This window comes from Stegostoma tigrinum, chromosome 21, assembly GCF_030684315.1.
Source record: "Stegostoma tigrinum isolate sSteTig4 chromosome 21, sSteTig4.hap1, whole genome shotgun sequence".
Lineage (NCBI taxonomy): Eukaryota > Metazoa > Chordata > Chondrichthyes > Orectolobiformes > Stegostomatidae > Stegostoma > Stegostoma tigrinum.
The window spans coordinates 46,687,085-46,790,641 of NC_081374.1; the positions used below are offsets into that span (position 1 = coordinate 46,687,085).

At 46.6% G+C, this 103,557-nt stretch overlaps 1 protein-coding gene across 3 annotated transcripts; it reads left to right on the forward strand.

The window, feature by feature from the left end:
* Positions 1-30,801: 30,801 nt before the first annotated feature.
* LOC125462930 (mucin-2-like) lies at positions 30,802-81,348 on the forward strand. 3 transcript variants are annotated; one of them, XM_048553444.2, is made up of 6 exons: positions 30,802-31,114; positions 31,761-32,242; positions 65,372-66,854; positions 69,833-70,165; positions 71,774-72,463; positions 80,661-81,348. In XM_048553444.2, exons 2-6 carry the CDS (start codon positions 32,184-32,186, stop codon positions 81,042-81,044), a joined length of 2,949 nt encoding a protein of 982 aa, XP_048409401.1. In that variant the 5' UTR covers positions 30,802-31,114; positions 31,761-32,183; the 3' UTR covers positions 81,045-81,348. The 3 variants fall into 3 exon arrangements, with proteins under 3 accessions (XP_048409401.1, XP_059509487.1, XP_048409402.1); XM_059653504.1 differs by lacking the exon at positions 30,802-31,114 and having other exon boundaries at positions 31,539-32,242; XM_048553445.1 differs by lacking the exons at positions 30,802-31,114; positions 31,761-32,242 and adding an exon at positions 42,884-43,007.
* Positions 81,349-103,557: the final 22,209 nt, after the last annotated feature.

Here is a 103,557-nt window from a genome sequence, read left to right on the forward strand (position 1 = left end):
AGGTCCAAGTGTTAGCTCGAGAAATCTCTAATGAGTCTTTTTCTTTCCCCAAACTACGCTTCAGATTGACTGTAAGATTCAATTTCACGGCTTTACATCCGCAAGCTTTTAAAAGCTTGTTTTAACAGTGCCTGTGTGTCAGGGGCTGGCATCTATCTAGAAATCAAAGTGGTTATCATTCATGGGTCGCTGAGAAATCTTTTCCTATCCTGGCCGAATTCTGAAGCTAAGCATGGACTGTACACGGGGCAAGGAGCTGTACACGGGGCAAGGGGCTGTACATAGGACATGGACTGTACACGGGGCAAGGGGCTGTACATAGGACATGGACTGTACATGGGGCAAGGAGCAGTACATGGGGCAAGGGGTTGTACATAGGACATGGACTGTACATGGGGCAAGGGACTGTACACGGGGCAAGGGGCTGTACATAGGACATGGACTGTACATGGGGCAAGGGGCTGTACATGGGGCAAGGGGCTGTACATAGGACATGGACTGTACACGGGGCAAGGGGCTGTACATAGGACATGGACTGTACATGGGGCAAGGGGCTGTACATGGGGCAAGGGGCTGTACATAGGACATGGACTGTACATGGGGCAAGGGGCTGTACATAGGACATGGACTGTACATGGGGCAAGGAGCTGTACATGGGGCAAGGGGCTGTACATAGGGCATGGACTGTACATGGGGCAAGGGGCTGTACATGGGGCAAGGGGCTGTACATGGGTATGGCTCTATACATGAGGCATGGACTGTACATGGGGCACGTCTATAGCACGGCAGCGCTTGTTCAGAGGAAAGGGCATAGCGGGGTGTGGGGGGGAAGGGGTGACATTGCAGAGGAGGACATCGTCTTAAACACGTTTAGGGGGTTCATTACGATGATGAGGCCTCGACGCTGCTTGTCCCTTCAATGTTCAATCTGACTGCAGTTTTAGTTTCTCTTCCCAACCTGCCCTCCATGATCTTGTCCGTCAGGAATCTGTTTAACTGAACTTCTCTCTGGGGAAGAGAATTCCAAAGACCAGTCACTTTCCGAGAGCAGTCAGAAGCTCGACCTCATCTTTTCGTCAATTATATAAATGATCTGGATGTAAATATAGAAGGTACGGCTAGTAACTTTGCAGATGACACCAAAATTGGTGATGTGGTAAACATTGAAGAAGATTATCTCAGAGTACAATGGGATCTAGATCAGACGAGCCAATGGACCGAGGAGTGGCAGATGGAGTTTAAGTTAAATGAATGTGAGATGCTGCATTTTGAAAAGGCAAATCGGGGCGGGTCTTATACACTTAATGGGAAGTATTGCCAAACAAAGAAACCTACAGTTGCATAGTTCCTGGAAAGTGGAGTCGCAGATAGATCGGGTGGTGAAGAAGACATTTGACGCACACTTTTATCTGTCAGTGTATTGAGTATAGGAGTTGGAATTTCACGTTGCGGCGCTGCGGGATGTTAATGAGGCCACTTTCAGAACACTGCATACAATTCCTTCTCCAGGAAGGGTGTTGTTAAACTTGCGAGAGTGCAGAAAAGATACACAAAGACGTTACCGCAGTTGGAGGGCTTGAGCTAACGGGAGAGACTAACTAGGCTGGGGCTATTTTCCCTGGAGCGTCGGAACCTGAAGGGTGACTTTATGAAGGTTTATAAAACCATGAGGGACATGGATAGGACAAATAGCCAAGGTATTTCCCCCAGGGTGGGGGATCTTAAGGCTCGAGGGGAAAAACTTAAAAGAACCTGAGGGGTAATTTTGTTTTTCACGCAGAGGGTGGCGCCTGTATAGACCAAGCTGCGAGAAGCTGGTACAATTACAACATTTCAAAGGCGCCTGGATGGGTACATAGATAGGAAGGTCCAGATCATTTATATAAGTGATGAGGGACAGGGCCCAAATGCCGAATAATGGTCAGATTGAATTATCTGGTGGACCAAACGGTCTGTTTCCATGCTGCATGACTCCATCATTCTTTCCCCGTGCTCAATGAGAGATTGAACCACGTTCTAATGTTAGTCTGGGAAGGACAGCGAATTTCTTCCTCTGATTCATGTGGGCTTTTCATACTCTCTTGTAGTTTCACAGTCGCCATTAACTGATTTAGATTGCCTATCATGCCGTGAAAAATGTTGCAATCTGGAAGAAGTTGTGTGGAAGAGTGATGCAAGTAAATTCAAAAGAAACTTTCAGAAAGAAAGTGGCTAATCACTTGAAAGGAAAATAGTTACAAAATATAGTAAAATTATTTGCAGGGTACAGGATAAACGATTTCAAGGTACTGGGAAAATGGTTACGGGTTATAGGATATATTTACCGGGTATGAGAAGTATTTGAACGGGATCGTACAGTCCTGAATCATTCACTGATTCAACGAAGGCAACGGGCTCAAATTTCGTTTCTCTGGCGCCACTAGAAGCCCTGCGGCCTTCTATTGAGAAAGGTGCGCCACTCCGTACCACTTCTTGGGAAGAGGAACTGCAAGGCACAATTTCGACCCTGGTGTTGCAGGGGTGGGTTCTGGGCGGGATGCTCTTCAGTGGATCAGTGCAGTATTGATGGGCTGAACGGCCTAGTTGAGTGTTGTTGGAGCTGCATCATCCAGGCAAGAGGGGGATATTCCATCAAAATACAGATTGGTGCCACGTAGCTTGTGGACGGGCTTTGGGGAATGTGGATGTCAATTACTTGCTGTAGAATTCCTAGCGTGGGGCCTGCTATTGCAGCCGCTACATTTATGTGGCTAGTCCAGTTGAAATCCCTGTCGGGAATCTATATTAACTGGTTCTCTCCACAGATGCTGCCAGATATCTTAAGTTTCCCCCTCACTTAGTTTTTTTTTAAATTAAGTCCCCGTTAGACAGTGATCCGCAACATTCAGTCCGTACTGTTAATTCAGGAGTGAAAAATCTTCAATTTCGAACCCCAGATTTCTGGCATTCCCAGTTCCCTGCTAACTGCCTTCTATAGACCGTTTGGAGTAGGGTACACGCCGAGCAAGCCTTCGGAATCCGGATCAGTGGTTTCTTCGAAACTCCGCAGCAGTGAAGCCATTTGTGAAATGACTTTGAGTCAGCGGGTACAGACAGTTATGACAAACCTCCTGGTCTGGCGGGAGTTCATTCTGGACTGTCTGGCCCGTAGAGAGAGATAGAGAGAGGGAGAGAGAGGCTACTCCCTCATCTCAAGCTCTCCTTGTGCGATCATTGCGGAGGGCGAGTAACCCTCGGTGACCACCCCCCCCCTCCCCCCATCTCAGCTGCCGGGCTTCACTGTCGGGACCGCTTCACCAGGGGACCCAATACATAGCAAAACCAACATTGTAGGTCTATCTACACCACATGAACTGCGGAAGTTCAAGAAAGCAACTCCCATTCCTAAAACGCAACTAGGGCAATAAATTCAACACCCAATTTAAACAACAGTGACTACCGTCACAGCACTTTCCCACCGTCGTCAGGAAATGGCTATATATAACTATCGCAAGTGATCTCCACATCTGAGGCTGTCCTCGTTTTCAATATTTGGCACCTTCTCCACTAGCCCCAACGTTTAAATCTTTCCTCTGGCTAAACCGGACTGGACACAGTCAACAATGCGCCATCTGACCAGAGCTCCTGATACTTGCTCGAATTTAATTACATCGACGGCGGCGTGGGTAATGTCCTCACCTCTGAGTAGCAAGCGTTGGGTTCCCAGCCCGGCAATCCTTTCCTCAGAAGGATCACCGGTTAACTTTGATTTCCCTGCACAGTTGCTGCCAGACCTGCTGAGCTTTTCCAGCAATTTCTGTTTTCGTTTCTGGCCAGCGGCATTCGCAGATTCTTCAGTTTTTATTTTGGATTTTAACTGAATCAGAAAGCAGTTCAACAGCCATTAACCAATATACACCGAATTCTCCTTTTGCATTTCTCCATTAACACATCTTCCTATCCATTCTCAGCTCCCTTGACCCAACCTTTGGCCAACTGCAATTTTGATTCATTTGTACATGGCGGTCCTGAAACAAAGTCAAGAGTACAAAACGGAAGCAGGTCATTCCAATCCTATGGACAGATATAGCCGTATTTTTATATTCCCCTCCCACTCCCCCTACCCCATCACTCTCCAACTCCACACACACACACACACACACACACACACACACACACACACACACACACACAGTCCCCACCTGTCAACCCCACACCACTATCCTCACACCCCAAAAGCCCACTCCCACATACAACCGGCCCACCTCTGCACCCCTCACCAGACCCGCACTCTATAAAACACACCATAGATCCCTTGCCCACACCCCACATCTGAACCGCCCAGCACCTACAAGCCACATGCCCACTCGACCACCCCACACCTAATAGTGCGATCTGCAAAGTCCTCCTCACTAACATCTGGGGGCTTGTGCTAAAATTGGGAGAGCTGTTTCACAGGCTGGCCAAGCAACAGCCTGAGATAGTCACGCTCACAGACATTGCCCCAGATACTATCATCAACATCTCTGGATATGTGCTATCCCAAAAGCATGGCATACCTAGCATAGGTGGTGGTACAGTGGTATGCATTTTGGAGGGGATTGCCTTGAGAGTCCTCAGCATTGACTAAGGACCCCATGAAGTCTCACACCTTCAGATTAAACATAAACAACCAAACCTTCTGTTGATTGCTATGTACTGTCCTCCCTTTGGTGGTACAGGGAGTGGTAAGGGATGCAAAATGTGCTCTGGTTGGGGGATTTCAATGTTCACCACCGAGTGTGGCTTGGCAGCAGAGCTACTGATTAAGGTGGTCAGGCCCTAGCGGGGGTAACTGCTAGAGTGAGTCTGCAGCATGTGGTCAGGAAATCAACAACATGGAAATACATACTCGATTTGGTCCTTACCAACCTGCTGGCTGCATGTGTCTACCCATGACGTTATGGGCAAGAATGATCACTGCACAGTCTTTGTGGAAACAAAGTCTCCCTTTGTATTGAGAATAACTTCTGTTGTGTTGTTTGATACTATCATTCAAGTCTGGGCATCCATAAGGCACTGTGGGCCATCGACAGCAGCAGAATTTTACTTCAGCACAATTTGCAAACTCAGGGGTCAGTACATCTGTCCACTCAAACAGTACCATCAGGCCAGGGGATCGACCCTGATTCAATTGAGAGTGCAGGAGGGCATGACAGGCTGCATTCGGGCAGGCGTGGCATCAAGGAGCGCTAGTAAAATTGGAATCAATGGTTATCAGAGGGCAAACTCTCTAATGGTTGGAGTCATACCTGGCACATAGAAAGATGGTTGTGGGTTTTGGAGGTCAGTCATTCCAGCTCCAGGAAATCTCCGCAGGAGTTCTTGAGGTTGTATGCCCAACCATCTTCAGCTGCTTCATCAACAACCTGCCCTGCTTCATAAGGTCAGAGGAGGGCTGTTCGCTGATGATTGTACAATATTCAGCACCATTCGTGACTCCTCAGATACTGAAGCAGCCCACGTTCAAACACAATAAGATGTGGACAAAATCCGGGGCTCAGGCTGACAAATGGCAAGTAACATTCATGCCACACAAATGCCAGGCAATGACCATTTCTAATAAGAAACAATCCAACCACTGTCAATTTTCCATTCAATACTGTTAACATCACTGAATTACCCCACTATCAACACCCTTGGAGTTCCCATTGACCAGAAACTGATTACACCCGCCATATTGGCTACAAGAGCAGATCAGAGGCTTGGAATACTGCGTTATTAACTCATCACTTGACTCCCCAAAGCCTGTCCATCATCTACCAGGCATTAGTCAGGTGTGTGAAGGAGTAGTATCTACTTGCCTGGATGGGTGCAGCCCCAGCAGCACTCAAGAAACACGACACCATCTAGAACAAAGGAGCCCGCTTGATTGGCACCATATCCACAAACATTCACTCGCTCCACCGCGGACGTTCAGTAGCTTTAGAGTGTACTGTCTACAAGATGCACTGAAGAAATTCACCAAAGATCCTCAAACAGCACTTCCAAACCCATGACCATTTCCATCCAGAAGAACAGAAACAGCAGATATATGGGAACACCACCTGAAAGTTCCCCTCCAAGCCCCTCGCCGTTCTGACTTGGAAATATATCGCCGTTCCTTCACTGTCGCTGGGTCGAAATCCTGGAGTTCCCTCACTGAGGGCATTTTGGGTCTCCCAAAAGCAGATGGACTGGAGTGGTTCAAGGAAGCAGCTCACCACTTCCTTCTGATGGACACCTAGGGACTGTCAATAAATGCTGACCCAGCCAGCGACTCTCACATCCCACCGCTGAATAAAAACCTCTAACGCACGCCCCTGTCCCATTATCCCACACCTACACCAACGCACACATTGCCCCTTCCCAATGGTTAAATTTCTCCAGAGCCTAGGTTTGGTGTCCATTTCTGCAGTCATCCAGTCGTCTGCTTCGTGATTTTTGTCAAAGGCTTTTCTCGAACTTGAGAAACTGCCCTTGAAAATATTCGCATGTCTATTTCACTATTTGGGATTAGTTAAATTGAAACTGAAAGGGCTAGATTCCAGACTGGCTTCAGATCGGGTAAATTACTTTACAGGCGGAGACGCCTGCTGCCCTCCCAAACCCACCCCTATTATTTGAAACGCTGTTCGCACAGAACAGATGTGAAAGCTCGCGATTCCCGGGCAATTGACGTGCGGTGTAAACATTAACTGTGTGTGTGTGCGTGTGTGTGTGTCAGCAGTGTTCGAGCGTCATCGGGTACAGGAGGTGTTGTATCGGTTCATGTAGGTTATAGATGAAAAACGTCCAAACAGTTCAGCTACCAGCGTTGTTCAAAAGTCACCTCGTCATTGCTCGAAAACTGCAGACATTTTAACCAAGAGCCCGGAGCAGAGAGGGATTGAACCCGGGTCTGCTAACCGAGAGCTGGAAACGCTGCTACAGCACCACACCTACAAGCCAGTTGCTAATATGCTACTTTAGTGTTCTGAAAGAAATCCAGGGCGCAAACTCACTGTGGGATATATTATTCCAAAACTAATCCACGAGACGAGGGCAACGTAACAGTTAGCAACTGTACTGCCTGCAAATTGAAAACTTGAAGATTGTGTTAGATCACGAGAGTGAAAGTATCGGTGAGATAAGCATTTCAGCTGAAGAACGGCCGCAAATGAGCGTTCGGCAAACAAACACGCCGAGTATAAGGAACGCTTTAAATAAATTACAATCCCAATTCAACCTAGAACTTACATCATGGGAGGCAAATACTGAGATATGACCCCAAGAGCACTAGGACTACAGAGCAAATATATCAGACTTTCCGGCTGACAGCGTAGCAATTGCCTTAGTGATCAATGGGTGAAATCTCTTCTGCGATGAGATCACATGATGAGATGGTAACGAGGTAGTGGTGACGTTATGGGTAGAATTAAGAAACAGAAATCGTTAAAAACTGCGCTAGGGGATACTTACATGTTGATTGGGATTAGATAGGCTAGTTCATCTTCGAAAGGCAGTGGAATTCTTGAATGTGTTAACGGAGTGTTTTCCGGAACCAAATAGGGAAATGCCTTGTATTTAGTATTGGACAATTAACTAAACTTACTAACAATCTAACAGTTTGTGAATATTCGTCTTATATAACAGGATTCATTTCAATCCAACGCTTGGAGAATTCGTAAGGGATCAAACAGGGATTGTCCGCAATGAACCATATATTATGAAATACATGGTAAATGACAGAAGATCGAAAGGAAGTGTTTAACAAATTGATATGATAAAGAACCAATTTATATCCCTACTGGGGTACGAAGTCTACTTGTAAAATGTAGGTCGCGGATGGCACGAAAGAGGCCAGAAATATAAAAAGGAAAACCTGAAACTCATATAGATCCTGGAGACTGAGAAAGATACAAAGAACCAATAACAAGTTGCAAGGTAGCTCAAACAGTGAACATGGAAACAAAATGGTAAAGAATAGTTAAATACAACGCAAATGTATCAGTGATAACGGGAACTGCAGATGCTGGAGAATCCGAGATAACAAAGTGTGGGGCTGGATGAACACAGCAAGCCTAATAGCATCTCAGGAGCACAAAAGCTGACGTTTCGGGCCTAGGCCCTTTTCTGATGTAGGGTCTAGGCCAGAAACGTCAGCTTTTGTGCTCCTAAGATGCTGTTTGGCCTGCTGTGTTCATCCAGCTCCACACTTTGTTATCACACATGTATCTTACATTGATTGGGGAGAGAGAGAGAGCGGAGTGCGCACAGTTTGAAATTAATAAAGCTGATAATGTCGGAGAAATAACGTGATGGAATTATTGAAGAATTAGTCGTGCCAGTATTTACAATAGAGGAATATTGTTGAATGGAAAAATCGAGAAAATAACAGTGAATGACGAAGGTTATTAAAATTATAATTAACAATATAATAAGCTTGAAGTCTACTTAGCCTAAGACCGGGCCGGCATAACAGGGGTTTAAAGGAAGTAGGTGACTCAATTTACAGATGCTCTGAATACATTATTCGACGGCCTTTCGCTTCATGAAGCATTGCTTCAGAGATTTAAAAAAACAAACGCCATGTGTCGTCTTGTAAGACAGGAAGGCCAGAAAATTATACAGTAGTTAGCCCACTCTCGAGAATTTTTAAATGTTGTCTCTGCTTGTTATTCCAACGTGTATGAGCCCACAGCTCTCTTCATTTAAGTGATAGCTCACGTACCAATCTATCTAAGATAATAAAATGTGAGGCTGGCTGAACACAGCAGGCCAAGCAGCATCTCAGGAGCACAAAAGCTGACGTTTCGGGCCTAGACCCTTCATCAGAGAAGGGGATGGGGTGAGGGTTCTGGAATAAATAGGGAGAGAGCGGGAGGCGGACCGAAGATGGAGGGAAAAGAAGATAGGTGGAGAGGAGAGTATAGGTGGGGAGGTAGGGAGGGGATAGGTCAGTCCAGGGAAGACGGACAGGTCAAGGAGGTGGGATGAGGTTAGTAGGGAGGAGATGGAGGTGCGGCTCGGGGTGGGAGGAAGGGATGGGTGAGAGGAAGAACAGGTTAGGGAGGCAGAGAAAGGGTGGACTGGTTTTGGGATGCAGTGGGTGGAGGGGAAGAGCTGGGCTGGTTGTGTGGTGCAGTGGGGGGAGGGGAAGAACTGGGCTGGTTTTGGGATGCGGTGGGGCAAGGGGTGATTTTGAAGCTGGTGAAGTCCACATTGATACCATTGGGCTGCAGGGTTCCCAAGCGGAATATGAGTTGCTGTTCCTGCAACCTTCGGGTGGCATCATTGTGGCACTGCAGGAGGCCCATGATGGACATGTCATCTAAAGAATGGGAGGGGGAGTGGAAATGGAAATGGTTTGCGACTGGGAGGTGCAGTTGTTTATTGCGAACCGAGCGGAGGTGTTCTGCAAAGCGGTCCCCAAGCTTCCGCTTGGTTTCCCCAATGTAGAGGAAGCCACACCGAGTACAGTGGATGCAGTACGGTACCAGTACGCCGCTGGCATCGTCGCGGCGCACAATACAGTTCTTTGGCGTCAGTAACTTGTGAAATTACGGCCTCTCCAACCTGGTCTCGGTCGCTAATGCAGTGGTAACAAACGCTGGGAAATCTTACTGTAGGCTATCTGAAAAAAATAACAATGCTGTCTGTGGCCAATCACTCAGGACAGGAAATGCTGTCGGTATCATTTCTTATCTTGCAAGAATGTTTGCTGCTTCTATGAAGTGTCATATCACTTCAGAAGCAGTGTGTTCTCCAGTTATCCGTTCCCTCATCAAAACAAAATCTCCAACAGTTGAATCGAACATGATTTCTCTTTAGAAATTCCGTGCTGGCTTTCTTTAATTATTCCACACTTGCCCCAATGAAAGTTACTTGTATCCAGTAATATCGTTTGTAAACGTTTTCTCGGTGCTGAGGTTATTGGACTCGCTACCTATTGACCGGATCGTGGAGTTGACATAAAGCTTGCCGATTGAATTTAACAGAATAGGATTTTTTTTTTGCAACGTGAGGGCCTTACCCAAAGAGGAAAAGAAGAAGCAATATTTAGAACTCACTTGAAATCCATGTTTTGTATTGATAATCGCGCCCATCATCCTCCAGATTTTCTGAAGCACTCTTGTCCAGATTCTGACCTTCCGTCGTGTGTAAATCTGACACCCCATCCCTTCCTGACCGTCAGCCTCATCCTGTCTACAAGTTACCAGGTGGCCCAGCTTCGTGTTTTCCAACCAAGTGGGTTTATTGCTTCCGGGAGCTTCACTGCTTCATAAGCCAATGAAGAAGTCCAAACTCAATTGCTGGAGACGTGTCAACATAAAATAATCAAAGGCCCAAGCATCGCTTGCACATCCGCTCTGCACTTCAGGGAGCATTGACTTTGTTCAAGCCGTTCGAATGTGGAGACAGTATACAGGCATAGAGCACAGAAACATGCCCTCGATCCAACTCGGGCATGACGACCAGCTTTCCCAAATCGATCTAGTCCCATGTGGCCCATGTCCCATGTTGAACATTTCCTATCCATGAAGCTTCCAAATATCTTTTAAATGTTGGTAATTGAACCAGCCTCCACCACTTCCTCTGGCAGTTCATTCCACATACGGACCACCCTTCTGTATGAAAAGGTTGCCGTCAGGTTTAAATCTTTCCCCTCTCACCTTAACCTATGCCCCCTAATTTTGGACTCCCCTACCCGTGGAGAAACACCTTGGATATTCACCTTATCTATATTTCTCATGATTTTATAAACGTCTGTAAGGTCATCCCTACTCTCCAGAAAAAAAAAGTCCCATCATAAACAGCAACAGTTTTTCTCGACACGGTTCCACGTCACAGTCATAGAGTCACACAACACGGAAACAGACCCTTCGGTCCAAGTAGTCCATGCTGACCTTGTTTCCCAGGCTAAACTCGTCCCACTTGCCCGCTTTTAACCCGTATCCATCTAAACGTTTCCCATTCATGTGCCCATCCGAACGCCTTTTAAATGTTCTAACTATCCCTGCCCCCACCACTACCTCTTGCAGTTCATTCCATATCCGAAACTCTCTCTGTGTGAAAACAAATTGCCCCTCAGGTCCCTTTTAAATTTTACTCCTTAAAACCTTAAAAATACGCAACCCCCAACCCCAGTTTTGATCTCCGCACCCTAGGGAAAAGACCTTTGCTTATCTATGCCCCTCATGATATTATAAATCTCTATATGGACACCCCTTAGCCTCCTACTCTCCAGTGAAAATTGTCGCAGCCTGTACAGCCGGTCCTTATAGGTTAAATCCTCCAGTCCTGCAAAATTTCGGTAAATCTTTTCCGAAGCCTCTCCAGTATAATAATATCCTTCCTATAACGGAGCGACCAGAACACCATATACTTGCAACATGCAGCTAGTCGCGTTCCCTCGGTAGCACAATGTGATTGCTATGGGCTCGAGGGTCACAGCCAGTTTGTATCGAATCCCAGACAAGCTGTTTCTTGTTTTTGAAAGTAGAGGAATTCAGATCTTCTTCTCCTCCAATTTCAAGATGTCTGGATCATTGAAAGGTGTAGCCCTTGAAACGTCGGGGGTGGGTGGTGGGGGGGGGGGGTGTGGACGGTGGTGTTATCAGTGTCATTCAGGTAAGATTGGAGTGGGGGAGCAATATTACATTCATTTCTCCAACACTTTCTCTCTGTGGTTTGGGGATATTGGTGAAACCTGGTGAAATACAGGTATCTTGGTCAAATTGTAGCTCCCCTCCAACACCCCGTACTAAAGTTTTCTGAAAATGGTGGAATAAGGACGAATCCAGTATGACTGGATGGCTAATTGCTGAATTGTATCAAAGATTGTGCAGCATACAGTATTGTGAAGTTGAGGGTGGTTTGTGATACATATGTTACGCTACTATTGTAAGCTTAATACCTGCACTGGCTGAGGTTATCATGTATGTACCACCTTCTCTACCTCTCTCCCCTTACCCAAGGTGTGGTGACAGATTAAAGTACCAATAGAATTTTTTGTTTAAGTATTTTTAATCCAAGAGGGGGATAGACGCATTGATAAATGAAACATATTAAATATGCGATTGGACAAACAAAGTGAGAGAGAGTTATTTGTGGAGTGAACACCATCAAGAGTTGATAAGTCACCAGGCCCAGATGAAATGTATTTCAAACTGTTATAAGAGCCAAAGGAAGAAACCTTTTGAAGAGGGAAAGAGTTTCAGAATGTGAGACCTTCATGATAACCTCAGCCAGTGCAGGAATTGGACCCATGGTATTAGCATCAGACATGCATAGCAAATGCAGACTTAATGTCAAGGCCTGTCACTCACCTCACTTCTGGAATTCAGTCCTTTAGTCCATGTTTGAACAAAGTCTGTAATGAGGTCAGGGGCTGAGTGGTTCTGTGGAACCCAAACTGGGCATCACTGAGCAGGCTGTTGCTGAGCAGGTGCTGTTAAATAGCACTGTTACTTGACACCTTCCATCACTTGATTGATAATCAGGAGTAGACTGATAGGCTGGCAATTGACTGGACTGGATTTGTCCTACTTTTTGCTAAATATAAGGCTGGGCAATTTACCACATTGTTCAGTAGATGCCAGTGTTGTAACTGTGCTGGCTAGGGGAGTGGCAAATTCTGGAGAACAAGCCTTTAATATGATTATTGGAAAGTTGTCGGGGTAAATGGTCTTTGCATCATCCAGTGCCTTCAACCTTTTCTAGATGTCACGTGCAATGAAGTAAATTGATCGAAGACTGATATCTGTGATTCTGGGGACCACCAGAGGAGGCAGAGATGGATCATCCACTCAGCATTTCTGGCTAAAGATTGCAATGAATGCTTGAGCCTTGTATTTTGCACTGATGTGCTAGGCTTTTCCATCGTTGAGGATGGTGATATTTGTGGAACCTCATCCTCCAGTGAGTTGCCATCCATAACTGGATGTGTCAGGACAGGAGAGCTTAGATCTGATATGTTGGTTGTGAGATCACTTAGCTCTGTCTATCACTTGGTGCTTATACTGTTTGACATGTAAGTTGTCCTGTTTGGTAGCTTCACCAGATTGACACCATAATTTTAGGTATGCCCTGAACTCCCTATTGAACCAGGGTTGATCCCCTGGTTTGATGGTAATGGCTGAGTAGGCCATGAGATTGCAGGTTTGCTAGAATACAATTCTGCTGCCATTGATGGCCCACAGCACCTCACTCTTGAGTAACTAGATCTGTTCAAATTCGCTACCATTTAGCATGATAATAATGTCAAACAACACGATGGAGGGTATTCTCAGTGTGAAGGTGGGACATTTGTCTGCACAAGGATTCTTATCAATACTGTCATAGACAGGTTTATCCACTAGCAGCACACTGGTAAAGATGAATTCAGATGTGCTTTTCCATCTTGTTGGTTCCATCATCTTCCACCACACACCCAGTCTATGTTGTTTAGGACCCGACTAGCTTATCAGTAGTGCTGCTGGTGAGCCACTCTTGGTGATGGACACATAAGTTCCCACCCATAGTATATTTTTTCACCCTTGCCAGCCTCACTGCTACTTCCAAGTGTTGGTCAACATGGAAGAATATTGATTCATCGTGCATGGGAGGACACCATGAAACTTCATGGAGCCCAGAGTCAACATTGAGGACTGTCAGGGCAACAGCTTTTCGACTGTTTACCACTATGCCACCATAATGGCTTGGCTTGGTTCTACTGGTGAAACACGACTTATCCAGTGATGGTGATATCTGGTCCATTGACTATTATGATATCATGTTATTTGAGATAATTCTCCCATTTTCTGCCCATGGTGGACTTTACAGGATCAACAGGGCTGTTTGTGGCATTGTCCTTTCCAGCACCTAGGTTGATGCCAGGTGGTCCATCCAGTTTCATTACTTTGTTGAGATTTCATAATGATTGCTACAACCGAGTGGCTTGTTAGACTACTTCAGAGTGAAGCAGATTGCTGTGGCTCTGGGACAGACCAGGTGAGGATGGCAGAATTCCTTCCTTGAGGGACTTTAGTGAGCTAGATGGGTTTTCCCAGAAATCTGCAATGGCTCAATTGTCATCAGTGTAGCCTTAATTACAATTTTTAAAAATTGAATTTAGTTTCATTTCCTGCAGTGTGACTTGTATCCAGATCCCCCACTCATTAGCAAAGTTTCTAGATTAATGCTCTAGTGACAATACCACTTAAGACCTCCTCCTCTTAAGGTTTTAACAGAACATTTGACAAAGTCTCACATGGTAAACTATGTAAACGTTGAAAGAACTAAGGGAAAATTGCGAATTGAGTCTGAATTTGGCTCAATTTCAGGAATCAAAGCAAAATGGCCAAAAGATGCTTGTTTTTTTGTGGCTGTAAGTCTGGAATGCAGAAGTCTGCACTTACCTTGATAAACATCAATGAGTATGACTTAAGGCATAGGGTACATGACCACAAGTTTCGATTGATATGAAAATTGGCTGTGTAGTTGATCATGGGGAAGGAAACTGTGAACTACAGAAGTGTAACAGTGGACTGGCCAGTTGGGGAGAGCAGTGGTAAATGGAGGTTGCCCAGTCAGAGTTAAGACCCTGAGAAATATACAAGAGAAGAAGGACCCTGGAGTGCACATCCACAGATCCATGACAGCAACAAATTAAGTAGATAAGATTGTTCAAAAGGGACATAGGATAGTTCTCTTTACAGGCCCAAAGCTGCAGTTTGAGAGAAGGGATGTGAGAGGCTATAAGAGCTGGTTAGGTCACAGCTGCAATAAGCCATGTTACAACAAGGATGTGAGTGCATTGTATTTGACAGAGGTGAGACTTATTAGAATACTGCCAAGAATGAAAAATAAAACATGTGAAGAAAGTTTGGATAGACTGGAGCTGTCTTATTTGGTTGGGGGAAGGGGGTGGCGGTAGAGGGGGATGCGTTTTATTGAGGTGTGCACAGTATGAGATTCAGGGACGGTAATAGCGAGTTTTGAGAAGATTTGTAGCTCAGGTTGAGGTTCTGGATGTGAGTTTGCTCGCTGAGCTGGAAGGTTAGTTTTCAGACGTTTGGTCACCATTCTAGGTAACATCATCAGTGAGCCTCCGACGAAGCGCTGGTGTTATGTCCCGCTTTCTATTTATCTGGTTAGGTTTCCTTGGGTTGGTGATGTCATTTCCTGCATTGGTGATGTCATTTCCTGTTCTTTTTCTCAGGGGATGGTAGATTGGCTCCTAGTCAATGCGTTTGTTGATGGAGTTCTGGTTGGAATGCCATGCATCTAGGAATTCTCGTGTGTGTCTCTGTTTGGCTTGTCCTAGAATGGATGTGTTGTCCCAATCAAAGTGGTGTCCTTCCTTATCTGTATGTAAGGATATGAGTGATAGTGGGTCATTGTGGCTAGTTAATGTTCATGTATCCTGGTGGCTAGCTTTCTGCCAGTTTGTCCGATGTAGTGTTTGTCACAGTTCTTGCAAGGTATTTTGGATGGTATCAGGGACTGTAAATTAGATAGAGTGCCTAAGAAGTAAATGTTTTCGTTAGCAGGGAGATCAATAGGCCACTGGGGACGGAGGTTTGATAAATAGTGGCAAGATTAGAAGAGAACTAAGGAGGGCGGTGAAGTTTTTGGAATCAGTTACCGAAAGGGTGTAGAGAATTCAAACGCATATTATGTTTTAAAAGGATATATTAGATCAAGAACTTGAAGGTGGGACTATTCTGGATACTTTCATCCAGGACAGGTCGATTGGCCTCCTTCCGCGCCGTAAATTGCCACAATCTTATAGTGAACCAACAATACATTATCGCCTGCAATAGGGCCTTCATTCTGTCTCTCAGAAAACGTTTACCGCCACGTGGGGCAATGACCGATGTTTTGGAAAACGGGTCACGATCGATTAAACAAGATTTCCAAAGCCATTTTGCTGCGGTCACGTGAAAGAAAAGTGTCGACTACTCCTTTATATTGCTGTTCATTGTGAAATCACCTATTTTGTAACTAAAACGGAAATTTGCTGAAGTTGCTCGGCCAGCCTGGCAGCATCTGTGGAGAGAAATCAGAGATAACGTTTCGGGTTTGGTGACCCTTCCTTAAAACTAAAACTAGCAAGGAAAACCCTGTCTTTTTTAATGCAGAAGATGAGGTGGGGGTGGGGAAGGTGATGAGTAACCGATTGGTGGAGATAGAGCCAAAAGAGAAACAAGGACAGTTAGACAGACAGAGGAGTTAACGATCCGCCTAGAAGAATGGATAGCCACTAACGGGGACAATAGGGACTTCAATGGGTTGTGCGAAATAGCAGACCATGATAACAAGGCCTCGTGTGTGTGGGTTGGGATAAGCACATGGGAGCAGGTACTTCAAAACCCTAAAATTGTTGAACTCGGTATTGAGTCCAGAAGATTGTCAAGTTCCCAAGTGGAAAATAACGTGAGTAGTTCTCTAATATTATTTCTCTCTCTTAAGTTTCCTTTCGCCTAGACTGCCTGCGGAAGCCATTTCTTCATTATTAAGCTATTTTTCCTCCTCGCTTGTTTTAGTTTTTTATATATATATTTCCTTGTCCACCTAAGGCTTCTTGCAAGTTCTTTGAAAGTTTAAGGCAAAGTTGTCATGGTCCTACCAGACCATTGAGCTGCCCTCTGATTAAAAAGAGATAGAGATGGCTGGTGTGAGGCTGGATGAACACAGCAGGCCAAGCAGCATCTCAGGAGCACAAAAGCTGACGTTTCGGGCCTAGACCCTTCATCAGAGAGGGGGATGGGGAGAGGGTTCTGAAATAAATAGGGAGAGAGGGGGAGGCGGACCGGAGATGGAGCGAGGAGAAGATAGGTGGATAGGAGAGTATAGGTGGGGAGGGGATAGGTCAGTCCGGGGAGGGCGGACAGGTCAAGGAGGCGGGATGAGGTTGGTAGGTCGGAAATGGAGGTGCGGCTTGAGGTGGGAGGAGGGGATAGGTGAGAGAAAGAACAGGTTAGGGAGGGGGGATGAGCTGGGCTGGCTTTGGGATGCAGTGGGGGAGGGGCGAGCTGGGCTGGTTTTGGGATGCAGTGGCGGGAGGAGAAGATTTTGAAGCTCAGAACCCTCTCCCCGCCCCCTTTTCTGATGAAGGTTCTAGGCCCGAAACGTCAGCTTTTGTGCTCCTGAGATGCTGCTTGGCTTGCTGTGTACATCCAGCTTCACACTTCGTTATCTTGGATTCTCCAGGATGTGCAAGTTCCCATTATGTCCAGAGATGACTGGTGGTGGATTAACCTGAGGGCCACCACGCCTCCAGTGGGGACCAGGTCGAGAAGGCGAATCCTTCAGGGTAATCAGAGCTGGTGTGGAAGTTAACCCACACTGTTGACATCAATCGGCATCGCAAACCAGCTCTCCAGCCAACTGAGCTAATCGCGCCCTCGCACGTGCAACATCCTTGGACCTCTTTCCGCATCCAATCACGGCTTCTGAATTCAGCCGTGACCCTGTGGAGGAGTTGGTGGTAACCAATGAGCTCGAGTAGAGAACTGGTGAAAATGTTTGACCAAGAGTGGGCCCTAATGGGTCCGGTACTCGAATTAGCTGCAGTGACTTCTGGTGTTCTCCAAAGATTTTGCAGCTATTCACTAGGTTTGAAAATGATGGAATAGATAGTCACGCGGCAGTTTCTTGATGACACTAGAACAGGTAACACCGGAAATAGTGCCCTCTTTCATTATAGTAAATCCTTCTAGATTTCTCTTTGTCGCAACATTAATCCACATTGATGGACTAACTAACTGTCTTAAACGGAGACCGTGAATTTGAAAGTGTGGATAAGTGACTACAAGAGGACAGGGCGAGAAATGGATGAGTACAGAGATTTAGTTAACCACCTACAAAACTCACAATAAGCCTTTGGACACTTGTTACACATGAGTTAAACGGGTTGGTTTTTACCTCATGTTCTAGTTTGCTCCCACCCGAATCCCACCCACACTCCTGGACACAACGGAGCTGAGGACACACGTGGCGCAAATTCGCTAAAATAACACGAAGGCTTAAAAAATAAAAAAAAATACGGGAAATTGTAGAGTTATACCGTCATAGGGTTATACAAGACGGAAACGGACCTTTCGGTCCAAATCGTCCGTGATGACCAAATATCTTAGACAAATTTAGTCCCATTTGTCAGCATTTGGCCTATAACCTTCTAAACTCTTGCTATTCACATACCCATTCAGATGCCTTTTAAATGTTGTAACTGCTCCAGCCTCCACCACTTCCTCTGGAAGCTTATTCCATCCGTGCGCCACCCTCTGCGTCAAAAAGTTACCCCTTGGGTCCCTTTTAAATCTTTCCCCTCTCGTTTTAAACCTATGCCCTCTAATTTGTACCTCCCCCACCCAGGGAAAAGACTTTTTCTATTCACCCTATCCATGCTCCTCATGATTTTATGAACCTCCATAAAGTCACTCCTCAGCCTTCGACGCTCCAGGGAAAATATTCCCATCCTATCCGGCCTCTCGCTGTGGCTCAAACTCTCCAAGCCTGGCAACATCCTCGTAAATCTGTTCTAACCCTTTCAACTTTGACAACACCCTTTCTACAGCAGGGAGAAGAGAATAGCATACAGCATTCCAAAAGTTGGCCTAACCAATGTCCTGCACAGCCGCAACATGACCTCCCAACTCCTGTACTCAATGTACTGACTAGTAAAGACAAGCATACTAAACAGCGTCTTCACTATCCCATCTACCAGCGACCCCACATTCAAAGAACTATGAACCTGCACTCCAAGGTCTCTTTGTTCAGCAACGCTCCCCAGGACCTTACCATTAAGTGTATAAGTCCTGCCCTGATTTGCCTTTCCAAAATGCAGCACCTCATATTTATCTGAATTCAACACAATCCGCCACTCCTCGGCCCATTGGCCCATCTGATCAAGATCCCGTTGTACTCTGAAGACACGTTGTTTGCAGTCCAATTGTCATCTGCTTGTAGTGTCTAGGCTTGTGTTTCTTTGAATACAGTTGTTAAATGCCGATTTAATTGAAGGGTTAAAAAGAGCGAAGTCTGGGACAGAGTAACGAACAGACGTTCTTCCCTCTCGTTCCAGAGTTCAGAGACAGCGGGCTAAACCTTCTAGTTGCAGCTAAATCATTCAGTTAGCTTTCGTTTCTGTCTCCTCCTGCACTTTCCTCGAACCTTCGACCGTGGTCTGTGTGAACAGAACGATGTCCAACTCAATGCTTTTGTGATAGAATAGAACAAAGTTCATTTTACAACCAAATCAGATGACATTCGCGTGAAAAATAATCGATTAAAAACATACATTTCAAACCAAACGTTTGAAATATGCACGAATTATACTTGATTTCGTAATTTAAAAATCTCGATTATCCGAACTGCAAATGGGTGGTACGGTAGCTCAGTGGGTAACACTGCAGCCTCACAGCGCCAGGGACCTGGGTTCGATTCCAGCCTCGGGCAACTGTCTGTGTGGAGTTTGCACATTGTCCCCTGTGACTGCACGGGTGCTCCGATTTCCTCCCACAGTCCAAAGATGTGCAGGCTAGGTGGATCAGCCATGCTAAAGTGCCCGTAGTGTTCAGGGGTGTGTGGGTTATAGGGGGATGGGGTTCGGTGGGATGCTTCACGGGACGGTGTGGATTTGTTGGGCCAAAGGGCCTGTTTCCACACTGTAGGAAATCTAATCTAAATTAGCGCTTAAATCAATGTTACCAAATTGAAATACATGAATAATGTGCAGTCTGTTTCCTGAAACTGACCCATATATCTTTTCAAAAAACGAGGTCACTGCAATTGGGATAATGCACTGCAATTGGAAAATGATATTTAATGAAGAGGAACTATCCCTGCATCCGCGCCAACAGTGCCTCCAGGTTGGTGTATTTTAGATTAAATATATATCAAAACCTCTCTCTGCCGTCCTGCCTTCAGTAATTTACCTTCAATAAATAACCTCGGGCATCTACTCACACTAAGCTCTTTGAGATCCATTGACAGCTTAAGGTTGGGTAGGATTTAATGGGACACGGTTCGGCAGTTCAGTGATAGGCCAGTCTGAAATCATTAGAGAATTGATCCTTTTTTAAAACAAAAGCAATTCGATCAGAGATGTTATGACACACCTCAGTAGCAGATGGGATTTGAAACTGAGGCTTCCGTGATCACTAGCCACGGTAACACAAGATCCCCCAGTCAGATCTAGACTTCAAAGAGAGGCTGTATGCCCCTGTCCAATTATGAGCCAAATTTCCCAAAGGAAAGATAAAATCTGCTCCCTCCACGCATCACAGCATTCAGTCACAATCAGAAAGCCACAAATGACTGTACTCCAAAAGGATATAAACCGTGAGCTAAAAGGGGTCTTATTTGTGCTTTGGATGCTCACATTTAGGGCGGAGAGCTTCATTCAAGTATGACGTGGCCGGAGTGGGAGTCTCTGCCCCGGTAATCTTTCGCACAGCGGGTACCCCGTCCTGTGAGCTAGCTGTCAGAATATTCTGAGACCGGAGTGCAACTTTTCGCTGATAAATGCTACTGCTCATGGCGAGCAAAATAGCCGTGATATCAATCACAGCGTACATTACCGCTTAAAAACTTCCGATAAATTGCTTCACGCTTCACTAAATTATCATCTGCTATGCGTCCAACCCGCTTAAATGGTCTCTCTGCGCCCTCCCTGTTCACCACATCGCAAAACTTCCTGTTATCGTGTCACCAGCCGTCTATTGTTTCCGCTTTAATAACTCTAACGTCTCCAACTGTAAGCTCTCAGATAAAACAAAGAACCGCGGATGCTCCAGGTCTGACATAAACACAAGCAGAAAATGTTGGAGAGATTCTGCAGGTGTGGAGAGAGAAACAAAGAGTTAACGTTTCGAATCTGGTGACTCGATCCATTAACTCTGTTTTTCTCTCTCCAAGAAAAAAAACTGCGAGCTGCTGAGTTTCCCCAATAGTTTCTGTTTTTGTAACCTAATCTCGAAAGCCTGAGACCAGAATCGCTCTCCATTGACTGCAAAGTAATTCAACCAACCAACTTTAAGGGCGTAGAAAGAGGCAGTAGGAACTGCCGATTCTGGAGAATCTGAGGTAACACCGTGTGAGGCTGGATGAACGCAGCAGGCCAAGCAGCAGGTGGATCTTCGGTCCGCCTCCCCCTCTCTCCCTATTTATTCCAGAACCCTCTCCCCATCCCCCTCTCTGATGAAGGGTCTAGGCCCGAAACGTCAGCTTTTGTGCTCCTGAGATGCTGCTTGGCCTGCTGTGTTCATCCAGCCCCACACTTTGTTATCTTGGATTCTCCAGCATCTGCAGTTCCCATCATCTCTGATCACAGCTGCTATTTTGAAAAAGGTATGCATCGGGCTTTCTGCTGCGGTTTCATTTGTAAACTGTCTGAAGATTAGAGAGTCGGTGCATATATTGTCCTGCTATCATTTCTGAGAAGGCGCTAACAGGGAGGGACGTGCGGGGTTTCGGGTACACAGCAGGTCGGACTCACTGGACGGGCCACACCCCGCCACCCCACCGCACTCACTGACTCAGCAGGGACACGCCAGGTCGAGTACCTCTAACAGCACACCTGACCAAATCTGGCTCACCTACAGGGAAACTGTGGGACAGTGTTACTTTCCCCAGATCCGATGGCATTCTCTGGTGTTGCGGAGGTCAGTTTTGAGGACACAACTGAAGGTTTCTGAACGTGTGCCGGTGTTTCCCCGGGATCGGCAGCGCGGTGTGAGGGGTGTGAATGAAGTCAGATCCCCGTACTTCCCTCACTGAAACATAAACACCATCCTGAAAACTGTACTTTCTCCAAGTTACTGATGCGTTTCTACATATTACCCTAAAGGCTTTGATGTCAGAAAATAAACCGAAATTCTATTTAAAAAGCAGAGATCCAACAGCAATAATTCGACCTTCATCTGTTGACTGAGACAGTAAACTTCCCTTGTCAAGCTTGTTCATTAGATTAGTGGAAATATGTTGATATTGTTGGCTTTGGAAACAATGATTTCGCATGAGTTGTTTTTGAAAATGCATCGTTCGGAAGGGCACAATGGGCCTTGAGAATTTGACAAATGCGAGCTTACGTTGAAAAATACCAGATGGCTTCCAACAACAAGAAACACGGGAATAACGGCGAGGCAGTGCAGCATAGCACATTCTGCACGTTCGCAGATGACATTCGGCTTTGCCTCGCCATCCCTCTCCACTGCCTCGGAATTGTCACGTCTGTTTCATCATAACCCAGCACTGAATGAGCGGAAATGTCCAACTCAATACCGGCAAGACCGAATTCACCACAATACCGTTCTCACTGACTCCTTCCATCTCTCAGACAACGATCTGGGCTTCAATCACATTTTTAAAAATATAACTGTGGCCTGTAAACGAAGTCTAAGCAAAAATCTAAGTCGGCACTAAGTCTCCTGCTTTCGGTTCGATAACATTGCTAACTTTACACCTGTTTCGACTCGTCTGCGGCTGAAACACTTATCCCCGCTTTTTCTTCTACTTTACACTCAACTATTCCAACGCAAACATGCATCTTCCGCCCGCTAAATGATGGATAGGTCCATCCAAAGTTTTGTTCCTATATCCTACCTGGCAAAAAGTCCTGTGCATCTAGCATACTGAGCATCTAGCTCATTGACCCACATTGATCCCCATGGACTAACACCTAAATATTCAAAGTCTCACCCTTGATTTTAAATATCTACCCAATGTTCCAGACCTCGAACCCCTCGCCTTTCTGAGATATTCCTTCAAACCTGGCCTCTCGCACATTCCCGAGCATAAACACTGCACGATTCGAAGCAATCCCTTCAGGTGCCGCAGCCCTAAGTTAGGGAACTCCCTCCCGACTCCACAGCGCCACCCTTCCGCCACCGCGACCTCTGACACGCTCCTTAAAATCTACTTCCTTGACCGAACATTCGGTAGAGTACCCAGTGAGATCCTCAGATGGCTCGCTGATAACTTTTGTTTGATGAAACTCCTGTGAAGGCCTTTAGAACGTTACATACAAACATACAAGTTAGGAGCCAGCCTCGACCATTTAACCCCTCGAGTCTGCTCCACCATTAGTTAGGACCATAGCTCATTTCAAGACTCGGGTTGGGGGGGTGGGGAGTTGATGTTTTTTTAACGTGAGGGTATAAAGGTTCTTTTAAAAAGAGGGCAACTTTTTTCACACAGAGAATGGTTCGCGTGTGGAATGAACTTCTAGAGGAAGTAATGGATGCGAGTGGAACTGCAGCGATTAAAAAAGACAAATGGAATAAGTGCATGATGAAGGAATGTTTGGAGAGATGTGGACCATGCGCAGGCAGGTGGGGTTAGTTTAGCTTGAGGTTATGGTCGGCGTAGACTGGTTGAACCGAAGGGTCTATTTTCAGGCCGTATGGCTCTACGACTCTGGTTGTCGCCTCAACTCCACGTTCCAGCTTACCCTTGGTAACCTTTCACTCCCTTGCTTTTCCTAGAATTTGCCTACCACAGTATTTTTTTAAAACTAACAGGTTCTGCTTCACTACGGAACAAAAGTTCCAAAAAAGGAGTCCGTCAGAACTGGGGGACTTGTCAACCCTAAGCTCCTAATGCGATAAAGAGGCAATAAAATTGCAAGGTGTTCCTATGTCGAGTTGGCTCAATAGTTCACATGTGGAAGAGACTGTTTAAAGAAAATTAACTTAAAAAGTTTGCAATGGATGCAACTGGATAAAAAGTAATTCTATTATAAAGCAGTAGGGCCACTCATGGACAGATTCACATCTCTGCTGATCATTGTTCGTACAACATATCGTAGAATCCCTACAGTGTGGGAACAGGCCCTTCGGCCTAACAAGTTCACACCGAACCTCAAGAGCATGCCGCCCTATAACCCACTTAATCTACACACCCCTGAACATTTACGGACAATTAGGCATGGCCAATCCACCTAGCCTGCACATCTTTGCACTGTGGGAGGAAACTGTAGCACCCGGGGGAAACCCACGCGGACACGGGGAGAATGTGCAAACTCCACACAGACAGTCACCCGAGGCTGGAATGGAACCCGGGAGCCTAGCGCCGTGAGTTAGTAGTGCTAACCACTTAGGCAACGTGCCGCTCAAACTGGAACGGAACATGACGGTCGTGTTGAAGCCATGAATCTAAATAGCTAAATCCGACGCAACACTGATTGCATTCCTGCTGCTTACGACGAAAACAAAATCGAAAATGTTGGAACCCAGAAGTTGATCGGTGATGTATAAATCCGAAGAGAAGCTGGGTGAAACTTAGCCAAGTATTCCTTGGAACAAATGGGGAATTTTTAAATATCTATTTGCTGCCGAAAAAGTACAAGATGCATTAAGACAGGAAAGTTTTGATATCAAGACAGGGATTTAAATCGGACAATAACAGATTCCCAGATAACAAAGTGTGTAGCTGGATGAACACAGCAGGCCAAGCAGCATCTCGGGAGCACAAAAGACAAATGGATAAGTGCATGATCAAAAAATGTTTGGAGAGATATGGAGCGTATGGAGAGATATCAGACCTCTCTGATGAAGGGTCTAGGCCCGAAACGTCAGCTTTTGTGCTCCTGAGATGCTGCTTGGCCTGCTGTGTTCATCCAGCTCCACACTTTATTATCTTGGATTCTCCAGCATCTGCAGTTCCCATTATCTCCAATAACAGATTCCCATTTTTGTTCAAAAAAGAAGTGTTGTTAAACGTAGGGCTGAGGAAAGTGTTTGAATGCAGTTTGAGAAAGGCATCAACACCCTCCAAACTCAGAAACCGGGAACTAAGAAGTATATTAATTATTGCCTTGCCCAGTCTGAGCTGACGGTTGAGGTTTCGGTGGCCTCCCTGAATCAATGCCCCTTCCAACGCAGGGCAAAGGCCGTAAAAACCCAACGCATTTCTTCAAAGAATGTATGATAGATGCAATCTCCTGTTCCGCTCAAAGAAGACGTTTCCTTGAAATGACAAAAGAAAGTTGATGAGTTGAGATGCATAAACGCGGTGTTAGTCCAGACAACAAGCACCAATCGGGTACAGAAAACTGATAGAAGGAGGCGGAGAAGGTGCAGAGAAACACAAGGGCGATATCAGATCGTGAGCGTGTGACTATCTGAAAGAAATGCGCAGGCTTGAGTTTTTCGATTTAATCTCCACTGAATAAACTGCGATGTTGTCTTTAAAGCTTGAATGTTAATTTGGACAGAGGTTGAAAAGAAAGCTTGTGTTGATTCTCCCACTAGCAGGTTAAATGCCATAAATAGACTTATTTACACGTGGAATTACGGGCTTCCGGTGGATTGGTCACAATGTCCTTACCTCTAGGCTAGAAGAGGAATTAGGAATGGGGTAAGGAATAGAAGAATGACAGTTGGAGATGGGATCCCAGTGGCTCCTAAACACCACTGTTTCGTGGTCAATCAAATTCTGCAGTGAGACTGGACACTCTACATGAAGTTGGCGAAATTACACAATCTAAAAAACTGAGAATGGACAGGCAGATCTGAAGGAAATTGAACGAAGTTGCAGAGAGGAACAGATCTTCCGAAGTTGAACTAGAACTCATTGTTGCACAGCAGGGCAGATCCAGCCATAAGTACCCCGGTTACGACGTTAGAACTTTTGAGTCTTGCCGTTGAATCAAGGTGTCCCAACTGGAAAGTACTCCTTTCACCAGCATCTCTTGCTCATGGTCAAAAAACCCCGAGCTCTGAGCACCATTGATTAAGCGTGGTATCTGTGGCGAGTCTGAGTATATTCCCTCTACAAAATATAGTTCATCTCCAATCGGGCATATCTCTAGCCGGACGCAGTCCGATTGGATCTCCTGGGGACTTTTGGAAATCTTTAATACCTCTTGTAATGAAATGGGGGACTTGTCTCTCACCAATCCAGTGATTTAAAAAGCGTATTGGAAGGTGTGCTCATCCCTATCTCACATGGTGAAATATGTTTTCATCTCCCGCTCACTTATTAAGAGAATCGTCCTTCATCTAACGGTTCAAACAACATACAATTTGGTGAACAGTTAAACAATAAAATCTTAAGCTCTACCTGATCCTGTTTTAAACGCACTGTTTAGGCTGAAGTACTATTCGGAAATACAATGGTTATTATCCGAAACCGTCCGCCTTTTGCAGCTGTTTTACAGGATAGTAAAAGTCCTCGTCAATGGAATTTTGATTTTGGTCTGATTTGATTTCATTTATGATTGTCACATGTACCTAGGTGCAGTGAAAAGTTGTGTTTTGCATGCAGTACAGGAAGATCATATTATTCAAAGTGCCTTAGGGTAATAGAAGAGCGCGAGGAGTACAATGCTAGGGCTACAGGGAAGGTAAACGAAGACCGAGAGCAATATTAAATTTAAAACTTGAGGGGTCCAATCAGAAACCAGGAAGAGCCCGGAAGAAGTTGTTCTTGAAACTGTTGGTCGGTGTGTTTAAGCTTTTGTATCTTCTGCCCAATGGAAGAGGTTAGAAGAGTTATAACTGGGATTTGAGGGGTCTTTGATCATGTCGGCTGCCTTTCTGAGGCAGAGGACGAGTAGGTGGAGTCAGCGGGTGGGAGGATGGCTTGAGTGATGGACTGGGCTGTGTTCACAACTCGCTGCGGTTTCTTACGGTCCTGGGCAGAGTTTTTGCCATACCAAGCCGTGGTGCACTCAAGTAGAATGCTTTCTATAGTGCATCTATAATACTTGGTAAAAGTCTTTGAGGACAAGCCGAATTTCCTTAGCGTCCTGAGAAAGTGGAAGCATTGTTGTGCTTTCTTGACCTTAGCGTCGGTGATCATCACTTCCAGGACCTAGACGCCCTGGAACATCTCCACCTCAACACCATGTGGACAGGGGCGTGCCCTCCACCTTGCTTCCTGAAATCAATGACCAGCTCTTCCGCCCTGCTGACTTGGGGAAGAGATTGTTAACTTAAGTGCAAACAGTTGACTTGGGAAACATACCTCCAGTAAACTAAGACGCCAAAACCCCCAAATCAAACGTTCGTTCATAAGGGCAAAGGGACATAGCTCCGCTACTTGGCCAGTCAATTGGATCATAGCCGTAACTCCATTCCAGTGCCTCGGTGATTAATTTACTTGCCTGTGAGATCTTGTTTTACCGATTTCCGTGCATAACAGCCATAACTAAACTCAAAAACGGATAAAGAGATAATGAAACTTTTACGTTCGTGAATAGGAAATTATGCGAAGATTTCTTCTCACCCAGAGGGCAACGGGAATCTGGAACACGATACGAGAGGTAGAGACAGACACCCTCAGAACATTTAAGAAGTGTTTCCATGTACACTTGAGATGCCAAGACATACAATGGGACAAATCCTGGAAAACGGGATTAGAGTAGTTAGGTGGCTGGTTTTAACCGGCGCAGACTCGATGGGCCGAAAGGCCTTTTACTCTGCCATAGACAACACTCTGATTTTGGAATGCACTGGTTAGTCCCGGGCAATAATTCAGAAAAGACGTCAGAAGGGTGCTGAAGAGATTTTTAGGGTCGTACCGGGAATGAAAGCCTTCAGCTTGGGTTGGAACGGCCGGAGGAGGCCTGGTCTCTCCGCTTTGGAATAGAGTTTATGTCGGCGAGGAAACTGGTGAGAAGCGGGCTCCCGCTTAAGGGGTTTGGTCGGTAAACAGGCAGACACAACATGAAGAAACATTGTCATGGTGGAGCTATGAGCTGAAGGCACTGCCTGATATGAAGTGCATAAACATTCGAAAGCCAATCACTCCAGGCCAATGGGAAAGATAGATGGCTTCATCAATGAAACTGCTGGGGTCCCTAACATGTTTCCTTGCTCCTGGATACTGTATTGGGTTCAACACAAGTCCATGTCAATTATCACCTCACAGAATCACAGGATTGCGACGGTGCAGGAGGGGCTATTCGGGCCATTATGCCTGCGCCGGGTCTCTGAATGAAATTTCCCTTCACGCAACCTTACACATTATTTCCTTTTTGCAAATAATCATCGAGGGCCCACTTGAATGTCTCGATCATCCGTGTCTCCAGCAGACTGGCAGATCGTGTATTCAGAACACTAAGCACTCGGTATGTAACACGTATTATTTACTCACGTCTCGCTTGCTCATTTTACAAATGATTTTCTAATCTGTCTCCTTTCATTCTCACTACTTTCACCAATGAGAAAAAAAAGTTCCTTATACAGTCTGCCCAGGTCCCTCATATTCGAACACCTCGATCAAATCTAGTCCCAAGCCTTCACTTTTCCAAGAGCTGTCCCAAATCTCTCAAATCTATCCTCAAACTGAAATTCCCCCACCCCCGCAACCATTCTGGTGAATTTCACCTTCACTCTCTCCAGTGTCAAATTACGGCGCTCAGAACCGCATCTGACCCTTCACCCAGAGTATTGTAAAAGGTTACCACGACCTCTTGTTTCTGGGAGTGTATATTGAGTGTTACATCGATGTAGGCAGTTGCCGAGTACGCAAACAGTGTGAGTCAGCGATCAGCAGAGGCTCTGGCCGTGTGTGAGTCAGTCAGTGTTCACAGAGTTACGTAAAGAGAAGGCAGAGTTTATCAGGAAACGAAAGAACCAGGCTGAGGTCTTTGATAGACTCGGTTCGGCTTTCAACATAAACTCCGCAAGCAAGTGTCTCTTGCAGACAGTGAACACACCAACACCATTTGCTTCTGCTGTCACTGTCCCTTTACTTTCGTCAATTTTGTAAGGAAGGAACAGGAGAGAATTAAAAACGAAGGACTGGAGGTGCTGGAAATCCGGAACAAAATCAGAATGCGCCAGAGAAACTCAGCATGTCTGGTAACATCTGTGAAGTGAGAAACAGTTAACATTTTGAGTCCAGTCCCTCCACTTCCGCTTACTGGTTTCTGTGCGTGACCCGCTCGGTTCTCATTCGGTTCGATTTTGACGCGAAACAAGGCACAAGCCCGATACAGAAATTTTCGGACTGCATTAAATGGAGAGGAAATGTTAGTGCATGGGAAAGGTTCCAGCGACGACAGCAGAAGGCTAGGCAGCGGTTTCACTCTGACACAGGATTTCCTGCCGCCCACACACCATGTACTCGGGTCAGCTGACGGTTGTACTACCTATAAGTCAAAACGCGTCGTACTTGTCAAAGTTGTAACTGGAATCCATCTGAATCGATTCGAGCAGAATTTTTTTCGACTTAGTGTGAAAGTGTACTGTGAAACGCTGGGGGGCTAACGCCGCCATCGAGAATCTCGAGAATTAAAAGGAAGGCGCGCGCATATTACCAGTAAAGGTTCACCAGGTTGGGTGAAAGGCATCAGAAAGAAAAAAAAGGCAGAGATCTACCTTCTTTACTAAAATAAAAGGATTCATTTATTATTAAAAATAGAACTTTCCTCCCCACAAGTTCTGAAGATGCCTAGCAACACAAAAACAGCGAAGTAGGCCGTTCATCAAACTCTCACACAGGAGAGAACAGATCTCCACATCACAATGGGGCAAGCCCCATACACATACAGGGGCAAACTCCATATATATATGGGGCAACGCCACGTTGAATGGGCAAATACAAAGTCATACACAAGAGTAAGCCTCATTTGCACACGAGGCAAAGGGCATACACAAGGGAGAAAACATACATAAGGGAAAAACACATATTCTGGGCAAAATTCAGACACACAGGGTTAGCTCCATTAGCATAGAGTAAAACAGCTTAATTCGGGTGGAGGGGTGCTCCGCAGGCACACAGGATACAGGCACACAAAATACACGCACAGGAGCAGAAGCAACACAGGAGAAATACACACGGGGTCAAACAGTACACGAACATACTGGGAGAATACACCACCTACTGATACATGGACAAAACACACTTTGGAGAAGCGTGCAAATAGACAGAATAGATAAAGTGAAGGACAACGCAATCGCTTACTGGGCCAAAGCTCCAAAATGCACAAAGTGGGACAGATCCATAAAAACAAACACATGTACAAGGATAGAAGACACCGGCAGGGACAAACACACACATAAACACAGGGTCAAAGCAACTGAAACAGGGGACAACGCATCTATTGTGAGCAAAAGGCAGATGCAGCTCTCCCGAACAACTGGGGGTGGATAACAAGCGCACATCCATTGAACAAATGATAAACACACAGGGAGCGAGCATATCTTCACAGACTCAGAGGCGACACACTCTGACTAACAGAGATGAAACACACTCACTTCAGTGTCAGGGACGAAACGAACAACCACTAAGGGTCTAATCAAGCCCACACATGAACTATACTTATAGATTTGAAACAAAGTATACATTACGATGGAACACATGGAAAAACATAGACACGCGTGGACAAAACACAAACATGCAAGGAGAAATGCAACACCACACATACACACGTGTATTTTGAGTGTTCCTGCAGAAGTCAAATAAATTCGTTCATCTACTTTTTCAGCCACGGCCTATTTTTGAGAATGGAGGAAGAAAACGTATAAGAACACGTGGCGATGCCTCAAACTGAAATTACTAGCTCTAAACCGAGGTCTTAAGAAAACATCAAACCGTAATAACAGCTCTCTTGGCCTCTCAAATGTCAGCAGCTGATGCGTAAATGGCATTTAAGCCCCCGGGGGAAAAACGGCCGGGTCAGCCGAACAACTTGAAATATACACTACAATAACTCAGCAGCTAACTTCACCGTGAGCGCCCGCTGTAGGGGGCGCGCAGTTTTCAGTTAGAACCACACCTTCCAGATCATGGCGATCGCATCGCCCACACACTAGACGGGGTGGAGGAGCGCGCTGACGGTCAAGACGCAGTTTCGGTTAATTAAAATCAGCAGCATTGAAAAATGCACCAATAGATTGCGACAACCGACCCTTTTACGGAAATACTGTTATTGCAACATGTGTCAGGAAGGACAAAACTAAACTTCCGGGCGCTGTTTGCGAGCCATCAGCCGGTAAATAACCTGACGGCAGAAACGTCAGCGTGTCACCGCCATGAGGGTTGTATATTGTTAATACGTGCACTAAACATGCCACAGATCTAGCGCCGACAAGACCGTATTCTATCGGCAGGAAATACAACGCTACGCAGATAACTGCTTCGTGTACAGTGGAGAGAACAAAGCTGGAACTGCAGTCTCGACAGATTGCTGTTTGAGGTAACACCGTTTTATTAATGGCAATCAGAGTCCAAATCGCTCCGCCCTGTACGTCCTCGTCACCCTGCTGGATGAGTTCAGTGTTGCGACTAAATGTCAAAACAGGCTCAAACTGCAACAAGAATCAAGCAACAAAAAGAAGTGCTAATGGCTCATATTACATGTTGGATACTAGCTGCAATAAAAGTGATGTATTTATAGATGAGCCTGTAGGGTCACGCAAAGCGTTGCTGTTCGGGGTTTTTTTTACCTTGGTTAGGGGGGTTGCTGGGGCTGGAAGGTGCTAGGCGGGCTCAGCTTTGATTGACAGGGGCCAACGCGTAGGCGCCAGTTCCCTCTGAGGGCGGTGGCGCGGGCCAAGGGGGTGGGGCGGCCTCTGATTGGCGGCCGCCGGAGGTCGGGGTTGAGCCGGTGGCCCAATCAGCACCGGCAGAGTGCGCGAGCGGCCGTGCGTCGTGGCCGCGGGGCTTTTGCGTGGAGACGCCGGCCGTTGGATGAGGACGGGGGTAACCGCAGTGTTACCCACCGGGCGCTGTAATTACCCCCACCCCCTGTCAGAGCAAACCCTGAGCCCGTGACTGAGTCAAGCCTCATCTCCCACTGCTTCCTCAGGTTATATCAACGACGCTTCTCGTTTTTCTTCAAGGGCACAGCTTTCTAATGGCTGTCAGGTGGTGCAACCTCGTGGCCGGACTCCCTGATTGACCTGCCCGTGCGCTTTGTTTCTGCTCCGGGGTGAGACGCTGCAATCCGCTGGCCCCCGTCTCTTGGTGTTGTTGAGGGGACGGGGCTGCCCACCCCGCGCCCTTTCCCGCTGGCCCGAGGATTGTGGGAGCCCGCCTGCAGTCGCGCCGGCGGCCGCCGGGTGGCGCTGCCCAGCGGCCCCGGGACCGCCAGCGCAACAACAAGAACAACCCGCCGCCGCCAGGACTACCACCGGATGAGAGGGGAGGGGAGAAGGGGCAAAGGAAACAGCCGCCCCAAACAGGGAGCAGTTGAAGCAGCCTAGGCTACGGGCAGTCAAAATCATCCAAAGAGCTGGGCACGGCGCCTGCCTCATCCCATCCCCATGAACAGCCTACAACGTCTGATTGTGCAGAGCCCCGACAGTTCGGGTGCTATTCCGTGGTAAGTGCCGATCTTTCTGTTTCAATGTACTTTTGCCGGCTGCTTCGGTTACGATTCGCACGCACCCCGCCTCCCGGTGCAGCCTCGGCAGTGAGGGTTTGAAGGGGTTTCCCAGGTTGCAGACAGCCTCAGCCAGCCGCCGGGCAGTTGGAAACCGGCCTGTGGAGGTTCAAAGGCTGAGCGCGCCGCGGTTTTTTGTTTTAAAATAAAAAGAAGGGAAATCTGTGAATTCCTCTGAACGGTGAGCAGCTCTTGACAGCCTGGGCTGCGGAGGGGAGACTTGGAGAGTGTGAGGGCAGTGCGTTCGGGTTCTGAGAATAGAGAGGAGTAGCTGCGGGTGCTGTAAGTCTAGAACTGTTTGTTTTTCTTTAAAAAAGAAAAAGAAACACTTAATTAACGCATCGAGTCCAGCACGACTCCTGTTCGGACCTTTCCGACGGGGTGTATATATAACTGGACTCGCGTGGATACGGCAGGACCGACTGAGATTCTCCAGCACTTTGAGATTTTTATTTCGGGTCCTTCAGAGTGCTGCTGATGGTAACGGGACAGACTGAGGGCAGTGTGATGTGGGGGTATAACGAGGAGGGGTCAGAGTGAGACACTCTTTCACCCCCCACCCCGGGCAAACTCCAGTTGTTTACAGTTGTCCCGACGGCGAGAGCTGGACCTTCAAACGCCGCGTTAAACTCGCGTAGCCACTGTATGTTTTCCTCAACACCACCACCATCCCCCCCCCGCCGTCTCTCTCCCCCCACCCCACCACCACCACCACCCCCCCCCCCCCAGGCAAATCTCGCTTCGCCTGCCGCCCCTCTCTGCCCTCCCCCATCTTCCTCTAACCTCCTAACCGTCCCCTTCGCCGCTCTCTCTTCACACCAGCCCCCACCGCCAACCGTCCCCGACTACCCCCCAACCACCCACTCTGCTTACATTATCAATATGCCACCCTATTCACCCTCCCCCTGCCCCACCCACTCTTCTCCCATTCCTCCCACAGACTCACACCACCCCCCCCTGCTCTCCCACCCCCGAACCAAACCGTCTCCCACCCACCTCTCCTTTTGCCGCATTCTCCTCCGCCTCTCCCTTGCCCCCACCCTCCCCCCCTTCCACCCACCCACCTTTTTACCCCTTAACCCGCCTCTTACTGCTCCCCGTCCTCCTCTCCCTTCCCCACCATCCCTGTCACCCACACCTCAACCCCCAAACACTCTCTGCCTCCTTCCCTACCCTCCTAACAACTAATTTCCCTCACCCTCGCTCCTCCTCCTCACCCCCACCTCTCTGTCCAGCCCTACCCTCCCTTCCTCCACACCCTCTTCCCATACCCTTTAACTCTCTCCCCCTTACACCGCTCCCCCCATCTCTCTCCCCCACCTCTATTCTCCAACCAACCCACCCTCCATCTACCGTCTCCCTCTCCATCCTCCCGGTCTATCATCCCAACTCTATCCCCTATCATCTCCCCCAACCTCCTTCCATCTCTCCCTCCTTCCCCAGCCTATGCTCTCACTTTCCCTCATTCTCCTGCTCCCCCTCACTCCTCGCCCACATTCCCCTGATCTTCCCTTCCCTCCTACCCCATGTCTCTTCCCACCACCCTCCCCTCACCCTCATTCTCCACCGCTCCCACCCCACCTCTGCCACATTCCCTCACTTGCTTTTCCCCACACACTCCTTCTTCCTGTCCCTCCTTCCCCCCACCCCGATCCTTGCTCTCTCTTCCCCTCCACCCTCAGTTTCCTCAATCTGCCACCCTCCCACCCACCCCTCAAACCTCCATGCCCCACTCTGTCATCTACCCTCACTCTCTATCTTTCCGCCCAACCCCCACTCTCCTCCTCCCCACTCCCCTCTCTCCCACCCTCCCTGTCCTGTACCCCCACCCTCCCTCTCTCCCCAGCCCAATCCCACCCTTCCACTCTCCGCACCCCCAGTCTCCCTCCCTCGCCTACCCCTTCCCCCACCCTACCCCTCCCTCCACTCTGCCCCATCCCCTCTCCCACGCCCCTACCCCTTCTCCCTCTCCCCTACCCCCTCACACACCCTCCCCCTCTTCCCACCACCTCGCACACCTTCCCCCCTCCTCTCCCCGCACCCCCTCCCACCCTTTTCCTCTCCCCTCCACCCCACCCTCCTCTCCCATACCCTCCATCTCTACCCTCCCTGCCACTCCACTTCCCACCCCTGCTATTCCCCACCTTTCCCCCCCCACTCTCCGTCCATCTCTACCCTCCCTCTCTCCCTTCCTTCCCCCTTTCCTCTCTCCCCCCTCTCATTTCCACACCCCGCCTCCTCTTCCCTCACACCCCAACTCCTCTCCGTCCTCCCCACCTCCTCCCCTCCCCACCTCCTCCCCTCCCCACCTCCTCTCCTCCCCACCTCCTGTCCCTCGCTCTCTCCTCCCCTCTCCGCATCCTCTCCCTCCCGGCCGCCTCATCTCCCTCATGCCCTCCCTGCCTCCTCTCCATCCCCTCTCCTTCCCTCACACCCCCTCTCCTTCCCTCACACCCCCTCCTCTCCCTCACCCCTTCTTCCCTCCTCCCATCTTCCTCCTCTCCTCCCCCCTCCCTCTCCTCTCCCTCCACCACTCCACTGCTCCCACCCGAATCCTTTCCCTCCCTCCCCTCCCCGCCTCCTCTCCTCCCCACTTCCCCTCCCTGCTTCCTCACCCCTCCCAGCTTTCCCCTCCCCCTCCACTTCCTCACTCACCCTCCCCTCCCCCCCTCCCCACACCTTTCCCCTCCCCGCCCCTTCTCCGCTCCCAGCTTTCCCCTCCTCTCCCCCTCCCAACCATTCTCCCCTCTCCCTTTCTCCTCCCCTTCCCCCTCTCCCCACCACTTCCCCCTCCACTTCCTCCCTCACCCTCCCCTCCCCACCCCTTTCCCCGCCCCCCTCCCCCGCTCCATTCCACTTCCCTTCTCAACTCCCCTATTCCCCTCCATTTCCCTTCCCCCTCCATTTCCCTTACCCCTCTCCTCTCCCCTTCCCCCTCCCCCTCACCTCCCTCCCGCTCCCCCTCCCCCTCACCTTTCCCCTCACCCCCTCCCTCCCCCTCACCCTTCTCCTCCCCTTCCCTTCTCCCCTCCCCATTTCCCCTCCCCTTCCCTTCTCCCCTCCCCATTTCCCCTCCACTTCCCTTCTCCCCTCCCCTTCCCCCCTCCCCCTTCCCCCTCTCCCCTTCCCTTCTCCCCTCCCCTACCCTTCTCCTCCCCCCTCCCTCGTTCCCCCACCCTTCTCCCCTCCCCATTCCCCATTTCCCCTCCACTTCCCTTCTCCCCTCCCGTTCCCACCTCCCCCTTCCCCCTCCTCCTCTCCCCTTCCCTTCTCCCCTCCCCTACCCTTCTCCTCCCCCCTCCCTCGTTCCCCCACCCTTCTCCCCTCCCCCTCCCCATTCCCCATTCCCCTCAACTTCCCTTCTCCCCTCCCCATTCCCCTCCACTTAACTTCTCCCCTCCCCTCCCCTTCCCTTCCGCCCTCCCCCTTTCCACACCCCTCCCCTTCTCCCCTCTCCCACCTCCCCTCCCCCTTCCGCCCTCCCCACTTCCCTCTCCCCTTCTCACCCGCCCCTCTCCTTCTCCCCTCCCCACCTCCCCCCTTCCCCTCCCCCACACTCCCCCTTCTCCCCTCCCCCTTGCCCCCTCCCCTTCTCCCCTCCCCCTTGCCCCCTCCCCTTCTCCCCTCCCCATTCCCCTCCACTTACCTGCTCCCCTCAACTTCCCTTTACCCTCCCCCCCTTCTCCCTTCCCCTTCCACCTTCCCCTCCCTTGTCCCCCTCCCCCTCCCCACTCCCCCTCTCCCTCCCCACTCCCCCTCTCCCTCCCCCCACTTTCCCCTCCCCACCCCCACTTTCCCCTCCCCACCCCCACTTTTTGCCCTCCCCTTTCCTCTCCCCACCTTCTCCCCTCCCCCTTTCCCCTCCTCACCTTCAACCCCCTTTCCCCTCCCCCTTTCCCCTCCTCACCTTCACCCCTCCCCCTTTCCCATCCCCACACCCTTTCCCCTTCCACCACCCTCCTCTCGCTCCCCCTCTCTCCCTTTCCCTCCCCTCGCCCCCCCATCTCCCCTCCCTCCTCCACCTCCCTACCTACTCCCTTCCTCCTCTCACCACCCCTTCCCTATCCTCCCCTCCTCCCCTTCCTCCCTCGCTTCCTCCCTTTTCCTCCCCTCCTTCTCTCCCCTCCCTCCCCATCTCCCTCCTCTCCCACACCGTCTTGTCCCTGCCTCCTCTCCCATCCCATCCTCTCCTCTCCCCTCCCCTCCGCTTCCTCCCCTCCCCTACCCCCTCCCCTCCCCCCCTCCCCACCCCCACTTTCCCCTCCCCATCCCCACCCCCACTTTCCCCTCCCCCCATCCCCACCCCCACTTTCCCCTCCCCACTTTTTGCCCTCCCCCTTTCCCATCCCCACACCCTTTCCCCTCCCACCGCCCTCCTCTCGCTCCCCCTCTCTCCCTTTCCCTCCCTACCTACTCCCTTCCTCCTTTCACCTCCCCTTCCCTATCCTCCCCCTCCCCTTCCTCCCTTTTCCTCCCCAACTTCCTCTCCTCCTTCTCTCCCCTCCCTCCTCATCTCCCTCCTCTCCCACACCGTATTGTCCCTGCCTCCTCTCCTCTCCTCTCCCCTCTCTCCCCTCCCCCCGTCCCCTTCCCCCCTCCCCTTCCTCCCCTCCCCCACCCCACCCCTTCCCCCCTCCCCTTCCTCCCCTCCCCCTCCCCCGTCCCCTTCCCCCTCCCCTTCCCCCCTCCCCTCCCCCCCTCCCCTCCCCCCCTCCCCTTCCCCCCTCCCCTTCTCCCCTTCCCCCCTCCCCTTCCTCCCCTCCCCCTCCCCTTCCTCCCCTCCCCTTCCTCCCCTCCCCCTCCCCTTCCTCCCCTCCCCTTCCTCCCCTCCCCACACCCCTTCCTCCCGTCCACTCCCCTTCCTCCCGTCCCTCCTCTCCCCTCCCTCCAACCCTCCCCCTTCCTCCCCTCCCTACAACCCTCCCCCTTCCTCCCCTCCCTCCTCTCCCCTCCCTCCAACCCTCCCCCTTCCTCCCTTCCCCCCTTCCTCCCCATCACTCCCCTTCCTCTCCATCACTCCCCTCACTCCCCTCCACTCCTTCCCATCCCTCCTCTCCCCTCCCTCCACCCTCCACCTCTCCGCTGCCCTCCCCTCCCCCCTCCTCTCTGCTCCCCTCTCCCTTTCTCCCATCCCTCCCTCCTCCCCCTCCCCTCCCCCTCACCCTCTCCCTCCCCTCCTTCACCCCCTCCTCCTCTCCTCTCCCCCTCTCCTCTCCCCTCTCCCTCCCCTCTCCCTCCCCCCTCCTCCACCCCCCTCCCCCCCCTCCCCCCTCCTCCTCCACCCCCCTCCTCCACCCCCCTCCCCCTTTCCCTCCACCCCTCCTCTCCTCCTTTCCCCTCCCTCCCCTCCCCCTTCCCACCGCTCCCCCTTCCCTCCCCTCCCCCTCTCCCCGGTCCCTCCCCCTCCCTCTCTCCCCCCCCTCCCTCCCCCCTCCCTCTCCCCTCCTCCTTCCCACACCCCTCCTCCTTCCCCCTCCCTCCCCATCTCCTTTCCCCTCCCTCCCCTCCTCCTTCCCCCTCCCTCCCCTCCTCCTTCCCCCTCCCTCCCCATCTCCTTTCCCCTCCCTCCCCATCTCCTTTCCCCTCCCTCCCCTCCTCCTTCCCCCTCCCTCCCCATCTCCTTCCCCCCCCTCCCTCCCCTCCTCCTTCCCACTCCCTCCCCTCCTCCTTCCCCCTCCCTCCCCTCCTCCCCCCTCCCTCCCCTCCTCCTTCCCCCTCCCTCCCCCCCTCCTCTCCTCTCCCCTTCTCCCCTCCTCCCCCCCTCCTCCACCCCCCTCCCGCTTTCCCTCCACCCCTCCTCCTTTCCCCTCCCCCCCTCCTCCTTTCCACTCCCCCCCTCCTCCTTTCCACTCCCCCCTCCTCCTTTCCACTCCCTCCCCTCCTCCTTCCCCCTCCCTCCGCCCTCCCTCCCCTCCTCCTTCCCCCTCCCTCCACTCCTCCTCCCCTTTCCCTCCTCACCCCCTCCCTCCCCCTCCGCACCCCCTCCCTCCCCCTCCCCTCCTCACCCCCTCCTCACCCCCTCCCTCCCCTCCTCACCCCCTCCCTCCCCTCCTCACCCCCTCCCTCCCCTCCTCCTTCCCTCTCCCTCCCCTCCTCACCCCCTCCTCACCCCCTCCCTCCCCTCCTCACCCCCTCCCTCCCCTCCTCCTTCCCCCCCCTCCCCTCCTCCTTCCCCCCCCTCCCCTCCTCCTTCCCACTCCCTCCCCTCCTCCTTCCCCCTCCCTCCCCTCCTCCTTCCCCCTCCCTCCCCCCCTCCTCTCCTCTCCCCTTCTCCCCTCCTCCCCCCCCCTCCCGCTTTCCCTCCACCCCTCCTCCTTTCCCCTCCCCCCCTCCTCCTTTCCACTCCCTCCCCTCCTCCTTCCCCCTCCCTCCCCTCCTCCTTCCACCTTCCTCCCCCCATCCCTCCCCTCCTCCTCCCTCTCCCCTCCCCTCCTCCTCCCTCCCCTCCTCCTTCCACCTTCCTCCCCCCATGCCTCCCCTTCCCCCTCCCTCCCCTCCTCCCCCCTCCACCCCCTTTCCCTCCTTCCCCCTCCCTCCACTCCTCCTCCCCCTTTCCCTCCTCACCCCCTCCCTCCCCCTCCGCACCCCCTCCCTCCCCCTCCTCACCCCCTCCCTCCCCTCCTCACCCCCTCCCTCCTCCTCCCTCCCCCCCTCCCCCTTTCCCTCCCCTTTCCCTCCCCCCTTTCCCCTCCCCCCTCCCCCTCCCCTCTCCCTCTCCCCTCGTCCCCTCCCCTCCTCCCCCTTTCCCTCCCCCTCCCCCTTTCCATCCCCCCTCCCCCTCCCCTCCTCCCCTTTTCCCTCCCCCTCCTCCCCTTTTCCCTCCCCCCTTTCCCTCCCCCCCGCTTTCCTTCCCCTTCCCTCCCCCCTCCCCCCCGCTTTCCTTCCCCCTTCCTCCCCTCCTCCTCCTCCCCTTCCCTCCCCCCTCCTCCCCCTTTCCTTCCCCCTTCCTCCCCTCCTCCTCCTCCCCTTCCCTCCCCCCTCCTCCCCACTTTCCTCCCCCCTCCTCCCCCTTTCCCTCCCCCTTCTCCCCCCTTTCCTCCCCCTTCCTCCCCCCTTTCCCTCCCCCTTCCTCCCCCCTTTCCCTCCCCCTTCCTCCCCCCTTTCCCTCCCCCTTCCTCCCTCCTTTCCCTCCCCCTTCCTCCCTCCTTTCCCTCCCCCTTCCTCCCCCTTTCCCTCCCCTCTTTCCTCCCCCCTTCCTCCCCTCTTTCCCTCCCCCTTCCTCCCCTCTTTCCCTCCCCCTTCCTCCCCTCTTTCCCTCCCCCTTCCTCCCCCCTTCCTCCCCTCTTTCCTCCCCACTTCCTCCCCTCTTTCCTCCCCCCTTCCTCCCCCTTCCTCCCCTTCCCCTCCCCCTTTCCCTCCTCCTCCTCCCCCCTTTCCCTCCTCCTCCCCTTTCCCTCCCCCTCCCCTCCTCCCCACTCTCCCTCCCCTCCTCCCCCTCTGCCTTTCCCTCCCCCTCCCTCCCCTCCTCCTCCTCCCCTTTCCCTCCCCCTCCCTCCCCTCCTCCTCCCCCCTTTCCCTCCCCCCTCCCTCCCTTCCCTCCCCCTCCCTCCCCTAGTCCTCTACCTCCTTTCATTCCCTCCTAGCCCACAAACCTCCCTCTTTCCTCTACCTCTGTCAAACCTCCCTTCCCCTTTCCCCAGCCTGCACTCCCCATCTCCCTCGCTGCCTCATTCCCCACCCTCCCTCCTTGCCCCCAAACCGCTCAATCCCCCACCCTCCTTCCCTTCCCCTAATCCTCTGTACCCCCTCCCCCATGCTCTCTCTCCCCTCCCCACCCTCTCTCCCCCTACCCTTTCCCCCACCCTCCCTATCTCCCCCTACCTTGACTGCAGCCATCCCTCTCTCCACCACCGTACCCACTCACCCACCCTCCCTCTCTCTGCCAACCTACTCCCTTACACCCTCCCTCTCCACACCTTGCATCTCCCCGTCCCCCTTGCCCATTCACCCCCTGCCCTCCCCATCACCTTACCCATATCCCCTTGTTCCTCTCTCATTCCCCACCATGCCCCTACCCTCCACTCCTTACCCACAACATCCTTCCGTTCCCCATCCTTCATCTCCACCTCACACCCCCTTGCCCTACCTTCCTCCCACTTCTTGGCCCCACCTCCCATCTCCTCTCATTCTTTGTCCCCACCCTCCCTCCCTTCTTGCACCTAACCCCCGATTCCTCTGTCCTCCCCCACCTTTCAGCTAACCCCCTCAACCCCCACCCTCCCTCTTTGCCCGTATCATCCTCTCACCTTCTTTCCTTCCCTCATTGCCCGCATCCTCCCCTTTTGCCCCAAAACCCTCTCTTCCCCTCTTCCCCTTACCCCACACCCTTTCCCTTTCTCATTCCCTACCCTCCGTCCTTACCCCAACCACCTCTTTCCCGCACCTTCCTTCCTTGCCCCCAACCCTCTCTTTCCCATACCGTTCCATCCTTGCCCCCAAATCCCTTTTCCCAACCTCCCTCCTTGCCCCCAACCCCTTCTTTTCCATACCCTTCCTTCTTACCCCCAACCCCCTCTTTCCCGTACCCTCCCTCCATGCTCCCAACCCCCTCTTTCCCACCCCCTCCCTTCTTGCCCCCTACCTCCTTTTTCCTTAACCCCTCATTACCCCACCCTGACTCCTTCACTTACTCTCCCACAGCATCCTCCCTCCATCCTGCAACCCCCTTCTTCTCCCACCCTCCATGTCCCCTCCTCTCCTCTGCTCTTCTCCCCCACCATTACTCCTTACATTCCCCTATCCTACCTCTCACGTCACTCTGATCTTCCCACCATCCTCTCCCTCCCACCCATCCCCGATCCTCTCTCTCCTCCCAACCCTGTCTACTGCACGCTCTGCCTTCCCCCCACACTCTTCCCCGATCCTTGTTGTGCCCCACTTCCACCTCCCTTGCCCCCCCACACCCCCTTTGCCCCATCATCACCCCCACCTCCCTTGCCCCCCACCACATCCCGCTCAGCTCTGCCACACCCCCACCGCCTCCCTCGTCCCCCCACACCCCCACTGCCTCCCTCACAATCCCACCTTGTTTGACCCCCCCACACCCCCACCGCCTCCCTCGCACCCTCAACACCCCCACCGCCTCACTCGTACCCCCAACAACCCACCGCCTCCCTCGCACTCCCTACACCCCACCGCCTCCCTCGCACCCCCTACACCCCCACCGCCTTCCTTGCATCCCCACCGCCTCCCTCCAACCCTCTACACCCGCACCGCCTCCCTCGCACCCCCACCACCTCCCTCGCAACCCCACCGCCTCCCTCGCACCCCCCACACCCCCACCGCCTCCCTCGCACTCCCTACGCCCCCACCGCCTCCCTCGCACTCCCTACGCCCCCACCGCCTCCCTCGCACCCCCCACACCCCCACCGCCTCCCTCGCGCCCCCCTTCCCGCCTCCCCGCACCCCCGCCACCCTCGCGCCCCCCTCCCCGCACCCCCCTCCGCAACCCCGCCACCCTTGCGCCCCCGCCTCCCCGCCACCCTCGCGCCCCCGCCACCCTCGCGCCCCCCTCCCCGCACCCCCGCCACCCTCGCGCCCCCCTCCCCGCACCCCCTCCTCCCTTGCCCCCCTCCCCGCACCCCCCTCTCCGCACGCTCGCGCCCCCGCCACCCTTGCGACCCCCTCCCCGCCTCCCCCTCACCGCACCCAAGCCTCCCTTGCCCCCCTCCCCGCACCCCCCTCTCCGCACCCCCACCTCTCCGCACCCCCACCTCCCTCGCCCCCCTCCTCCCTCGCCCCCCCTCCTCCCTCGCCCCCCCCTCCTCCCTCGCCCCCCTCCTCCCTCGCCACCTCTCCCTCGCCCCCCTCCTCCCTCGCCACCTCTCCTCCCTCGCCACCCCCTCCCTGCACCCCCACCTCCCTGCACCCCCACCTCCCTGAACCCCCACCTTATTCGCCCCCCGCACCCCCACCTCGTTCCTCCTAGCACCCCTGCCACCCTCGCGCCCCCCTCCCTGCACCCCCACCTCCCCGCACCCCCACCTCATTCCCTCCGCACCCCCTCCTTCTTACCCCACCTCGTTCCTCCTAGCACTATCGCCTTCTCATCCCCTGTACCCTGCCTCTCGATTGCCTCCATCAATCCTTTCCATTGCTCTTCCCTGCGACACCCTCCGTTCTCCTCCCTGTGCCCTCGAACACTTTCGCCCACTACACCCCTTTCTTCTCGCATTCCCTCACCACCCATCCTCTCTCCTCTCCCGTCACCCCTTTTCTTCCTCAATCTCTTCCTCACCTTCACCCTCCCACCCCCATTCTCCCGCTGCTCCCACTCCGTCCCACCGCTGGCTTCCCACTCTCCTGCCCACCCACAGTCTGTACCCACTGATGCACCCCTTTACTCTCCACATGCCCCCGTCCCTCTGCCGCCCCGATGTACTCGATCCCTGCACGGATTCCCTCAGCCCGGAGCAGGCGGATCAAGTGTATTCTGTCTCCACTGGAGGCGGGTTGCGTCACTCGATGTTCGGGGCATCCTGTCGATTGTGACGCTACGGCCGGACGCCTGACGCCATGACGCAGACGGCTGCCATTGGCCAACTCGCAGAGTGGCCGCCTTCTTCCGCCACTTGGCGTGGAGCTGCTGGCGGCTGCCTCTGATTGGCGGAACGGCCTTTCCGCTTTGGCCAATGGAGTGACCCCTGGCAGTGGCCGTGGAACGGAGTCCCGGAAATTAGATGCTCCTCTGGGAGGCGGGTTGGAGGTAGGAAAGGAGGGGGGTGTTGGTGTTGGGTGGTGGGGTGGGGAGGAGAATTCTGTGGTGGATCCTGGGTGGAGGCAGAATTCCAGGGGGTGGGGAGGTTGAAGAAGGATCCCCGGCCTTGGTGGGGGTAGGATGCCGCATTTGAGTGAACTGGTAGGGAGCAAGGATCGCCGGGAATGGAGAGAGGATGGATCCCCGTGTCCGATGGGGGAGGGTTCGGGAGCGGAGATCCCGGCAGAAGCAATAAGAGCAGCTCGGCCCGGCCCCGGGGTGGGAGTTTTCATGTTGCTGAGGAGCTCGGCTCTGTGGCTTTTTTTTACCGCCGCTTGATCTCGGGCCATTGCGCCATTTCGCTCTCGTTTTCATCCAGTAGCTCTACCCTAGCACATCAGAGAGTAGTTTTTCAACATAAGCTGCAACGAACAAGGCGTCACCAAGAAAAGTCATAGAAACGCTTTGGAACATGTTCGATGCTGGTGCGCTTATAAACTAGATTTGATCTAGACATCAAAACCTTCACTCAAGTCACGTTTCACTGAATCAAGCACGAGTCTATGTTTCATTTGCAGTTTCACATTTCGCATGCATCACGGGATACATAGGCATCTGTAGCTTGATGTCTTAGTAAGTGTTAATGTGAGATGTGTTTGATCAGGTGGCTCTTTTTTTGGGAGATCTCATGTTCTGAATTTATATATATATATCTTTTTTTTTCTAAATACCGTACTACTACTGTACAGCAGTGGTACTTATTTTCCCCAGCAACCATGGGTGTGTGTGTGTGTGTGTATGTAGGTGTGAGATTCAGTTAAAAATGCTAGATATGTGTAAATAACTTGTTTGATAGCCCACCACCAGGAAAAACACCCATGTGTGACCAAAGAACCAGTAGTAAGCAGAGCTGTCTGTGGGCAATGCCTCTGTGAACCAAAAGGTGAAGGCGAGCATAGCGATCAAATCAAAATAAAATTGAAGGGGGTTATAAAAGACTCCACACCCCGCGGTGCTCACTTCCCCCAAAAGACAGTGAAAGTATTGATGGGCTTGTTCTCCAGGAATACTCCGGCACGAACGTAGCCACAGAAGAGGGGCAGGCAGTCGGCCGTAATGGCTGCCTGGAAGGAATGGTTCTTTTACACCATAAGCTTAAAGATAGATCCATCTTTTTGTATAATCTTTTCCAGTTTGACTGCATTAAGACATTTTCCGGTGAACGTGTTAGCACTACACGAGGACATGTTCAACAGGAGAACCTTGCCTGTCCTGCTGCAGGCTCATGTTGAGAGACACAATGAAAGTCCGGGATGCATTTTGACGTAAGAAAAGACGCAATTTAGTCGGAGATAGTAGGAACTGCAGATACTGGAGAATCTGAGATAACAAGGTGTAGAGGTAGATGTATACAGCAGGCCAAGCAGCATCAGAGGAAGGCTGGCGTTTCCGAAGGGTCTAGGCCTGAAACGTCAGCTTTCCTGCTTCTCTGATGCTGCTTGGCCTGCTGTATTCAGCCAGCTGTACACCTTGTATATCACGCAATTTAATCGCTTTTGGTATCATTACCGATCAATGAATTAGCAACAGAAATCATTTAATAGAATGTGCATTGGTTTTGAGGGCAGTGGTGAGTGAAAGACTTGTGATCACTCCACCAGTTTGAAACCTATTTCAGCAGTGAGCGCGCTAAGAACAAGAGGCCTTTCCATTTGAACCCATTGCTCAGCTCGGCAGCTAGATTACGTGGCGTTTAGAGAGAGTTGGAAATCCAGATGTTTATATCTGAGCACTACTTACATACCCGGCCTATTGTGTCTGAGGCAATGAAACTGCAGCTCCTTATGCTAAAGCAGAAATGCGAAATCCTGCCAGAACGTTCCAATACTTCACAGGCATGCCCCCTCTCCCGATACAAACTACATGACAGTCAAAAGCTTTAAAAACCGAGGCCAGTTGATGATGTGTAGAGCACTGGATCCGTTTATAATCTCATTGGTAAATGCTAACGTGACGCTCGAATGTGTGAAGCGAATGCAGTCCTCCTTGGCCGGGGCTTGGCCCGGATGGATGCGCAAGTTCCGGATCCAGTGCCTGGTCTGTTGACTTCTCTGCACCCCGCACCTTTTTTTGCTTCTCAAATCTCAGGGGATCGAGAAATCAATCTCGAATTTTATAGATCCAGAGCGCACCGATTTTTAGGAATGCAATATGCTCTTAGCGTCAGTACTTATTTTGAATAGACTTTGGGGGTTTGGGGTGCTGAGAATTCCCGGCGACAAAGAACAGAAGCTGCTGGAAAAGCTCAGCGGGTCAGGCAGCATCTGTGAAGGGAAAAAAATCAGAGTTAACTTTTCGGATCCGGTGACCCTTCCTCGGAACTCCTGACCCTTTGAGGAAGGGTCACCAGACCCAAACGTTAACTCTGATTTTTTTTTTTCCTTCTTCACAGATGCTGCCTGACCCGCTGAGCTTTTCCAGCAACTTCTGTTTTTGTTCCTGATTTTCACAATCTGCAGTTCGTTGGGTTTTTATTGAGAACTCGCAGTGCCTGGATTGAGGTGTTGTTGGGAGGAGCGACGTGTTGACATCTCCTTCAGCGCCCGCCGGAGCTGCCCTGACTTCATGTTTGACGGCCACTTGTGATGTTGGTTTCTGGCGAAATTCCAAAGCATGGGCTGAATCAGATTTGTGATTGACAGCAAGCATTGCCAAACTGGAGAGCGCAGTAGCAGTTAGTTGCCCCTTGAGAAGCGACCCGATCTGATTTCGGTGGGTATGGAACTCGGTCTGCAATGTTTGCATTTTGAGAAAGCCGGACCCTCGGGTTGGGCTATAGACCCAGGTTAATCGAGTCTCTCCGGCAGAAGTGTGGTCGGATGGATAAGGCAGCGGCCCTCTGGATTGGTGTCGGTTGAGTGCACAAACCACACGCAGTTTCGGAAATTAGAAAAACGAATGGTGAATAATCCCGGGAAACGGGGCAAGATTGGTAAATGGTCTGTCCCCAGAAGCGCGGAGGAACCCAAAAACTGGGCGCAGAGATTATTCCTGAGAGTGTTCGATGGGACAGTGTAGTTTAAGTTTTTACATCTAAAAGAGCGGCGATTATAGGCGTGTGTCAGAGGAAGTGCCTGTAGCTTTCGATACGCTTCATCAAATTTCCTTGACCTTTTTTCCCTAATCATCCGATTCAGAGATGTTATTTGCACACCTCTGGAGCAGGTGGGACTTAAACCCGGGCCTCCCGGCCTAGGGGTAGGGATGCTGTATCTGCGCGGCAAGAGGCCCCTTCCTAGTCCTTGATCTGCCTTTTTCCTGTTTACGTTCTGACACTTTTTCCACTTTAGCTTTGTTTAAGACTGGCTTTCACCTGTGGGAGCACTTTCAGTTGAGTTGCAAATGTTTTACTGGCAGTTTTGCTATTCCAAGTTGAATTAGTTCAGATTTGAAAGTGTTCATTGGGGCACAGGGGCTTCACACCCAGGAGATTACAAATTGCCTATCGGACGGCAAATGTCCGCTGCTGTTCGTCAAGAGTTTGAGTAATAGGCTATATTCCCCGCATCAAACAGAAATTGAATCCTTACCTAGAAATGCCTGGGTATATCTTAACTGTGCACTGGGTATGACACTCCGGTTGTTATTATTTGATTTGTTATGCCCTCAGTTAGAGGTGTAATCGTAGGAAAAGTAGTTTATATGTCAGTCATACACCAGGACACTTGGAGACAGTAAGGACTGCAAATGCTGGAAGTTAGAGTCAATAAATATGGAGCTGAAAAGGCACAGCCGGCCAGACAGCATCCGAGGAGCAAGAAAATCAGCGTTTCTCTCCTTGGATGTTTTCTGATTGGCTGTACTTTTCCAGCTCCACATTTATTGAATGTACCAGGAAACTTTTTTTTAACAATTCGTAAAGAAGAAGACTTTTAGTGACCAGGCCTTTAGTGACTTGCTGAATGATGTAGCACGCTCAGACCTTACCTCTTTGGCTCTTAAAAAAAAAACCCTTTTTCCGGAGATGTTATGAGACACTTCCTGGTTCAACTTTCTGGACACAAGTTTCTGGTTCACATTACTACTGTGTGCCTGGCGTCTTTCCAGTAGGTCTTTCCATTTAGTGCTACTGTCCTGCACGTATTTTCTGTTCAAGTGTGAATCGAGTTACCTTTGGGAAATCACTATCAACGCTGCCTTCGTCAGCCTATTTAGCAGTGAATTCTAGATCATCATTATTTCTGCCTAAACCGTTCTCCCCTGACTGGGGTTCTTAAATCATGTCTTCCATGCTTTTTGACCCTCTGCCATTGGAAACTGTTTCTCCTTATTTGCTGGATCTGAATCATTCATGGTTTTGAATACCGCGACTAATTCTCGGAAATGACTCTGCTTTAAGGGGAACAATCCCAGTGTCTCGCATGACTGGCCTCTCCTAGATCTAAATCAGTAAATCCCCTCTGGACCATTGGTCCAACCTGTGATATATGAAAGTTTAACGTCAGTTCCTAGCATTTATACTTTATCGAAATAAACACGTTGCGTTATGAAACAAAACCAGAAATTGCTAGAAATCTCAGCAGGCCTGACAGCATCTTTGGAGAGAAATCAGAGTTAACGTTTCCGGTCGGGTGACCCTTCTTTAGAACTGATGTGATGTGGTTTTACAGTAGTCTTCGCTCCTTCTATGTGCACCTTTGAATAACTGTACATCCGTGGCCCTAGACTATGTTCCTGCAACCTCTTTATATTGGTGGTATTTAGTTTATAATTCATCCTCTTCCTAGTTATCTTCACACTTTTCTGCGTTAAACTACAACTCCCTTGTTAACCCTTCTGCCTTCCCTATTGTTAACTATATTTCAGTGTTTTGTGCAAATACTGAAAGTAGGCCCAAGTTTTAGACATTGAACGCTAATTCTCAAACTGACTTCAGCGATAGGCCTCTGCACACTGTGCTGTGGTCTGAAAAAAGAAACTGTTTAGCAGTACTCTTCATTAGTTTCATCGCTTTGGTTGACATGTTCAATTCTGTAATGCTTTTCTGAGTGAGGTAGGAAGCCACATCCCGGCATTTGGACATCTTTTAGATGACAGTAGCCGGCAAGTTTTTTTTCGCTAGCTCACACAAGAAGACCACTAGGGGGAGACAGTGGCATAGTGCTCGTGATAACTGGCAAATGATCGAGGCTAAAGGTGCTGGTTCAAATCCCACCCCAGATGCTGACGATCATAAGTTCAGTGCAATCTGGAATTGAAAGTTGGGCTCATTGATGGTGACTGTTGTGGGCCAAATGGAATGGTAGGTTTAACGTATGATGAACGGCTAAGGATCCTGGGATTGTACTTAGAGTTTAGAAGGTTGAGGGGAGATCTAATAGAAACTTACAAGATAATGTATGGTTTAGAAGGGGTGGACGCTAGGAAGTTGTTTCCGTTAGGCGGGGAGACTGGGACCCGTGGGCACAGCTTTAAAATTCGAGGGGGTAAATTTAAAACCGAAATGAGACGACATTTCTTCAGCCAGAGAGTGATGGGCCTATGGAATTCATTGCCACAGAGTGCAGTGGAGGCCGGGACGTTGGCTGCCTTCAAGGCAGAGATCGTCAAATTCTTGATCTCAAAAGGAATTAAGGGCTACGGGGAGAGTGCAGGGAGGTGGAGTTGAAATGCCCATCAGCCATGATTTAAATGGCGGAGTGGACTTGATGGGCCGAATGGCCTTACTTCCACTCCTATGTCTTATGGTCTTAAATGCCACTTTGAGTCAGAGATAATTGCAGATTAAATAAAAATAATTGAAGAGATAATTAATTTCTTACATTTTGGTGAGATTTTCTTGTTCTCTGCCAGTAGAAGGAGAAACAGAGTTAAATTCAATGTGATTTTAAATCCAATGTGATTCATCTTTGGAACATTATGATCTCAAAATGTTAACTCTGTTTTTCTCCCACAGATGCTGGCTGGCCTGCTGAGTTTCTCCACCATTTTCTGTTTTTACTTCAGATCTCCAGCATCTGTCTACCTTGCCTTTCATGGAATCATAACAGTGCAAAACTGGCCCTTTGGTCCATTGGGTCGGTACTAACTCTCAGCTAGCACTTGGCACATATCCTGAATGTTATGACACTTCAAATGAGCTTTCAAATAGCATTTAAAGGCTGTGAGATTACCCGATTCTATAACCCTTCCCAGGCAGTGCAGTGCATTCCAGAACCCCACTACCCTCTGGGTGAAACCACTTTTCCTTAAATCCCCTCTGAACCTCTTGCCTATCACTTTAAATGTGTACCCCCTTGTTATTGGCCCTTCAACTAAGAGGACCAGCTTCTTTCTATCAACCCTGCCCATGCCCCTCCTAATCTTATACAGCTCTTTCAATCCTGCCTCAACCTTCTGTCAGCTTTGTTTTTCTGTGGTCTGATCTACTTGCTTACTTAATGGGTCTCAATTTGTGCTAATGTAATGAGATGTGGTTTATTGTCGTTGAAATGACAATTGTGTCTATATATATATATACTGCTACAAAACCAGTCTTTTCTTCTATTATCCCTAATAACCTCACAGTTCTTAAATGCCTATGCTGACTAGTTTCAAATCTGCTTTGGGAGTGCAAGATCTTAGAAAACGTATACTGCCTTGATTAAAGCTGGTCAAACTGGAGTTGAGGTTGTAGTTCCTACTCCCAAGGTTCCTATTCCTTGGTCTTGATGTTCTGTGTAGTGGGATCCCTCAGATTCGAGTGGATTCTTTTAAGTAGTTAATTAAGACATTTCCGAGTACAGTAACTTAGCAGTAGTTTGATGTAACAATGTAAATTGCCTAATTTAAATTGAGTTTTTGTCTCAGGAAGGATTTTACAAAAAGACAGCAGTGGATCTCGTAATTTCCCCTTTTGATTGAACTGATCTTAGGAGTCAAGCTGTTTCAAAAACAGTTCCACTGAAACTGAGATCTAGTGTTCCATCTGAAAGCTTGTGGCATTGTTTTATCGACAACTCATTCAAAAGTTAAACAAGGTGAATGGCTTGTATATCTGTGTGGTTTGATTCAATTTGACAATAAATGATACAAGCTCCCTGGCTTAACGTCTCATTTTCACAGTCTCATTAACACAAGGTGTGTATACCTGTCTTCCTGGCTTGATCAAATACTCAGCATGCTGTTCAGCTGCTTTCATTGTCTCAAAAGAGCTGTTATTTTATTTAAAAGTGGCATTCCAGAGCCTATATTCTCTGCTCCAAAGAAAACAACAAGCTTATGCTGCCTCTCTTCATAGCTAAAGCAATCCATCCCAAGCAACATCCTGGTAAATGACCCTTGCACCCCCTACATCATTCCTACAGTGCATTAACCAGAATTGCACACAGTATTCCAGCTGTGGCCTAGTCAAAGTTCTGCGCAACTCCAAAATAATCTCAATGCTCTTATAATCCATGCCGTGACTGATAAAGGCAAATAAATTGTATGCCTTCTTAGCTGCCCTATTAACCTGACCTGACCTCTTCAGGCATCTGTGGACAAGCACCCCAAGATTCTTGTCCTTTTTTAAAAATTCATTTGTAGGGCATGGGCATTACTGCGTAGGCCAGCATTCAATGCCCATCCCTAACTGGCCAGAGGACATTTGAGAGTCTACCACATTGCTGTGGGTCTGGAGCCACATGTGGCCCAGTCCAGGTGAGAATGGCAGATTTCCTTCCCTGAAGGACATTAGTGAGACCTGTAAGCTTTTTATAGAGAATACCTACAATGTGGAAGCAGGCCCTTTGGCCCAACAAGTCCACACCAAACCTCAAGGCATCCCATCTAGACTCATCCCCCTATAACCCATTTAATCTAGACAACCCTTATGCTAAGAACTGCAGAGAAAAAAAATCTAGAACCCACAGTGAGAAAGCATCCATCTCCATATTTCTGTATGTGTGTGCATGTATGTGTGTGCGCGTGTGTGTGGGAGAAGATTAAAAAAAAACTTTGGTAGATCAAATGAAAAAAAAAGTCTAAAACAAGTCAAGGCTTGAGCATCCACTGAGTCAAAGAACAACCATCACCCGACAGCATTTCTTCATTGTAAAAATCTAAAGAACTGATAAAAATCACTTTCAATTTTATCGTCTAGAGTTTTGCTTCTATCAATTGACAATGGTTTCATGGTCATCCATAGATTCTTTATTCCAGAATTTTTTTATTGAATACAAATTCCACTATCTGCTATGCTGGGATTTAGAGCATAGAACATAGAATAGTATAGTACAGTACAGGCCCTTCAGCCCACGATGGTGTGCCAAACTTTTATCCTAAACCTAAGTCTATCTAACCTCCACCCCTACCTTATACTATCATCCATATGCCTATCTAATAGCTGCTTAAATGCCTGTAATGAGACCGACTACACTACCCTCTCCATCAATGCATTCCTCGCCCCTACCACTCTCTGAGTAAAGAAATTTGAACCAAGGTCCACAGAACATTAATGATAATGGGAACTGCAGATGCTGAAGAATCCAAGATAATAAAATGTGAGGCTGGATGAACACAGCAGGCCCAGCAGCATCTCAGGAGCACAAAAGCTGACATTTCGGGCCTAGACCCTTCATCAGAGAGGGGGAACGGGGTGAGGGTTCTGGAATAAATAGGGAGAGAGGGGGAGGCGGACCGAAGATGGAGAGAAAAGAAGGTAGGTGGAGAGGAGAGTATAGGTGGGGAGGTAGGGAAGGGGATAGGTCAGTCCAGGGAAGACAGACAGGTCAAGGAGGTGGGATGAGGTTAGTAGGTAGGAGATGGAGGTGCAGCTTGGGGTGGGAGGAAGGGATGGGTGAGAGGAAGAACAGGTTAGGGAGGCAAAGACAGGCTGGACTGGTTTTGGGATGCAGTGGGTGGAGGGGAAGAGCTGGGCTGGTTGTGTGGTGCAGTGGGGGGAGGGGACGAACTGGGCTGGTTTTGGGATGCGGTGGGGGAAGGGGAGATTTTGAAGCCGGTGTAGTCCACATTGATGCCATTGGGCTGCAGGGTTCCCAAGTGGAATATGAGTTGCTGTTCCTGCAACCTTCGGGTGGCATCATTGTGGCACTGCAGGAGGTCCATGATGGACATGTCATCTAAAGAATGGGAGGGGGAGTGGAAATGGTTCGCTACTGGCAGGTGCAGTGTTTATTGCGAACCGAGCGGAGGTGTTCTGCAAAGCAGTCCCCAAGCCTCCGCTTGGTTTCCCCAATGTAGAGGAAACCACACCGGGTACAGTGGATGCAGTATACCACATTGGCAGATGTGCAGGTGAACCTCTGCTTAATATAGAAAGTCACTTTGGGGCCTGGGATAGGGGTGAGGGAGGAGGTGTGGGGGCAAGTGTCGCATTTCCTGCGGTTGCAGGGGAAGGTGCCGGGTGTGGTGGGGTTGGAGGGCAGTGTGGAGCGAACAAGGGAGTCATGGAGAGAGTGGTCTCTCTGGAAAGCAGACAAGGGTGGGGATGGAAAAATGTCTTGTGTGGTGGGGTCGGATTGTAGATGGCGGAAGTGTCGGAGGATGATACGTTGTATCCGGAGGTTGGTGGGGTGGTGTGTGAGAACGAGGGGGATCCTCTTTGGGCGGTTGTGGCGGGGGCGGGGTGTGAGGGATGTGTTGCGGGAAATGCGGGAGACGTCAAGGGCGTTCTCGACCCTCACCCCATCCCCCTCTCTGATGAAAGGTCTAGGCCTGAAACGTCAGCTTTTGTGCTCCTGAGATGCTGCTGGGCCTGCTGTGTTCATCCAGCCTCACATTTTATTATCCACAGAACATTAGCTCAGTTTCTAGATTAATACACTAGCAATAATACTACTAGGCCACTGCCTCCTCTCAAAACTTCCTCAGAGTGTCCTACTGTTCATTGTGTACTCCCATGTTTTGTTACTTCTTCCAAAGTGCAACACCTTAAATGTAGGGTTCGATTTCATCTGGCCACCTGACCAATTGCTTATATCTCCTGTAAATGGAACACCTTCCTCCTCACAGTCAACCACCCTGTTAATCTTTAACATTGTTCCTGCTTTTGTGTTATGTTATCTCTGAACTTATGTTTTATTGCTTCTCCAATTTTTTAGGTGTTTGTGGCCAACTGTTTCAGTTTCATTTTGATCTACTGCTTTGGCTTCTCCCCCTTAACCCCTTTAGAATATGTCTAATTTGCTGTAACCTCTTCAAAAGCCTCTTGTTGCTCTGCACATCTGGTTCCGATTGTGTCTGATTGCCCTCAACTGTTTATAGACAGTTACAAAGGTTCGCCTGAAAAGACAAACAAAACTTGCATTTCCTGACCTTGGATGTCCCAAATATCTTAGAGCAAATGAGATACTTTTGAAGTGTTCTAATATAGGGAACATTAACAGTAAACTCCCATAAATAACAATATGAATTGACCCGACAATAAATCCCTTACTTTTTTTTCAGAATACCACCATAAGCACTTTTATGTCCACCAAGGGGGCCCTGGTTTAATATCTCATCCAGAAAACATCACCTGAGACAGTGCAGCAGTCCGTCAGTACTACACTAGAGTGACCCTGGGCTGTTTGTTTTGTGATCAAGTCTCTAGAGTGATGCATTCAGCTGATTTGAGACTGACACATGGTCATAAAACACCCACAGTGTGGGAACAGGCCATTCGGCCCAAAACATCCACACAGACCTTCTGAACAGCGACCTACCCCGACCCATTCCCACTACCCTATCCCTGCATTTCCCATAGCTGAGGCAACTTACGCATCCTTGCACACTACGGATAATTTAGGATGGTTAATCCACCTAACCTGCACATCTTTGGACTGTGAGAGGAAACAGGACCACCTGGCAGAAACCCACACAAACACAGGGAGAATGTGCAAAGTCCACACAGTTGCCCGAGGGCAGTGTCAAACCTGGGTCTCTGGCACTGCGAGGTAACAGTGCTAACCACTGTGCCGTCCTGTCTCTTGTCTTTCTTGGAGCATTTGCCTTAAAGCTTCAACACGTGCCCAAGTGCCAAGTTGACCCAATGCTTTTTGCTGAAAATTCTGTTTCTGTGACCTGGCCACTACTTTTTTAGTTGTAAAGTGAAGCTGGAACAGACAGCAAAAATCTTTTGATTGAATGATACAGATTTATTGGAAAAATCAAGGAAGGGGTGAATAAGGAAAATATGAGCACTGGATTTAAAGTTTTACAGCTAACAAGGAAGCATTTTAACAAGAGAGATAGTAAGGACTGCTGATGCTGGAGTCAGAGATAACACAGTGTGGAGCTGGAGTAACATAGCAGGCCAGACAGCATCAGAGGAGCAGAAAAGCTGACGTTTCAGGTCGGGAACCTTCTTCTGATGACACTGGATGAAACTAAGTATTTTTCTGTTTTCAAGCTCATTCATGGCATATGGGCATTCTGGCTAAACTAGCTTTCATTTCTCATCTCCAGTTGCTCTTGAGAAGGTGGTGGTGAGCTGCTTTCTCGAATGGCTGAAGTCCATTTGTGTGTCTTCCTAACACCAATGTTGTAAAGGAGTCTGTTCCAGGATTTTTATCCAGCAACACTGAACGCATAGTGATACATTCCCAAGTCAGGATGGTGAGTGGATAGGAGAGGAACTTGCAGGTGGTAGTATTCCCGTGCATCTCCTGCCCTTGTCCATTTAGATGGTGGGTACTGGCTAAGAAGCCTTGGTGAATTTCTGATAGATAGTACACTCTGCTGCTACTGAGCATCAGTGTTGCAGGAACTGAATAGTACTGTGTCCATCATCATGTGAGCTACATTGTCCTGAATGGTATTCAACTTCTTGAATGTTGTTGGAGCTGCACTCATCAGGCAAGTATAAAGTATGCCATCACACTCCTGACTTGTGCTTTTTAGGCAGTGGACAGGCTGTGGGGGGGGGGTGCAGGAGGTGAGTTACACTGCCTGTCACCTGCTCTTATAGCCACTGTATTTAAATGGCTTGTCCAGTTCAGTTTCTGGTCAGTGATAGCTTGTAGGACGTCGATAGTGGGAGATTCAGTAATGGTAGCACCATTGAATGTAAAGGGGATGATGGTCATTGTGCGATGCAGATGTTGCCTTTGTTGACTTTAAAAGTTGCAGAAACACAGGAGCATGGCCAATCCACCGAGCCTGCACATCTTTGGATTGTGGGAGGAAACCGGAGCACCCGGAGGAAACCCACGCAGGCACAAGGAGAACGTGCAGACTCCACACAGACAGTTGCCTGAGGGTGGAATCAAACCCATGCCCCTGGCGCTGGGAGGCAGCTGTGTTAACCACTGACAAGGCCACCGTGCAGTGGGAAGGGTAGAGTGGATAGGTGAATAGAAGGTGGACAGGTTAAGTCAGGTCAGGGAGACGAGGAGGAGGGGGAGGGCTGGACATGGGATAAGGCGAAAGGTGGAGGGACTTTGAAGTTGGTGAAGTCAATATTGAGGCCATTGGGCTGTAAGGTCCTAAGATCTGTTCCATTCTGGGAGAAGCATTGGATGCTGGATCTGTGTCAACCCTGTAGAGCATGGCTCCACCCACTTCTCCATTCTTTTAGATAAATACATTTATAGGATTTCCTTAACATGAATTTTAATTTGCCAAAACTCCCATTGGCATTTTAGAAAAAAAACATTATTCAGATGGCAGGCAGTTTTCACTATTTAATGTAATCAGTGATTTCTTTTCGATGCTGCAGGACTCTGGTGATGCAATTGGTAGTGTTCCAACTTCTGGATCCAGGCTCAAGTGGAGATGTATCATAATATGTCTGAACTGGCTGCTTAAGTATATCTTCCAGCTGCTGTACATATACATATTACAACTTAATTCAGTTTTGCAACACTTGTACTGCACTTCCTATAGTCTCATGCATCCCAACCTGAATCCCCTTACTCTTCATCTGACCCTAAGCTTTAGACATCCTTTGGCAATACATACGGTTTAGTTTCTCTAAAGTGGCATCTCAACCCCTGCCTTCCTTCCTAGGCTTTAGGTTCTGATTTATCTTTTCTTTTAAATTCATTCACTGGATATGGGCACTACTGGCACATTTGGTCGCTTCCTAATTGCCTTTGTTGTAGCAGCTGTGAAAAGCCCAGTGTCATTCTGAATTGGTCACAAAGGAAACATCTCCTAATCCAAGATGAAGGCAACTTTCAACCTTGGAACCTCACCCAGTATCCCCCTCTCTTTCTCTCAACCCTACACCCATCCTTCCATTTGAAAGGACATCTTTTTATCGTGACACAGCTTCGGGCACACGTAGTGCATTTTCATAGAACTGACCAGTACTAACCAGAGTAACAAAATAGAAACAAAATTCACAGATCTGAAACTACATGCACATTGTGATAAGATATTAATTGAGATTGTTTTCAAAGAAAATCTGTTCTGGGATTATTGTCGAGTTTAAACACATGTTCCGTAATAATGAAAGTATGATGTAGCTGACCCTCTGGAGTAGCAGACTGAACATCTTACGTGTTTACAATTGCAATAATAACTGATCACTTTTGCTTCTGATTCGCAAGGCTGTGGTTTCATAATCTAGGTTTCATTCTAGTGCAGTTCCGACATGTTGAAAGTGCTATTTGTCCTTTTCAGGTGCAGGTGAAGATTGTATGGTGCTTTTTCGAAGAAACGTAATAGAGTTCACCATGGCAGCCCAGCCAGTATTTATCCCTCGGTCTGGTCACTGCCAACTTGTTATGGCTTTCTGCTTTAAGAAAAATGGCAGCAATGTTTCTTGACTAACAATTGACTACTGTTAAGAACATAGGAGCAGAAGTAGATCATTCAGCCCCTTCTAATCAGGGCTAATTATCTACCTGAACTTCTTCATCTTGCATTTTGCCTATTTCCCTTAATGTCATTTTTATTGAGAAATCTATCATCTCTCTCACAAATATACTGTTTGACTGAGTTTCCACTTCAAAAAAATTCTTATTGTCTGCAAAGCACATTAGAACATAGAACAATACAGTGCAGAACAGGCCCTTCGGCCCTAGATGTTGCGCCGGCCTGTGAACTAATCTAAGCCCATCCCCCCACACTATCCCATCATTATCCATCTGCTTATCCAGAATTAAGATGACCTAAGGCTGTAAGTGGCATATTTACTATCCTAACGATGGCTCCACCCTTCTTGGGGCGTGGGGACATGATGGACTGGACCAAGACGTATATCATTTCTGGATTGAATAACTTTGTTTGCACTGGTTGCACCCTCCAACACGTGAATGGCAGTTCCTTCCGCAGCATTGAGTAGCATTGCCTGAAGTTAACTGATGTTTTCTTCTTCTGTTGGGCTCTTGTTTCCACCATTTGGTTATTTCTTTTGTCTTCTGCTTCCTCTATGCTTCGCCTGACTGCTCATCTCCTGACACCTCAATCAGCGATAACGACTTCCTTTGCATTGACTCAAAATGTTAAGTCTGATTTCTCTCCACAGATGCTGCCAGACCTGTTGAGCTTTTACAGAAATTTCTGTTTTAGTTATGATTTCTAGCATCTGCAGTTCTTTTGGTTTTTATTTAACTCCTTTACAACTGTTTTAGGGAAGGTCTTTGCTCACACTGTTCAGACCACACTGCAGACTCTGGAATCTTACATCTATCCAGTGTTTCAGTCCACCACCCTCAGAACAGTCCACCGTCAGTACTGTCAACCTGAGGTCCTGCTAGTGGACATCGTTATATCACAAATGTAGACTGCCTGTTTGTCTCGTACTAATGGCGAGCTCACCGAAGAGCCATTGTCCATATGGTTCCTATGACACAGTGAATGGAATCATCACTGACTTGAGAACAGGTACGGTGGGGATCCCCACGTACTGTTGTACGTTTACATTTGGCATTCTGTCTTGGCAGGAGATGCACAATATTTGTCTGAAGTCAATGTGTTCTGTCACTTTCTTTGGCATGGAAACATTGTCCACATTATCGGTACTGTAAGAAGTGTGCTGAGCACACAAGCCTGCTATGCACAGAACTTTGTATTTTTGGTTAGTTTGCTGTTGGTTCACAATCAGTCTTTTGAATTTTACGTGACACCTTCAGTTTTGGCAATCCTTGTGCTGATTTCGGAATGAATGCACAGATTATAGGCACAAGATTCATGATATTGTCAATTATCTCCAGACTGAGGTTGTCTGTGTTGTTGGAAGGTGGAGACTGTACATCCAGGACCATATATTTGACCTTCCTGATGCTGATTGTCAGTCTAAATGCCTTACAGGCATGGGAGAATTGATTGTGAACTGCTACATGCGAACATCAGTAATGGGATGCCAGTGCTGTGTCATCAATAAACAGCAACTCAAAGGTCGCGGCATTGTGTACCAAGACCACAGAGTGCAGTCTTGCAAATTGACAAGCCTGCCGTTAGCTGTGGCATGCAGGTCGATGCCACATTTGAGTTGCCAGTAGTATTCATCACCAACATAGAAAAACATTCCAAAGAATGTTGGCTTTACTCCACTGCTGACCTGGAAAGTGTCTGATTTTGCTTCACTGTAACTGATGAAACCAAGTGTTCTCATGGAAAGAAGAAATGACACTCAGGGGTCCAGTTTAGGGAGCATGTTTTCGCTGATGAATGTAAAGGCCTCTGTGATGTCCATGAAGATAATGTAGAGGAGATTTACCAGGATGTTGCCTGGTCTGGAGCGAAGGCCTTATGAAGAAAGGCTGAGGGACTTGGGTCTGTTCTCATTGAAGAGAAGAAGGCTAAGAGGGGATTTAATAGAGACATTCAGGATGATCAGAGGATTAGATAGGGTGGACAGTGAGAGTCTTTTTCCGAGGATGATGACGTCAGCTTGTACGAGGGGGCATAGCTACAAATTGAGGGGTTATAGATTTAAGTCAGATGTCAAAGGCAGGTTCTTTACTCAGAGAGTGGTAAGATTAGATTAGATTCCCTACAGTTTGGAAACAGGCCCTTCGGCCCAAAAAGACCACACTGCCTGTTGGAGTATCACACCCAGACCCATCCCCCTATAACACACACATACCCCTGAACACTATGGGCAATTTAGCATGGCCAATCCACCTAGCCTGCACATCTTTGGACTGTGGGAGGAAACCGGAGCGCCCAGAGGAAACCCACGCAGACATGGGGAAAACGTTCAAACTCCACACAGACAGTCACCCGAGGCTAGAATCGAACCTGGGTCCCTGGCGCTGTGTGGCTGCAGTGCTAACCACTGAGCCACTGTGCCGCCAATAAGGGCGTGGAACGTCCTGCCTGCCAATGTAGTGACCTCAGCCATATTAGGGGCATTTAAACAGTCCTTGGATAAGCATATGGATGATGATGGGATAGTGTAGGGGGGTGGGCTTAGATTAATTCACAGGCTGGCGCAACATCGAGGGCCGAAGGGCCTGTTCTGCGCTGTATTGTTTTATGCTCTATGTTCTATCTCTTCGGACATGATGTGTATTATTACATTTACTCGTTTCTGAATCCTTTTGTAATCTCTTTGCATCAACTTAGTTTTGCACCTACCTTTGTGTCATCAGCAAACTTGAGTGCAAATGTTTGATCCACTGTCTAGATTATTTCACATTGATTGTAATTTGAGGTTTAATCACTGATCCTTACAGTACGCCACCAATAATACACATCTCTGGAGTAGGTGGGACTTGAAGCCAGGCCTCCTCATTCTGAGGAGGGGACATTACCACTGTATAACAAGAATTCCTAAAATCAGCCTTTCTCCCTCTTTATTCGCAACACAGTAAAACTAAAACCATCAAAGACTCTCAAAATTGACCCTAATGGTTCCTCACCAGAAATTCGCATATTGAATCCCAGCCTCTGTGAGTAATCAATTCCAGACACTAGTTTGTATCTTACACAAAAGACTTAGCCATTTGTTAACAATGTAGTAACATAGCAGAGTAAAAATAAACAACAAAGTAATGTTAATTGTAGTTTTTAAACCATAAAAGCCTTTGCTTTCTCGTTATTCACACAAAATCTGGCAGACAAACAAGCACAATTAAGGGGTAAATAAAACTAAATAACAAAACTGGCCAGGTTACTTAATTGGTTGTCATAACGCATTGTTCCATAGGCATGGATGATGGTTTGTTGGTTGGTTTTTTTGAACATGTCAATCAGGGCCACCTTTTCAGTTCATTCAAATGAAGACATTTATACTTAACATTTAGCTTACTATTTTTATAGTATAGGATAGTAACTTATTCTTACATGTATTTATGAAAATACAGTAAAATGTGAATAAATCACCATAATCTGGCACCACTTTTATTACATAATTTATAGAAAGAAATCCTTTATTCATCACTGTATTGAGTACAGGAGCTGGGAGGTCATGTTGCAGCTTTATTGGACATTGGTTGGAGCACTTTTGGAATACTGTGTTCACTTCTGGTCTCCCAGCCTTGGAAGGATGTTGTGAAACTTGAAAGGGTTCAGAAAAAAATTACAAGGATGTTGCCAGGTTTGGAGGGTTTGAAACTTTGGGAGAGGGCTGAATAGACTGGGGCTATTTACTCTGGAGCATCGTAGGCTGATAGGTGACCTTACAGAAGTTTATAAAATCTTGAGAAGCATTGATAGGGTGAATAGCCAAGGTCTTTTCCTCAGGGTAGTGGAGTACAAAACTAGAGGGCATAGGTTTAAGGTGAGAGGGGAAAGATATAAAAGGGGCTAAGGGGCAACTTTTTCACACACAGGATGGTGCGTGTATGGAATGAGCTGCCAGAGGAAGTGCTGGAGGCTGGTACAATTACAACATTTAGAAGGGATATGGATGGGTATGTAAACAGGAAGAGTTTAGAGGGATATGGGCCAAATGCCGGCAAATGGGACTAAATTAATTTAGGATATCTGGTCAGCATGGACGAGTTGGTCCAAAGGCTCTGTTTCCATACTGTACAGCTCTATGACTCTATGACTGTAAAGATTATAAAAAGTTAGGACAACTTTCTTTTTTTGTTCTATCCATGGCTTCTTGATTTCCTAAATGGCTACGGGACGCTGTCACATTCTGCAGCTACCAAAGCTGTCCCTGAGGTCACAACACCAAGGAGGAAGCATGCTGAAGCAGTCCCCACTGCCACTGACCGGACCCAGAATGTTGCCTCTGCTAAAACTGCCTCATCACTGGCAATACTCCAGCTGCCACAATAGCTCAGAAACTGTTCCAAATCATGAGTGCAGGGGCTCATCTTGATTTCTGAGAACTGATTGACCGTCCAAATTAACTCCTGAGGACCAAGCGATCCCTCCCTCAAGAGATTATTCACTCTCCATAGTTGCAGATGCCACCAAAACATCAGAGGAAAAGGATGCACCCCAATTCATTGACGCTGGAACAGTTGTTCAAGCGTGACCACTATGGCCGTGAAGAATGGACCAGATCCAACACTCAACAGCTCTCTGCAACCTTTCTCCACCACTGCAGCCACAAAAGGCGAATTTTATTCAAAAGTTAAATAAAGAAAATAAAATTTTAAAAAAGGAAAGAAGGATGTGGCCAGTCAACTGAGAACGCGGATAGGCCCAGAGACCAAACACCCCCTACCCTGTCACCTCTGTCATCTTTAACCACTGGGCTTCCAAGAGTTGCTCATGGGAGGCTAGGCGGGGAGCTTTCAAATCTTCATGTTATGGCATTAATGACCAGATTCCTTCTTCACAGAAATTACAGTTCAAAAACTAGTTCCAACTCTGGCCACTTTCTGACAGACTAGCCATCTTCTCCATGAAGTCCCAGAAACCATTCAATATCTGCCATCTGCTTGAGTATGAGGTCTCTTCTGGACTTGCTGGATTCAGTTCCTGGACACTGGCCTCATTAATGGCCAACTTTTGCCATGTGTTTAAACATGATGCCTTTCCCCACTGACGAAACATCTGCAAAACCTTTCAATCAGGAGCCAACAGTACTTAACTTCTAAACCAGGTTTGGTCTGTTTTCCTTTAAGGCAAGCTGTTGTCCGTAGTCCAAAAGCCATCTTTAGCTCACAGTTCCCAATCCACAGCTCCAAACCAAAATTGATAAAAGAACAAAATAAAAGTAATGAAAACTCAGCACAGGTTCTAATAATAGTGTTTACTATTTGTTAGCCTGTTTTTAATCCATATTAATATGCAGTCACCAGTATCAAGAACCCTGATAAGTCAGTGGGTAACTTGCTCACAGTAAAATGCCCAGTTTCTGTTCTTGTAGTTACAGTATTTATATGGCTAGTCCAGTTTGGATTCTGGTCAATGGTAACCCTCAGATGTTGATTGTAGAGGATTCAGTGATGATAATACCATTATAGGTTGAGGGGTGTGGGTGATGGTTAGATTCTCTCTTGTTTATGATGGTTATTGACTGGCACTCAAATGACATAAATGTTATTTGCCACTTATTAGCCTAAACCTGAATGTTGTCCGGGTCTTACTGCATATGGACATGCACTGATTCATTATCTGAGGAGTTGTGAGTGGTGCTGAACATTTTGCAATGTTCCCACTTGTGATTTTTTGATGGGAGGAAGGTTGTTGTTAAAGCACCTGAAGTTGTTAGGCCGAGAACACTATCCTGAGGAATTTGGCACTGTTATGGTGCAGTAGTAGTGTACATACTCTGAAGCAGAAGGTCCAGGTTCGAGACCCACCTGTTTCAGAAGTGAGTTGTAACATCTGTAAAAGACTGATTAGAAAATACCTTCTCCAAGGAAGTGCTGCAGCAGTGTCCCAGTTATGAGATGATCGGTGCTTTGTGTTGGGCAAGACTTTAAGCAGCAGAGAGCTATCCCCGAATCCCTTTGACTCCAGTTTTAGTAGGGCCTGAGTGAGCATATTATTGTTGATTAAGTGCTGCTTGATAGCACTGTTGACAACACCTCCTATCACTTTAATGATGATCAATAGGATGATATTTGGCCAAGTTTGTTTTATCCTGCATTTTGACATACCTGGGCAATTTTCCACATTGTTGTATGCCCAGTGCTGAAGTTGTACTGAAACAGCTTTGCTAGGGAGCATAGCTAGCTCTGGAGCTTAAGTCTCTAGAATCATTTCCAGAATGTTGTCAGGTTCTATAGCATTTGCAATATCCAGTGCTTTGAACAGTTTCTTGATACCACATGGAGTGAATTGAATTGGCTGAAGACTGACATCTGTGATGCAGGGGACCTCAAAAGGAGAGCAAGATGGATCGTCCATTTGGTACCTCTGGTTGAAGATTGTTGCAAATGCTTTACCCTTATTTTTTGAATTGCTATGCTGAGCTCTTCCATCATTGAGGCTTGGGATATTTGCGGAGTTTTCATCTCTATTTAGTTTTTTAAACAGCCACCACCATTCACAAGTGGATGTGGCAGGACTGCAGGGTTTCTGTTTGAACCACTGATTGTGGGATCTGTTGTATTCTACTTCTGTTGTTTGGCATGCCAGTAGTTCTGTTTTGTAGCTTCACCAGCTTGACAGCTCATTTTTAGGTAGGCCTAGTGTTCTTCTTGGCATGCCTTCCTGCACTTTTCATTGAGCCAATTTGTTCTCCACCATGATAGTAATATTAGAGTGGTGCATATGCCAGCCCTCAAGGTTACAGTTTGTGATTAAATATATCTCAGCTTTTGCTGACGCCCACAGTGGCTTCTCGATGTCAAGTTTTGAATTGCTAGATCTGTTTGCATCTGTTTGATTTAGAGTGGTAATAGTTCTACACATCACGATGGAGCTTATCCTGATGGTGAAGATAGGACTTTGTCTCCACAAGGACTGCCATGGAGAGGTGGTCCTGAGACAGAGATTATGAGGACAGCAATCTAAGAGGACAGCCCCCCAATCTAAACTCTACATCCTTAAGAACTTAGCTAGCTTAATCAGTCATCATTTTATGAAGCCTCAACTGGTGATGGACATTTGGAGTCCCCCACCAAAAGTACATTCTGTACTCTTTCCACCCTAATATATGCTTCCAGATATTGTTCTATGTGGTGGATAACTGATACATCAGTTGAGGGAGATCTGTAGGCAATTTCAGCATAAATCTCAACCGGGGGTTTCTTGCCTTTTTTTGACTTGATGCCATGAGACTTGAGAAGCCCAGAGTCAATGTTCAAGATTCCCAGGACAACTCCAGCCAGACCATACAACTGTGATGCCACTTCTGGTAAATCTGTTTTGCCTGTGAGGTGATGCATATCCAGTGATGGAGATAGTAGTGCACGATTCATAGACGTCCTCACAGATTAATAACCTTACAGCATAAACCATTTGCTTGGCTTGTCTGTTGCTAATACGAGTTCCTGCACTTTTGCCAAAAATGTCACGATAACTGAGCTATAGTTCTTTCTTCTTTCCATCTTTTTTTTGAATAGTTGGATTTCCCTTGCTTCCCTCCAATTCTTGGGTCAAAATAATCAAATTCCCTCTCTAAGGCCATTGCAGATCAACCTACTGCATGTAGACTGCAGTGGTTCAAGAAGACAGCTCACCACCACCTTCTCAAGGGCAACTGGGGGCAGGCAATAAATGCTGGCCCAGACAGCGACTCCCAAGCCCCATGAGCGAATAACAAAATCCATGGGCTTTTTCTTGGTCAGACTTTAAAATTAATTAATCATGCCTCTCCAACTTCAGTTCGTCTTTTCTGGAATTTCAGTTTGTTTCCTCAGCCTTTTTCCTTCAAGTTGTGGGAGTTGAAAGTTGACTGCTGAATGATTCCGTCCTCGTATAACTTGTTTAATCTTCCATTAATTTAAGCCTTTTATGCACGGTAGCCCTTCCAAGAGAAGGAAAGAACAGGCAATGGGGCACTAATAGTTACATTTTTGAAACAACATTTTTTGGGGGGAGGAGTTGATGGCCTTGTGGTATTATTGCTGGACAATTAATCCAAAGACTCAGGTGATGTTCTGGAGACCGGGGTTGAAATCTCACAACAGCAAATGGTAGAGTTTGAATGAATTAAAAATTTCAAATTACAAGTCTAATATTGACCATGAATCCATTGTTGATTGTTGGAAAAACCCATCAGATTCACTGCCATCCTTACCTGGTCTGGCCTATATGTGTCTCCAGACTCACAGCAATGTAGCTTACTGTTAGCTGCCCTCTGGGCAATTAGGGACAGGCAATAAATGCCGGCGTTGCCAGTGATGGCTCGATCACATGAATAAATAAAATAAAGTACTCCACAGTACTGTGGGAAATGACGCAGTGGTTTTCTGTTAGCATTTGAGTTATTTTGCCTTATTCACTTAAGATAGAATTACGTACTTGTATGAACAGAATAATTCCATTAATGCAACAAATGGGACGAATATGTTTTAACTTGGTTGTTACTGCTGTATAACGTCATTATATATTTAAATATAGTTGTGCATACATCACTTATAACTTTCTAATGTCTCTTCTAGCAATTCAGGATGCATGTATCGGATTGTGCAAACTACTGGTCTGGATGGAAAGAACCTCCTGAAGCTAATACCACTTTCCAACATGCCTGGACACTACATCCCAGCTATTTCTCTTCCCATTTCTGTGCCCACCACTGCTACCTCTTCCAAAGTAAATGTGTCAACCGTGTTTCACGTGACAGCATCACCTAAAACGACAACTTGTAATACGCCAACGTGTTTTCCTGTGTTACAGCATGCCAATACAGGAAAGATTCTAATAGCAGCACTGGAAGGATCAACTGCCCAAAGTGGAACATCTCCCATCAATCCCTCACAGAAAAATACATTTCCAGCATCAGCAGTTGCATCTTTGCAATGTCCTAACCTACCATCAGTTACTTTGTCCAGTTTGCCTGTGCAGAAGATACAAGCTGCTCCCAGTTTAACTACAGGTCAAAAGTCTTCTAATTTAAGAACAGATAGTTTGCCTACTGTACCAGTGCAGGTGACCCAAGCATCTTCTACTTTGGCTCTTGATCAAATGATTTATAATCTATCTACAGCCACCTTTCCTGGTCCAGCTGCACAGACCATCCAAGCATCTTCCACTTTGGCTGTTGACCAGAAGACTTACATGCTTTTAAAGTCTCCAGTGTTGCCTGCTGGTCATCATCTTCAGATCCCCGCAAATGCAGAAGTCAGATCTGTTCCAGCATCTTCTCTGCCCATTGCTATCCGGCAGAAGATCTTGTCCACTACAGCGCCCAATTTCGCTAACACAACTGCATCAACAAAGTCAACTCCAACTGTCATCTACGTTTGCCCAGTGAACACAGTGAAGACAGTGCAGAAGCGCCTCCCAAATATTCGTCCCAAGAACATTTTGAACATGAGCACAACTTCTACCACTTGTGATAGCCCTGCTGTAAGTACTAATACACCTCCTGTTGTTGCTTGTGGTGAAGTTGTTTCTAATGCTGAGCAAACTTTGTCCAAGGATAGCCCAACGAAATGGGTTGCGCAGGCCAATCCTCAGTCTGTAGCACACTGCCTTATTCCAGTTAAATCTTCCAACAACCTAGCCTCAGAGATCTTAAAGACCTTGGCTGATCGGCAAAACATGGAGGGTGCCACTAACCTGATACCGTTGCCAGCTACTGCGACTGCACAAGTAGACTCTGACTTATTTTCTCTATTCAAGGAAAATGCGCTAGTCATGTACAATGGTAAAGTCTACCTAGTTGTGCAGAAGAATGGTGGATTGCCCAGCTCACACCCTGAAAATGCTTCAGATACCACCACTCAAGCAGAGGTGGACTCTACATTGTCGGCTGTTGCATCACCAACTAGTTTACTAACAAAAATCAAAGAAGAACCAGAGGATCCTGATCCTAAACCTGTCACACAGGAGAACAAATTTATAAATCGGCCAACAGATTTGTGTAGTACAACGGCCAATGACCAGGACAGGAGTCAAGATCTTCCAGGCAAACAGCCTGAGGTGAGCTTTCTCATAGTTTTAAAGTTTTTGGTTAGGTACTGTGAAGAAACATTTACACCCTCTATCCTATACTTCATAGAACTGTAATAGTAGAGTAATATAGTATGGAATGAGGCTGTTCAGCCCTGTGTGTCGGCCCCTAGTTTTGTCTTGCTTTGAATGCTAAAGTAGTTGATTGTTGCAATAGTAAACTGCATTTTACTTAGAGTTCTAGTGAGACATTCCTAGCATTTTGTGGAACTGAAGTTTTTTTTTACTCGTTAGGTTTACATATTCCAGATGTTGTTCATAACTTTAATATTATGCAGAAAGTGTGGTCTCTTGTTTACTCAAAATCCTGGAATTCCCTTCCTAACAACATTGTGGGTCTATCAACAGCACACGGACTGCAGTGGTTCAAGGATGCAACTAATCATCATTTTCTCAAGGGTAACTAAGGATGGTAATAAGTGATAGCCCAGCCAGTGATGCCCACGAGAAATGATTGAAAAAAAATACAAATATCTGATATTGTAATGGCCCTTGTCATTGGAATTTCCCAATCAATTCAGAACGGACGTTCAATGTCCACAAAAAACCTTACAATTAAGTGTACTGTATCTGCTTGATGATTAATTGAAGTACAGAGTGTTATGCTCAAATGGAATAGCAGACTGGTTTTGAGAAAGAAAGCTGGGACATTAGACTGGAACTGACTCAGGCTATAGAGACATAATACATGTGTATATGTAACAGTTGTGTTTCTGTCTTCACTTTTGTGTTGGATATCAATAGATCCAAATGAACTACATTGTTAATTAACAGTTCGTTTCATGCTGATTATTGTTGATTCATGCAGGCCCCTTGTTAACCTCTGCTGTTTTGCTTAGAGATATGCACAAAGATTGTGGAACAGCTATTTGAGCCTGCCTCTTTCCTGCTCAGATTGTGATGAGATGGGGGACTACTACTGATTTCTCATTTCACATCGGGCTGCTGAGGCAAGACAAAATGTGCAAACTTCAGTGCCTTGACTTTGGAGCCCTGCATTCTGTTGACGCTCTGTGATTCATTCAGCTTGTAACTATTAATTATTTCTTGACAAAATATATTGCAATTCAGGCAGTTCAGATAATGCTAAGTTTGCAGTTTACATTGGGTATATAGTGTTAAAAAAACCTTTGCACTTTTATTCCTGTTCAGTCCTTATTTAGTAACCCACAATTCATTCCATGCATAGAACATTATATACAAAAGAAATAAGCCTTTGCATTTGTTTAGTGAATGGTTAGAGGATGATGTATATTGAGTACCATATCAAGCTTAAGTGATTCAACTTACCACAAATCACTTGAACCTGATGTTTCCTTGTAAGGTACTTGCAGGTATTTTTTCTCTTGTTTTAATCTCGTTGCACTACGTGCCACCTAATATTGAATCATTATCGTGTGATGTTATTTGACTTTCACTATGCCACAATCTCACTGCTTGAGAAAAAAATAGTAGTTTTTAGATAAAATCAAGCAACAAAAGCAGAAATTGCTGGAAAAGCTTAGAAGTCTGGCAGCACCTGTGGAGAGAAATCAGAGTTAACGTTTCAGGTCCAATGACCCTTCCTTAGAACTGATGGTAGCTAGGAAAAGGTTGGCTTTTTATGCAGAAGGTGGGACAGGGGAGAGGAGGGGGGAGGTGGAAGTTTGGTAAAGAGTAAAAGAGTAAGCAATAGGTGGAGATAGAGCCCAAAGAGAGAAAAGAACAGTTGGACAGGCAGAGGAATGGATACTCAGCTTAGGTGAATGAATAGCTACCAATTGAGACAATTAGCAGCTAACAATGAGTTGTGTATCAAAGCAGACAATGCGATAACAAGGTCTGGTGTTTGGGCGTTGGGTAAGGACACAGAAGGAGGTGCTGCCTTAAACTGCAGAATCCAATATTGAGTCCAGAAGGCTGTGGAGTTCGCAAGTAGAAAACATAAAGTCAAGCACTTGTTTCAAGTGCTATGAAATTTGCATCTGTAGCTTGAACATAGTTTTGTCACGCTTAGGCTACAACACAGCACTATGAAGTTGGCATTGTTAAAGAGACTCACTAGCTGGAATGGAAAATGAAAGAACATCTCACTGGTGCAGCTCTCCAATGATGAAACCTGGGACATCTTAAAAGAGCTTTACTCTCTCCCTAATCATGCTAATCAATTTGTAAGTGCTTTACTTTGACATAAGTTTTTGGAGTGAAAAGTGTTCCATTCGCTAGGACTAACACCTGATGAGTTTAAAGTTAATTTATATTCTCTGAGTTTCCCTTGGAGATGTCAGTCAGGATTCTACTTTGCAAAAACCTGCCATCAGGGAGCAACCCCTTATATCCTGGAGGAGTTCCGTCAATTGAATGGGGTCACAACAGTAGGTCAACCAGTGCAACCAGTCCCATGAAGTCATGCTTTGAGCTTCCAATCTTAACATTATGCCAGTGACTACAGTCCAATGGAAAGGTTTCCATTTATATCAGACATTGGCTATTTTTAAGGATGTTGTTTTCATCAAAAGCGTTAAACTGAACAAAAATGACCCTCTCGACCTACATCTTCCCTTTTCAATTTACAGATAAAATTATGACACCTTGTTGTGTTACGGTTTAATAAGATGTTGAGTTAAAATTGTTTTAAGTTTCACCCAGCAGGATTGATTTTTTTTCTTAAACTGTAGCTATCTGATTCGTCATTAGTTTTCATGCAGGGTATCTTATTCAGAGTGATTAGTAAGTTGTAAATTGTTTAAGCACTACAGTTGCAAATCAGTAGCATCAAGTTCGTCACTGGTATAATTTTAATATTATTGTCTCTTGTAGTAAAGTGTATCTGGCTTGAAGACGACTGTAAATTACCATTGCACAGTTGTGCTTGAGAGCACTGCAATTCAAGATAAATTGTCAAGAAGTATCTGTATTTGTTTCATGATTAAAAACGTTATTCCTCTTATTTCCCAACCTCCTGTTAGCATTCTGAGTCGACTTGTGGGACCACGAGGGGGGAATCCGATGAACAGTTGTTGAAGAAAGCAGGAATTTACACCTCTGTGCAAATCTGCCTCACCAGAATATCCCAAAAGCAGCTGGACCAGTGGACCAGAGATGTACAGTTGGACAGACAGAGGAACACTTCCACCGCAAACTCTAAGCCAGCGGATTTATCGCAACTATCTTTGAAAATAGATAACATAAAGACTGAAGCAGTTTGCAAACAGACGCAAGTGAATTTGAAGCCTCCAGTCATTAAGACAGAGGCACCTATAGAGACAGAATATTATGCAACCCACACAAAGGAGATTGAGGTATATCTTCATTTCAGTAGCACTAATTATTTTTTTAGAAAACCTCTTAAGGTTGTTCTGTGTGAGATTTTGAACAGACTATTGTGAATAGAGTCTACAGAAATTGATTGCAAATTAATTTTCAGTGACTGTTGAGTGCGGAGTCTTTAATTTCAATAACTACAAATACATGCATTAATAAGCTACATTTTTAGTATAATTCAGTGTATTTCCCCTCATTTTCTTTATTCTTCTTAAAATGTGTATTTCTTTTGGGACTGACGGACATTCAGTCCTCTTGTCATGTGACCCTGCTTCCCATTGAGCTTCAAACAGAGTATTTAACTATCTTTTTAACTGTGGACAGTATCATTGCAGAACGCAATCTTGTTCTTACTAGATGCCGAAAATTGGCTCAGTGGTTAGTGTCGCTGTTTCACAGCACCAGAGACCTGGGTTGGATTCCAGCGTTGGGTGTTCGTCTGTGTGGAGTTTGCATGTTCTCCCCGTGTGGGTTTCCTCTGGTTGCTTCAGTTTCCTCCCACACTCCAAAGATATGCGGATTAGGTAGATTTGCCATGCTAAACTGTCTGTAGTGTCCAGGGGTGCACAGGCAAGGGTGTGTCACAGGAATAGAGTAGGGGACTGCGTTTGGATGGGATGCTATCTGGAGGTTTGGTGCAGACTCGATATGCTGAATGGCCTCTTTTTGCAGTGAAGAGATTCTAGTATTGCTGTAAGGAACATAAATCCTGGTATATCTTTCTCTTAGTTCAGGAAAAACTGAAGCCAATTATAGCATCTGTACTGATGCCCAGGCTGGTCTTAATCTAAAGACTTAGTGGTCTTTCTTTTTTTAACTGGTGTTTTTGGCTTAGCTTTAAGCTAATTGGTTCCAACTTAGCCAATTGGGGAACACTGAAGCTCCTTTAATGTGTATTTTTAAAATGTATGAAAATGCCTTAGATTTGACAGTGGAGTCATTAGAAAGAAAAGACATGCCTTTATATAGAGCCTTTCACAATGTCAGGTTGTCCCGAAGTTCTCCATATTTAATACAGTCAATTTAAAGTATAGCCACTATTCTAATGTAGCAACATGTGACAGCCTGTACACAACTAGCAAAGTTTGACAAACAGATGACCATCCATAGAGCGATTAATACTGGCTGGGACATGAGGGCTAGACTCCCCTTTACCTCCCATGGTGCCTTGGTATCAAGTACATCAACCTGTGATGGAAGATAGAGCCTCTCACATGAAAGGGAGCAAACCCAATAATGTAACACTGTCTGTACCATACTAAAGCGTCAGCCGAGATTGTGTGTTCGGGTCACTGGGCTTGAACTGCCAACTTGCTGAATGGTTAAATATACTAGGAACTGAAGCAACACTGAAACCAGAGAAATGAAGATGTTTTCTTTCACAGGCTAAAAATAAATTTGGCTATGTCTCCATGTAAAATTTAAAGCATTTTACTAATGATGTAAATACATGCTTTGGAGGAAATGCTGTAATTTTATATGAAAGTAATAAAATCATCGTGAGCAGGACCTTTTATATGCAAAACAATCTTGAATACATATATGGTAATTTTCTGATTATTTTTAAAAATTGCTTCCCATTTTAGGTGAAAGTGGAACCTGAATCTCCAGTGAAAAGAAAAGCAGAAAGCATTCAGTCTTCACCAGCAGTTAAGAAACAATGCCTAAAACGATTCATTCCAAACTGGGAATCTGAGCATGCCTACAGCTGCCTTCCTATGTACAATACAGAAGAACCCACTCGTGATACAGAAGCAGCCTGTCATGATACAGAAGCAACCTGTCATGATACAGAAGCAACCTTTCATGATACGGAAGCAACCTCCCATGATACAGGAGCAACTCCTCATGTTATAGAACCAACCTCCCATGATACAGAAGCAACCCCTCATGCTACAAAAATACCCTCCCATGATACAGAAACAACCTCCCATGTTGACTCTCACTGTGAACAGGAGACATCCACCAGCTTTCTTGAGCCTACCTCAGTGCTAAAGGAGAGCATTGGAATGGACACCCTATCCGGGATAACTTTGGGAACTGAGACAGAAAGTGCATCCAACTGCTCAGCTGTCTCCACAGACCCTGTTCCTACGGCCAGCACTTCATCTCCTTCAATGGAATACTCTGTTCCAACTGAGATCAGTGCAGCATGCAGTTACACTCCTCTCCCTCCCTCAAGTATAGATGAAACTACACGTGATGAGAAGATCAAGCGGCTGAAGGCGATTCTGAAGGAGAAAGAGGCTGCGCTGGAGGCAATACGGAAGAAAATGGTTTTAACACCTTTATAAATTTTTTGACCTAAATTAAGATTTTGTGTCCATGCTGTGCTCTTTATTTAAATATCTGGATGAACAGCATTCTATGTGAGCTCAGTCTCCATTGATCAGTTTAAGATGACAAATATTTAAAATGTTTGTCTCTTTAAAATATTTATTTTGCTGCATAGTTGAGAGGCAACTTTTGAGTTTTAATATTTGTCATTTTAAATTGTAGTATTTTGATTTATAACCAGGAATGCAAATGTAAAGAGTGAACATATAATAGTATAACTTTCTATTTACTTGTGCATTTCCTAGGCATATAACTCCATTTAATAGTTGAAGGTATTGTTCATTCAGAGTGCTGGTGCAGACAGAACTGGCCGAAGGGCTGATGTGTTGTAATAATTCTGTGGTTCATACTTGTGGACCAACAAACCTTTCAAAGGGAGCCAGTTCCAGGATTTTAACACAGTTTTGTGAAGGAAAGACAATATGGTTCCAAGTCAGAATGGCATGTGGCTTGGAGGGGAATTTGCAAACACCAATACACCTACTTGTGTCTTTCTCGGCAATGAATGCTGCAGAGTTGAGAGATGTCCTGTAAGTTGTGCCAAATTGCTGCAGGAGATCTTTTATCTGGTACATGACAGCTATAGGGAGCCTTTGGCGGAGGAAGTGAATATTTTAAGGTGGTAAATGGAGTGCCAATTAAGCAGGCAGTTTTGTTCTATTTGGTATCAAACTTCTTGAATGTTGTTATAGCTCCACTTATCCAAGAATTTAGATGGTATTTCGTTACTTTTGCATGATACCTTTAAACGATAGAAAGACTTTGTGGGGTCTATGGATGAATAGCTCACTACAGCCAACCCACCTTCTGATTTGCTGCCATTAGGTATACGTATATATTATCTCTATTATACAGCAAGTTAGCTACTAGTCAGTTGTAAGCCAAAGATGTTTAAGTTTGGAGTTCTATGATGGTATGTCACTGAATGTTGTGAAGAGTTGATGAATCATTCATCTGTTGGAGATCAGTCATTACCTGGTAAAGGTATGAATGATGATTGTCACTTGCCAGGTCAAGGCTGAATGTTACCTGACTCTTGATACATATCAACATTGTTCCATTATCTGAAGAATTGCAAGTGGAACTGAATGCTCTGCAGTCATCAGCAGATGTCTCCACATCTGACCGTGTTGGTGGAGCAGCTGAAATGATGGGCTGAGGAAACTGCCTTGAAGAACTCCGCCAGCAATGTATTGGAGCTGATATGGTTGGCCTCCCAGCAACATTTAATTTATGCTGCTTATCACTCTAGCCAGTGGAGAATTTTCACTAGATTCCCCTCAATTTGCTGGGGCACCTTGTCAGTCTGCTGAGGTTTCAATTAATATTCCTTCTGTTTGCCATTTTAATTAACTTTATTCATATTTATTTCTAAGTAATTAGGATTTTAGTTTAGAATTTCTGGAACTTAAGGTTCTCAAGACTTTGAGTGATGTCCTGAGTTAATGTCCCTGTTTATGAACCTTTCCTTTTTGTGCAATTGATAGATTTTATGAGAGCTGTGGTTGATATCCATTATATATTATTTCTACACAGATGCCATTAAGAGTTATTTCTTCTTTCGTTCACTTATATTTGTTTAACTCTTAGAAAGCTCCAGAGTTGAGGGTAGCAACTATGCAAAGTGCTCCTGTGTTTTACTGTGGCAATTCAGGACTGGTACGTCAATCTTTAGCCTTCCAAATGTGTGATCTTGATTTCTTTGGTTACCTGGAGTTGCTGATCATCTTGGTAAACATTTAAATATGGTGAACGTTGGAATATCATCCTTCAAGAGAAAATAGACTAACAGCTAACAAGATAGTGATTCAATGTTTAGACTGAAATTACCATACAATGTATGGCAAGCCACTGCAGCACCGGTTAGTGCCTATCCTTAGGCTGTATGCTCTCTATGAAAAAGGGCACCCTCAAGTTTGGATAGGCCACTGATGCTCATGGCTACTGATTCATTGCTTATTTTTTTTGAGCCTGACTATTAGATGTGTTAAAGCTTCAATTAAATACTTCACATAAACCTTGGGGATGGCCTCATGGTTTTAAAATAATTATCATACTGTTATATTGCTGATTGCAATAAGGCAGTCTTAACAATTACTCTTGATTTTGACCCATTTACAGAGATACTTCAGATTCTTGTTAAGATTTAGACCCTGGGACTTTGGAAGGAAATATACATTGCAAATTTGAATACGTTATCTTTCAACGATTGCATATTCATGAGCAGAGCTGACTTGTTCATTTAGGTCAGTTAGAGACTTCTGGGAGAGCTGTTCATTTGTATAAGTTCAAAAATTTCAACTTTGGGTGGAAAAAAGTTTTATTTTGTTCTCTTGCATAGGAGTAGAACATATATTTACTTAGTCGATGTTGGAGCACTGCTATTTATTAAATAAAGTATTTGAAAATACAAAGCCACATATTGCAAGTGCCCATCTTAATAATCCCTCGTAGCTTGTAAGTAAGAAACCCTGCAGAAATATATGTGGTCATTTGAATTAGTTTACCTACATCTTTAAAAAAAGAGTTACTGTATATAAAATATAAAGTTGCTGTTTGGAAAATTCTTTATACTTCAGCAGATGGATACTAGAACGTAACTGCCAGAAATGGTGAAACAACTGTAAGAAAGGAAATTGGTTTCTTAGAATAAAATCCCCTATTATTTAAAGAAATGTCTTTTCTGATTGTTAACTTTTTTCATTATTTTATGTGGATAACCAAAAGCAAATGCTGCTGAGCCCCCACTTCCCACCCCAGTCTAAAAGATTCTGTAGTCTATGGCAAAAGGCTAGCTGAGAATTAAATAATATGTAAAGTTCATGTAATGTATGAATCATTCAGCCATCCATGTCCTCACTCAACCTCCTTTTTAATAGGCTCAAGTGATAACTTATTATTGAGTAAAATACTTCTTTTATTGGAACACATAGTTAACTTTCTGAAGCCTTGCAGTTTGAGCTGGCATTAAACAAACCGATTGGCAGGACTTGTGTTTGTACACCAATATCAATAGGAGTAATAAGCTGCCAGTTCTGAAAGATCAGTGGATCGTATGTAAAGCTATCTCTGCATAAGTTGTTGAGAAGAGTGAAACCACCTTTCATAAAACAAGTGGTGAGTATAGACAGCAAGCTTGGGCAGAAAAAACTGAAGTGAATATGTCTGCTAATGAGCCACATCCTAGACTTAGATCTGATGTGATACCCCTGAAATAGTTTATTGAAGAGGATAGGACTTTGGCAATAATTTACCTTAAAGTTTCAAATAAAAGTTCCAAAAGTATTTAGGACTGTTCTAAGATCTAAAAATGGTCAGCAGTAGGAAATTGTCTCTCTACCACAAGTATTAACCTATTATTGGTTCAAGTACTTTCCCTTAAAGGACGAATAATTTTAATATTTTTAGATCTGAAAACTCGGACAAGTAAAGCCTCTAATATAATGTCAATGAAATGACTTGTGACTGGTTAGAATAATTTCAAGTGCCTTCTGAGTGTCCCACTTTATCTAAGGTAGAGAAATAACCACAAAGTTTGCCCGCTTTAAATTGAAGATTGCTCTGATGCTTTATAGCCTGGATCAAAAGAAGGCTAGACTCTGAAAGATGACATTGGAGAAAGCCTTGGCAGCAATTTCATTAAAAGCTGTGCTCTATTTAAAAAAAAGTACAGAAAGGCATTTGCATTAGAACCCCAGTGCCAAGACAATCAGGCATCATTAGTAATTCATTCACATTACAGGTAACCAAAACCCAACTTGCTAATCTTTCAACTCGGTTGCATGAAATTGATGCTGAATATGTTCAGATGAAGCTTTGATTTTCTGGTCCAGGGATAATGTTAGTAGTTGTCTGGATTTTGGGTCATATTTATTCAGTTGCAAACAAACATTGATCTAGAAATACCTTATAATAATCTCTTGCCAGCCTGCCTAGTATGAAGTAATTGTGGCAATTGATTGGAGTGAGTACATGCTTTAGTGAAAGTCAATAAAGCTTTAAAATCAGTATCTAAAACAAAGAGGTATGGGCAACAACAGTGTTTCTGTAAATTGTCAACCTTGTTCATGATGGATATGAGTAAACCCTATTGGAACCTGATGAACAACTTTGGAAATTGGTAGGATATGGAACAGTGATGCATTGGCCACTGGATGGAGGGAGCTGGAACCATATTAAATGGCCATGTTATGTAGATGTCTGAATTACGTGGATGCAAAAGTTAAGATTCAGTACTCAGGTCAGATTGTATAGATATCTACATTATTTATTCTTGGATTTGAATGGATTAACACAGTGTAAGTGACATTACTAAACTCAAACATTCAGACTCCTACTTAGAGGGTATGCCTGAATTTCTGCTGGAAAGGAATACAAGTTTCTGCCTTTCCAATCGAGGCCAATACAAGACTCAGAGTGTAGATTTTGCTGAGCAGACAGCAGATATTTGATAGTTATCAAATGTGGGTCTCAAAATTTCCACTGTAGTCTTAATGCTGCATAGTAGCATATATAAGTTTTATATGAAGTGCTTTTCTAGTCTAACTCAGTAACGAAGTCACAGATGGGAGTGGGAGAAGATTAGGCTGCATGTGTAATTGCAAACATTAAACAGTCATGTCAGCACAAATTCACTTAAGAGTCATAAAAATGTACAGCACAGAAATAGATCCTTTGCCCTAACTCGTCCATGCTGACCAGATATCCTAAATTAATCTAATTCCATTTGCTGGCATTTGGGCCATATCCCTCTAAACCCTTCCTATTCATATACCCATCCAGATTCCTTTTAAATGTTGTAACTGTACCAGCCTCCACCACTTCCTCTGGCAGCTCATTCCAAGCACATACCACCTGTGTGGAAAAAGTTGCCCCTTAGGTCCCTTTTAAATCTTTCCCCTCTGACCGTAAACCTATGCCCTTTAGTTTTAGACTCTCCTACCCTGGTAAAAGACCTCGGCTATTCACCGTGTCTATGCCTGTCATGATTTTGTCAGGCTCCAGAGAAAATAGCCCAGCCTATTCAGCCTCTCCCTCTAGCTCAAACCTTCCAACCCTGGCAACATCCTTGTAAATCTTTTCTGAACCCTTTTGAGTTTAACAACATCTTTCCTTCATGGCCTAAAAGGAGATGATGCCTTGTTAACTTTTGTGACAAAATATTATTGGCATATCCCCATTGGGAAATAGATTTCTGTTTTACCTTTGACATTTTATACAGTCAGCTGTGAACTAGAACAGTGGAGAATTGTGCTCAGTTTAGTCAAATCGATGTTTCAAGACTGGCTCAGGCCAGTTTTGAATATGTAGTAGTATCAGGCTTTTAGCTGACCAAACAAATTCACAGTACTGCCTATAATAGAAGGAATTTAGTCCCACATGCTTAAACTTGGTGTGAATGTAACTTTAGTAGGTGATAACTAAAAATCAGCTTGGACCATTCTCACAAGGCCCCATCTGCATTCTAGGCTGAGTGGAAAAAGATTTGATTGATGCAGTATTGAAGACAAATAGGGAAGCTAGCTATTCTTGTTGTTTTGGCCAATGTTTAACTGGCTGATCAATGTCACAAAAAAAATGATTTCGTCACTACCACATCAGTGTTTGTGGAAGCTTGTTGTTTGCGAGTTAGCTGCCCTGTTTCCTACATTACTACAATGACTGCACTTCAAATTTTCTAAATTAGCTGCAAGTGCTTTGGGATCTCCTGAAGTCGTGAAAAGTACAATAAAAGTTTAAGGCCGTCGTTGTTTCTAGATTGCCAGTATAATCCCTTCTTTCAATATATCGACTACAATGTAATTTGAGTCCATCCACCAAAAAGTAGTCAAACAACCTACAACAAATGTGTAATTCTGTCTGTTGTTATATGTTTTGATTTGTAGTTAAATAAGCTTGAATCAACTAAATGTATCAGTTCTATGCGCACAAACACTCTGACTGATGCTAAAATTCGCCACAAAGTCTCCATGTTGCTGAAATTACTGGGAATGCACATTTTAGAATTCCAAGGATCAGAATAAAAAGAGAAAGCAAAAGAGATGTCAGTTCCAATTATTTGTAAAAGTAAATTGAAGCCACATACTCTCAATTAGTCTTAGTTGTTAAAACAACTCTGTCCATGTCAAGTATGACTTTCTTTCATTGCTACCTTGCTCAAGTTAAACCATGGCAACAGTGAGGGAAGGTGATGTTGGGCAATGTTTTTCACATACTTTGGCCAAGGCCTCACTGTTCACAAGATCACCCTGATATATGTGGGAAGATTCATTCAACCTGTCTTAACCCATACAGCCAGAGAGACCTAACATTATCCTTTTTTCCTTCTTCAATAATTCCATGTTAGTCTCTCTAACTACCCAAAATTTCAGTCTGTGAACTGGAGCCTTCCCCTGAGTGAATTAGATTTTTTTTCTACTGCTTGGAACCTACTCCAGCTCTTGTGGTTTCAATTAAGACAATGTACAGTGTTAATTTTTCCACAGTTTTTGCTTTGTTTATAAAGGTCTCCTTTATGTAATCCCTACCTATGAAAAGCCTTTAAGTTTGAATCCCCATCAATTGTCTTAAGGGCTTGAAGTGCCCAGAAGTTATACAATGCTCAAGTTGCTATCTGAGTTGCATTTCAATATGTTTGGGATGTGATGTTACCTTATTGATTGCAACTCTAGGGCATTTGGAATTTGGACTCTATGGAAATTCTTAGTTCTTTTTCATCTATCCTTAGCTTTTCCTTTTTACGTCAGTGTTGTGTCTGCTAAATTTTGTTTGTAATAATCAAGTTTCTAATATTTTGCCTGTCTTACCTCTTGGTTCCAAAGTTGCTTCACAGTGGGACCAACTGTAAGCACCACATCTGAGGTTTGCAATCCAAGTTGTTAATCTGAATTGTTCCAAGGCTGACCTGGGGCTCCCAGGTACTTTGATGTAGTTGCTGTGTCCAGTCCTTCTAGATATCGTTTTAGCTGCTTCCAATACTGACCTTAGATCCCAGCCTCTTGCTGTGTCTTATGAGGAGTTGAATCATTTGAGAGTTGGTCATGTTTGTTGCTGTTGGCTTGGTTATGGGGTGGGTGTTCCTTTGCTCATTTGTATTAATGAAATAAAAACAAAACAACAGCTCCTCCAGCCTGTACTTCCAATCTATAAACCCATAGCTGATACTGTTATCAGTTTGCTGCCTGTTCTCCATAACTTACAAGTCTGTACCAGTCTCAGTCCTCCAGATGCCAGCAGTCCCCTGCAGGCTCACATACTTCTAACTGGCATCAGTAATATTTGGATTTGATTTGATTTAATTCATCGTAGTCACATGTACCTAAGCACAGTGAAAATTTTGTTTTATGAGCAGTACAGGCAGATCACAGCAAACAAGGACATGCAGACCATAAGAGTGTTAGTGTGAGGTCTATAAAGTTGTGGCTGCACAGGAGATTCACAAGGCAAAATCAACACTATTTGAAATTAGAGAGGTCCATTCAGCAGTCTCATAACAGCAGGGAAGGAGCTGTTCTCGAAGCTGTTGGTGCTGGTGTTCAAGCTTCTGCATCTTCTCTCTGAGTCTAGAGGTTGGAGGAGAGTGTTACCAGGGTGTGGTGTTCTTGATGTTGGCAGCCTTTCCTCTTCAGACACAGTGTTGCTGCGGGTCAGTGATGGGCTGGGTTGTGCACACTTCTCTGTGGAAAGTCACGCCCTCTGAGTTGTTTCTGAACGTGTGGCGTTTGTTGAAGCTGGGAGAAGAGGTCAGACAAGAGCTGCCCCCTCTGCCACAGTACAGCCAGCCCCTGCTGTTGTGGGACTTTTCCCAGACAGGCAGTGCTGGTTTCAGGGCCTCGGGAGAAGTCTACCCCCTTTAGGAGGAGAAAGGGGGTGGGATCAGTGCAGAATATACAGTTTCGCAGCCGGAACGAGTGACATCGGTCATTGTTACAGAGATGGTGGGAACTGCAGATGCTGCAGAAGCTGAGATAACAAGGTGTGGAGCTGGATGAACACAACAGGCCAAGCAGCATCAGAGGAGCAGGAAGGCTGACGTTTCGAGAATCACAAATGTTGAAACGTGTGTCCCTGTCTGGGTGTGACAATGCGTTACCACTTTGATTGCCAACTCTCTGACTCTTGTCTTGTTCGTTTTAGATGAGACCCAAATCGCCAGAGAAGAGTAAAGGCGGCCACGGCAAGTGCTCCTCGACTAGTAAGAAGTCACGATGCAAGAAGTGGCTATTGAACAGGGAGTCGGAACACGCGTATAGTTGCCTCTCGGGAGTTCCCGCTGCCGGAGGCGGCCACGCTAACCCCCAGGTGTCAGGGGCCAGCTCGGGAGCAGCAGTACACACCGCTCTCGCCGGCAGCTCGGCTCCCAGCCAGAAACCGCTCACTCCGGAGGAGGGGCTGCCTCACTTAAGCGCCGAGAAGAGCACACGGGACGAGAAAATCAAACGGCTGAAGGAGATTCTGAAGGAAAAGGAAGCGGCGCTGGAGACGATCCGGAAGAAGCGAGCTTCCATGTCCTTGACCTAGGTTCATCCAAGATTTCAGGGTCCTGATCATTCAAGAACTGATGTGCACCATTTTGTGTGATTTGCATCTCGCCTTCGAGATTCATATTGGAAGTGTTTTGTCTTTTTAAATGTTATTTTCACCGGCATTGGATAGAATATTTGCTATCTCACATTGGAGTGAAGTTAGCTCTTTATAATGAGGGTGACAGTTCTAAAATATTGTACAATGTAAAGGACATTTTAACTCATGTTGGTTTGTTGAGTAAATTGTAACGTTTCTGTACACTTGTTTTAATATAGATTAAATCAGAATGTGCATTTTATTCCTCTCTATATTCTTGCAGAAGTTCTGAGTCGATGGACGAAGGTTATATGCATATTTTTCCAAACATTGCGAGAGATTGAACATAAAACTAAGGATCTTATGCTTCTGTCGGCGTCTCAGGGAAGGTTTATAACATAGCGATGAGCTGGTTGTTTTATCAGGGAAAGTTGGAGAGACCAGGCTGGTTTCCACTGGAGTTCAGAAAGACGTGGGGTGACTTTGAAGTGGAAAAGATCCCGAAGGGTCTTGACAAAGTGCAGGTGGGAAGCATGTTTCCTCCTGTGGCTCAGTCCAGAACTTGGAGACATTGTTTCAAAATTAGGAGTCACCCTTTTAGGACAGAGATGAGGCATGTCATATTCTCTCAGAGGGCTATATGTCTTTGGAACCCAACCTCAGAATGTGTTACAGGTGGGTCCATTGAAGCTGTTAAAGGTGGAGATAAATTCTTGTTAGGCAGAAGAATCAGAGGTAATGCAGGATCGATGGGAATATTCAGTATACCAAGAGATCGATCATGATTTTATTGGTTGGGGCTCAAGCTAGAAGGGCAGAATAGCCTACTTCTAGTTTATATATTCTTTATTGTTAGCGTCGCATTGTCATACAGCACAGAATCAGACCCTTCGGCCCAACTCGCCCTTGGCTAGTGAGCTACCCCATTTGTCTGCATTTGGCCCATATCCCTCTAAACCTTTCCTAACCACTTACCTGTCCAAATGTCTTTTACATGTTATAATCGTACCCATCTCTACTTCTGGTAATTCCTTCCATATATGCAGCACCATCTCTGTGAAAAAGTTGCCTCTCAAGTCCCTTTTAAATCTTTCTTCTCTCACCTTAAACCTTTAGTTTTGGGCTCCCCTATCCTCGGGAAAAGATCTTGGCCATTCACTTTATCTATGCCTCAATTCACTGTGTCTATGCCCCCACTACCGTCTTGTAGTTTGACCTGGGAAAACCCACAGTTAACTGGGTAAGTACTCATTCACTTCACGTTCCTTCCATGTCACTAATTGCATTGTCGCTATCCTAACTTAGCTCCGACCTTGGTAGCACTGTCTCGGATGAGACGTTAAACTGAAGCCCCCGGTCCGTGTGAAACATCGCATGGCCCCTCATCCGATCAACAGCTGGGAGTTCTCCTGGCCAATAGTAATCCGGCAATCAACGTCACAAGACATTTGTTGTACTTGAGCGTGTGCTCATTGGCTGCCCCGTTTCCTATATTGACCACGTCTGAAAGACTACTTCATGGCGACGTCCACTCAAAAAAAACACACCACCTGAAGGCAGGCCCTGCTTTTGTTTTGCCAGTTAGCAGGGTCCTGAATATTATTTTCAATCTCCATCACCATATTCCAGAAACGATGCTTTTCCACTTGTTTTCCATACTTAAGGAAAGACTGTTCTCTGTTGAGGGTGACTTTGTTTACAAGATTTCCAGTCATGACTATTCCCCATTGAAAATTCTGTCTTTGGTGGATGTAAGGAATCAAGAGCACAGTAGACAGCCGTTTTTTCTGGATGAATCTCTGAACTCATGGTGGAAAACCTCTTCCGTCGTTCACCGCTGATATCCGTGAGCTGTCTGGCCTGTGGAGCTGACAACAAAACCTTTTCGACATGATTGGAAGAGATACCTCTTACTTCTAATCCCCAAACAGAACGGATGGCGAGAGTGGTCTGCCTCCACACACAGCGGAAGTTCAAACTCTCAACTCCCAGAACATCTGGATCGATAGCTGACAGGGAAGAAGAAGCCAACGAATGGCAGGAGTTCTCCAACGACATGCGAAGAGCATTCTCTGTATTTTGGGCTGGTTAGCAGTTGGACAGGCAGACCCTGTACTGCTGCCGGTTCAATTTATTTAACTTTGTACAAAACAGCTCAGGTCGTAAAAACAGCGAAGTTAACTCAGACGCATCTAGCGTAAAGGGTTATACAAATGTGTTATCTCTGATGTGCAATTAGAATGTGGTTAATCACTTTGAAGTGCTGCAACAGAATACCTAGCAACGATGAGAACCCGATCTGACGGTCACGCTCAAGTTAGGCTCTATAAGGACATCAAAACCCTCAAAGGTTGCATTTTACTGAGGGTTGACAGGGGATTTTTGGACTCTTCGTCAGAAGCTATTGAACCGCATTCTTCACGGGGAGACATCAGCATGTGGACGCTATGACAAGTTCGTCCACTGTTCTTCCCCTTGGGAATATCTCTCCCAATTTCCTGGAAGTGTACAATATAGGATGTTCTGACGAAGAATCGAAGAGGACCGAAACATTAACGAAACGTTTCTCTCTCCACACCTGCTGAGTTTCTCCAGTTACGTCTGTGTTGCTTTAATCCAGCAACATTTAGCACCAAGCACACTAGGACGAGAATCGCAAGCTCAGGGACTCGCTTTTTGAAAAGCCGCTTGTCAACGAGGAGTGATGTGTGGAAGGAGTTCCAACGACATCAAGGAAGAATGCGCGAGTTAGTTGGAATGGTTTGGAGACAGAAGTGGGGAATCTCACTGAAATCTCGCGCTATCGTTCCTACATTATAGGTAGCTAATTGGTGAACTCAGAGCTCGATGCTAAATCTCTCAGTCCTGTTCGCCTCGTTGAGCGATTTCATTGGAAAGGGTAAATGGATGTCTTTTACAGATACTTCGTCCACATTTACATACTCAAAGGCATGGCAAGACTGCAATGCTTCGACTGCGTGTAACAATATGACTGATTACCATTAATATAAACCTTCACCACTGTTAGATCACAACGTTTGAGGTTGGTGTAATAAGGGAGAGTTCTATCTAGGGCTACATACAATAACTAAAATGCACCCCAAGAAAGCGGTCATTCATCCTCATGGTGGGAAAACTATTCGAAGTCCAAAAACAATTCTCTTCTTCAAACTGACCTTTGTTCCGAGATGGCGGGAACTGCCAATGCTGGAATCTGAGATAATAAGGTCTGGAGCTGGATGAACACAGCAGGCCGGACAGCATCAGGCGAGCAGGAAAGCTGACGTTTCGGGCCTGGACCGTTCAGAAATTTGTTCCGACTGTTTGACATTATTCCCGGAGGCGCTCACGATGCCAAATCACATCAACCAATGTGTTTCCACAGAGAATCCTTCTTGTTGGATTGCCGCCCTGGCCCCAGGCGATGAGCGATGAAACAGCAGCCGATTGGTCAGTTCCAAAACACATTGTACCCGGTGTCAGAAACTACCTACAAACTGAGAGACGCGGCAAATGAAAGTTGGGAAGAGCTAAGAGAAGACTTCAATATAAAGCAGTCCGAGTTTTAGTATCAACTAATGAACACGTTGCTGGGTCAACCATGACAAACCATCGCTTGAACCTTAATGCCATGTCCGTCAGGATTCAAACGACATGAGTTATCTGGGATTGATCATGTCCCAGCTAAACGCGATAGCCGAGCTTCATCAACACTGACATGCAAATGACAAGTCCAGAACAGCTGAACCCAGACCAGCCCCAAAGGCAGACGGCGTTTGCAAACATTGAACTGATGGCTGTGTTCTCCTCCCTGTTTATCCCAATATTTTAAAGGACTGGAGACCATTAGAAGGGAGATTAGACGTGTCTTTGAGAGAGATGACTTGCATGGCTATGGGATAAAGTCGAATGACCTCCCTCCATACTATGAGGTTTGTAGTGCCCCATTTAGTTATTGGGTTTGAAGCATCACAATGGGAAACGGTCTGTCAATGCTGACCCCATGTAATATCCTAAGCGAGGTAACAGACAAAATTGAAAACAGAAAAAGCTCACTTCTTTAAACACACACACACACACACACACACACACACACACACAGGTACACCCAGACACACTTAGACTCACAAGGACATACACAGACAGGGTACACCCAGACACACTTAGACAAACACACACACCCAAACACACTTAGACCAACATACTCACACACATACAAAAGGCAGGTACACCCAGACACACGCAGACAACACACACAAACACTCGCACATAAACATACAGGTACTCCTAGACACACACACACACGTACATCCAGACAAACACACACACACGCACAAGAACACTCAGCCAGGCCCAGACAAATACACACACACACACACACACACACACACACACAGATAGACATACGCATGCCTCTTGTCTGCAGAAATTGACAGGACAATGGCTGCTGAGGGGAAGGAGTGTAAACCGTGTTCCTCCTGCCCGAGGATACTTTGGAAAAGCAAACAAGATACTGGGCATAACAAGGTGCAGAGCTGGATGAACACAGCAGGCCAAGCAGCATCTCAGGCGCACAAAAGCTGACGTTTCGGGCCTAGACCCTTCATCAGAGAGGGGGATGGGGTGAGGATTCTGGAATAAATAGGGAGAGAGGGGGAGGCGGACCAAAGATGGGGAGAAAAGAAGATGGGTGGAGAGGAGAGTATAGGTGGGGAGGTAGGGAGGGGATAGGTCAGTCCAGAGGGAAGACGGACAGGTCAAGGAGGTGGGATGAGGTTAGTAGGTAGCTGGGGGTGCGGCTTGGGGTGGGAGGAAGGGATGGGTGAGAGGAAGAACCGGTTAGGGAGGCAGAGTCAGGTTGGACTGGTTTTGGGATGCAGTGGGTGGAGGGGAAGAGCTGGGCTGGTTGTGTGGTGCAGTGGGGGGAGGGGACGAACTGGGCTGGTTTTGGGATGCGGTGGGGGAAGGGAAATGCTGGAAAACGCTTTGCAGGTCAGGTGGCATCTATCAATATATCAACGTGGCTCATGTTTCCGGTGGTTGCCTTTCAACAGAACATAGGTTCAGAACGTGAAGTACAGAGCGTTGGGTGGGGCTGGGAAAGAATGGTTTTAACAGGGTGCTGTAGTGGATGGATTCGCTGACTCAAGGTATTTTGGTGTAAGTTACCCCCTGGTGCCCAGATGGCTGAGAACTCTGTCCGTGTGCACAGTGAGCTTTCAATGAGCTTCCTGAGTGCTGCGTAATCGACATTAACTTGTTGAACCGCAGTCCCTCCCCACAGCACTCGAAGAGTGACATGGAAATTCCGAGATGGACAATCGTACACATTAGAGAAAGCCTGTCAACGCCACCCAGTGGTCCAGAAAGGGAATGGGAGGTTCTTGCAGGCAGCAAAGAAACAGGCCGATACATAGCGGGTGTAAAGGTTCCGGTTAAACAGCGGAAGGCAGACCGAACAGTTGGAAAGTCTGGCAATGAAGGGGAGGATTTAACGTGCAGAAACACTGGAGCTCGGAGAAACGGAGCCGAGATCGTGTCCTTCCAGCTTTCTAAAGGCTGTGAAGCAGTGAATCACCACTTCGCAGGCCTCTTCCTGCTAAAATGATGTCTCTGTTTCATTTGTTGCATGTTGTAAATAGTAAAGAAGCTATTTTCTCATCAAGCTTTTCAGAGGTGTTGTTGCACGCTGCTGGAATATGATGTAAAAGCCGGGTCTGAGTAATAGAGCTGGAGTCAGGTGGAAGTTGCAATGTTTCAAAGCCAGGTTAAGGGCCTGGTGCGAAAACGTGTTTAATTGTTAAAGGTTAAATCACTTTGATGAAAATAGCAGTCCCCAAAGTGGGATATGATTTCATCCAAGGGTTTTGGCCATTGTTTCTTATGATTCTTAGCGCAATTATTATATTCCATCCATGACTGTAGGTGTGTGGTGTCTGTTGCCTCTGTGTTCGCCCAATCATTGAGTTGAGTGTCAGTTATTATTGAGTGGGAAACGTAAACCGGGAAGTTAACGGGGCCTTTAGCCCAACAACATTAGGTAGACATGACTAGAATCTATTCATGGGGACAGGCTGACGGAACAGTTTGGATATCAATGGTTCAAAAACAGGAGACACGACTTCTAAAATCTAAATCAATGTTATTGTTTCGGGGGCTTGCTGACCTGGTGGAGGAATTGTTATTCACATTTTTAGATTCAGATTTGTTCATTTGTCATATGTACTAAGTATAGGAATACATAAGTACAGCGAAAAGTGCACAAAATCGCCACTCAGTGGCCCCCACTTGGTTACAAAATCTAGAGTGAAAAGATTTAACAGAGCCAAAAGGTAAGCAAGAAAAAAAAAATGGCCCAGATCTCAGAGTCTCAAGCCTTGGTTTTCTTGAAGACAATTGAGAAAGGGCACAGAGCTGGAGGTGGACTTAAACGGATGGGTGATGACCGTTGGCCTTCCAGGGTCTCAATGTTCCAATACATACCCATAAGATGTCAGTAAGGATTGCTGCTCACAATGAATAGTGTGGAACGGAGCAGAGATAGAAAGAGTTAGGAAAACATATCCAAAGTCCACTGAAATACACCCAGGACATCTCTGAAAGGCGGATTGAATAGTTCCGTCATTTGACTCAAAATGCTTTATAGCCAATGCAATTTTTTTTTATGTGCAGTCGCTGCTGGAACGGAGGAAGCAATGTTGTAGCTGTACAATGCCCTGGAGAGACCCAGGTTAGAGGTAACTGCATTCAGTTCTGGGCACCACATCTTAGAAAGCTATATCATCTTAAAGGAGTTGCAACGCAAACACAACCAAATGATATCAGAGCTAAAACAAAAACTGAAATTGCTGGAGAAACTTAGCAGATCTGGGTAGAGAAAGCAGAGTTAACGTTTCGGCTGCAGTGACCCATCCTCAGATTTACCAGACCTGCTGGTTTCTGTTTCAGACTTCCCCAAGCTCTTTGTTTTCTTTCTGGTACTGGACCTTCAAATATGAGGACAGTTAGGAAAATGGCTGTTTTAATGCAGACAGCATCGAGAGGAGGAAAGGAACATAGAACACAGAACATTACAGCACAGTACAGGCCCTTTGGCCCTCGATGTTGTGCCGACCTGTCATACCGATCTCAAGCCCATCTAACCCACACTATTCCATGTACGTCCATATGCTTATCCAATGATGACTTAAATGTACCTAAAGTTGGCGAATCTACTACCGTTGCAGGCAAAGTGTTCCATTCCCTTACTACTCTCTGAGTAAAGAAACTACCTCTGACATCTGTCCCATATCTTTCACCCCTCAATTTAAAGCTATGCCCTCTCGTGCTCGCGGTCACCATCCTAGGAAAAAGGCTCTCGCTATCCACCCTATCTAACCCTCTGATTATTTTATATGTTTCAATTAAGTCACCTCTCAACCTTCTTCTCTCTAATGAAAACAGCCTCAAGTCCCTCAGCCTTCCCTCCTAAGACCTTCCCTCCAAACCAGGCAACATCCTAGTAAATCTCCTCTGCACCCTTTCCAAAGCTTCCACATCCTTCTTATAATGCGGTGACCAGAACTGTACACAATACTCCAAGTGCGGCCGCACCAGTGTTTTGTACAGCTTCACCATAACCTCTTGGTTCCGGAACTCGATCCCTCTATTAATAAAAGCTAAAACACTGTATGCCTTCTTAACATCCCTGTCAACCTGGGTGGCAACTTTCAAGGATCTGTGTACGTGGACACCAAGATCTCTCTGCTCATCTACACTACTAAGAATCTTACCATTAGTCCTGTACTTTGCCTTCTGGTTACTCCTACATAAACAAAACCTGGGAATAGAGCTCAAAGAGAGAGAAGTTGGACAATAGAGTGGATTCCTGAGATTAACCTGCTCCTTGGGTGCTGAGTGACCCGCTGTGTTTAGAGATAATGGGAACTGCAGATGCTGGAGAATCCAAGATAACAAAGTGTGGGGCTGGATGAACACAGCAGGCTGAGCAGCATCTCAGGAACACAAAAGTTGACATTTCGCACCTAGACCCTTCATCAGAAATGGGGGAGGGGGAGAGGGTTCTGAAATAAATAGGGAGACAGGGGGAGGTGGACCAAAGATGTATAGAGGAGAAGCTAGGTGGAGAGGAGAGTATAGGTGGGGAGGTGGGGAGGGAATCGGTCAGTCCGGGGAGGACGGACAGGTCAAGGAGGCGGGATGAGGTTGGTAGGTAGGAAATGGAGGTGTGGCTTGAGGTGGGAAGAGGGGATAGGTGAGAGGAAGAACAGGTTAGTCAGGCGGGGACGAGCTGGGCTGGTTTTGGGATGCGGTGGGGGAAGGGGAGATTTTGAAGCTTGTGAAGTCCACATTGGTACCATTGAGCTGCAGGGTTCCCAAGTGGAATATGAGTTGCTGTTTCTGCAACCTTCGGGTGGCATCATTGTGGCACTGCAGGAGGCCCAGGATGGACATGTCGTCTGAGGAATGGGAGGGGAGCCCGCTGTGTTTTACCTGCTTCACACCTACACACTCTAGCTTCCAGCATCTGCAATCCTTATTGTCTCCAGGAGTGGATAACAATCTGGCTAGAGGGTGAAGAGCCTATAATGGGCACTGTTAATGGCTAACAGTAGGTGGTGTGTAATAGCAGACCAAGTTGAACTCCAGAGATAGTGGGAGCTGCAGATGCTGGAGAATCTGAGATAACAAGGTGTAGAGCTGGTTGAACACAGCAGGCCAAGCAGCATCAGAGGAGCAGGAAGGCTGGCGTTTCAGACCTAGACCCTTCTTCATATTGTGTCCGGAAAGCTGCGGGCCGAGTTCAATAACTTTAGGGCTTGAGCTCTCCCAAGTCCATAACCTATCCCCACACACCAGGCCTTATTATCGCTGAGTCTGCTACGTCAGCCACGAACAGTGTGCATTAGCAGCTATTCACACTCCTAGCCAGATCGTTATCAACTCCTTTGCCCAACTGCTCCTCTCTCTTTGGACTCTATTCCCACCTATTGTTTATTCCTTCTTCCCTTCCCCCAACCTATCTTCTGCATATGAACGGACATGTTCCTAACCACTTAAAAATCAAAAGAACTGCAAATGCTGTAAATCAGGAACAAAAACAAAATTGCTGGAAAAGCTCAGCAGGTCTCGCAGCGTCTGTGAAGGTTCTGAGGAAGGATCACCGGACCCGAAACATCAGCTCTGATTTCTCTCCATAGATGCTGCCAGACCTACAGAGCTGTCGCAGCAATTTCTATTTTTGTCTGACTTACAGGATCAGCAAATGCTGTCGGTTTTATTTAAAATCTGAGAAGTCGCATAAATGAAGAGGCTCACGGTTGAGTGTGGACGATTAGGGAGTAATCGCGCGGAGGGGTTGAAAACTAAGGTGGGAGCGGGTTTGCACACGGAGAAAATTCTCTCCGAGTTGGCGAATTATGTCGAGGATGTGCAAGACGTTGGCGAGGTCCCTTCTGGAGTACTGTGTCCAGTTCTGTTCTCCCTGTTATAAGAAGGAAAATATTAAGCTGGAGAGGGTTGAGAAAATATTTACCAGGATGTTGCCGGGGATGGAGGGTATGAGCTATAAATATAGGCTGACTTTTTTCACGGGACGGGGAAGTTGAGAGGAGATCTTACAGAGCTTTACAAAACCTCGAGGGTCGTAGATAAGGTGCATGGCAACTTCCCCCTGAGGCGGGGGAGTTCAAAGCTAGCGGGCAAATGTTTTAAAGTGAGACGAGAAAGTTTAGAAAGGAAATGAGGGGCAACTATTTTAGTATGTAGCCTGAACTGCCAGAGGAAGTGATAGACGCAGGTACAGTTGCAACGCGTTTGGACAAGTAGCGAATAGGGAAGGCTTGGAGGGTGGGGCTAATCTAATTTGGGAACCTGCTTTGCGTGAACTAGTTGGACGGAAGGTCTTGTTTCCATGCACTGTGATTCTAAGTGCAGAACCGTGGGAACTGGGTTATTCAGAATCAAAATCACAAAGTACTGCTTCACAAGAATGTTGGAGACCTGGAATTCTGTCTCTTTCTCCTGTGATATCTGTAGTTGATGACATTAAGGAGCAAACTGAATTGGGATGCGGAGGGACGATGATAATCAGTTAATAATAAATCTAGAGATAGTATGTGTGTGATAACGAAATGTGAGGCTGGATGAACACAGCAGGCCCAGCAGCATCTCAGGAGCACAAAAGCTGACGTCTCGGGCCTAGACCCTTCATCAGAGAGGGGGATGGGGTGAGGGTTCTGGAATAAATAGGGAGAGAGGGGGAGGCGGACCGAAGATGGAGAGAAAAGAAGATAAGTGGAGAGGAGAGTATAGGTGGGAGGTAGGGAGGGGATAGGTCAGTCCAGGGAAGACGGACAGGTCAAGGAGGTGGGATGAGGTTAGTAGGTAGGAGATGGAGGTGCGGCTTGGGGTGGGAGGAAGGGATGGGTGAGAGGAAGAACAGGCTAGGGAGGCAGAGACAGGTTGGACTCGTTCTGGGATGCAGTGGGTGGGCGGGAAAGGCTGGTCTGGTTGTGTGGCGCAGTGGGGGGAGGGGACGAACTGGGCTGGTTTTGGGATGCGGTGGGGGAAGGGGAGATTTTGAAGCTGGTGAAGTCCACATTGATACCATTGGGCTGCAGGGTTCCCAAGCGGAATATGAGTTGCTGTTCCTGCAACCTTTGGGTGGCATCATTGTGGCACTGCAGGAGGTCCGTGTTTCCCTGTGTGTGTGTGTGTGTGTGTGTTTCCATGTTTCCCTGTGTGTGTGTGTGTGTTTCCGTGTTTCCCTGTGTGTGTGTGTGTGTGTGTGTGTGTGTGTTTCCCTGTGTGTGTGTGTGTGTTTCCCTGTGCGTGTGTGTGTGTTTCCGTGTTTCCCTGTGTGTGTGTGTGTTTCCCTGTGTGTGTGTGTGTGTGTGTGTGTGTGTGTGTTTCCCTGTGTGTGTGTTCCCCTGTGTGTGTGTGTGTGTGTGTGTGTGTTTCCCTGTGTGTGTGTGTGTGTGTGTTTCCCTGTGTGTGAGTGTGTGTGTTCCCCTGTGTGTGTGTTTCCCTGTCTGTGTGTGTGTTCCCCTGTGTGTGTGTGTGTGTGTGTGTGTGTTTCCCTGTGTGTGTGTTCCCCTGTGTGTGTGTGTGTGTGTGTGTTTCCCTGTGCGTGTGTGTGTGTGTTTCCCTGTGTGTGTGTGTGTGTGTGTGTGTTTCCCTGTGTGTGTGTTTCCCTGTGTGTGTGTGTGTTTCCCTGTGTGTGTGTGTGTGTGTGTGTGTGTGTTCCCCTGTGTGTGTGTGTGTTTCCCTGTGTGTGTGTGTGTGTGTGTGTGTGTGTGTGTTTCCCTGTCTGTGTGTGTGTGTTCCCCTGTGTGTGTGTGTGTGTGTGTGTTTCCCTGTGTGTGTGTGTGTGTTTCCCTGTGTGTGTGTTCCCCTGTGTGTTTTTCCCTGTGTGTGTGTGTGTGTGTGTGTGTGTGTTTCCCTGTGTGTGTCTGTCTGTGTCTGTGTGTGTGGAGGGGGTCGTGATATGGTCTTTCTTTCCGCTGTCTCTATCTACGTCTGAGCTGCTCCTGTCATTTTCAAACATAATGTTCAGTTAATCAATAGGTCACAGCTTTGCGAATAACGTTTACATACTTCTGTTTGCGCCACTGTGGGTCCTGATAAATTAACTGCTCACTGTGTTGGATTAAACCGTCAGATAAGGATAAACCAGTATATTTAGAAAAACCAATTCTCTTCCAGAGGTGCTGAAGCATAACATTGTGCCGTTCGCAAATATCCCGTTGTTCCAGCCTATAAACTGCAGGAGCAGCCCGTTCGGAAACGAAACTGAACCGCACATGTGTATCCGGAAATGCCGACTGACTGTAAATGTTCCCTAACCTGATAAGAGCTGTTTCGATTGGATGGAACGTTTAAGACTAACGATAGATCGTTTTCCCGGCGAGTCCGTACGTACCAGTTACACAAGGCACAGGACCAGCTTGGGAACCCTGCAGCCCAATGGTATCAATGGATTTCACAAGCTTCAAAATCTCCCCTTCCCCCACTGCATCCCAAAGCCAGCCCAGCTCATCCCCACCTCTCTAACCTGTTCTTCCTCTCACCTATCCCCTCCTCCAATCCCAAGCCCCACCTCCATTTCCTACCCACTAACCTCATCCTACCCCCTTGACCTGTCGGTCCTCCCCGGACTGACCTGTACCCTCCCCATCTCCCCACCTACACTCACCCTTACTGGCTCTCTGATGAAGGGTCTAAGCTCGAAACGTCAGCTTTTGTGCTCCTGAGATGCTGCTGGGCCTGCTGTGTTCATCCAGCCTCACATTTTGTTATCTCGGATATCCATTTACACGTTAATTCACTATGACTGCGAGGATCATGATTGACAGGGCCCTCAGACTGTCTGAACCATTTCCCGCACTTCCCTCCTCACTCTTCCCTCCCTCCCCACGACGACCCGACAGGGTCCCCCTTGTTCTCACTTTCTACCTCAATGGAATGCGCCCCCAATCGATCATTAGGCCTCATCTGTCACCTTCAGTGGGATTCCACCGCATTCCACTCCTCTTCCACGTCAGTCTTGTACAGAGACTCCACTACCTCCATTCACAACACGTCCTCACAATCCATGGCACCTTGCCCTGCAACTGCAGTGAACTGCTCGTTTACTTCTTCCCACTTAAGTATGATAGAACGCAAACACACCGTCTGGGCGAAGTCATCATTTACGTGTACTTCAAATCTAATCGCTTCTCACAACGTGGTCTCCTCTACACTGGGGAGTCGAAACGCACCCTGGGCGACTGCTTTACCGAACACCTTCAATCTGTCTGCAAAAATGATCCCGAGCTGCCAGTTGCCTGCCTCTTCAACCATTTCTGAAGAAGGGTCTAGACCCCGAAACGTCAGCTTTCCTGCTCCTCTGATGCTGCTCGGCCTGCTGTATCCATCCAGCTCCACACCTTGTTATCTCAGATTCTCCAGCATCCGCAGTTCCTACTATCCCTTCAACACACCACCCTGTTCCCTGGCCAATCTCTCTCTCTCTCTCAGGTTTGCTGCAGTGCTCCAGCGAAGCTCAGTGGAAGCTGGAAGGACAGCACCTCATTTCCTGTTTGAGGACCCTGCAGCCTTCAGGACCCAATATCGAGTTCAATCATTTTAGATCGTGAAGACTTCCTGCCGTGTTTTACCTTATCCTCACAACCACAGGGCAGCTTTCAGTACCGCCAAGCCATTTTGATCCACTCATTGTTACCGTTATCTAATTGTTGTTATTTTCCGTGTGACTATCAGTAATACCTTTGCCTGAATCTTGCCAGCCCCCCACCCCTCCCTCTGTCTGTGCTCCATCTCCACCTATTCACTGACTCCCCACCTCTTGTCATCAAATATCACTTTTTCCTACATGCTATCAGTTCTGAAGAAAGGTCAACAGACTCCAAACATTAATTCTTGTTCCCTTCCTCCACAGATGCTGCCAAATCTGCTAAGTTTTCCCAGCAATTTCTGAATGGGTCCCTCTATTATTGATTCTGCATAACCCCAAAGGGCTTAGTAACTTGTTCCAAATGAATTTTCCACACAGATCGTGAAGGATTCCTTCACATTTGCTAAGACCTTCCTATTGAGGTGAGAAGCATTTCCACGTTTACTTATCAATGTACCACTCAATGTAATTGACATTTTTAACGTATTTCCATATCATGCCAGTCTAGGTGTGCCACCTTTGTCGGAATCTGTGTTCATCAAACTCATGAACTCAGCAACTTGTGCAGTTAAATTCACATGAAATCAACACTATGTATGCTTAAATAGAGCATTTTCATGGGGTCCCTGCTAGGTCCAACCCTTGCTAATGTCTTTGTTGATACCATGTGAAATGCACCTTTGATGAAAAATCACTAATATCTTATCCCTTGCTCAGTTGCAATGTGCATATGATATGTTTGCAATAATTGAATCCACAAATGCATCAAATAATTTGTTTAGAACATAGAACATAGAACAGTACAGCACAGAACAGGCCCTTCAGCCCACGATGTTGTGCCAACCATTGATCCTCATGTATGCACCCTCAAATTTCTGTGACCATATGTATGTCCAGCAGTCTCTTAAATGACCCCAATGACCTTGCTTCCACAACTGCTGCTGGCAACGCATTCCATGCTCTCACAACTCTCTGTGTAAAGAACCCGCCTCTGACATCCCCTCTATACTTTCCTCCAACCAGCTTAAAACTATGACCCCTCGTGTTAGCCTTTTCTGCCCTGGGAAATAGTCTCTGGCTATCAACTCTATCTATGCCTCTCATTATCTTGTATACCTCAATTAGGTCCCCTCTCCTCCTCCTTTTCTCCAATGAAAAAAGTCCGAGCTCAGCCAACCTCTCTTCATAAGATAAGCCCTCCAGTCCAGGCAGTATCCTGGTAAACCTCCTCTGAACCCTCTCCAAAGCATCCACATCTTTCCAGTAATAGGGCGACCGGAACTGGACGCGGTATTCCAAGTGCGGTCTAACCAAAGTTTTATAGAGCTGCAACAAGATCTCACGACTCTTAAACTCAATCCCCCTGTTAATTAAAGCCAAAACACCATATGCTTTCTTAACAACCCTGTCCACTTGGGTGGCCATTTTAAGGGATCTATATATCTGCACACCAAGATCCCTCTGTTCCTCCACACTGCCAAGAATCCTATCCTTAATCCTGTACTCAGCTTTCAAATTCGACCTTCCAAAATGCATCACCTCGCATTTATCCAGGTTGAACTCCATCTGCCACCTCTCAGCCCATCTCTGCATCCTGTCAATGTCCCGCTGCAGCCTACAACAGCCCTCTATACTGTCAATGACACCTCCAACCTTTGTGTCGTCTGCAAACCTGCTGACCCATCCTTCAATCCCCTCATCCAAGTCATTAATAAAAATTACAAACAGTAGAGGCCCAAGGACAGAGCCCTGTGGAACACCACTCACCACTGACTTCCAGGCAGAATATTTTCCTTCCACTACCACTCGCTGTCTTCTGTTGGCCAGCCAATTCTGTATCCAGACAGCTAAGTTCCCCTGTATCCCATTCCTCCTGACCTTCTGAATGAGCCTACCATGGGGAACCTTATCAAATGCCTTTTTACACAGCTGAATTAGCTCCATCCAGCACTGAAATGAAACAATCAAATGAACTCCTTTCTCTTGATGTAATTTCATGTTTAGATGTCTGACAATGGGCTCTTAACCACTCGATGAAAGTCTATGTTCACACACTATTAGATCAATTTTATTCCCAGGCTTGTGAATAGGACCTCAATACTTGCAGACCAGGTAAGCCTATTGCTGAGAGAGGACACAGCCAAACTATCCTGCATGATAACAGATACTTAAATGTTGTAAACACTTAAGAAAAGACTCATGTCCGGAACCTTTGTCACTGAGTAGTGCCCAACCTAGGAGCAAATTATTGCAGATGCTGGAATCTCCACTGAAAACAAAAAGTGCTGGAAATCACAGTGGGTCAAGCAACATCCGTGCACAGGGAGCAAGCTAATGTTCAAATTTAAATGACATTTCAACCAAGCTGACGGGAAGTGTGGAGGGGCCAGCATTCATGCAATATTGGAGGTGGGTGGGGAGGGTTGAGTGGTAGGGAACAAAGAGTGTTGATAGTACAGATTAAGTGATTCTGTACTGATAACAAAAAATGATGGAACTCACAGCTGGTCAGGCAGCATCCATACCTGGACTGAAAATCTATCTCAGCTCAATCTATCTCAATATACCCTGGAAGTGGAGCATCTCTCCAACATTCGAACAATAGGTAAATCTAGCTGACTCATACTGCCATTATGGTGTAAATCCATGAGTACTTTTCTCCAATAACAGAGTATAGCCATCAATCTAAAATTATATTTTGCCCACCAAACAGATGATATGGCATATAAGTTTCAGCGCCAGTGCAATACCAGGTATGTAGGCCATACCTCCCTATGAGTGGCACACCACATCAAACAACATGTCCCATTCACAGTGGCAGAAGGCCACTCATGCTTAACTAGATCATGCTTGCAAGCCCCACAGAAGTATATCCACCATTCAAAGTGATTATGCTATTGGGATAATTTATGTTTTTAATCCAGACTGTGCTAACAATGACAGTAGAAGCTAATTTAAAATCTTTGGTAGGGCTTGCAGTGTGAAATATTTGCACGTGCTAGAAGCTAAGTCTAAAGGACTCTGTTTTGTGGAGGCAAGCGGTTTTTCTTAATTAACTTTGCACCTTTCTTTCAATAAAGGAGTCATGGTGATGAACAAACTCTGCTGCAGCTCTATGGCAACATCATGACTGATAATAATCTGCCTCCCTGATCTGAGAATTAAACAAGTTAAGGATAGCATCAAATTGGAAGGAAATAAATAAGCAATGTGGCAAAGATTAGAGTTAAACCAAAGGATTGGATAGGTTTTAAAAACTAACCAAAACAAAAGAGAGATAAAGAGAGCAAACTAGCAAGTAAGATACTAAGAGCTTCTTTAAACTTATATACAGGCCAAACTGAACATAGGCCCCTTATGGAACAGGAGACAGTCCAAGAAGGATATTGGAGTATGGAGGAATTTTCTTATGAGAAGCGGTTGAGTTATTTGGGCTCGTACTGTGAGAGGAGATTTTATTAAAACACGTAAGATTCTTAGGGAGCTTGACAGGATACATGCAGAAGAGTTATTTCCCTTTGGGGCGAGAAGATATAATCTCAAAGTATGAGGTTGCTGAGTTAAGATAGGGATTAAGATAGAAGTTTTCTCATGGTAGGTAGTCAATTTACATAACTCTTTACTGCAGAGAACTATCAAGTTTGGGTTGTTCAGCATACCCAAGGCCAAGGTTGGCAGAGTTTTAAGCAAGGAGGGAACAAAGGGTCATTGAGAAGAGGTAAGGCAAATGAAGTTGAGTATTATCAGATCAACGCTAATTTTCACACCAGTTGTGTAGGCCTCTAAGATCCATGTGTGGCAGTGACAGCTGGAACTGGAAGTCGATGCTGCAGTTGGTATGCCCATGCTGATTGTGATGTACAGAACACTGGTGAAGTTGAGCATGTTCCTGCACAGCTTAAAAAGAACATTGGTCATGATCGCATTGAATGGTGGAACAGGCTGAGTGGGTTGAATGGCCTATTTCTGCTCCTACATCTTACAATTTTAAGGTTGACAGGTAACTGTTCTTGCTGTATCTGCATGTCAATGATGGCCCAATCAATTAGTATACTGTAGACCTGATGAATACAATCAAAGCTTCAACATAGGTATTTCTGCTATAATGCATGTTTCGTTAATGCAAATTGGCTGTAACACGATTTCCCTATAGCACGATTTTCCAAAGTGATTTTCAATAGCACAAGGTTACACAAGAACGCAACTACTGTTTAACAGGAGAAATACCTGTTTTGTCTTTCTCAGCAACATTTCAGAAACTATTTAATTATTTCTTTATTCTCTCTTAAAATTTAGTTTTGGAGCAGGGCCCTGCTGATGCTCCTTTTCCTTGGCCTGTCATTACCAACCCTAAGGGCACAGTTTAAAAGGTAACAAATCCAGAATCCTGCTCTGTTGGAGAAAGGTAAAGCAGTAAAGGGAAGAATGGTCTATTCTCGTCAACCAAAACTACTCTACATTAAAAATCCGTACTTCAAATCTAGAATCTGGGGCAATAAAATTGATTTTATATTTTAGGCCATGTTTGTGCTCATTAATCTAAGTTATTTCAGTGCTGGGGATACATAAATACCCAATGTCACCACCAAACTCTCTAAACTGCTCAATAAACTCTATCCCAGGAATGTACGCAATGTCAGACTCGGAAATCTACTTTCCATTTTCCACTATTTATTCAAACTTAGATGTCCATATCCCAACTTGCATGATATCATATGATCATAAAAATGATATACTAATATCCCAAGCACCCATCAGCCCTTATACAGTTCAAAACCCTCAGATCTGAAATTCCTTCACTAAACTTCTTTTTACTATTAACCCTCAATCCTCTTTTAACAAGACCCTTGAAACCCATCTTCACTCCTGATAACTTCTTTATATGACTCGGTATCAAATGTAGTCACTCACTGAAGCCCTTTGACAAAAGTTATCAGGAGCAGTCTGCAACTCCAAATTGAAGGAGGTTGGGAATATGCCAGTCATGGGCAGTGAATTGATCTTCCCCTGGCCAGCCCCTCCATTAGTCTCAAAATTGTCCTTCTCTTCTGCAATATAAGAAAGGGACTTGCTTTTACTGAAACTTCACTAGCAACTGACAAAAGTGCCAGTTGGGAGATGAACTGTCTAAAAGTGAAATGACTTTGAAAGAGAGTTGGATTTATAACCTGAAAATCATGTTTCAGGAAACAACAGGAGAGTGGAATTAATAGACAAGTCTAAGAAACAGCAAAGGCAGGAATCTTCACAATCTCACCACATCCAAAAGTGCATGAAAGTCAGTTAAGTAATGCTGAATTTGAGGTACCCAGCTGGGTGAAATATAGGAGCAAATCAGTTTTGGCTGTTTTCAAACACAAGGCGGACTCCATTTCTCTTGTCCCATGGCTTCAGATATGTTTAGCCAAAATGGCAGCCAGGGCTAACAGGACTACCCTCAGATGCCAAGTACAGTCCTCCTGGTTACAATACGCCAACAGCAGTCCATATAAGTCTGGAGTGTTCAGGAGGGTGGGGACGGGTGTTCTTTACAATCAAGAGTAATTGAATCTCTGGCAGTTCTAATCCAAGTTTTGAGATTTGTAGATGAAATAGTTAGTCCTGGATAAAGTTCACGGAAATGTTCCATAACAGGGGGCAGAAGCCAAGAGTTAGTAACAACAGAAGCAGACTGGAGAAGTGGACGGCGGTAGTTTCCAGGTAAAGGCACTCAGGGAACAATGAGAAACCATTCTGAAAGAAGAACTGAAGGGATGACCAGATGGATGGTAACTGGATTTGGGAAGGTACTTGCACAGAATGTTTCTAAAACAATGCTGTAAATCAACTACAACCATTAATGCATTAATGGAGAAGAAAGGAAATGAGTAGACAAATTAATCTGTTGTCATGTTCTGGTTCAGGCCTAAGGTAAGACACCTGGAACGAACACATGCCTAGAAAGACACAGGCGGCGATGACCCACTGAGCATGCGCCTGCCGTAAGGGCCCACTGAGCATGCGCAGACCTTAGGGTCCCACTGGAACAGAAGCAGAAAGTGCAAGGGGTACTCAGCGGCATCTTTGGAGAGAGAGATAGAGCAATAATGTTCCCAGTGCAGCGACCCTTCATTAGAACAGAGCTCACGATACGCCTTCAAACGTGGACTCACTGAGCATGCGTGGACGGCACGTACTCACTGAGCATGCGTGGACGGTAGGTACTCACTGAGCATGTGTGAGCATGAGGCCGCACTGGGCATGCGTACTTGGCTCCTTGCCCTGAGTGGGAGGGAGCGTGCGCTGCTGCTGCTAACTTTGGCAAACTCTGTGATGGCTCGTTTACGCATAAAATCCTTTTCCTCGTCCAGTCAAACTCTAAAATAAAACAGTTTGACGTCCGATTGTTGGTGTTACTGATGACTGTGGGATCTTGCTGTTACCACATTCGACCTGAAACTTTAGCTCTGTTTTCCCTCCAGAGATGCTGTCAGACCATTTGAGTTTCTCCGGCAATTACTGTTTTCATCCCAAATATTAATCGCGTTTAATTTAATCTTTGGGCAACGATGTAAATTTCGTACGATTTGATTTCTTTGCAAATGAACTGCTAATTGCACATTGTGTATTTTTTCAAGAAAGGTTCAAGTCCCCGCCAGTTTTAGATTTTTGAGAATGGGAGGGTGCCAAAGTCATGACTGCATCTTTTAAATATATATCACGCTTTAATTCATGCAATTATTTGCAATCTTTCTCTACTGGTCTTGTGTTTTTGCGGCGACGGGATTTTCTCTGCAGTGTAAAATGGGCTGGGAGTTGCAAGATGCAGTGCGGTGGGGCATCTTAAATCTCGGGATAGGAATTTGTGATACAAAGTAAATGGCAGTAATGTGCAACAAAATATGATAGCACGAAGATTTTGTAGACGTGGTGTTCACTCAGTAAACTATTATGCATTGTAAATAACAAAACTCTAACATGCCCCATAAAGAATTCACGAAAGTGAGATTACAATTTGGAACCGACCACTCCACGGAGAATTTGAGATAAGCACTTTCGATGCTTTTATGAGGAAACTAATTAAGCACACGGGGTATAAACAGAACGTGAAGACAGGGTTTAGATAAATAAATGTGGTTAATGCGCACGATAAATATCACAATAGACCATTTTGGTTTCTGCAGTATACATTTTGTCTAACATACTACAAAAGATGCAGATTTCAACTTAAAGACTAAAGACTTCATCTGCCTAAATCAACTGGTCGTTATTACAACAACTTCTATTGATGTATTGCGAAATCCCAAGAGCATTTTATGGGAGCATTTTAAAACAAAATATGACTTTTGAAATGTAAAGAAATGTCAGGTCAGGTAATCAAATACTTGGGCAGAGAGGTCGATTTCAATGAAAGCCTCGTTTAGGACGAAGAGATCGGGACGTGGAGAGATGTAGGGATGAAGGACATCCTAGAGGTTGGGTGGGGCTCAGGCAATTGAAGCAGCCAGTAGCAGGGCATTTAAAATTGTGAGTGAAAAAGAGACCAGAATTAAAGGAGCACAGACATTTTGGAGAGTTGTGAGGTCAGAGGGGATTATAGCGATAGGGGAAGGGTGATGTTATGGAGCAATTTATGAATAAGAATGAGAGTTTTAAATCAATACATTGTTTGACTGGGAGCCAACATATGTCAGTGAGCGCAACAGTGCTGGGGAAGGGCATTTGCTTTGAGTTAGGTACAGTGCCGGATGACCTCAAGCTAACAGAAGACAGAAATAGTAACAACCAAAAGAACTGAGGATGCTGTAAATCAGGAACAAAAACAAAGTTGTTGGAAAAGTTCAGCCAGGTCTGGCAGCATCTGTGAAGGAGGAAACTGTTAATGTTTCGGGTCCGGTGACCCTTCCTCAGAAATAGTATCAATGGCTCATCTCATAACAAAAAATATGTAGTTGATGTTATCCTTCACTATTCAGATTGCGTTAGTTACAGAACTTTGACATTTATGACAATGCACTGACGGCAATGCTTTATCAGGGAGGTAATGAATGTCATGTCCATTGGTCTATATCCCCCACTGCATCCCAAAACCAGCCCAGCTCGTCCCCTCCCCCCACTGCATCCCAAAACTAGCCCAGTCTGTCTCTGCTTCCCTAACCTGTTCTTCCTCTCACCCATCCCTTCCTCCCACCCCAAGCCGCACCTCCATCTCCTACCTACTAACCTCATCCCACCTCCTTGACCTGTCCATCTTCCCTGGACTGACCTATACTCTTCTCTCCACCTATCTTCTTTTCTCTCCATCTTCGGTCCGCCTCCCCCTCTCTCCCTATTTATTCCAGAACTCTCTCCCCATTCCCCTCTCTGATGAAAGGTCTAGGCCCGAAACATCAGCTTTTATGTTCCTGAGCTGCTGCTTGGCCTGCTGTGTTCATCCAGCTCCACACTTTGTTATGTTGGATTCTCCAGCATCTGTAGTTCCCATTATCACTGTCTTTCTCATTGACCAACTGCACTATGCAATAACAGAGATGAAAACAGTTCCCTTAACACATTTATGGCGTGGCACTGGGTGCAAGTGACTTGTAACTTTTGAAATAACCTAAAGTAACTTTAAAAAGTAACTAAAATGTTTTTTAAAAGTGTATGACTTTTGTTTTAACAAAGCAGTAGATATTAGTCATTTAACAGCAAATAAAAATTCAGGAGGAAGTTGCAGCATCTGTGGAGAGAAACCAGAATTAACATTTTGAATCCAGTGACACTTTTTCAGAAGACACCCTCGTCCATTACTTATTGACCACCAACACCACTTCCCTCTCTTCCCACAGCACCCGCCCACGTAACTGCAGAAGTGGAACACCTGCCCCTTCACTCCCTTCCTGGTCACCATCCAAGGGCCTAAACAGTCTTTCCAGGTGAAGCAGCATTACACCTGTGCCTCCTCCAATCTGGTCTATTGCATTCACTGCACCCAATGTGGCCCAATCTACATTGGAGAAACCAAATGCAGACTGGGTGACCGCTTTGCAGAGTACCTCCAGTCCATGCACAAGAATGCTTGTATTACCCTCCTGTAGCTGGTCATTTTAACACAGTATCCTGCTCGCATGCTCACTTGTCTGTCCTCGGCATGCTGCAGTGCTCCAGTGAATCATAGTACGAACCAAAAGAACAATGTCTCATCTTCAGACTAGGCACTTTACAGCCTTCTGAACTTAATATTGAGTTTAATGTTTTCAGATTGTGAACTCACTCACATTTCTTCCCTTTTAGCTTTACTTGTTCTATGCAGTCACCATATTCTCTCTTCCC

Coding starts and splice junctions, on each gene's coding strand:
- LOC125462930 (XM_048553444.2), top strand. CDS start 32,184: ATGAACAGCCTACAACGTCTGATTGTGCAGAGCCCCGACAGTTCGGGT. Junction 70,166..71,773: donor CCCACACAAAGGAGATTGAG/GTATATCTTCAT, acceptor TTCCCATTTTAG/GTGAAAGTGGAACCTGAATC. Junction 72,464..80,660: donor AGGCAATACGGAAGAAAATG/GTTTTAACACCT, acceptor TGTTCGTTTTAG/ATGAGACCCAAATCGCCAGA.